The 144179-nt window shown below is 41.7% G+C and overlaps 1 protein-coding gene, 1 long non-coding RNA gene and 2 pseudogenes across 4 annotated transcripts; 2 read left to right on the forward strand and 2 right to left on the reverse strand.

Annotated features, from left to right (window-relative positions):
* The first annotated feature begins 4190 nt into the window (after nt 1-4190).
* SNX10 (sorting nexin 10) lies at nt 4191-69333 on the forward strand. 2 transcript variants are annotated; one of them, XM_016135925.2, is made up of 7 exons: nt 4191-4331; nt 42936-42982; nt 56122-56208; nt 59435-59535; nt 59932-60030; nt 66858-67070; nt 67525-69333. In XM_016135925.2, the coding sequence occupies exons 2-7, from the start codon at nt 42959-42961 to the stop codon at nt 67604-67606; spliced, it is 606 nt and encodes a 201-aa protein (XP_015991411.1). In that variant the 5' UTR covers nt 4191-4331; nt 42936-42958; the 3' UTR covers nt 67607-69333. The 2 variants fall into 2 exon arrangements, with proteins under 2 accessions (XP_015991411.1, XP_015991412.1); XM_016135926.2 differs by lacking the exon at nt 4191-4331 and adding an exon at nt 20559-22608.
* LOC118610964 lies at nt 10603-10721 on the reverse strand (annotated as a pseudogene).
* A 26316-nt stretch (nt 69334-95649) lies between the features above and the next one.
* Nucleotides 95650-108584, forward strand: LOC118610712. 2 transcript variants are annotated; one of them, XR_004953939.1, is made up of 4 exons: nt 95650-96015; nt 102546-102787; nt 104921-105051; nt 106029-108584. It is a non-coding gene; the product is annotated as an uncharacterized LOC118610712 (long non-coding RNA). The 2 variants fall into 2 exon arrangements; XR_004953938.1 differs by lacking the exon at nt 102546-102787 and having other exon boundaries at nt 95653-96015.
* Nucleotides 108585-114853: 6269 nt separating this feature from the next.
* On the reverse strand, nt 114854-115771 carry LOC107505648 (annotated as a pseudogene).
* Nucleotides 115772-144179: the final 28408 nt, after the last annotated feature.

A 144179-nucleotide genomic window follows, 5' to 3' on the forward strand; every position in this document is an offset into this window, starting at 1 on the left:
GCCAGTATAAAGAATCAGTATCATATTTCACCCGTTACGTCCAAACCCACAAAGACAGAAATTTAACAGTAATTTAAACTGTTCAATATTGCAAAAAATGTTCTAAGCTGCCTTGAGCAATTGCTGCAAGTATCTTACCAATTGCTGGTGCCTCTAAAACATGATTTAAAACATAAAGAGAAGCAGAGAATAAGATGCCTGCTGCTGCTGAAAAATGATGCTTCATTATGCAAGAATTGATCGCATGCCTGCCATCCAAAAGGAAGAATTTGAGAGGTCATTAATTTGTCCTGTCTGGTACCCAAGAGTTGCCGAGCAGCTGCTCAAATGCTGCACTTGGAAGCAGCAAGTCTCTGATGACATAACCCACACACCTCACTGCACTGGCACCGCACTGGCCTTTGTACCCCGAAATGTGGGGCATGCTAAATTGTAACACACTGAAAACGAACTGATGTTTATCCATGTGGCCAACTTATCTTATTTTGTATAGACCTCAGAATAAAAGATCTTGGTCTCGCTGTAAAAAGTTCAACTATTGCACTAAAAAGGGGCATGTCCTCGGAGGCGGCAGAGCAGGACTGTGTGGCTTGAACCCTGAACAATCCTAGGGGGCACTATTCGCAAGGTGGTAAGTCACCACATTTTTTAATCATCTTTTTCCAGCAGATGGCAGTAAGCTGTCTGGAAGAAAGAGCCTTAAAAAAATTCTCACAAATGTGTTAAGTGATAAGGGCTAGCAGCAGTGTTGGGTCTTTCCTCGCCCAGAGGTAACAACTGTTAAAAATCTGGGGTTGTCTTTCTAGACTATATATTTACAACATATAAATATATGTACATATATAAAAGGAACGCATTTTATAAGTTTAAAACTTTTATATAAATAGTAGCCTATCATATTTTCTATTTTGCTTTTTCCACTTAATATGACTTGAAGATCTTTCAATGTCAATGTGCATAGACTTACCTCATTCTCTTATTTGATGTTCAGTATTCCATGCTATGGATGTACTACAGATTATTTAAACATTCCTGTATTGGTGGACATTGACCTTGCTTCCTGTTTTTTTTGCTGTTAAGAACATTGCTACAATGCTTGTCCTTGTACATATATATATACTCAGTCACATGCATAAGAGTTTCCATAGGAGAGATGCTGAGAATTGGTATTTCCGGCCTATAAATTATGCATAGCTCTAGTTTTGATAGGATACTACCACATTGCTCTCCAAAATTACTTCCCCAATTTATACCCCCATGAAAACAGCATGAAAATACCTGTTGTAAACATGGGATACTCTAAATTAAAAGTTATCAACTAAGCTAACCATTGACAAAAGGATTCTCCTTTTATGGTTTATTAGCTTTTGGAACGTCCTCTTTTGTGAATTGTCTGTTCACACCTTTAGTGCTTGTCTCTCACTTTGTTTACATATTTTTGAATGCATTTGATGATATTTGAAAAGGCTCTGAAGGATATGGAGTACAAAGGAATCGTCTTCCTACCCTTACTAAAGTGTATCCTTTCAAAGAGATTTCATACATATACATGAACTGATTATTTAAAAAAAAAAAAAAAGCCTGTGAATGTCCATGCACAGAAAATTGTATAAATGAGTATAAACATATCCTCTTCCATAGGAGTTGTCATAATGAGACTTGGATATTAGGCAACCATTTATTCAGGAAAGATGAGATGTACTATAGAGACAATATTGCTGAAAAATATCTATGAAGCTCTTTCTTACTTTGCTGCAGTACAAGGCAGGGCAAAATTATTTATATACATTATCTCTTAACTACAACACTTATCTTTTTCACAGATAAGAAAACCAAGGCTTGGAGAGATGAAATCAGTCATCCAAGGTCATCTAGCTATTAAGCAGAGCTTTTGGATTAGAATGGAGTCTTAACTATTGCACTCCACTACCTCCACATGGCTATAGACTGTAATGCACCCATGATGCTGAACTAGGACCATGTGTATAAAGGCTACAGTAAAGGCAGAGCAGGAACCCCCAGTTGCTCCATCCAAGAAGATGTCTTCTCCATTGGTTTTGTTCTTTGGTTGACTGTTGGTGCTCATTAAACCATACTGCAATTTACGTCAAAGGCCTAGAAATTAGATGACTTGAGACTGGACTTATATTCAAGATATGCTCAATAATGCTAAATTTTGTTTGGTTTGGGTCACTTTTAATGAATCAATTTATTTTTAGTTTGTAGTAATAAAAAAAATTTACCATTGAAACCAATGCTTTTAAAATGTAGTTTTTGATAATGTAAAACTTTTTGTGGTCTTTCCTTTCTCTTTCTCTCTCTCTCTCTCTCTCTCTCTCTCTCTCTCTCTTTCTCTCTCTCTCTTTTTCCTTTTTTTTTTCTTTTTTAGGAAATGAAACTATTCTGATAAAGCAGAATGGACAGGACATCACCGCAGAATGCGTTCTTGTGGGTGGGTCCTGTGGAATACCGGGCAAGATGTCCACTTCTCTGCCCCTGGTTCCTGGCACAGATCTCCTGAAATCCTTGTAATTTCCTAAATGCTAAGAACACCAATAGCATCTTTTGTTCTAATATTTGATCTTTGACACTATTTCCTGACACAGAGCTCCTAAGTCCCTTGGAATTTCCAAGATCCTGTGGAGAGTCTTTTGTTATAATGAGGCGACTCTTGGGCTCCTTAGCTTCAGAGTGAGGGCTGATCACCTATAAACATTCCAAAGGCTTTTGCTGCTTTGTACACAGCTGTAAGGTCATGTTCTTGGCAGTAATAAATTCAGAAAGATTTTAATTTTGCAAAATTTCTTAGGATTTAGACATACACTGTGTTTTGCTTTCTAGTCAATGCTTTTCTTTGTGGAGCATAGGGACGAGAATTTGAAAAATATTTTTTAATTTGATTTTCAAAAGAGATCATGTTTGCATTCACTTGTGTGATGACTTGGGCGCAATTTTAGGAAATTAAATATCTGATTCAAGATTCAGCCGTGCAAATTTAAGATCCAAAAAGTTAAGATATAACATTGTAGATTTAGAAGTTTTGTTATGTAAAGCCAATTTAGGTTTGTAGGATAGACATGTACATTTTCAAGTGAGCCCGGAATGGCCCTAAATGATAATAAGTAGCCAGCTGTATCTAAGGGGAAAATTTGTGTTTGGAAAGTGACATATTATTCTGCCATGTAATTAGCAGTTTCAGTGATTACAGTTACATGTTGCTTACTGGCAGAAATGCATTCTGATAAATGTGTTGTTAGGTGATTTTCATCGTTGTGCAAACATCATACTGCACTTAACACAAACCGAGATGGTGTAGCCTGCTATATACCTATACTATGTGATATTGCCTACTGCTACTAGGCTACAAGCCTGTACAGCACGTTACCGCAAAAAAACCCCCACAGGATTAAATCAAGCCCAAGAGAAAATGATGCAATCAAGAGATGTGATAAACATGAGATGTATGAGGCTGCTGCAGGCAACTGTTTTACAGCGAAGTTCTTTATAAGTAGAAAGAGTACACTCTAGAATAATGATAAAATGTATAGTATAGTAAATATATAAACCAGTAACACAGTCATTTATTTTCCATGTAAATAGGGGGTCACATGCAGCTCCGGGCGCCTTTTGGGAAATGGTTTACTGAATTAGGCCCCTTGATAGATCTCATTTCTCTTCTCCCAAAAAATTTATTATGAAAGATTTCAAACATATAGAAAAGTTGAAAGAATTTTATACTACACACCCACGTGCCCACCACCTGGATTCCCCTCTTAACAAATCTGTCATTCTTGGTTATTACATAATCTATCCATCTCTCTCCTCATTCATCAATCGTCTATATAATTAAGGGGGTGGGGTTAGCAAGCTCAAGGTGGCTTTCAAGTGGTGATTCCAAAGGATGCCTCTTGTGCACCTTCATCCCCGACTTCGCCAAGCTGGGATATTTTCTCCATAGCCCGATTTCATTGACCAGAGGCCGAACCTGGGCTTCTGCGCAGCGGCGTCCCCCGGCGGCGGCACCGCGTGTCCCAGCCCAGCAGCCAGAGGGTCCGCCTCATCTTCCGGGGGCGGGGCGGTCGCAGCCGGTCACGCCGGGCCGCACCTGGGCTGGGCGGCGCGGTGGCCTCCGCTAGGGCGGCGGGAGCCAGAGGTCGCGCGGGCGCGGGGCCGCTACGTGCGCGGGGAGCGCGGGGCTGCGCTCGTGTGCGCTCCTGGGCGCTCGCCACCGCCACCGCCACCGCCACCGCCGCGCCTTTGAGTCAGCAAACTCCGCCGCTCGCCAGCCCGCTGACCCTCCTACCCGGCCTGACTGCCCCGAGGAGCCGCGCGTAAGTGACAGGAGCCCTTCCAGGGAGGCCTCCCCGGCGCCGCCGGGGTGGGGACCGCAGCCGCGGGGCGAGCTGGCTGCCCGTGCCTCCCAGAGGCGTGGGGCCCTTCCCGGTGTGCCTAGGTGCCGCTCCCTGTGGGCTGGGAAGAGGTTTGGGTCCCCTGGGATTGGAGCTGGGGGGGAGGAGAGGGGGCTGCCTTCTTTGCAGCCGAGGTGTGCAGGGGAGGGAGAAATGGTCGTTTGTCAGGGGGAGGGCGTGGAACGGACCGATCCGGGGGTTCAAGGCTAAAACGAGGAGAGGGTGGGGCAGAGGTGGAATCCTGGTTGCCAGGAAAAGTGCTGTGGCACTTTGCACCAGGCGGGGTTTGGGTGGGTATTTTTTTATTCATGAAAGGGTAGCTTTGGGTTTAGGAATTATGAGCAGTAGGCAGGGTGCTTCCCCCCCCCCCACCCCCCCGTCAGATTGTGGAATTGAGAGAAAAGGCCCTGGAGAAGATCCACGTTGACTGAGTACCAGGTTTGGTGCCATGGGAAAGCAGCAGCCTGTTTTTCAGTTCTGATGCATCATCCTATGTTAAGATTATATTCGAGTTGTTGAGGAGGATGGTCACGGGGAGGGAGAGCAACATGTCCTGCTCGAAAGTGTTAAAAAAAAAATTCAACTGAGTACATTTCAAAGATCTTATTGACTTTATTTAGTGATTCGCGAATGAGGCGGCATCCTGTCTAGCAGATAGAGGAGCTGTACAAAATGGAAGACTTTTATAGGGAGAGGGATGTGGACGTTACACTAGCAAAAATCAGATTGATGTGGGAAGGTCAGCTTCCTGAGGGGATGGCCCGGGTCTGTTAAGCAGGTTACTTCACTAGTACTGACCAGCTCATTCCAGATTGACTGATTTAAGATTCCATTCCTGGGAGAGGCTGAAACTGTAAGTTAGGTATTGTCTTGGTTTTGTTACATGGGGCTTAGCATAAGTGACTCCATGTTGGTCCTGTTGTCTCTTTTTTATCAAAAGGAAGGGCTTCTATTTCTGCAAGACATGTTTACAGGTAAGAATAATGGGTAGGGCAGGAAGGAGCCTTCCATTATTTCTGTTCTAAGCTTTTCATTTTAGGGATGGGGTAATTAAGACCTGGAGAGGGGAAGTCATTCAGATGAGAGAAGAAAGAGGCCTAGATCCCGGTGGGCTGCTGACTCCCACTGCAGGGATCCCCCCACCTTTGAGGGAGTGGGGTCAGTGTAGGCTTGGAACATCTGAACCTCCTTTTTTCCCCTGGGCCAGAGGGGGCGATGCCACTAGTGAGTCCTGGCTCCTCCGTCCATTGACCAAGCTTGTAACTGGGGCTCCCCAGTCCCTTCTGCTGCTTCTGTCAGCTCTTCCTGTGATGCCTGTTCCTATGGCTTTAGAAGTAAATCTACGAAGATGTGCAGTAACGTGATTAGCGCTGACTTGTATCATGCCGGATCATGCTGCCGCTTCCGCCAGTCTATGTCATTCTCATTTTTGAGGTTACTGTTTCACTGAGGTGATGAAATTAGTGTTGAAGGAGTGGGGACTTGCTTCGGGGACACTGCTCCTCACCAGGTCTCTTCATTGGCGCTCCGCGTCTCTCTCCACCACGCTGGGCTGTGGTATGAACTTCCTCTTATTTTACTTATGAGAAGGCCTCCTGGAGCTTGGTATCGGAAAAATAGAAATAAACGCTGTCATTCTTTTGCAAATATTAATTAAAGATTAATATTTGTGTTCGACAGCAGTTCTATGTGACTCTGGAGCACTCTTGATATCCTTTCTCCTCAGCCTTAGGATCTCTACGTGCATCTTAAAGGGCTCACTTGATTAGGTAAACTAGTGTGGGAAGTGGCTCGCTCTTCCTCTTTTAATGGCAGGGCTGTTGCTTAAAAACCACTTGTGAAGGGCTTAGAACTGGTTGAGAGCAGGGTCCAGCCTTTGCAGTCTTTCATTTCTAAGAGTGGCAAAGAAGGACTTTTGCCCAAAGTTACGGTTGACCTCCATGGAGACTATCCCACATTTTGGACGGTTATCACCAACTTCTTTCTTTCTCTTAGCAATTTAGTAGGTATGAATCAGCTTTTATGTTCTCTACGCCCTGTTAAAATAAGAAGTTGCATGTGGTAGTGGTTACAACTTCTGGTTTCACGCTCATCAGGGTTGAAATCGTGGCACGATCATTTGCTGGCTGAGGTGCTATCAGCAGGGCGCTTAACCTCTCTAAGTCTGATTTATCCTTTATTCAGAAATAAAAAAGGTAATGACAATCCTCGTCTCCCAGAATTGTTGATAACAATTGCTGAAATTATTGAGCACTTATTATGGGCTAGGCATTGTATAAAGAGTTTGTGTGTGTGTGTGTGTGTGTGTGTGTGTGTGTGGCAGTCTCATTGACCTTCAGCAAATTTATGAAGCGTATTTTATTTAAACAGGGAAACTAAGGTGCCAGGATATTTATGAATTCCCTAATCTCTTCAGCTCACAATTTCAACCACTAAGCAAGAGTGTCCCAGATTTCTATAATAGCTAATAATTATTTAGGGCTTAGTGTGTGCCAGGCCCTGTTTATATACCCTATGTACATTAATAGTCTTGGAGCTAGTACTGTTTTTACCTCTCCCCCACTCCACCCCCCCTCCACCTTTATTTTACAGATGAAGAGACTGAGGCATGGAGCCTAAGTCAGACTACTAGTAAATGATGGAGCCAAGATTTGAACTAGGCAACCTGGCCTTGGAGTGGGTACTCTCAGCTACTCCCCCTGTGAATGTTATGTAAAGGCCTCAATCAAGGGCCACTCTTAACTGGCACTCTGTTTTTTCCCTTGTAACCACTCCCTCCTCCAAGTCTCTGCAGAAGGAGATGCTTTTAGTTCTGTAAATATTTCAGCTTTGCTTAAAAGTTTGTTTTGTGATTCTGTATACATTTCTGTTGCATTCTCTCATTTTTAAAAGCTCGTGGTAGGTCTCAGTGAACTTGACCCTAGGAATACAGAGATAGTGTTCAGGAAGTCTCTGACCCTCACTTCCTCTCCCCACCCCCCAGAAGTATATTCTGGGGAAAAGAATCCACAGCTTACTTTAGATTCTTAAAGGGTCACTTGTGGTGAGGGGAAAAGTTAGTAATGACTGTTCTATTTTAAGCTCACTTTACAAATGAGGCAGTTGAGGCCCAATGCAGAGGCAGGATAACTTAATCTGAACTATGCAGCTAATTAGAAGACAGGGGACTCAGGTCTCCTGATTTCCAGTCTCATATTCTTTCTATCATGCCCTAGTATTGCTCTTTGGAATAAGTGGTACCAAGTGAATAAATTATGAAAAGCCAGAAGACTCCTGGCCCTCCCAGTGGGCTGCCACAGTGTGTGAGAGACCAGCAGAGAGGAAGTGCCTATCAAAATACAACATCCTTTGGCACGTCATTTTGCTAGCTGAGCTGCTTTATTGTGATTTAGGATGGGAACCAACAACTCTGAAAGATATGAGCCAGGAGGATAAAAATTGGAGAAGACAAGGAAAGATTCAGAACGGGCATTGGTTGAGGCACAGGAAGCCATTCTGACCTCTCGGTAGAACTATAGTGTTGGAAAGTTTTTGATGAGAGATTGTAAATGTAAACAAAATTCCATGAAGTCTGAAATTTCTTTGCAGTGTGCGAATCATTGGGAAGTATGGCCACCTCCGGGCCCAAGGTTGATGCTGTAATGAATAAGTAAGACTAACAGGCCATGAGACCTGTACGTATTAGTTTAGGCCAGCTCTTTAACGTCATTTAATTTTTACGAATTGAGAAAGTTTACCTGGAAAAATGAGTTGTACTAATAAGCAATACGTTTTGTAATGTATCGTTCAGACAGATATCAAAATATGTCATGTGGGACCAGGAATAAGAAGTCCAGAAATAGTCCACTGTAAAGATAGGAATTGAGCGTATAATAAAATTGACTGTGGTAAGTATGTTGGGACAATTGTCTGTCCACTTAGGAAAAAATGAGATCCATGCCTCACACCATTCACACAAGTAAATTCCATTTAGACTAAAGATTAAATGTGACGCAAAAATCACAGACCTTAAAAAATATGTATACAGAGATAAGATGGTTTTAAAATAAGTGGAGGAGTAAAGAGCTCGCCAAGTTTAATAAGACTCAGAAACCCTAGAGGAAAATAGTGATTTAAGTTCATGAAACATTATACTTCTCTAAGGAAAAAGATGTCATAAACAGTAAAAAGGCAAATGACAAAGTGATAAAGCAAATAGTTGTAACATATATAGAAATCTATAGGAAAAAAATAATCCAGTAGAAATATGAGCATAGGCTTGGGCATGGTTAAAAACAACTATTCAGGCTGATGAATTCCAGTGTTGGCGAGGGTGTGGGAAAGTAAATTGTCACCATATACTTTTTTTCCTTTTTTAAATAAATATTGGATGACATTGATCAACAAAATCCAATAAATTTCAAGTGAACAATTCAACAGTATGTCATAGATATATTGCATTGTGTGTTCATCGCCCATAGTTAGATTTCTTTCCATCGCCACATATTTGACCCCTTTTACCCCTATCTGCCGCCCCCTGCCCCACCCCCCATCACCACATACTTTTGTGGGGAGCGTAAATGGGTACAGCCTTTTGGAAAGGCACTTTGGCAGGGTTTAGAACATCTCAAAATTCGTGTGCTTCTGATGCATCAGTTCCACTTCTAGAACTTTATCCCTCGGAAATACTTGCCTATTTGAACGAAGGAGGAAGTTGCTATAAATGAACTAATATGGAAAATATCTATTATATATTAAGTACTGAAAGCGAAGTGCAGAATGATAGGTATGGTATAATCTCGTTATTTGAAAAAATAAAGTCTGGAAAGATATGCAGCAAGTTGTAGATAGTTGTTGCCTTGAGATTAGAGGGATTAGAAAGGGGGTGGTAGTGTGGGGGGTGGTTTCATCAATAGATTCCTATTTTCTTCAACTTTTAAATTTTGAAATAAAGTTAAACTTACAGGAAAGGTACCAAAATAATAAATCGCTTATTTTTAAGAATAATGAATATATGGTATTTAAAAAAAAAAAAGCAATACTTAAGAATGCCCGTGATAAAAAATGACATAAATGACTTGAAGTGTTAATGAGTAGGTGATGGTGTCCCTTTGCATGGAGGACCCAGCCTGCTGGGTTTCCAGGTGAGTATACCCAGCCGTCTTTTTGCTACTCTTTCCAAAGGTTTGCCCCAGCCTCCATGAGTGAAAGCAGGAGTTGTATGTAGCAAGAAAATTGCTCGATCCGGAAGTATAGTTACTCTAGATTGTGTGGTCTTTAAGCATTTAAAAAATATCAGCATTCATCTCTCGGTTTAGTATTGTTTCTTGGGTGTAGTGCAGAACTAGTTTAGTTACCCTTTCACTGCTCTTTTCTGAGCACACCCTCCTCCTACCCCACCCTCCCCTCCAGGAAATATCTAACGTGGGCTTTCGGCTTTGATAATCCAGGTCTCGTATTGTCCACCTGTGCCCTCAAGAAGCTTAATCTCTTGAGAATCTATTTTCTCTCAGAAGAGAATATAAGAGAAGTACATTCGCTTGCACTCAAGAAATCTGGCTCATTAACAGCAAAACTTAGGATGAACTACATATGTCGATATCCTTCCCCTTTCCCCGACAGCCTGGCTACCCTTAGGAAGATAGAAAGGGAAGTCTGGAACCCCTTCCCTACTCAGATTGGAAATTCTTAATTTGATTCCTGATAGCCGTTCCTCTCCATTAGGGGGCCCTGGATTCCTGGAGATGGAAGAATAGAAAAAGGGTGAGGGGCGTTAAAGGGGGCACCAAAGGACACGACATACATTACCAAGACCAGTCCCGTGTCTGAGTGTGTGACAGAGCTTTCTGACTTGTTTCTAGGAAGGTTTTTGTTTTGTTTTGTTTTGTTTTTTGAGAATTTTTGTAAGAGTTTATTTGAGCAAAACTGATGACATATTCTGGGGAGCAAGATATTACATGTTCCCCTCCAGGAACATTTTATATGTTTGGCATGAGGACATGTTTTAGGAAAGAGATAGGGGCCGACAACTACACAGTACTCACCATGTACCGCACACTACCTTGGCACTTAGACTTACATTATATACATATATATTTAGGCGAGGCAACCCTTGGTTGACCTCACAGATTGCAAGGACCTTGTCAGCTTACAATCCCTTTCTATTTATTTATGTGTTTGTTTGTTTGTTTGTTTGTTTGATTTGTATTTTTTATGCCTACAGCAACTGGTCTTCCTACGTGGTCTCCCATCCAAGTACTAACCAGGCCCAACCCTGCTTAGCTTCCACGATCGGATGAGATCAAGCTTATTCAGGGTAGCATGGCCGTAGACTTGACTTACACTTTATTATTTAATCCTGTGAAATAGGTATTATTATAGCAGTTTTCTACTGTTTAGTGATATTTCGTAACTTGAACCCACAGCTCCTCCCATGCCATTTTTTTTTCAGTGCTCTATGTTAGGATTCCCACCATTGTGTTTGCTTTTAGGGCCAACATGCCATTCTCTCTGATAAAATGATTAAGGGAAAAAATTTTTGAAGCCATATGGGTATCTTATTAATTGTAGGATTCTGAGGTTCCTACTTCCGAGCCCTCAAACATATTTCATGCAGGTTATAAATGGCTGTATTTCGGGGCTGGGTTATCATGAATTTGTTCCCTGACATCATGGGCACCCAGGGCTTTGTCCTGGTTATTTACCAAAACCATGAGATAGATGGAGAACTTCAGAGCGCGTCAGCTCTGAGATCGGTGGTGCAAGGTTATTTCCTTCTTTTTTCCAACCCCCTTTTTTGTTTTCCATCTCCGGTGTGCATTTTCCTTCTTTGTGCCTCTCTATGCTTCCCTGATTCCACTAAGGCCCCTGCAACTTTTGGCCAAAGTTCCCTGGGCATCAGAGAAAATGTGGAAAGACATCTCAAACCTCGTGGGCCCAGAGCTTTGCACAGCCATCAGTGCGGGGCACTTGCCCTGACATAGCCTTGAGAGCCGCCATGGCCTTTACATGCAGGAGACAGTTCCTACTCAGGCTGACACCTGCAGTGACAGTGAGCACTGCCTCCTCTGCAGCCCTGAGATGAACCCCACAGTATCGGAGATGAATCCCACATTAGCACCATATTTTCCATTCAGATGGCCTTCCCCTGTCTGCAGCCAGCCTCCTCTTCCACGTCTTTGCACAGTACAACTCCCGTTTGTCTGTCTATTGAGTATGGTGGGGACCCTCGTGTCATCGCTTATCCATCTTAATTCATTGGTAGCTGTATATAATTTTTTAATTAATAAACTGCTCCCCCCCACCCCCCGCAGCCCCACACACACATACAAAGAATTATCTGGGAAACGTGTTAAAGTAGATTCTGGGCCTCACTTTTTAGATATTCTAATTCATTAGGTCTAAGGTAAGACCTGGGAGTCTGTATCTTAATTCCCAGATGATTCAGATATAGTGACAAACACTGGAAAAGCTGGGTTTATTCATTCTGTGACTTTGAACCACTGATTTCTTTTTTTTTTCCAATTAAAAATTATTGGTGACATTGATTAATACAATCAAATAAGGTTCAATTATACAATTCGGCAGTGTGCCGTATACATATTCCATTGCGTGTTCCCCACCTAAAGTTAGACTTCCTTTGTCACCAAACACATGACCCCCCTCTACCCCGCAGTCTGTGTCCATGAGTCTCTAATTATCATGTTCGCTTGTTGCTTTCAGTTTTGTGTCCTACATATGATGGAAATCATATGGTTTTCAACTTTTTCTGTCTGACTTATTTTTTGCTTAGCATGATTATGTCAAGATCCATCCATGTTGTCACAAATGGCAGTATTTCATCTTTTCTTATAGCTGAGTAATATTCCATTGTGTATATGTACCACATCTTTATCTAGTCATCTATTGTAGGACACTTTGGTTGCTTCCATGTCCTGGCCACTATGAATAATGCTGCTATGAACGTCAGGGTGCGTATATCCGTGAGTAAATGTTTTCAGGTTTTCTGAAACCACTCATTTCTTGATGCAGATGTCCAGTTCTCTCTTGTTAGCTCCAAGTTCATTCTTTTAACATTGAAATTGACTGAGCCTCCTTGAATGTGTCACAGACATCTTAAATTTACTGACCCAGCACTATTTATTGATCATCTCCTGCCATGTGTTGGGTGCCCTAACACTTAGACGCTTTGAAGTTCCCCTGAAGCAAAAGAACACAGTATTGTGAATGCAAAATGACGTACAGGACCATGACGGTGGTCTGTGCAGACATGGGCTCAGAAACTTGAACTTCTGTAGCTTCTGGGTCATTCTTCCTCTGCTCCCCACTCTTGCTCCCAGGACATTCTTCTCCAGCCTTCCCCATTGGAAGAAATTCTCACTGCCACCTGCTCATTTGTCCAGGCCAGAAACCTAAGAGCCATTTCTTGTCTTTACCCTACATTTGAGCCATCTCAAGGTTGCGGTCCCAGTCTGCCTATTTCCCCCACCCCAGCTTAGCTCAAGCTGCCAGCATGCACTTCCACATTAATGTTTGATGGAGTCTTTTAATCCGCTTTGCTTTCTTGCAACCCAGTTCTCAGAGGCAGCCAGAGTAACCTTTTAAAGCCCACGTGCTCTTTCTGTTCAACCCTGACAAACTGATAGAGAAATCCACCCCGCCATGTGCTTTGCGGGTTGTGTAGATTTTCCCAGGTTAGTGGAGAAGTCGTCTTGTGGCGCACCTGGCCTTCTGTCTCCTGGGTCTCCTGGGTCCCTCTCTTTGCCCCTCAATCCTGCCCCTCTCTTTCTTCCTCCTTGCTTTCCCATGAACTAACAGTCTTTTCCATCCATGGCTATGGGCAGTCCCAGTTCCTTTCTCAAACTTACAAACCTACAGGGTTCGAGTGTGGAGCAGAACAAGGGGCTTTGTATGTAGGGAACTTGTGCTCCTTAGAAATTATAAACACGAACACTCCAAAGAGAGTTAGCTATTACATGGTAATTATCTTACCCTTTCTTACTGACAGAGCAGCCCTTCTTATTGTAGAGTGGCATTTGGAAGAGTGGGAGAAGACGCTGTCTCTGCAGCGACCCACATCACCGCCTGGGTTGGGTGCTCGTGTTACCATAGTTCTGGGTTCTGGTGTCTCAGAGGAAAAGACGTGGAGACTTTCTATGAGCTATCTACTCATGGCCAGAGCTTGAGAATCTTCTGGGCTGCTTCTGCCCAAATGCACGTGAAAATCCCGGAAATCAACTTAATGATTTGCAAGGAGGTACAGATCGGATGCTGACTTTTTTAAGTCAGCTGATTTCCCTGACGGTTGGGAAACTGTGACTTCTGTTTTGAGAACTTTGCCAAACCGAGTCTGTAGGTAACAAATGTCAGACTGTGGATTACATTCAGTACTTCCGGCAAATAGTCTCAGGAATAACTTAGCATTTTACCTGGTTTTGAAAGGGCTTTCTTTGTGTCAAATCTTTGACTTCTTGGGTCAAGGCTAGGCCGTGGATGTCCATGGGTAAATGATTTACCATAGGGGAAGGCCAAGGTGTGCCTTTCCATGCATGGGCTGAGTTTCAGAGCATATAGATTTAAAATATTCTGCTCCTGCAAATATTACAGACCTATCTGACAGAAAAAGATACTTAAATGGAAAAAAAAAAAGAACAAGTGTTGGGATCCTGAGGAAGAGCCTCAGGGCTCTTGGAAAAGTCTAGGATGGATAATGGACCGTGACAGGCTGACACAGTGAACTCGGGGCACATGCCTCCGTATTTTCTCAGTTGATCTTAATAGCAGGTTCAGGAAGTAGGAAGTTATCTCCTTTTTACAGACGAGGAAGCTGAGGCACAGAGAGGTTAAATAACTCCCCTTGGCAAAGGGCAGAATACAGGGTCACAGCCAGGCTGGTGTTGAACAGCTACACTGCCTTTGCATTTCTTATGTTCTTACTACTCCTTGTGTGTGTGTGTGGGGGGGGGGCACTCTTACTCAAAACTTAAATCTCCCTTCTTGCTCGCTCCTCAGATTACTTACCACTTCTCCATATCAGGACTGATGCCACTTTTGGCAGATTTGAACATGACCAGTAGATCACATTTCCTGGTGTTGCTGTTCTCACGAGTAACTGAAATTGCCTCCTCATTGTCAGCTCTTTGAGACAGAGGGGGCGAGCCTTGTAGAAGATTGTCATTTCCAGTATGTTGCAATGCTTTTCCTCTTTGAAAGAGAGTTTGTCACTCAGTTTGAAAGAGGATCATTTAATGCTGACTTTCATCCCTAATTTGCAGATCTGTACCCTTTTCTTATCTCAGCCCCAAACTGTTCTCCAAATGCCTAGAGACCGTTCCATGGGATTGTCCTATATAGCTTGTTTGCAACTGAACTTGTCCTTTCTCTCTCACCTCTCAAAACAGGGCCCCCTTTTCAACTTCCCGCTCTGCCAATGACACCAGTCTTCTTCCAGTCACCCGGCTGGTGAGTCAGCTTTGACTCCCTTTTTGCCATTGTGCTCTGTGTCCAAGTTTTTCCTGTTATGTGTATATTTTTAAATAGACTTGATTTTTTTTAGAGCAGTTTTAGGTTCACAGCAAAATTGAGGGAAAGTACAGGGAAGGGAGTTGCTATGTACTGCCTTCCTCCCCTCTCTCTGTATCGGCCTCAGAATCAGGGCGGTACCTACGTTATTACTATCAATGAACCTACAGAGACACATCATTCATTATCACCCAAAGTCCACACTTTACATCAAGGTTCACTCATGGCATCGTACACTCTGAGTTTTGATAAATGTCTGACATGTGTCCACCATTATCGTATCATATAGAATAGTTTCACTGCTCCCCAACTCCTCTGCGCTCTCCTTCTCGTCCTTGTCAAATGTGCTTTTCCATCCCCCCTGTCCGCCTTGAGTCCACCATCTCTTCTGCTGGCTGGTGCATCCCCCAGCCCCCTGATGGAGCTCATAGCCTGTGACCTCTGTCCCTGTCAAGCTGTCCTCCACCTTATACCAAGATGAGTCATTGCCATCATGTCAGGCTTCCAACAGGACACAAATTTGTATTCTTCCTCTCATCGTTCAGGGACTCCCCATCCTAGAATGCCCACCGGAGCCCTTCCAGACTTGTCTCTTTGTCAGAGTCTTCCAACACAGGCCATCCACTCCTGGGGGGCTGGACCCCTAGATCTCCTGAAAGTAGTACTGCTTAATCGCCACCAGACTGGCCCTGTTTTCTCTGCTTGTCCTGATGTTTATCCTGCCTCTTTCGTGAAGCCTGTCCCTCTCCGTTCTCCTTCTTCCTGGATCCCGGTCGTCAGTGTTGTTTCCTTTGGCACATATGGTGGGCTTTGCATCAGAAGTGCACGTTTCATATCTGTGTCTTGACATCTTTAGATCTTAGAACTCAGGGAGTGTTACTGAATCATTAAAAAAAAATGCCCCTCGCCAGAACCAAACCTAGAACTATCGCACAGCAGGCTCCCAGTGATTGCTTATTGGATCGAGTTGTCATTGTCATCTCATTGTCCTTTATTGCTAATGACCCTAAAGAGGTCTGTCACGTGAATGTACTATACTTCTCTCGGTGTTACCTCTTTCCCGAGGATGAGAAGGCCGTTTCCAGACCTTTGGCTATCGGTGTTCCCAGGTTTCTGCCCTACCTCACATCCCTAGAGCATTTGAGACGTTAATCATTCAGTTTATTGGTTGGTGTTCTCCAGTAATTGCTGTCTTTTAAGCATTTATTTCTAAGAAGGTAGCTCGATCACCATGTTGGGTGTAGGGGGTACTGTGTGGTGGTTAGAAGTGACGGCGTTCCTGAGCCCGGTTCCTGGGTTCGGATCCTGGCTCCTTCACTTATGAGCCGCATGACCTTGGGCACTGCTTTCTTGCATGTAAAATCAAGGTAATAATACTTGGCTTGTGGACTATCTTGAGGATTAGACGCGATAGTTTATATTACACTCTCTGCACCGTGTCTGGCACATAGTCAACTATCAGTTACTCTTTAGTTTGATGGCTCTTTTCGATTATTCATGGTGTAGCTTTAATATTATTCCCCAATCTCATCCTGCACAGTGCAGTGGAGTTTGGTCTGGAGGAAAGGTAGAAAACAGTAGAGAAAGACATGTGGCCTTTAAGACATTCCACTCTGGGTTCTTGCTGGTGAAAGCTTTCGTTTCTCACAAGGCCAGTGATTGACCGTGAGTGGGAGGAGGTGGGCTGGCAGAAGAGCCAGGGCGTTGTTCCCATGCCCATCCTCCCAGCCCCTGTGGTCGGGTGGCTTAGAAACTTGATGGTGATATAGAAATGGAGTAAAGTAGCTGGGAATGATTCAATCAAATTTAATTGCCCCAATATGCCAGGAATTCTGCTGAGTTGCTAAGGTTACAAAGTATGGATGATTGGGACAAGGTCCTTGTCCTCATGGGACTTTTGAGAGGACAGACGATAAATAAGAAAATAGATTAATAGATAAAATAATCTAGACTGTGATAAGTTCTAAGGAGAAAACAAAGGGAGAGAGCCTTCCTGGGGGAGTTCGCTTTAGCAGGTGGTCAGGGAAGGCCCCACCGAGGAGGTGGCACTTAAGCCAAGACCTGCAGGATGGGAAGGAGCCCCGTTGGTGGGCTGGGTGGGGGAGGGATGAAGAATATCGGAGAGAACAAGAGACACAAAGAGCCCGAGGTGGAAGTTTCGCACCGCACTGTTCAGGGCAGTTGGACACTGAGTGTGCAGGAGAGTTGAGACGACGGTTGGTTGGAGAACGAAGGAGCATGGTTTATAGGGACCGTGCAAATACAGACCCTGGAACAGTGGTTTTCAAAACATTTTCTATCATTAGTATACTTCAGGGGGCATGCAGTGTGCTCCTGGGGTGGGACCGTTGGGGGCGGGTGATGGCGAAGGCTGGGGTATGTGTGATAGTTTGAAAAGAGCCGTCTCTGATTTCGATATACCTTACCTTCTCCCGCTCCCCAAATTGAGAAGCACTGTTCTTCATCAGCCATCCACTCAGAAGCCTTAGGATCCTGGAACGTTTACATCTCTTTTCAATTAAATGTGCAGGGCTCGGAAGGCACACTGTTGGAACATGGAATTCTGTCAGGAGGTGAGAACATTGAGGATGAGTCACTGTTTAATTGGATCATTGTGTGACCCATTTAAGTAAATAGCGCTTTTTGAATAGAAAGGTTATTATTTACATTATTTTAAAGTTATTTAGAAATGACTTTGGAGACATCCTTCAAGATGTTTAATCCATGTGGATTTCGCCTTTTCGTTAAGAGAGGCAGTGTAGGGGAGACGAGAGGACACCTTCTGTCATTCGGAAGTTGTCAGTTTGAGTCTGTACCACTGTGTGGCTTTGGGTGGTCATTTAACCTCTTTGGGTATTATTGGCCTTTTCTATAAAATAAGACAAATAAGTCCTGTGCTGCCTTCCTCACCGACTGTCACGGGACAGTGCTTTGTAAACTCCAGAGTACCAAGGAATAAAAGTTACTTTAAAAGATTTAAATTTTCTCTGCATATATTATGGCCACTAGCACATTATGACTAGGATGTAATTCATGACCATAGAAGTGAACTTTTTACTGCTCATAGAAGGGTCATCTCTGGAATAATCCAAAAGAGAATATTTTTATAACTTTGCAGTAGGGGTGGGTGCTCTGAGTATGCTGCAAAGTCTAGAAGCCATAAAGAAAAGATGGATAAAATTCATTACCTGAAAGCAGTCAGCATAACAAAAGCCCAGAATGCAAAACAAAAGGCAGATTACAAACTGGAAAAATATATTTACATTTTATTTTATGTGTTAAGGATTAATTTCCCTAACTCCTACAAATCAATAAGGAAAAGAACATAACTCTAGGAAAATGGTCAAAGGATATGAACAATCTACATAAATAAAGTCATGAAACTCATGAAAGATACTTGACCTCACACATAATTTTTAAAATCTGAATTCAATTTCACTGAAATATACCATAGTTCACCTATCTGGGATTGGCAAAGATAAAAAATTTTGAACATCTTCCATGTTCAGGAAGATGTGGGAAAAGGGAACTCACACACATTTGGTGAATGTGTATTAATTCCCTGCGGAGGGCACCTTGCCAATATCTGTCAGAGTTAATCATTCACGTGGTTTAACTTGACTCAGAAATTCTGCTTATAGAAGTTTATCCATCAGATAAATTCACAGGTAGTCACTGAGCAATGTTTTTAATAGCAACGAGTGTCTATCAGTAGGGGCTGGTGAAATGAGTTATGCTGTATCTGCAAAATGGAGTAGTATGCAGCCATGAAAAGAGGCCAAGGATGCTCTGTGGACCGCTGTGGAGGAGTCTACGTTGTAGATAAAGAACGAGGCGTAGGCAGGACTCTGTGTGGTGCTTCATTTACAGAAAGGGGGGGGGGCAAGTCATAAATATGCGTAGATACTTGCATATGCATAAAATGTCTCTGGAAGGATAAAAAATGACTAGGAGGTAGGGGAAAGAGGGAGGTTTATATTTTATGCCCTTTTGTATTATTTTATTTTGAAATAAGTGTTACATTTTCAAGATGAACAAAAATAAAATATAAAACAAAAATAGAAAATAAAACAGTGTTTGAGGTAGCATTTTGTTTGATTCTTAGACATCTTTATGTGTCCACTATGTCCTATTACTGTCACAATTTGGGGCTATTAAAAGGGGAGACAGTCTACTCTAAAGAGTTCTTCGGTTCGGGGACACAGTACTAAAGTACATGACGATCAGAGGCCAGTGGAAGAAGGACAATTTAATTAAACATTCAGGACCCGACACAGCTGAACCGATGGGGATTCAGCTCCATACTTGTCGGGTGACCACTGTGTTCAAGGTTTATATACAAAGGTTGTGGCAAGTAGAATAATGGCCCCCACAGGTGTCCACATCCTAATAATCCCAAGGACCTGTGGATATGTTTTCTTACATGGCAGAGGGACTTTGCAGACGTTTTTAAGGGCCTTGAGATGGGGAGATAATCCTGGGTTGCCCAGCTGGGCCCAATGTAATCACATGGATCCTTAAAAGTAGGAAACATTTTCTGGCTATGGTCAGAGGGAGATGTGACCACGGAAGCAGGGCAGAGAGGTGACTATGTTGTTGGCTTTGAAGATGGAGAAAGAGATTGGCACATTCCATGAGCCAAGGAATGCCAGCAGCCTCTAGAAGCTAGAAAAGGCAAGGAAGCAAATTTCTTCGCTGGAGCCTCCAGAAGGAACAGCGCTTTGCACGCAGATACCTAGATTTTAGCCTGGAGAGGTGTGTGTTTGGTTTCTGAGCTACAGAACCGTAAGAGAGTAACTTAGTGTTGTTTTAAGCCACTAAGTTGGTGGCAATTTGTGACGGCAGCGATAGTAAACTAACACGAAGATGATGTAGAACTAACCCCAAGCCTCGCCTTCATGGGCTTTCTGACCTAGGAGGAGAGACAGCATGAACCTAGTCAGTCATCACACCGAGCGAATGTGGAAAGGGACATGGAGATTTGCAAGGAGCTGTCCACGAGGGGGTCAGGGAAGGCTTGGGAGGAGATGGCGGTCACTTGCGTTATGAGAAGGGCTCTGGCGACGAGTGTGGGCTTGAATCTTGGCCGTTGAGGAGCGTGGAGCCAGGTAATCGTGGCCTTGGAAGCTGGACCGAGCATGCTCACTTAGTGCCCTCGAGGATTCAGCAGGTTGGACGGCGACCAGTACAGTAAGGGCACTGATCCGGTTTCTCTAAGTGGGGAGGTGGGCTTAGCTTCTGAGCCCTGGCTCCGGAATCTTCTTCCCACTCACCTCGGCTTCTCGATCTCTTCGCCCCGAGCAGCCTCGCCTCTAACCTAGTGATCACTTCCCATTCTCCCCTCTGCTGCCCGTGCCGCTCTTCAGACAGGTTTGGATTCAGGGGCTACCTCAGCAGTGCCAGGCTCCTGGGCCTCCGTGTCTCTGGCGAGAGAACGCTGGGGTCTGTCGCTGGCTCTCATGCTTGGACACTTGTGACGACCTGCCACGGCAGAGCCAGTTTTCTGCCTCTTCTGTGACCCCCGCAGAATGAGAGGCAGAAACCCTAACTATGTGGCTCTGGCAGGTCCCATGGGCTGATGGTCGGACTATCCCTGCTGTCCTTCAGAAGCCAGCTCCTTCCGGGCCTTGGCCTTCTGTGACCTCTGGCCTGCGAGCACGTGGAGCTGGTTCCTGAGCAGATGAGTCAGCAGGACCTTCAGGGTTCTCGGAGGCAGTGATCCTGAGGGTGGGCACTTCCGGCAGAAATGGGAATCTGGGTTTCCCAGACCAGCTGCCTCTTCCCTGGGTGTTTTCCCTCTGCTTCTCCTCTTGCTTCCGCTTTTACCCCCTAAAAACTTAGATGGTGGTGTCAGTCTTTCAAGGCTTCTTTCTTCTCTGCTGCATTATCTAATCAGTGGAATTGTACAAAGGGACAGGTAGGTGAAACTGAGTGGGTTTGTTATAGTCATATGAGGAAATGCCCTGGCCTCTTTGTCCGTGGGCAAGCCATCATCTCCATTAAGTGTCTTTTCTCTGTGAGAAACGGAGACCATAATACTTTGTCCACCTCAGAGGGTTATTGTGAACAGGGTGTCATTCATTCGTGTATCCATCCATCCATCCATCCATCCGTCCGTTACATATTCATGGAGTACCTCCGTAAAGCCAGGTGCTGTGCCAAGCAACCAGTGAAAACTAGTGATAAAACAGACAAAGTGCCTGCCCTGCTCAACAAACAAGGAACTAAAACATATATAATGACCGCTTATGGGAACATGGTAATGTCTGTGACAGGGCCAAGTTGTGATTTTAAATGACAACCTTTGGTTTAGCAGGACAAAGGTCTCCGTGTGATAAGTGGCCCGGGCTCGTGGTCTCCTTGGTTCTGGGTGGTGGGCAGGGAGACATCTGAGAGCCCTTTGCTTTTCCTTTCCCTTCTTCACACCGTGGGGGTCCTCTTTCCTTCGCCAGGGGTCACAGCTGGCTTCTGGGTGGTGCTCGCACGTGTGCCTGGTCTTTCACAGAATGAGACTCTCCTGACAGGCGAGCGTGGCACCTAGGGCTGCTTCTTAGTCCTGTGCACAGGAAGTGAGAGAGGATCTCAGCTTTTGCAGCAAATGAAGCTTTGGTCACTGCTGTCATAGTCGCCAGGAGGAGTAACCGGAGACGTAGGACCGTTGTGATGAAGCAGTTTGAGTTGCTTAATATTACATTCTGAGGAAACTCGGGTTGCCGGTGGTCACGTGTGGGGCTGGCTATCGATTTACTTCGTTCAAAGTGTAGGCCACACGTGATTCTTAAAACTTTCACGTTAGACTCATGCAGGGCCTTTGAGATCACGATTGTAGCTTAATGCTTCTTCCTCTCTTTTTGCCATTTTATAGCTGAAGAAACAGACACTCGGTGAAGCTCTACCCTTGGGTGGTAGCTGACTTGGGAACAGAACCTCAATTTCTTCATTTACACGCTGTGCTGCAGCACTCAGGACCATGTGTGTGTGTGTGTGTGTGCGCGCGCGTGTGTGTGTGCAGAAGAGGCATGAAGAAGCATCTATGTTTGCAGCATTTTAGGGGATCCTAGAGTGTTTCTCTCTTAGTTCTTCCCATAGGACTAACTCGAAAACCACTTAGCAGATAGTTTAAAAATTTAAACGACTATTTAAAAATTTTATTTTGTTGTAATAAGAACACTTAACATGAGATCTACCCTCTTAACAGCTTTGTAAGTGTACAATACAGTCCTGTTAATGATAGGTACACTGCGGTACAGCAGATCTCTAGAATTTACTCATCGAGTGCATACTTGACCTTGTTTGAACCCATAAACTGAATTCCTTTTGTTCCCCGGAAGCACTCTTCTTGGTTAACTGGGATTTTCCTGAGTGCCTTGTCAGCCTGGGAGGACCTGCTATGTTTGTGACTCTCTGAAAAGACTATTCAGAGGAATTATATATTTGTGAAGACCTCATGTTAAAAAAGAGTTAAGTAGTTTAGGCCTTACGTAATTTGGGGCTTTGCCAAACCAGTGTGGCCAGATTTGTTTTTTCCCCTTTTTCCCTGAGCAGTCACGTAACAAAACCCCACCTCTTGCTCGTCTCCACCTTCCCTCTCAAAGCTCGTTGTTCGCTCGTAGTATAAAAAGAAAAAGTATTGTAAACTTGAAGCTGTCATCAGACTGATAATCAAATCCCGAGGTCTTGAGAATCTGATTTTTGACAGGTACCAAATGTAATTTTCTTTTTAAAAAAAGTTATTCTTTTTTTGTCTCATTAGGCTTGACTAGCTTTCTATGGATGTGTTCTCAAAGTATAGTCTACTCTTATGAAGACTTAATGCTTCTACTAGTTTAATAATTTTATATTAAGGATATGTATAATATAGGATATGACTTGCTTAAAATATAGTTCTATCAAATCTTTGTACTTTCCTTGCAACAGTGACTTGCGAAGAAGTGCTGAGATTTATTAACTATTTTTTGTTGCGTATATACTTTTCTTGATTTCCAGTTGCTTTCAGTTTCATAGTTGAGTGTTAAGAAAATAGCTTGTGAATGGCATGTGATTCTGCATAAAGTATTTTAAGAAAAAAGATCTGAGGACAAGAAAGCAGATAAAAATAGCAGGAAAAATAATCAAAACAGAATTAAGCTATTTAGAGAGGAAAGAGTCAACCAACATGAGTCAGGAAGTGGTTTATTATTAATAGCGTATTAATTGTGTTGATGAAATGTCCATGCCTCATACCGCTCTCCTGCAAATGCGAAGATGCTGCTCTCTCTCACCGCTGCAAGGTTTTATACTTTAGAGCTTCTTCCAGGTCTGAAGACCTTTGCTCAGTATTCTCTTGCCCCTCAGACTGGGCGGCTGGCATTGTGGTGCCCACATGCAGATGAACACCAGGCTGTCTGTTAGTGCAGTGACCAAGCAGCTGGGTGATTTCTGAGCACTGTTTTTTCCCCATTTCTTCATTCAGTCAGTGTCAATGTATGTGGAGAACCCATGACATGGGTATGAATGAGGCCAGAGATTCTAAATAAACAAGAACAGTGAGGAGCTTTGCTATTCTTGAGCTTACGGTTCGGCGGAGAGACAGACATTAATTTAATATTTACGTGAATCAGGGTGAAACTATCACTGTGATCAGAACCACAGAAAAGATGATGGTGCAAGGGAAATACAATGGGAGGAACTGATTTTGCGGGGGGGGGGGGGAGGCGGGGGGGCGGAGTGAGGGCAAGCCGCCCTGGGTTAGTGGAATGGGAAGTGCGATCTGAAAAGTGAGTCCTGGTTAATAGGGCGACACACGTGTTTGAGTCCCCACATTGGCCTGGGGCAAGTTGCTAACCTTGTCATGGTGATCTTGAGCAAGTTACTTCTCTCTAAGCCGTCATAGATTCATCTGTAAAATGGGTGGTGGTGAGAATCAAATGAGGCAAGGCACACGGTATATTCCGCACAGGGCCAGCTCACAGTCGATACTCATAAATGGTAGCTGTTTTTAGTACTGTGTGGGTTTTGTGTTCATTTTATTAGAAACATTGAAAAGACACTTGCTTAAATTTTCCCTTACTCTGATTAGTAAGAGCCACTGAATACCTGAGAATAGTTAACTTGGAGAATGAAAGCCCTAAGGGAAATTTCATGATGGTCTTCGATTTGTCCTCAGCATCTAAATGTGGGAAAGTCCCTTATAGAGCCCTGGGTGTGAAGACGCATTCAGAATATGGCTGCCTGAGAAGCATTTGTAATATACTAAGGTTGTAAGACACAAGCAGTGTTAGATCACATTGCCTACATTTCTCATGGCAGTCAATCATGAATAGCTAGGCTAATGCATATTTTCTGTACCCTTATCATATTCTGTTTGCCCAGTGGTTTTCGTTGCACTGTTGGTGGCTATGTATGGATATTACTTAGAGCTAAATGTGCATCTTTTGAGAAAGGCAGGTCTTGCCTGATCTACAGCCAATGGAAATTCTTTCAGAACGGCTTACATCTTTCTTCCCCAAGCCCATTATATGAGAAGCTCCATCAGCTCCAGGTCAGGGGACGTGTTAGTCTCCTCCACCTAGCCCTGCTGCTGGCGGTTTACACCGCATGCCCCAGGACCTGGGCATTAGCGTATGGCTCAGTAAACCCTTTCTTTCAGAAAAACTTTTGGCCTGGAAGGTTTTTGTTTAAGAGTGTATATCAACTAAAAATTAAATATGCTGCGAGTGTTACAAGTTTATTACTCAAAATAACATTTTTACCTCTTCTCATTCTTACCATTTCCCTACCTTAATTTCTGTGTTCATAGCTTTACCATCTTCAGGTCAACTATTGTTTGCTGCCTTAAATCTATTTGGGAACCGCTTCAAATCCATTTGGAGCCAAAGAGAGGATGAATTATAAATAAGTATTGTATTCAGAGATGGGTGTAGACAATGTGGATGGAGTTGGAAAGACATATCAATGAGACCTTTGGCCAATGAAACCGTTGGCTGCCAGTGCCCAATACTGCCTCTGACTCATACGGCACCGCTTGGGGGTGGGCTGAGTGTCTCCTAAGCCATGTGGATTTGCTCTGCGGTTCTTGTTTTGTTTTTCTGCTAATACAAATCTTGCTTCAGAATTTAAGTGTTGTTAATGACTGATTAGAACTGAATAAAAATACAACCTGATGTGTCAGCTAACGGAGGCGAAAATATCAAACACTCCTGGAGAGGGGAAGTTGAGCATTCACTCCTCCAGGTCTTGTTTCCTTTCCTTAGAATTGGTTTTTTTTTTTTTTTTTTTTTTCTGATTCAGCAAAAGCAGAATCCAGACTGTGGGGCTCTTGTTTCTGTCGTACACTTAACATATGTTGTCTATGTTTACATATTTATTTTATCTGTATTTTCAGATCACAAAAGTAATATGTTTTAAAAAAAATAAAAGTTGTTAACAATCCAGGAGTATATAAAATAAAAAAAAAAAATTTCACTTTGGCATGAATCCTCTTGGAATCATTTGCTGTGCATCTCCAGGCATGTAAGTGTATACACATATACGTACACACTTAAACGATGGAATCACTCTACATATTGTTCTGTTATTTGTCGTTTCCACTTTGTGCATTATGGACATCCGCCATCCCAGCACTTTCATATTTTCCTCCTTTTTAAAACACCTACAAGGTATTCCAGAAGTATGTCTTTATGTAATCACTCTCTTACTAATGGGCATTTAGGTTGGCTTAGCTTTTTCAGTAATAAACATGGCTGTAAGTGAGCAGCCTCACGCTTGTGGCTTTGCCCTGGGTTCTGGTCCTTCTCAAGGACCCCTCCCTAGAAGTAGGGATGCTGAGTGGAAGGGTGTGTGAGCTCTAGACTTAGGAGATGGGAACCCTGTATCTCAGTCAGGGTCAGAGTGTGAACACTGGCCTGACTCAGATGCGAGCATCTTAATGCTGTTTTCTGTTTCCACGAGGCAGGCAGAGCAGCATGCAGCCCAGAGCCGCGCGCCTAGATAGACCTGGTTGGTGGGCATGCTGATTCTCCCAGCTGCCTCATCCGGTTCACATTTATGCAGGTCACAATGTTTAAATCTTGACTTTTGCTTCAATCCAGATGTATTCACAGAGAACATGTCAAGCCTGCTTCTTGGATAAAGGCGGTCTTGGTTTTCTTTCCCACTCTCCAACCCCTTTCATTTGTTTTTCTTCTTGGTCTTCTCTTACTCTTCAGACTTTAAATTGCTGACGAGATCACAAGATTAGCTGTCTTTGAAAAAGACTCTCACTGACTTTGTTTGGTTTGATCAGCTTTGTGACTCCTTCCTCTTGAGCCCCTTCCTGGCCAAGCTGCCTTGGCCAAGGACCCTTTCCAGGTGTACCGCAGACCTGGATTCAGCCCTCACGGCTTCCCAAGGTTTCGTTGAGGCAGGAAGCGAATCACGTACCAGGAGGCAGTGAGCGAGGCCAGCTGACCACTGGGCACATTTGTGACTTCGTTGCCTTCTACTTTTCATGTTTGGCAACAACTTATGTTAAGCGGATGAACGAGTCACTTAAATTTTCCAGTTTTAATATCGGGCTCTGACGTGTCTTAGGGCGCGGGCTGTTTTTGTCAGGTGCGGCGCTCACATCGTTCTCCCTCCACGTACCCCCGTCTGCTCGCCACTGTCTTCCTCGCCACGGTGACTGTCACTCATCGATTGTGCCCCTTTCCCACAGAGCCAGACGAGCCCTCGAGATCTTTCTTAAGCACTCCAGGCAGCAGTTTCTACTGCAGTGATCTTCAACCTTTTAATTTTTTTTTGTATTCATATATATATATATATATTTTAGTTAATTAATTATTTTTATGGTGACATTGGTTAACGAAATCCAGTAAGTTTCAGGTGTACAATTTAACAATAAGGCATATATATATTGCATTGTGTGTTCACCACCCATAGTTAGATTTCTTTCTGTCACCACATATTTGACCCCTTTTACCCCATCTACCTCCTTCCTCTCCCGCCCTCTGGTAACCACTAGTCCATTATCCATGTTCATGAGTGTTCGTTTATCACGTTCGTTTGTTGCTTTTAGGTTTATATCCCACATATAAGTGATGTCTTGTGGTTTTCAGCTTTTTCTCTTGGCTTATCTCACTTACCGTGATTATCTCAAGGTCCATCCATGCTGTCACAAACGGCAGTATTTCATCTCTTCTTATGGCTGAGTGTCAGCGCGGAGCCGATCGGGGAGGGAAGGTTTCGGTGGCGAGATGCCCGGTTGGAAGAATGCACAAGGGCCCGACATGAGAATGAAATGGCAAGCACCAGCTTTATCGCGGGGAGCGCCATTCTATCGCGTCTGCTCTTGCTTCTCTTCTGCTCCCCTTCTGCTCCCCAGGGGACCGCATGGGAGTATCAGAGTACAATAGTGGCATTTAGCCACACATGCGTGATACAATAAGCTGAATTACGTTTACATATTTTAGGTGCAGATGCCCTAATACACTAATATAACATTCTAAATCCGGAGTTCTATTCCTAGCTGCGAGCGTGGATCACAGCCAGAGCTGGGGGGACCCACCAAGCCTGGGACCCACACTGAGTAATATTCCGTTGTATATATCTACCACAGCTTCTTTAGCCAGTCATCTATCGTAGGATACTTCAGTTGCTTCCATGTCCTGGCCACTATGCATAATGCCGCTATGAACATTGGTGTGCAAATATCTTTTCAGATATGCATTTTCAAGTCTTTGGGGTAAATACCCAGTAGAGGGATTGCTGGATCATATGGTAGATCAATTCTTAGTTTTTTGAGGAATCTCCATACTGTTTTCCATAGTGGCTGTACCAAGATCTCCTTTTGGTACTAGGGACCGGTGCTCCTATGAGAATCTGATGCTCGATGATCTGAAGTGGAGCTGAGGCGGTGATGCCAGCGCTGGGGAGCGGCTGCAAATACAGACTTTTTGCTTTTTATATGAAAGACATAGAAACCTCCCCCAAACCTATCACATACAATTCCTGTCATTTTATAAAAGAGAGATTTCGATACCCCCAAAGTAGGAAAGACATAATCTAAGAATAAAGGAGAATCCTTTAAATTGAAAGATTTTGGGGTTTAGAAAAAGTTCATTGTATCCTTTTCTTTTTCCCATTTTGCTGTAGACTATTAAAAACTTGGTCATGGACCTAAGTGCCATTTAGGGACCTGTGTTATAAATTTCAGACTGCTAGAGGTTTTTTTTTTTTTTTCTATTTTTAGGGGTCCTACAATGCAAACATATAATTCCCATAATCCAGGTGATATCATGTATTGGTGTTGATGTGTACTTGGATGAACATTTTATTTCTACATAATAATACTAGTTGATCATTTTATAGACTAACAGAAGTTTTATAATACTTTGAGGATTAAATAAGGATGTATTCTCTTGGTGACTCTCCTGTCTGCTGTTCATTCATTTATTCCAGTTTTTTTTTTTTGCCCATCTGCTATGATATGCTGGGCACAGGGGTGCAGCAATGACCTTGGTCAGAGTTTCTTCCCTATTAGAACTCACATTACAGGGGAAAATACATATAAACAAATAAGTAATATAGATTCAGGTTGTAAGTACCGTAAAGAGAATAAAATGGTGTACTGATAAAGAGAACAACTTTATAAGGAAACTTTAGTTAAGGTATTGTGGCGAAGGTGGCTTTGGTGACATTTGAGCTGAGGGCACAGACAAGATCTAGGGAAAAACATTCTGAAACGTAGGACTGGGACTAGGTGCAGAGGCCCCAGCATGGAGTGGAGGTGGTCTGTGTGAGACGTGGAGAGAAGGCCGGGCCAGTGCAGCATCAAGGGAAGGAGAGTGGGCGGAGGTGAAGCGGGAGGGTCAGCTGGGATCAGACCGGAGTATTCTTACTGCAGTGGGAAGCCATGGAGGGCTTTCCGCAGAAGCATCTGGTCTGAATTTTGCATTAAGATCATCCTGGATGTGTGGAGAATGGCTTGTACAGGGCAAGAATGGAAAGTCATTTGGGAGGCGATGTCAGCCATCTAGCTGAGAGACGATGGTGATCAGAACAAGGGGTTGCGAACACAGACAGGGATGAGATTTAGTAGTGTATCTTCTTCTACAGTCTGTGCATCTCTCTCAGCTCCTGCCAGGGTGCTTGAAGGTCGTGGGTGCTCATTTGTTAACGGGAAGAATGAGGAAGGAAGTTGGTCCAGACAGGAACAGGCTATATGGTCATCCTAATTATGGGTGATATTTTACTTTTCTGTTTTTCAAACTTCCATTTTATTGTTGTAAACTTAATACGTAAAAAATTATTTTGCTTTAGAACATTTACTTTCAGAAGCCAGAGGATATTTCTTCGGGCCCTTTCAGGTAGTGCCGTCTTCTGTTTAGGTCTCTCCCCCTGACCACAGGGAATGGCCATGTTGGTGGTCTTCCGGACGGGAGGCCTGGAAGCTGTGGTCATTTGTTTTTACCCCCTAGATTTCATGAAGGAAGGTACCAGATTAGCACTTACAGATTCCAGGGCGACCTGTCCTATGACTGATGAGGTTAGGATCCTTGTAGGATCAAAATGACCTAAGGGCTTGGTTAGGTTACCCGACAGGACTGTTCTTTCTCTCTCCCAAAGCAGTATTAGAGTTGAAGGTTAGTTTGGGGGCCCTGCCTTTTTTTTTTTTTTTCCTACTAAAGTTTTATTAATGCAAATTTATATTTGACTGACCTGTATGTCACCCCACAATGGAAACCATAAAGACGTCAATTTATTGGCTCATACTTAAAGTACTATGAAACAAAATTAGATGTTTAAAAAAAATGTTATATGTAGACTTCTCAGACTAAAACTGTATCAGAAATAAATGCCAAGGGGTTAGGGTGCTGGTAGGTATCTCCATGAGTTGTGGGGATGTTGTCCCAGTAAGATCTGGAAGAAATCAGTTATTCCTCTGCCCTTTAGCTTTTGCACCTTCAAATGCAAGACAACTAAATGCCTCGGTTGAGAAAACGGAGTTGCTCCTCCTGCTGGACACTACCTTGTGAAAGATGGAGGCACTTTAAATATCAGACAAGACAGGACTATGGCCCTGGACCATGCAGCAGGAAGCCACGTGTCCGATCTCATCTTTTTTCAGGAGTCTCACTTTCCAGTAACCCTCTCAATCCCAGACAAAACAAACCACTTTGTTCCCAAACTTGACTGGCACCTTCTTCCCCTCCTGCATGTAGTCATACTGTTCCCTCCACCTGGAACCCACTCCTGACATTTTATCTCCATCATTAAAGGCAAAAGGTTAAGGGATGGTCAACATGGACCCTGGAGCAAGACTGACTTTTGACAAAGTACTTAATTTTTTGGTGCCTCTTGTTTTTGTTTTTGTTTTTCCTTTCTTTTCTTTATTAGTTTCGAGTATACAGTATATTGGTTAGACATCTATATAGTTCATGAAACGATCCCCCCAGTTGCCCCCTCCCTCCCCTGGCCCTCCACCTAGCCATCATATTAATGCTAACTGCATTCCCTCTGCCCTGCTCCCCATCACGTGACCAGCTATCAACTACTAATTTGTACTTCTTTAACCTTTCACTGTTTTCTCCCAGGCCCCCTTGCGCCTCCCCTCTGACCATCATAGATTGTCCTTTATATTTGTGGGTCTGTTTTCGATTAGTTTATTTATTTTTTTCCCTTAGATTCCTCATATAAGTGAAATCATATGCTATTTATCTTTCTCTATCTGCCTTTTTTCGCTTAGCACAGTAAGCGAAATCTCTAGGTCTATCCGTGTCATTGCAAATGGTAGGATTTCATTTTTTTAATAGCTAAGTAATATTTCATTACATGTATGAACCGTAACTTCTTTATCCAGTCATCTATTGATGGACATTTAGGTTGCTTCCATATCTTGGCTATTGTAAATAGTGCTGCCATGAACATAGGGGCGCATAGATCTCTATGAATTATTGTTTTGGTTTTCTTTGGATAAATACCGAGAATTGCAACTGCTGGGTCAGAACGTATATCCGTTTTTAACTTTTTGAGGAACTTCCAGACTGGTTTCCGTAGTGACTGCACCAATTTGCAATCCTATCAACAGTGTACAACTGTTCCCTTTTCTCCACATCCTTGCCAACACTTGTTCTTCGATTTATTGATGATAGCCATTGTTTCTTAAACTGTAAAATGAGGATAATAGTCATACCTACCTCATAGGGTTTTTATGAGGCTATCTGTAGAGTCCTTAGAATAGTGACAGTTTGTCATAGGGTTGTTGTTATTAACTTTCGAAGTCCAGCCTGTCCTGTAAGCCTGTTTCCACTAACCAATATGGGGCTTAGGGCGTGCAGACCTAGGTTTGAATCCGAACCCGGCCACTTATGAGTTGGGTGACCTTGGGTGGTTATTTGATTTCTTCGAGTGTCAGTTTCCCCATCTGGCGTGCACTGTCATGTGGTTGCTGGGAGAATCACGTGTGAACTGGAGGACACGCAAGTGTTAGTTTCTGTTCACCTCCCCTGCAGCGTTCCGTTCATCACCGGATGCCTCGGGTATGCCTGGCATCCTTGTATCTCCTCCGTTAGACTCCATACTCCTGAGTTTTCTTTGTTTCCACACAGCATGTACTTATTCTTTTATTTATTCATCGATTTCCTCATTCATTTGTTCACTCAATCATTTTGTTTATTCATTCACTTTCTCTCTCTCTCTCTTGTTTATTCAAAAACCATTTACTAAGCACCCGCTAAGTGTGTTAGGTGCTGGGAATCTACCATTATTCCAGCCAGGGTCCAGGAGAGAAGTGACAAGAGCCCAAACTAGTCCAGTGACGTTGGAGGCTGAAAGAAGGGAATGGACTTAGGAGGTGTTTAGGAAGAGCATTGGCAGGGCTTGCTGACTGATGGGATTTGGAAAGTAAGGGAAGGGAAGAAATGAAAGGTCGCTTCTGGGGCTCCCACTCGAGTCATTGTGTCGATATTGACACCATTAATGAAAACGAATAACCCAGGAGGTGGTAGATTGGCCGGGCTGTGGAAGGGCAAGGAAAATGTGCGGCGTGACGGCCAGCCTGGATTGGACACGGTGAGTTTGAAATGCCTGCAGGATGTCTGGATGGAGATGTCCACTAGGAGGTGGCCAGGCTGGCTCCTAAGGCTGTTCCGGTTCTGGACTCCTTTGCACCTGATATGAGAGTGGTAGCCAAGGCAGAGGGTGAGCGTGGAGCCGAAGAGGAGAGGGCCGTCAGTGGTCCATTGGGGAACTGACTCCTTTAAAGCAGAAGGCGGCAGTGAGTCTGAGACTTCTACCGGGAAGCCATGCGAGGTCCCTCACCACTGAAACTGCTCTTGACCCCCACCAGGAACTCTGTCTGTGCAATGCAAGACCAGCCCTTGGGCGTCAGTGCAGATGTTGGGGGAGGAATGCCCCCCTCCCCACTGTGGGCCTCACCATGTCACCTGCAGGTGCTGAGCTGCATCAAGTGTGACTGTCTCCTTCTCCTGCAACGTGTCTCACAGAATCCTTCCCGAATAGATGTTATGGCCCCTGTCTCCTAGCAACTGTGTGTCATCGCGTGCTCTCCAGTTGGATAAGCACAGATGAGGAAACGCCAACAGCCAGTGCCGCTCACACACCTTTCCACCGCTACCGCGGCGCTGGGCCTCCAGCGCCTCTGGCCCGCGCTATGTCAGTGACCTCCCAGCCGGTCTCCCTGCTTCTGCTCTGGCCCTTCCCTCTTGTCTGTCCCTCACCCAGGCGTCAGAGGGATCCTGTTAAAACATAAGTCAGATTATGTCACTCGCCTGCTGAAAGTGCTCCAGCGGCTTCCAGAGTCTCCCCTCTGGTCCGTACAGCCTGTGTGACCATGCCCCTGCCTCCTTCTCTGAGCTGACCCCCCTCATCCACCACACTCGAGCCACAGCGGCTTCCTGGGGTCCCCCAGATAGTCCAAGCCCGTTCCCCCTCGGGGCTTTGGCACGGGCAGTTCACCCTTCCTGGAGTGCTCTTTCCCAGACTGCCTCATCGCCGGTTCCCGCTTGCCTTTCAGGTTTTGGCTCACATGCCACCTCCTTACAGAAGCCTTCCCTGATGACCCAAATGTGTCCCCACGAAGTCCCCTTGACCGTATCATTCTGTTTCATTTTCTTCGTTAAGCTTGTTCAGTACCTCGCCCATTTATTTATTTACAAGTTTACTTTCATTATGGTGTAGGTGAAACCAGGGACCTGGTTGTGTTCATCAGTGCCCTACCTCTGATGCCCGCAGCAGTGTCTGGTCTTTAACAGGGTGAATGAATTAGCCAGGGCTGCCCGTATACACGGGGACGAGAACTTGAGCTTGTTTGTTGAGGAAGGAGGAAGGGACTAGTGTAAAGGAAGATGCTGGAGTTATAGAGGGACTGAGATCATTGATGGACCAGTGTTTTGGAGGAGGTAGGGGAGATCCTGAAGATGGGGACGTTTGATGTTTTCCTTTGAGACCGAGGGAAGCGGGAGAATATATGGGTAGATTTCAAGGGGGCAGAGAGCCAAGATGGGGAACGTAAACCTGGTGGTCTTACCGTCTTGATGAAGTGGGCGATACAGCTGTGAGATGACAGAGGGGGAGCAGACCTGGGAGGAGGTAGGAGGCTGGAGGTGAGGGTCTGAAGCTGCCTGGATGAGTGGGAAGACTCTCGAACCCTGGAAGGCCCGGCTGAAGCTGGTACGCATAAGCTGGTGATGCAGCTTGTGACCGATTTTTCTTCGGAAGTGGATAGGACAAGAGAGAAAGTGCAAGAGAGGAGCTTATGTTGAGCTGTGTTTAGAGATTGACAGGTACAAGCAGCTGGTGTTTCAATGAACCGAAAACTAAGGTGCTGGTGGGAGGGTATTTAAATGGTACAAGGAAGTGAAGACCAGAGGGAGAATAGAAAAAAAAGGATCAAAGTTGTTCTGTTGGCTTTTCATTCAAGTGAAAAAGCAGATTGAGTGGAAAGAGGATGTATGAGGGAGGGTAGGGTTTTAGAGGGACTTTTAGAAGGGTAGGGTTTTAGTTTTACATTTCAGAGAGCAGTTTCTGGGTGGGACTGTAATAAATACACTGTTGGCAAACAAAAGGTTGGGTCACAGGTGTGAAGGAGGCAGGCTAAGGCCAGACCTGGGAGTCTTAAGTCATTACTCTTGAATAAGGTCCTCCTTGGAGGGTTCAGGAAAAAGTGAGGAGGAACACAGGGAGGAGGTCCCTAAAGATGAAGGAAAGAGGAGCAGGAACCTGGAAAGAAGGAAGGCGGGCCAGGACCCGAGCAGGAGAAAGCGGGGTCACAGGTGCTAGGTTCTAGGTGCTTGGCAGGTTATTTACTGTCCTGAGATGACAGTGAGTGGGGAAATTTGGTTTTCTCCTGGGCCTGAGAAATGGGAGTGCTGACAGGTGAGCAGCTCTGACTGGGAGAGTTCCAGGGAGGGGACGGTGGGGGAGCCAGGGGCCCTGCTATGATAATGCAGCTGAGATGGGTTCGCATGTGGGGCATTTGTTGGCTCTAGGCCGAGTGTAGTGGAGGAAAGGGTTAGAAGAGGAGATGGCAGAGGAAGGCTGGGTCAGAGCCAGGTAGGAACGAGAGAACCCCAGGGAAGGGTGATGGCCGGAGGGCCCTCGGCTTGGCTAACATCGAGATCTGCAGGTTGAGGGACATTAGGACTGTGAGGGAAACAGGTCAGGCTCAGGATTTTGAGTTGGACATTTTTTTTTTTAACAGCTTTTTTGAGATGTTCACATACTGTACAATTTACACAATTAATGTATAGTTCAATGGCTTTCAGTATATTCACAGATAAGTGCAAAACCATTACTGCAGTCAGTTTTAGAATATTTTCATTACCTCATTTCATTGTCTTTAGCTTCACTCCCCTATAGCCCTAACCCCTACTTCTCCGCCCACCCCACCCAAGCCCCACACAGTCAGGAATCTATTTCCTGCCTTTATAGAGTTCTCTATTCTGGACTTTCATTTGAACAGAGTTTTACAGTATGTGGGTTAAGTTGTGGCATGTATCAGTACTTCATTTCTTTTTATCCTTGAATAATATTCCTTTGTATGGATATACCACATTTTGTGTATCTGTTCTTCCATCAGTGGACATTGGGTTATTTCTATCTTTCGGCTATTATGAATAAGGCTGATATTTATCTACTAGCTTCTGTGTGCACATACATTTTCATTTCCCTTGGGTACATTCGTAAATCATCCTGGGAGGAATCCTTTGCCCATTTTTGAATTGAGTTATTAGTCTTTTTATTATTATTTTTTAGCTTTATTGAGGTATCATTGACAAATGTGATGTACAGTGTGATGATTTGTTATATGTATACACTGTGAAAGGGTTCCTCCATCGAGTTAACACATCCATCACCTCACTTATTTACCCTTTTCTTTGCTTTTGGTGAGAACATTTAAGTTCTACTCTCTTAGAAAATTTCAATTTTACAATATAGGATTATTAACTATAGTTACCATGTTATACATGAGATCTTTAAGTCTTTTTATTATTGTGTTGTAAGAGTTCTTTATATATTCTAGAAACAAGTCCCTTATCAGATATATGATTTGCAAATGTCTTCTGTGCATAGTCTTTTTACATTCTTGAAGTCCTTTGAAACACATGAACTCTAATTTATCTATTTTTTTCTTTTTTTGTTCATGCTTTTGGTATTATATGTAAGAATTGTTTGATCAATACAAGGCCATGAAGATTTACCAGTTTTCTTCTAAGAGTTTGATAGTTCTCATTTTTATGTTTAGACGTTCAATCCATTTTGAGCTAATTTTTATGTATGGTATAAGGTAGGGGTCCAACTTCATTCTTTTGCATGTGGTTATCCATTTGTCCCAGCATCATTTATTGAAAAGATTTGTTTTCCCATTGAATCATTTTGGCACCCTTGTTGAAAATCAGTTGATCTTAGCAGTATGGGTTTATTTCTGGACCCTCAGTTCTATTCTGTTGATCTATTTGTTTATCTCTGTCAGTTGCACACTGTCTCAAATACTGTCGCTTTGTAATAAGTTTCAAAATCAGGAAGTGGAAGTCCTACCTTTGTTCTTCTTTTTTAGGATTGTTTTGACTACTCTGGGTCACTTGCAATTAGATTTGAATTTTAGAATCAGCTTGTCAATTTGCACAAAGAAGTCAACTGGGATTCTGATAGAGATTGCATTGAATCTGTAGCTTGGTTTGGGGAGAAATACCATCTTAACAGTGTTAAGTCTTCTGATCCATGAACATGGGATGTTTTTTCCATTTATTTAGATCTTTAATTTCTTCCAGCAATGTTTTGTACTTTTCAGAATATGTGTTTTGCTCTTTGGTTAAATTTAACCCTCTATATTTTATTCTTTTGATGTCATCCTTTGGGTGGTATTTCGATGGGAAGTCACGGTTGTACTTCCGGTAGGGGTAGAGTGAACAGATAGTTGAAAAAACGTCTCTCCAGGTGTTGGCAGGAGAGAAGAGCAGGGCATTTTCTGCTGTTCCTTAGGAGGCTGTGTTCTCAAGTCTTTCGTGATCCTGTGACAGGGCACTTAGGAATTCATCATCCTGCCAAGTACTCCACACACCCAAGTATCAATGGTTTTCCCTCTTTCCCATTCTAATCAAAACTCTGCGTGGTGGTGGGCTTGGGGGATAACTCTGGGTTAATAGGAATGGAATTCCATTGGACTAATTCATGCTAATATTTAAATTATTAATCCCCCTCCTCTAACTTCCGACATTTATCTGCTTTCCTAAAAGAGGAAAATGAGTAACTTGGATGGACCACTGATTGGGAGAACCAGAATAGCATTAAAACAACAAAAAAAAAGACAGGAGACCGTTTAAGGAAGAGTGGGAAATATTTTTGGATTTGTTCTGGGATGTTAGGGTTGTTTTGAGGAAAGTAGATGCCACAACACAAGTTAGGAAGTCTGGTATTACCTTGCTGGTTTGGTGGTTAGTTCCTCTCTCCTACGTCTGCTTTTTATGACTTATTTCCTTCAGTTCTGTTTCAATCATGTTTTGCTCCCACCACCAAACCCCTTCCTCCCTCCCCACCCCCTGACTTTCCTTAGCGTGTGTATGAAGGGAGGTGGAGGTCAGGTTCAGCACACACAAGCCTGTGTGTCCAGAACATCTGTAGGTCTAAGGTAGCACTTTTCCTAAATGCCACCAAAATAGCTGTGAGGTTGAAATTCTATAGTATGTTTCTTTCTTATTTCTGGATGGTAAACCCTAAATTTGGCCTAGCAGCATATGCATGACCATAAGTGGAACTCGTTGTGGAGATGATGTTGTAGAGATTAGCAAGTTTGTGCTTTCATTTTTTTATGTGCTATGAACCAGGATTTTTTTTAAGACAGCAAATCCTCTTTAATATGATTTTTTTTCTTTTTTGATAAATGCTGCAAAAGCTTAAACGGTAGTTTTATTTGTCTTTCCAGCGTTAACTGAATTTCAGATATCTGCTTGTTTTTCTGTTTTGGTTGGTTTACCTTTTCAAGGTTCTGAGAGCAGATGGAGAAGGAACCACCTGGGCCTGGTTCACAGATGGTTCTGCACATTCTGCGTGTCCTTTGAAAGATCATGGCTGCCCTTTGAAAGATCATGGCTGCCCAGGTGTCATGTCCTGGTGCAGCTCTTTCTGCTTTTCCTTTTTGGTTGAGCTCTTTTGATTGTTTACGTCGAGATCCCCCTCAAGTTACCTCCAGTAAAGGGGCGCTTATCGTAAGGACACTGTGCGTGGGAATCCAGGAGACACTGGGCACTTAAGCCACTGGGAAAGTAAGAACCCTGGGCGGTGACGCTGCCTCCAGGCAGCTCTGCAAAAGTCAGCAGCTGAAGCCCGCGTCTGTAATTCAGCTTCTCTGGTGCTCAGTTTCTTTGCTATCTCACAAGATCTTTTATCCACATCCTGGCTTCTGTTTAACTATAAGCTCTGGTCCCTTAGAACTCCAGTTGTGACGTCATTATCTGTCCAATTTCTCTTATATCATTTTCCAGACTCAGGTCCCAGAGAGCTGCCAAGTCTCACAGTGTTTCCTAGTCCAGATACTGGGAGGAAGCCAGAGCCCAGCCCTCCTTTCTTTCCGTGCCAGGACATGCATTAGGCACCTGGCTAACCTGTGGATTAGCTTCCCTGTAGTCCGGTGCCCATCGATGATGCTGTCACCTGTGTCTGGGGAGGGTCCCCCGCCTCCCCCCGGCCCAAGGTGATACAAAGCAGGGCTAATTGTAGAGCTGCTCCTCCAGCAGGACCCTAGCCAAGAGCTTCTCCCTTAGAGGAGGTTTGGGAGAGCCATGCTCCTCCTCCCCACCAGACCTGCCCAATGCAGTGCAAAGGACATAGGTAGTACTGAGAGCAGGTCTGGGAAAAACTGACACTAAATTAAAATCGGAATTTAAAATAACTTTGCTGATGGCATATTCTTATAAGATGAAAATAAGAAATCAATGATTTTTTTTGTTTGTTTTGGTGGCATTGGTTAATGAAATCCAGTAAGTTTCAGGTGTACAATTTAACAGTAAGGCATCTATCTATCTATCTATTTATCTATCTATCTAGAAATAGGCATTGTGTGTTCACTGCCCATAGTTAGATTTCTTTCTGTCAACACATATTTGACTCCTTTTACCCCATCTACCTCCCCCCGCCAGTGATTTTTTTTTTTTTAATCAAAAGATTATTAAACAACCTAGGAGGAAATGAAGCAAACAGAAAGTGAAATTAACTTAGCTGTTTGTTTTTTGGGAGGGAGGAATAATAAAAGCAGTTGAGTACATTAAGTTTCACTTTCTTTCAAAACGTGTATGACTTTAAAAGCACCAAATGCATTGTAAGCTTCTGGGAAAATCCAGAAAAGATGGAGGTAAAAACCCATCAGACTCCCATCACTCAGAAATGACCACTGTTATCTCGGCATGTGTAGGTCCCAGTTCTCAAATGAGTAAAGAAATAAAAACATACTTTCAAAAAATAGTTTAACAATAGTTCTCTAATAGTCCCTATTCTTCTATAATGCAGTTTGCAGTAGCTACAAGATGTCCTATTATGCAGTTCTACCATAATTCATTTTTTCTAATCTACTACTTATGGGCGTTTGAGTTTCCATTTTATTTGATTTTTTTGAAAACACTGCATTGTGGACATTCTTTCATATGAAAATTTTTGCATATGTCTGACTGATTTTTCTAGGTCGAGTTCCCAGACATGAAGTAATTGAGTCAAAGAAAAAATAAACAATTGAAAAATGCTTTTGAAACATATGGCCAAATTGTCTTTCAGAAACACCGAAATAGCTTACGTTTCTACCAGTAGCATTTAGTCCCATTTCTCATTGGATAGTATCATGAAAGAAACGTTCTCATTTAATAGTCACAAATATGGTGTCTTACTTCTATTTGCACTTCTGCTTATAGGAGGGTTAAACACTTAACCCTTTAAAAAATTTATTTTTAATTGTAGTAAGAAACGTATAAAATTTACCATCTTGCCCATTTCAAGTGTACAGTTCAATGGTGTTAAGTAGTTCACATGGTTGTATAACAGATTTCCAGGTCTTTTTCATTTGGCAAAACAAAACTCTAAACCCATTAAACAAGAACTCTCTGACAACCCCTCCCCCAGCTCCTGTAACTACCACTCTGCTTTCTGTTTCTATCAATCTGACTACTTTAAAAAATAAGTGGAATCATAAGTATTTGTGTTTTGTGACTGGATTATTTCACTTAGAGAAAGGCCCTCAGGGGTCATCCATGTTGTAGCATATGTCAGAATTGCCTTCTCTTTAAAGGCTGAGTAATATTTCATGTATATATGTACCACATTTTGCTTATCCCTTCATCTGTCTGTGGGCATTTGGGTCGCTCCCACCTCTTTGCTGTTGCGAATAATGCTGCTGTGAACATGGGTGTGCTCATATCTCCTCTTCGAGGCCCTGCTTGCAGTTCTCTCGGCTCTATATCCGGAAGTGAGATTACTGGGATATATGGTAATTGTATTTTTAATTTTTTGAGGAAGCTCTATACCGTTTTCCACAGAATCTGCACCATTTTACATTCCCATCAGCACAAAGGTTCCCATTTCTCCACATCCTCGCCAATACTTATTTTCCGTTTTTTAGACAGTAGCCATCTTGATGGATGTGAGGTGGTGACTCATTGTGATTTCGATGTGCATTTCCCTAATGATAGTGATACTGAGTATCTTTTCATATGCTTTTTGGCCATTTGTATATTGTCTTTGGAGAGATGTCTGTTCAAGTCATTTGCCCATTTTTTAATCAGATTTTTGTTTTTTGTTGTTGAGTTTGACCTTTATTATTTTTATTTTGTGAATTGACTATTGATAACTTTTGCTTACTTTTCTATAGTAATCTTTGGTACAGATGTGTAAGAGCTTTTCATGAATTAAGAAATATTAATTTTTTTGCCATGTGGATTATGTATATTATATGACATGTATCTTGAAATTCCTTTTTAAACACACACTAAGTAGGTTTAAATTTTCATTTGGTTATATCTATCATTTTCCCAAACTTTTCTGTTGTTTTTATGTTTATATGAGGGTGGTGAGGCATTTATTAACTGTAGTACTGGGACCAGTTCCTCCTGGTGTCCCAGAGGCGTCTTTGGGGCCTTCAGCGCTCGGGGTATTTCGCTGCTTAACAGGGCGTGACTCCCTGGTGTGGCCAGCCTTCCCCCAGTGAGCTGGTGAGAGACAGGTGTGGACAGAATGCAGCTCCCTCCTCCGTGCATCCTGGAGGAGTGGGTACAGATGGGGGGAGGTTCTCCTCTTGAAGGCTGGGTGATAAGCTCTTGAGAACCCCAAATGAACACAGCTCCTGGGTGCCCCGGAAGCAGCCACCGCTCTCCCTGCACCTTCTCAGACACCTCTGAGACTGACCCCTTACGTAGGCCCACTCAAGTGCTCACTGAGTTCCTACCTCATGCTCTTTCCCTCCCCCCTCAATACCAAGGCTCTTCTTCAATTTTCTTATAAAATAGCCCTCTCTGGAGGCAGAGTCGTGATAGGAAATGAACCTGGTCACTGATGCCTTCCTCTAAGCACCATCGTCCCAGACTGGAGTCTTTTCAACATTAAAAATGCCATGTGTCGTCTTGATGCTCTAAGACTAAGTGAAATGCTTTGGAGAAAGCGATATTAAAGCAACATGGTGAGACATGGAGAGAAATAGCAGAACGATGGTATCTTTTAAAATTTATTTGCTTCCTCCACACCCAGCTTTCAGGTCTGTCCCTAGCCTTAAGTCCCCAGCTCTTAGAACCTCGCCACACCTCCAGAAAGGAGAAGAGGTTAAGTGTATTTTGTTTGAGGGTTGACTACTCCTTCGAACACAGCAAAGAAAAGATGCAAAAATAGGTTCTTTATAGGACTACACTTATCACCTCTTTCTCTTAGAAAGGCCTCGCTCACTGTAAGGTTAGTTATGAACCCACCTGCACTTTCTTCTGAGCACATGAGATCTCTCTTGACAGAAAAACACATCTATTTGGTTTATGAAATTATGTGTTGTTACACCGGGTCAGTAACTAGATTTTCCATTTAAACAGTTTTATTTTGTTTAGGACGTCCTTGTGGCTTTGACACAAATTCAGATCTCATTTCATGATTAACCAGTTGGTTGGCTTAATCAGCGTTGGTCATGGAATGGTAGGAAAACTCAAAACTATGCTACTTAATCCTCCCCCTTTCATTTTTATTTTAAAGAATATTATAATCCGTACTCGTTATTTCTTATTTCACGATTGGTCCCGCTCGCTCGGTCAGTGGTTTGCCTGTCAGAGAGAGACCGCCGATGTGTATAGGGATCAAGTTTAACTTTGCGAAGGATTTTTTTTCCTGTTAGGATCTAAGAAAGGGCTTTATTAAGGAATAGAATTGAAAGCACAATGCTTCATTGCTCCATAAGTAGGGTCTGCAAACTACTGCCACTGTTTTTGTAGATAAAGTTTTACTGGAACACCCATGTTCATTTGGTTACTTATCCTCTGTAGGGCTTTCTCACTACAAATTGCCAGCTTGAATAGTTGCAATGGAGACTGTATGACATGCAGAGCCTCAAATATTTGGCATCTGGCCCTTTATAGAAATATTTTGCCCACCCCTACCCTACAGAATTCTACCAAGTTTCACAGACATTTTGTATCTATAGAAGAAATAAATATTCCAGAGTGGAAAATGGAGGCAGTTTTGGCAAACCTTACTCTCAGGGTGATGGTAGAGTTGTAAAGGCACACGATGAGATTCTCTCAGGCGAGTCTCCGAGCTGCCATGTTTTCCAGTGCGGGGACAACTCACACACCTTCACCTGTGGATGCCCAATCTAACTCAGATAGCAGGTTTGAGAAATCATCCCTGTAGATTGGGATGGTTGTGAGATTTAATCATTCTGGTGAGGAGGATAAGTGGGAAGGAGAATGGATTGCAGTGGGTGACCATCCAGGTGTGCTGTGGTTCCCCAGTGGGGGTGGGGAGATAAAATGCCCCAAGGACAGGCCGGCTGCACTGACTGGAAGGTCAGAATCAAGGACCCGACCTTCATCTCTCTTGAAGCCACACTATTTCTTCTATAAACTCTGGAGTACTTTAAATGTCACAAGAACCATCTGGTCTTTGAAAGGCCGGGCTGCTAGTGAAACGGTTAGGGGGGTTCGTAGCGGTGGACCCTGTGGGTATCTATTCTCTCCATCTGCCAGCCAGCATCCCCGACCGCCCCTCATGGCGCCTCTGCTCCCCCACATCTCCAGCCTCCTCTGACTCACCAAGGCTGCATGCAACTCCAGCCTGACTCTGCCTGGCCTTCCACTTTGAGGGCCTGTCATCATCCAGCCCCCTTGGACTTGCCATGTCCCAAACTCCCCATCTCCAAGGTGGACTGATGTTTGCCTTGGCCTGGTCAGCAGTGGACAGGAGGGAGGTAGCAGCAGAGGTTTACCTTTCAGAGACTGTGGGCGGGCAGGCGCTCTCAGGGGACGTTTGGGCGGGAGGCTTATCTGCTCCAGGATAGAAGTTCCACATGACCGAGTGTTGGTATCTTATTTTTTTCAGATTGGTCGTGTCCTGTGCTGAAGATGTTTCCAGAACAACAGAAGGAGGTATGTCATTACAAACTCAAAAATAAATAATTCATGCATTTTGACTCGCTGTAGGTTGGTTCTTTATTCACTAACCATAAATCTGTGGTGGCGAGTCACAATACTGCAGGGCATCCTAGAAGAGGGCTAATGAATGATCAGAACACTCACCGTCCTGTACCCGCTGCCCACGCCCCAGCGTCAGTGCGTCCTGGCTCTCCTTCTTTGCTCCCAGTGTCTGAGCTGTCCTTCAGCTCAGTCTCATCCATTACTTTTAAAAGTATCTTTTTCCATGACTCAGAATTTCCTCTCCGGGACTCTGCCTCCCACCCTTTACTTTGACTAGTCTCTCTCTGGCCTGCATTCTTGCTTTTCTACTCTTTGCCTCATACCTGAATTCCGCCATCTCTGGTAACAGCCCAGGGGGACCGATTGCCATTCGTTGCAGTTTTGTCCTGCTTGTTGCCTCTTGGATCTATCTCTGGGCTCGGCGTCACATAATCAGAGAAGGCTGTCCCTTCCCAAACCCAGCCTGGCCTCTCAGGCCTCCAGTCCCAGCGTCCTGAGCTTCTGTGTGCCTGGGGAGGCCAGGACCACCACCGCCACACAAACCCTTTGCTGCATGGCTGCCCCTCAGAAGTGCCCGTTTGTCCTACCCTGCCTGCTGTTACACCCCACACATCGTCACTAGGTGAGCCTAATGAAACCGAACGGAGGCAGAAGGGCCTTTTTAGGGGGCATGTGCGTATGCACACACACACACAGCCACAAGGCCACATGGTCCTCACTTTGACTTGTCTAAGTTTAAAGCAGTAAACGAGCTATTTCAGAGAATCCTTCCAGAAACTTCTTTGTTAGATTTCACATCTTTTCTTTTAGCCCTGTCTTTGGGTTCAGGTTCTCCTCAGAATTCCAGCCCACTTCTACCCTTTAATTGCAGGCTGGGCTCCACCATTTTTAAAGTTTTTTTTTTTTTTTTTAATTTCTTAAAATTGGCATACATACAGTAAAACGCATAAAATTCTCTGATCTTATGTGTATAGCTCTGGATTTTCTCGTATGCATTCCCCTTTGTAAACACCATTTGGGTCAAGGTATAGATACTTTTAGCACCCCGGAAAGTACCTTGTGTCCCTTTCCAGCCAATGCCCCCAGACTCCCCACTTCCCCCATGTAGAGGTAACCCCCAGAATACCAAGGCCAGGCATACTTTCTCCTTGTCCCTGTGCTAAACAACACTGGGCCCAAGCTGCTGGCTTCAGGAAATACCAGCTCTGTGAAGTGGGCCAAACCACAAGTCCCCATGTGACTGACCTCACTCTGACACTAATGACAAGTTCCGGGGTTCCCAGAACCATCTTCAGTTTTGATAATTCACAGGAAAAACTCATGGAACTCACTGTGAGCTATTATGCTCACGGTTATGGGTTTTTTTTTTTCTTTTTTTTCTTTTTTACAGGGAAAGGATACCAGTTAGAACCAATCAAAGGGAGAGACACTCAGGGCAAAACTGCAGAGCTTCTGGGTATCCTCTCCCGTGGAGTCACTGTCCCGGCGCTGATGTGTGACAGTGCACGCAGGGGAGCTCACCTGAGCCTTGGTGTCCAGAGTTTTTGTTGGGGCTCCCTTTTCACTGTGTAGCTGACCTTTAGTCTTCACTCCTCCTGGGGTCTCCTGTTCCTCCAGAGGTCACAACCGATACAGTGTGGCCCTAAGCCCACATCATCTTCACATTGTTAGACTGCCCAGTGTCTCAAGCCCAAGCCAACAAACATACTCCTGTCAGGCAGGACATTCCAGGGGCCTAAAGAGCACCGCCCCGTAGCCGAGGGCAGAGGTCAGACCTCCCTTTGCGTAAGGTGAATTCTTCACCACGCACCTGCGTGGGCTGGACCACGGGACAAGCTGTGCCAAAGGAGTGGGGTCGTCCCATCTCTGGCACTGTTTTGAAGGCACATTTCAAAATTGTTCTCTTGGCGGGGAAAAACTACCGATGAAAGCCACAAAGACTTTTTTCTAATTAGAAGTATTTTTTTTTGGGGGGGGGGCGGTGCTTGGTTGGTTTAATCTTGATTTTGATTATAAACTCATTTCAGTTAATAGAAACTGTTAGACACAAATTTTATTTATTTTTATGTATATTTTAAATTTTAATTTATTTTAAATTTTTTTTAACATTTAATTTTTTTATTTTTCCCCCTCCCTTCTGGTAACCACTGATCCATTGTCCATTAGACACAAATTTTAACCAACTACATAAAGAAAGCATTTCATTGACCTTGTAAAAGTCCTTTATTATATATAATGATGTAATGATATAACTTTAAGGAATTTTAAACTAGAAAGTTCTTCAACTGAAAAGGAAAAAAAAATACTATAGGGAGAAAGAGGTATAATATTTAAAAATGTATTTGAGTCTCTCAGCAAGAAATAACCCCACCAGATTAGATTCTGGATGTATAGTAACATACTATGGTTTACCACAGATCAGCCCATTTTCTGCATGTGGCCAGAATGACATCCTGGCTTCTAACACATTGCTCTTAGAACAAAGTCAAAACTCCAAAATGTGGTTTCTCAGGCCGTCCGTGACCTGACCTTGCTTCCTTCTCAGGCTCGTCCTCTGCCCTGCCCCCGCCCCACCCAGCTCACCTCTCACTCCTCCTCTGGGAGCTGATCTGGGAGTCTTGAATGCTCTGGGTTTTCACAGCTGTTTTCTCCACTGCCTGGAATCATCTCTCTTCCTTCACACCACGTGGGCTGGCTAACTCCTCCTTATCCTTCAGGCCTCAGCTTAGGAGTCAAGAAGAGGCTTTTCTAAAGCCTCAATTATAAAAGGTATTTTTATCTCACCGCCTACCACCCTGTCCTCTACGCCAATCAGAAGTGGGGGAGGTTTTGGCTGAACTTTTAAATATCCTGGTGGCAGGTTGTTGTTTAGTGGAAAATAATGCCGGTCCTACCTAACTGCATGTGGAAGGCTGCATGCAATATTGCCGAGCATTTTAGAATCTAGAACAGTGTGTGTATAAGCACAGGCACCCACAGCAGACATTACTAATTACTCATGAGGTTGGCACATGAATTGAGACCTCCTTACCATCTTTGTTCAAGCTTCAAATGACCTGGGAGTGACACCTCAGTTCTGTCTAACTGGTAGTGCCAGCCTAAGTTTGATATATATATATATATATATTTTAAGATGTTGAGGGTGAGAATCAAATGCAGTCTCTCTTGTTGAAATAGCTTTATTACTGTAATAAATCTAGAGAGAGGAGAACAGGGAGCCTGAGTCTCCCTTGTTAGTTAAACATGTTCCATTTGCATGTTGGTTTGAATTCCCGGGAGAGCAGTAGCCGAGCTGATGGATCTTCCCCATAAAAATAGCCTTGGCATTGGGCCATTGTAAAATTAAAATGAATTCAGATTCATTCATGCATGCAACTTTAATTTACAATTAAAATATTATGCTTACATATTTTAATAAGAATAATTAGATGGACCCAACGGAATCAACCCTTCTGTTTAATGAGACAGAACCCGGAATCCTAATGAAAAGGCTGTGACAGGAAACACGTTTCAGTGTCTTTTGTGGAGTCAGGCATTTTTATTCTTTGCGTATTCTTTCTTTATTTTTTTTTTCAATTACAGTTGACATAACAGTATTCTACTCTGCCATCTTGGCCAGAATTCCTGTTCTTTGTATATTCTAAAGTCCAGAACGAGCAGTTTGATTTTCTACATTACTAAGGACCCTTGCCTCCAGCCATGATGAGCGCATCTTCTGTGATGCAGGAGTGAGCAGCTTCCTCCTGCCGACCTGGGCAGTCTGTTTCGTGGAGTCTGACATTCCGGCTGCTCCAAGGCGCTGGGCTTGTTCCTCTGCCCAGGGCTCTGTTGGTGTAAACGAGAGGTTCCCACCTGTGTGATGTGACAGGAATGGTGGAATGAGGCCTCCTCTGTGGGTGTGTATCTCCCCAGCTCTCCTGGGTCATGTTCGTGGCTGAATCTGCCTTTCGAGATTTATACCTTTAGGATAAGGGAGTTTTCTTCTTCAAAATGTAATACTCATATTGGATATAATGGCAACAGTCAGTTATTGACACTTTAGTGACAATAAATCCATCAGCTCCGTGGTAGGGGATACCCTGAGTGGAGCAGACCCAGGAGAGTTCCAGGGACCATGAGGACCGTGTCACTGAGGGAGGAGACAGGAGCCTAGCGGGGGAGGAGATGGGAGGGACATACTGCTGTTTGGATGTGCTGGCTCTAAGCTTAGCATTTGCTGATGCTGACTGATGGTACCATGGTTTCCATACTGGGAAACTGATTGTAAACTAACTAGGCTGGAACCAGTGAATATCATTAAATAATATCCCATAAGCAGGACTTCCACCTGGTGCCCCGTGATGCTGGGGACTTTGAAAGCAAAGCGACAAGACAAGACAAAACACCCTCCCACTCCCTGAAACAAAATGTATTGTTCTTCCTTCCTCCTTCTCTCCCTGCCTATCCGATGTGATGTAAAAACAGGGGAAGCGGGGTGTGGGACACATGGAAATTCTCTACCATCTTCACAGTTTTTCTGTATATCTAAAATTGTTCTAAAATAAACTTTTAAAACAAATAACATTAAATTATATGTGTTCAAATATAAAGATTTCTAAAAGGTTGGGCAGTGAATAAAGCAAGGTATCAAGTACTATTTATAGTATACTCCTGTTTTTATTAACATTATGTGTGTATATATATGCTAATTATATATAATATAAAATGCATATAAAAATCCTGAATAGGTGGACAAGAAACTAGGAGTCCAGTAGGAGGAACACTTCATTTTCACAGTGTATGCATCTCTATTTGAAATTTTATGTATCTCTGTCTATCTCTACATCCATATATCTTTCTTTAACCATATACTTGTTTTATTTTTATAATAATGAAAATTATTTTTAAGGGTAGACAAGTTGTAGGATATCATTATGTTAATGGTGTTAGGGCATGTTAACCAAATGATTAACGTTTTCAGATCCATATTTCTGACTTACTTTCACTTTCATGTGCCACATTGGTTCCTTTTTATAATGCAGTCTGTTTGAGATGACCTCCCTTCCTCTCTTCCTCCTTTCCTCTCTTCTTTTACTTTTTTCTGGCTTTAACTTTTTGTTACGAAATTTTAAAGATGACACAGTAGAGAAAATAAGATAATGAACTCTTAAGTACCTAAGGTTTTAACAGTTAACACATTATGAATGCATGACCAAGCGGTCCCTGTGCCCCCATGCCTTTCCTCCTGCCACCGCACAGTGAATTATTTTGAAACAAATTCTAGGTGTTGTGTAATTTCATCTATAAACATTTCGGTATGCATTTCTAACAGTTGAACGTTCTTAGAAACAAGCCACAGTACCGAATCTTAAATAATTAACATTAGTGTTTTCATACCACCAAATATTCAGTGTTCAAGTTTCCCTGATTATATTGAAAAAAAAAATTTATTTATTTGGTTATTCTAATCACGATCCAAATCAGGGACCACACATTGTATCTGTTTAATATATTGCTTAAAGTCTCTTACTCTACCCTTTTCCCCTTTTGCAATTTATTTGTTGAAGAAACTGTATCTTCTGTCCTGTAGAGGTTTTCACATTGAGACTTTTACTGATTGTGTGCTTGTGGTGCAGTTTAACACAAGTTGGCAATTGTTTCTTGTGGCAATAGATTATACTTTTAGACTTTTCCTTTTCCTAACCTATTATGTGATACAAAGAGGTAACTCCTTAATTTTAGACACTACGTGTGGAAAGAAACATGTGGTATCATGAACTATTATAAGTCATGTAAAAGGCAGGGCTAGCTGAATCTCATCCACAGTTGTTTATCCTGAAGTATTAAAAGCTTTCTTAAAAATCATCGTTCAAACCTCCCAGAGCATGGCATTAAACACACTCCAAGCCATAAAGGGGCAAATAACACCCTGTAGTATATCTCTTAGGTTGTCATGACTATTATTAGGAAATAAAAGAAGGTTACTTGATGCATTCTTTCTACGTCTCGAGCTTGTTATTTGTAAAGCATGCAGTGTGCAAAACGGATTAAATTTTAGTTTCGAGATTGTCGTGAGGGAACCCTGAATAGAACCCTCGTGAGTAAGACATGGGTTAAATTCCAAGCATTAGCTCTGTGTAGAGCTGTGCCTACGGAGTTGGTGCTCAATACATTTTAATTGAATGAATGAATGAATCTCCAGTTAAATACATAAACTCGTAAAGTACTACTTTGGAATAGGGTGGGGGGGGGGGGAAGATCCTGAGAAGGTGAGTACAAAATAAAACAAGTTTTCATTTTTGTGATAGGAAATTCTCACCAAGCTATGAAAAATTATAACGCCAACACCTAGAGATTCTGCTTTAGTAGCTTTTGTCCCCACTCCCCTTTTTGCAATCTGAGGAAATATTTTTACAATGAGCACACAGTTATGTTTACTGTACTATAAAAATTAAAACTAGTCTGCAGTGGAAAGTTCTTTAAATGCACCTATTAAAAGGACTAACGTAAAAAAATAGTGGTAATGCCACCAGAAACTGGGATAGGTGTGTAGCGATAGACCATTGTGGTGTTCATTTGCATTTCCCTGAGGACTTGTGATGTTGAACATCTTTCATGTGCTTGTTTGCCAGCTGGCTGTCCTTCCTGGTGAAATGTCTCATGTGTTTTGCCTATTTATAATTAAATTCTTTGCTTTTTTAAATGTTGAGTTTCGTATATTTTAGGTACAGATCCTTTGAGGGATGTGTGATTTGCAGACATTTTCTTCCAGTCTGTAATTTGTCTTTTCAGCTTCTTCACAGGACTTTTGCAGAGCAAAGGGTTTTAGTTTTGGTGAGGTCCAAATGTATCACTTTTTTCTTACATGGATTGTCCTTTTGGTATCGAGTCTAAGAACTCTTCGTCTAGTCCTAGGTCTCAAAGATTTTTCTCCTATGTATGTTTTTTTAAAATTTTATGATTTTACATTTACATTTAAATCTGTGATCCATTTTGAGATAATATTTGTAGGTTGAGGTTCTCCTTTTGGCCTTGGATGTCTGATTGCCCCATAACACTGTTGAAAAGGCTATCCCTCCTCCATTGAATGGTTTTCACACCTTTATCCATAATCAGTTGGGTATATTTATATAGATCTCTACCTGGGTTTTCTGTTCTGTTTCATCGATCTGTGTACCTCCAGTAGGACCACACTGTCTTGATTACTGTAGCTCTTTCATAAATCTTAACATCAGCAAGAAGGAGTCCTTCCACTTTATACTTTCTCAAAAAAAAAAAAATCATTTCGACTATTTTAGGGCCTTTCTTTTTCCATGTAAATTTGATAATAAACTCATTTATGTTTTCTAAAAAATCTTACTGAGATTTTTACAGGACTTGCATTAAGCCTATAGATCAGTTGTTTGGGGGGAATTTATCTCTTTGAGTCTTTCGATACGTGAACACAAAATAAATGTTATACTTATGTAGACATAGTCAAAGAAGTATAGGCTTCTTTGGCTTCTTTGAACAGCATCTTATAATTTTTAGCATACTTATTTGTTCATTCTTTGTTTTTGAATCTTCATGGTAATCAAATTCTCAAACATTTCAAGAGCACTTACTATGTGCTAATACTGTGCTTGGTGTTAGAGTAGAGATGTAAGAACAAAATACAAAGCCTCGTGCGACAGAATTTCAGAAGAGCATGTTGTTTCAAGTAATATTTTAGCTAATAGCAAAGAGGATAATATTTTTCTTCCAAAATAATGCTGTACAAGTACAGTGAAATTGGAAATGACCTGAGATTTATTATGGCTCAAAGAACCACTAGATCACATGTATTTGAGAGCATAGGTGTTCGAGCAAGGCAGACCTCAGTTTGAAACCTAGCTCAGCCTATTGGCCATTCGACTTTGGGCCAGTTGCTTAAATGAGATGATAATATTACTGACTTCTTAGGATTGCTGTAAAGATGAAAAGGCAAAGCTGCGTAAAACACTTATCATGGTGCCTGGCACGTGTCAATGCCCTGTACAATAGTTATTGTTATTGTTAATTTAATCTCTTATCAGGGCTAAGGAAAAAAAAAGACAAGGTAGATGGATAAATGGATAAAGGTCGAACCTGGGGTAGGAGTTGGGGGAGACAATATATTGAAATCAGAGCATGGTTCTTATTAGAGAACACGGGAATTTGGTTTTCAGAGCCCGGCAGTCTCTGTTCAGAACCCTGTTTCCACAGAGAACAGTAGGGATCGGTTAGTTTAAATTTTTAATTCTGCTCTGCCTGGCTTCTTCCTTTATACTGGGTACAGTCATTAGGCCCAAGAAGTGATTAAAGTGTTTAATAAGGTTATTAAATTGAGTAACTGCTGCTGCCGCTGCTGCAGTTTTCATAGGAAATCCATATGATTCTAGGTCTGGAACTTGGAGCTGTCCTCTGTGGCTGACGGGCTGTCAGCATTCCCTTGAAGGATGGCGGGTTGCATCGTGAGGGATGCGTCTAATTAAGAGATTAGAGGTGAACCTTGGCTTCCTGGGTGTCCTATTCGTAGCTGGAAGTATGGTGAAACTTCACTAATTTCTACTAATTGCAGGATGGGGGAGGGGGGGCCATCTGAATTATGGAATATTTTAAAATAAGGGTACTTTTATTACTTTCGAGTACATATTTTAACTCCAACTAAGCAAACAAATTGTCGTCTGGTACACGTCTTTGGGGACCCAAGTTATTGAAGCTATCAGAATGATTTTCAATTATTTCTATGTAAATAGGTGCTTCTGGAGTTCTTTAGGGTGTTCAAAAACAGTTGGTTCTCATAGATCTTAAACACTGCTCTTGCAGCTGTATGCTGTTAATTGGCACACCCTTACAGGAAGGGGTTTGTTAGATGAAGATAAACTTTAGACTAGCTGCTAAATAATTTATTATTAATTCATGAAGTTCAAGAACTCAAGTGGATGAGGTTTTTATTTCAAGTGAAGTTTGATCTCTTTTTTTTTTCTGAAAGGCATTCACTCATTCCTTCAGATGTTCATTTATTCATAAAGTGATCTTGATAGAATGCATTGGATGTGCCAGGTACTCAAGTCATACAAGACAGCCTAAGCTATGCTAGAGGTGCTTAGCATCTAACAGAGGAGACTTACAGTTAAGGACGGTACAGTAAGGCCTGGTGAGTAGGTGCAGTGCCCAAGGCTTGCCCAGAGGCATCAGGGGCTCAGAGGAAGGTCACACCTGTAAATCAGTCTGGATGAATGGGAGGATTTCTAGAGGGATTCTGGAAAGATTTCCAGAGATGGGAGTTGCATTTTGGAAAATGAATTGGAGTTAGCGGCCACCATAATAAGAGGGAAGACGAAGACGATGAAGAAAAAAGCAGAAAGTAGGGTGGGGACAGCAGTCCCAGCAGAGAGAACAGCTCATTCAAAGGCATGGAGGTGTGACATGGCATGTCGTGTGTGGAGATAAGTGGAGTGAACATCAAGAAAGGCTCGATTGTGCTAGCTGAGGAGTTTGAACTTGATCTTGAAAGTTATGGGGCAGGTTTTGAAGGATTTTTAGCAGGAAAATGTGTGCTTTGGAGCTGTCCTTGTCTTAGTTTTGGGGATGAATTAGGTGCAGGCCCAGAAATCAGTGAGCGGCCCTCGTATTAGTGTTGCGCATGCAGCCCTTGAATCAAAGCCGTAGAGGAGGGAATGGAGTGTGGGTTCAAAGGATGGCGAATCTGGAGGAGTTGGTCAGTGTTCATTTGGGAGGTGAGTCATAGAAGCTCGCGTAACTGGGTTTCTGGCTGGGGTTGTTGGGGATGAGATGGGGAGCAGGGTGAGGTAAGAAGGGTGTGGATTCTGTGTGCTTGTGGGATTTCCAAGTGGAGCCATCTAGGCAAGATGGTGGATATGTGGAGAGAGGCCCGGGCTGGGCTGGAGATGGAATCACCAGCTCACGCTACGGGCTTGAAACCATATGTTGGGATGAGGTCACCATGGAATCGCAACCAGGTGTGAAGAACAGCAGCCTGGGGTGGCTGTTGGGGCCACAGCAACATTTAGAAGAATGAGAAGGAAGAAAGTTCACCGTGCACAAAAGAACAGTGATATTTTGTACTCCAACTAGGTTAAAGATTTTCAGGATTGAAAAAATGTTTGGAGTCTTAGCACCATAGTTATTTTGAGTATGCATTTAAAATGCATCACTGTTTTCTTCGAAGACATATTTTTTCCCCAACATGGTTTTAGAATGTGTATTCAACCTGTCCTTCCCTAAGAAGCTTAAAGATTAGACTTAATGAGTAGTAAGAATGGTAGAGTCTGAGAAATCCAACCCATTGAGATGAAGAAAAGAGATTCTTCACAAATTTGTCGTTATGCCGTCCATTCCTTTTACAAATATTATGAAGGGCTTGCTCTGAGCAAGTACTGTGAAATCTTTAGGTCACTCTGCTTTTCACTGAAAATTTACAGTGCTACAATGTTCACTGTTGGGTTCTTAAATTAATATTTTGCATTGAAAAAAAAGATATACCGTCGGTTTAGCTTTTCTTAATTGCTTATTGCCAGTGTCCGTGACAAGACCTCAGTGCTTTGGATCCCTGAGCATTTCCTTTTCTAAACGATAATACCTCATACTCACGTGTTGCTTAATGAAAAATTTCCCAGTGTTTTCACCAGTATTTTATAATTTGATTTTCCTAATAAAACAGCCGAGAAAGGTTGGATAGGCATTATTCCCACTTTCCAGATATGGAAACAGAGGCTCAGTGAATAAGTTCATAATTAAGGAAGTGCATGAGCCAAAAATTTCCCATAGTCTTGTGACCATAATTTTATTGCTTTTTCCATGAAAAGGGACGTGTTACTTAAGGCTTATATGTTAGCAATTGGGCAATAGCAAATGAATAGGGAGAAAAAAAAATGCCCTATTTTTTTCAGAATGATTTTTTATTACTATCATCATTAGTTAATAATATGTCGAGTGGTCAGAGGGTATGAGATGCTGTAGTAACTGTAGGTTTTATAGTTTTAGTTCAGACATATATATATGTATATATACACACACACATATGTATTTTAAATCATAAGTTTGTAGCAGATTGACAGATATGTTTTCTTGTCTTTTCATTTTTGTTTAATCTGTGGTTCAGTAACAGGTGCCCACTGGTTTAGTAATAGAAGAATGTCTTCTGTTAATATGGAACATTGGAAATATTTAATTTCCCTTTTGGTATATTTAAAAACTTCTGCCTTTCCAGTGGAAAAACGGAGCTGCCAGCACCCTGTGGGGGAGCGTGGCTTACATGTGACCTGATGATTAGGAGCCTTCTGGCTCACAGTGGGGCAGGATAACCTCGTTGGTTGTCAGCAATGTCCTGCCTTCCTCAGGGAGTAGGCTTGGCTTCCCTCTCCATTAGGCACACTGCCCAGGGCCCAACTCCTTTCACGGGCCCGTGAAAGCAATACATATATATTTTTTAAATCAGAAAAACAAAATAAACTTTTAGGTCAAAGAAAAGGTATTAATATACAATAGTTATATATTCATCTTTATGTCAGTGCAGTTGTTAAGTATGATTTTTAGTTAGTTTTTTTTTTTTTCTTGTGGAGGAAAGGGCCCATTAAAGGCCCCAGGGCCCATGAAAGTCAGAAGGCAGCCATGAAGGCACGTAGGGTCCTGAGGGTCACATGTGGTCTGCTCTGGACTTGGTTCTTCTCTCTGTCTCTTCCTAACCTATTCGTTCTATTTATCAATTGATTGATGATTGATTCATTCCTCCTAAGAACTATGGGTGTGTGAAAAATACTCCAGGAAAATGAGTGGCATGTGTGTACACACACACACACACACACACACACACACGCACGAGACCGAGGTGAAATGTGTACAGACTAATGACAGGGTGCCTGCCTGGGTTTTGTTTCACTTTCCATCTCTAAGCAGGATCTACTTTATACCCGACCCATTCCTGCTATGCTTCTTAGAATTTAGAACGTGCTTTTAAGAAATAATAGCCTCTAATTAATTTAAAAAAATAATAATAATAGCCAAAACATTTAGAGCATTGCTATGTCATTATCTTCTTTTTATTGCCTCTCTGTCTTCTAAAGGACTTTAAAAATATGTAATGAAAAGATTTTAAAATAAGACTTTCTGAAACAATAACTCATAAACCCTGTCTACTGAGGACAAATAGTGGGACACTTGTCTCAAATTCAAGAACAAAGTGTATGTGGTCTTAGAAGGTGAAACTTGATAAGTGACAAAAGTTATATTCAAGGAATATGGGCTGTTTTTTCTACTTTTTAAAAATCCTCTGCTTAAAATTCTATTCTCATTTTATTGCGTGTATAATAGAATGGAGGTGCTCTGTCCAAAAAAATCCCATGATTTTCCTTTCTGCTTCTGCTCTAGAGTGTTTACAGCCTGCCTCTCAGATGTGCCAAAGTAGTAAGAAATTACTAAAATTTCCAGCCTTGAAGGCCCCTTGTTTCAAACAGAAAGTTAAAATAAATTCAGTTAGCAAATTTATAATCACCAAGTGAATAAATATATGTTAAAGTTTACCATATCAAAGATAATATTTTTTTTATTGTACACATTATCATATTTTTAAACTAATCTTATTCTCATGAAGCCAGGGCGTACACACTAAGACATTTTCAACTCTCATGACTTGCTCTTCACCTGGCCTTTGCTACTCCTTCTTATTTATGTTCTGGAAAGTAATTTGTCAGGCAGGGTTTGTACTTTTAATTTAGAGACGTGAAGAAAGTAAGAAACGACTTTTAAAATTTGAGAAAAATACGAACCTTTTTTATATGATTGAAAATTAATAATCACTTTTAGAGTATACTTTCTTATTGTCTTCACATAACCTGTAAAGCCCTCCAGAAGTGCACATAGCTTGGTTTTGCATTATTGTAAAAATTCCATTTGTTGTAAAAGTGGGTTTTTTGGACTTCCTATGGCGCCTGACTCATTAACTTTCCTTCTTGCTTTTTTTTTTTAAAGGATCCCAATCACATTGGTTAAAGATCATTTTAGTTTCGTTTTAGTGCAGTCATTTCTCTTTGCTCTTTCAGTCCCAACTTGCAATTCTGAAACACACTTGTTTTTTTACGATGCCCTTACAGGAATTTGTAAGTGTCTGGGTTCGAGATCCTAGGATTCAGAAAGAGGACTTCTGGCATTCTTATATTGACTATGAGATATGTATTCATGTAAGTATGCAGTCAGTAGTTATAGAAATTATACTAATTTTTAGTGGCATATGTTTGATGGGATACTGCGATATACTTAAACTTGAAATTTGTAGTGTTTTCCTAAGTCAAAGAACTGAATTTTACTGATTACAACTAATGCTTGTGTCTTAATGGAAGTTTTAAGATGGTTTCTAAAGTTGAAAAATGACTGATTTGAATTCCTTGTCATACCTGTGTTAATATTTTAATGTTTATTGCCTTCATGTATAAAGACGTGACTATGTCTAAACTTCACAGTTAAAGAATATTTATACCTCATTAATAGTATTTCTTTATGACCTTCATAGCATATTTCTAGGTAACATATTACCTGATAAATCTTAAGTTTGAGAGGATATAGAGTTGTCTGGAGAAGAGATATGCAGTGTTTTATAAGTAGAATAAGAAAGCAGAAAATGAATATGTGCAATTATTTTGCCTTAGTCTAGATTCTGAGTAATTAACATAAGTAAATAACTAGAAATTATATACTTTATTTGGAAGTAATACTAATCATAATCCCTTGAACAGTGTCATGTGCTCTGTGTAGTGTGTGGCCTTCTATAATCATGTTGAACAAGGGTCAGCAAACTTTTTCTGTAAAAGACCAGGTAGTAAATATCTTTGGCTTTGTGGGCCATACAGTCATCCTGAAGACTACTCAATTCAACTCCTGTAGGTGAAAGCAGCCATAAAACAACACATAAATGAAAGAATGTAATTGTGTTCCAATAAAACTTTATTTGTGAAGACAAGTGGTGGGCCGTATTTGGCCCACACGTTAGTTTTTTGGCCCTGATCATGAAGATAATGACTTTTTCTATCTGATTTCACCCAGACATTTTTTGGGAACATAGAAACAGGCTCAGGTTTTATCTGTGGTGACAGACCACAAGTGGAGTAAAATTTAGCCACCTTTAATCTTCCCATTGTAAATAGCTAAATTGGTATATTATTGGACACCAAATTGCCAGCCATCAAGTTTCCCAATTTAGAAAATAAACAAAGTAAAAAATCAGAACTGCTTTTTTGATGATTGTGTGAAGGCCATTGCCAGGGTATGCCTTGTGTTTTGATTTTGTTTTGGTTTTATTCGTGAGGTCATACCAGATGGGCATTCTGTGTCGAAAACTATAACACGCATATATAAAGCTAAGCATTTGAATGTGAAATGAAATTCCTTTGTTGCCCTTTAACTTTGTCAAAAAAGTTTATATACCACATATATTATGGTATATAAATAGCATGATATGAACTTAGAAATGTCCATCTTGAGCCAGAAATGATGGTTTGGCAGTTAAATGCTAATAAATTGACAGTAACTGAATCTTTTTGGCTTGGTAGATAGTAGAAACAAGCAAATGGATTTAGAGGAACTAATAAATTAGTGATCTAGGTATAGTCTGATTCTGAGGAGGCTTCTACCTGTTGTTTTATAATTAGGAATGGATGAGGGGACTGGAGAGTTCCAGTTAGCCTCCCTTGGATGCTGTATCCATAGAGCTTTACAGGTAGAGGAGCTGCTGTTTAACCCATTTAAATTAACTGCAAGGGAAATGTTATCAGGTGACTCTGAAATCTTCGCATTTACTTGTGACTTTAAACTAGTGGATTGTAGAGGTGGGACCCTCATGTGTCCTCTCTTGAACTTGTCCTGCATGTGAAAGACTTATAAGTAGACCTTTGTCTGGCGTGGGCACCAGATGGATCTCTAGCTATTGACATCCCCAATGTCATTCCGAGTAGAAAAATAAATGAAAGGGAGTTGACGTAGACCCACGCTGTACCTGAGGCTTTGGAGTCCCTGGAGTGGCCTGGTATTCTCTGGGGAGGCAGCATTGAGAGGATACCTGCCCAAGCCTTGTTAGGGGACTAATTCTGGCGTAAACGGCCTGCTGTCTTAGTCCCCAAGGATCACACTAGAGCGAGGTCCTGGTGTGCCTTGAAATCCACACACAGAATGTTATTGTGCTGTAAACTCCATCCAGCACGATTTGCTTCCCTATCGTCAAAGACAATGGGATCTAAGACCAATAGCTACTTTGAGGGCAAGTCTCTTAACCTCTTCTCACCCTGAGGTTTTCTGAAGGACACCAGGAGCTGTACCATACATTTTGTGGGAACAGTTTAAGAACTAATGCACATAATCACTGATATTTCCCAAGGAAAACAACTGCCGAGTACTTATTAAATCATAGAATAAAAATTTTTGAAATAATATCAATCTTGGGGGTAAAAGTTTCTCACTTGGCAATGTAAAGACTATGAAATAGAAATTTGAAATAAATATAGAGAATAGAGATCTTCTTATAAAACCAATAGACAAATATTTGCCAACCTCTTGTGTTACGCAGAGGAGAAGCATTGCCATTTCACTTAGGATGGGGACTCTGTAAGTGACTTTTTCCAATGTCTGCCTTAGGGTAGCTGGAAGGAAACCAACATCTAGTAACTAATAACAATGTTAATAGATAACATCTGCCAAGTGCTTCTTATTAGTCTTCACGACCATCTTGTGAAATAGGTAGATACCATTTCATCCCCATTTTACCATGCAGGGAACTGGAGTTTAAGCGACTTGTCCTATAACAGAGCCAGGACTGGAATTTGGGTCCCCCAACTGGATGCTCTGTCCCATCCTCTCTAATCCGATCACACTCCTTTGCATGTCTGGGAGAGAAGGGAAGTGCTGTTCTCTTGGTTAACAGTGATTTCGGGATTCCTGGTGATTTGTGTGATCTGTAGTGATGGCCTGTCAAGGAATGAGTGTGGGTGATGTCATGTCAAAGGCCAGGAGGTGTCCCTAATCCCCAAGGCTTCTCTCCACTTAACAGGGACAGATGGAAAGTGTTAAAATGCAGCGGATGACCCTGAGTTCTCATTGGTCATTTATGCTTCAGGATTTGTTCAATTTGCATGATTTGTCTTTGAAAGCAGTGCTAATAGGTGAGCAGGAGGCTACGTCAGGACTCAGGGAACGCCAGGTCGTGCCTTGCCCCAGGAAAGCACTGCGCATTTGTCATCCCAGCTGTCAACAGGACTGTCACATTGGTTGGGTTATGGATAAGATTTGAGTCTGCATAAATACAAATATATTTTTGTTTTCAAAGTCCTATTTTAAAAAATTGGGGGGGGGCACATAGTAAGTTAAAGCTATAAGAAAAGCATTTTTCCTCAAACGAGGCTTACATTTTTCTCTAAACAGACCAATAGCATGTGTTTTACAATGAAAACATCCTGTGTACGAAGAAGATACAGAGAGTTCGTGTGGCTGAGGCAGAGACTCCAGAGCAATGCATTGCTGATGTAAGTGATTTACAGAGTGATTTATTATAGTCGGTATTTAGAAATTTGATATGCATAAGATTTATGGGAACATAAATTATGAAGTATTCTAGAGGTACTCTTCTCGATTGCAGTATATAGCTTTAGTTAGTTTTGTGGCTACAGCATCTTAATTCAAAATTTATCACTTGAATTCCACCAACTTTAATGAGTATGGACCATGAAAGGCCTCAAAAAATGTTTAAAGATGGGATTTTCTTTAAGTTAACTTTCTCGTACCCTTATTCTGTAACCATTTGTGTCATATGTAATTATTGTGTGATAGTTATCGTGCCTAATTTGCTTTCACTTTGAGAGATCTCTGTAACTAAACCACCTTGATCTGATAATCACAAAAATTATTTTCTTTCTCCTAAGACAACTGCCGGAACTTCCATCAAAAAACCTCTTTTTCAACATGAACAATCGCCAGCACGTAGACCAACGGCGTCAGGGTTTGGAAGATTTCCTCAGAAAGTAAGTGTGCAGAAACTCTTGTGGCCTCACAAGAGGTGTGAGAAAAGTGCTTTGCAAGAGTCAAGTGTCCGCGATCAGGTGCGGGAGAACATAACTGTCTCTGAAATGCTAATGATGTGCTCTGGAGAGCAGCTCAGTAGTTCATTTTCTATATTAGAGCACCATCTTGTGGCTCACATCGTATGGTGCATATTTGGGACCAAATCTAGGAAGAAAACAATGAACTAATTGAACCAGATAATAAATACGTGGCCCCTTAAGCTGTAAAGCAGAGCCAAATTACTTGGGAGTTTGGCTGACACAAGTAAAATATGCCAGGAACCAGATGTGCCTCATTAAAAAGGCACTTCTTAAAAACTGTCTTTATTTACAACATTTAGGATCGACAGATGCAAATCAGCTCTGCAGTGGGCTGCTAATATCCTCTGGGCTCCTCTAAATGAGTAGTTCATTCTTTGGAGGGAATGTCTATAAGGGAGCATTTATTGGTGTTTGATAGTCTCTGTGGGTTGTCGACTCTGGATTACTTGGTAAAGGTAAGTCCTACAGTTACATGGTGTGAATTCATGCTACTATATTTTCTCTTTTTTCCCCACTCTGGAATGTTGGGATACTCATTCTGTGGGATAGCACATTGGTTTGCACAGAGACTGAGGCCAGATGGCCTGGGTTCAAATCCTAGGTCTGCTACTTATTAACCGGGGGCTTAGGCAAGTCTTTTACCTCCTCTGTGCATGTGTTTATAAAGTAGATACTAGTATTAACTCCATTTTACAGATGTTTTCCCATCTGTAAAGTGGAGTTAATACTAGTATCTACTTTATAAAGTTGTTGAGAGGACTAAATGAGTTAACGAAGGTAAAGCACTCACAGCAGTCTGGCATATAATGTGTGATTTCTAAGTATTGTCATTATTTGTTTAAACACACTTAGAAATGAAATAGCTTTGAGCTAATTTTTCTAACTTCCTTATTTTCTTAGTTAATTCTTCTAGAAAAGAAGATAGCGTGAGTCATATGACTATTAGTTAGTGCCAGAGCCCAATCATCTGGACTCCCTTTTTCTACTCGCTTTAAGATCTGAAGTAATCTCATTCTGAGTTTACTACCTGGACCGTAGAGCTGGCCTGAAATAATATACCGCCTTCTCTCCACATGACTCACTCATCAAGGGTTTCGTTACTAAGTATGCACATGAATATTAATATTTATTTCTATCAAATTGATAGACTGCCTTTCCTTTGAAGGGGTCAAGGAGATGTACAGAAACATCCAAGATTGTAACTGAGGGAGGGCTATAAAAAAAAAAAAAAAAAAGAAGCCAGAGGCATAAAAATGACGACACGAGGCCAGAAGAACGGAGGGCCAGAGCCACGTCCTGGGAAGGCATTGCTGCGGTAGTCCCTTGGGTGTTGGAGGCGTGACAGGACAAAGGCCTGGTCAAGCTTTCTCTGCCCTTTCGGAGACAGCTTCGATTTTAATTGTTGTGTGAATGAGACCCAGGTGGCTGGTGGCCTCTCCCTTAAGCCGTCCCTGCAGTCTGAGTTCGCAGTGTGGCCTCTCGGTCCAGATGCTGCTTTCGGAGGCTGCAGACTGGCCACTGCCAGTGAGGCCTGGATAGGGATGGCCAAGTCCCGCAGTCTCCATCGGCGTCGAGGAGCTGCCTGTCTTGCATAGAGAGGTCTCCTTATTGGACATCAAAGGACAGTACGCAGCTCTGTATTTATGTTGCTAGTTAAGCGCAGGACGTGTTTCCGACCAGGAATTCCTTCACTGTTTTGAACGTGACCTTTCCTTCCTACAAAATTAATGACTTGAGTGTCATTTGGACACAGTGGGGTTATGCTTGCACTCGGTTATTTTTTGCATACTGTGTCACTTAGCTGTCTGCTGACCGAATTCGATGCAGACGTCGTAGGGCAAGTGTCAAGAACTCGAGGAGTTGGGTTCCAGGTCTCCCATGAATCTTGGCTTCCGATTTCTTTTCTTGGGAAAGTCACTTAATTCTTTTGAGCCTCAATTTGCTATTAATGTTACCTTTGCATTGCCGACCTTACCGAGTAGTTGTGTCATTCAAAGGCAAATCTATTAAGTGACTGTGCTGGCCCTGGCTGGGTACCGGGGAAACAGGACTGTACAAAATGGATACAAATCCTTGTCGTCTTGCAGTTTCCATTCTAGTGGAGAAGCATTAAGTATATACAGGGGCTGGCCAGATTCCTTAAAGTTGGGTCTGGGTTTTCATCCAGAAGTCAAATCATAGAAGAGATACTAAGTTCCCTTGTAATGTGACTTGTTTCACTTACTACGTGAACTCGGTCTCCAAGCCGATGGTGTGCCTGGACCTGAAGGAAGCGAGGAGTCTAGTACCACATGGTTGGATTCAGGCTTGGCCTGAATGAGCTGAGGGCTGTGCTCCCTCCCCTCCGTGTCCTTTGGATCCTGAGGCGTGGCTCTCCTGTTCCTCGTCTCATTCGTGGAGAAGTAGCAACCTTCCATGTCTGTGCCCTGGTGTCCCCCCAGCCCAGGCCCACTTTGGGAAATTGGATGCAACGTACAACTTGCCCATCTAGGGACTGCGTCCTGACTCCAGCTTGACGTCCCCTGAGGTCCCATCGGTGAGTCATTGCCTAGGGCCACCATCAGTATCCTGTACCTTGTTTGTTTGTAGAACACTTTACGCACTTGAGAGGGAAGACACCCCAGCATTAAATACGAACTATGCTTGTGTGGCAGGTTTTTAGCATGTGTTTTAAAAATCTGGATTTTATGTGAAGTTTCGAAGTTATGAAACAAGCGCACTTGATATGTTCAAACCCTTTGAAACCAAAATGCTGCTGTCTCTGGGCATATGTGTGTGTATGTAATATAAATCTAACATTTTTTAAAATTTTAAGATCATTTGTGAAATAATATATATTTAATAGCAAAGTATATATCCAAGCCAATCTTCATAGAGGAATTAGAAAGTCATTCCTTTGACTAAGTGCCAATAGGAATAATTCATACCATTTATTGAACACTTGCTATATATTTAGCTTTTTACATGTTTTATCTCAATATCTGCAATAATATCAGGAGTTGGGTATCATCTCAATTTTATAGACAAAGGAATTGTAGAAAAGGTAGAGGCACTGTATTAATCCCAGGAACTAGTAAGTTTATAATTAGCAGAACTCTGTAATTGACATTTGTTACTATTTTTTTAGAGTCAATGGGAAAGTTTATTAGAAAAGGGACAACAGTCTACAGACAGCATGCGGTCTCCTCTCAGGGGCAGAGAGTGTGAGGGGCCCTGCGACATTTTGGAAACATACTCACTTTTCCTTTTTCTTGGCTATAGTCTCCCTTTTGGATCCTTCCCCTAAATTATAAATATAATTAATTTACAGATCAATTATAAATTGTAAGTCACTTCTCTTAGTAGTTAGGGAAAAAGCAAGTTATGGACTAAAATTATAAACTCTTTGTAAAATTCCAACTACGAAAATGGCATTCCTACTCATTTTTTACATTTGATTGATATCACGAATGGGAGCCAGCTTTCTCTCCTTCAACTAATTCATCCCAAAAAATATAACTACATTTACCATACAGTGTAGACTTTTGTATTACAGTTCTACATTTCTTAAGAATGTAAAGAATGTTATATATATATATATATATTTTTTTTTTTTTTACAAAAGATACCATGAAAACACTACAGCTAGTTACACACACACACACACACACACACACACACACACACACACATTTTTGTCTTTGTGTTCAATAGAGGGCACCACAGCACAGTTCATGAACGTTTTCAGTGAAGATTTGTAGGTTTTATTTTTTTCTCATGGTAAGAGGTAAACAAGCTGAATTACATTTTTTTTTCCCTACATCAAATTGCTAACCTTTCACATGCTGTCCAGATGTGTATATATATCGCTATATTGAGTACAGTAGACCCGGAGTGTCCTTGGTTAGCATTAAATGTTTTTGCATAGCTATATATTGTTCTCAACTGAACCAATATATAATACACCTAATAAAATCATGTTGAGGAAAACCAGATTTTCAACTGTATCCAGTTCAAGCGAAAAACAGGTTTTGCTTTGTTTAAAGTTGTTATGGGGAAAGGAATAACTTTTGACTCATATTGTAAATATCTTTTCACAAATTCCTTTAAAATTCTAGAGGCTCTGTTTTGTTCCTTTTATAAAGGCTTGAAAATTGTATACATCTATTTTTATGGAGGCTTATAAAGATGACATTTTATTAACTGTTTTACAAAGTACTCTTTATATTAAGTTTGAAGTTGATTTACTGCTATCAGGTTTGTTTGTGGAAAATGTGGCACAAATATGACTAAGGCGAAAATAGAATTTAATATGATGATGGCAGCCACAGCACTCTCCGATATATATTAAACTAGATATTACTTAAAATGAACTAGTTGAGCTCACTGAATCCGATGGGAAAATACTCTCCAAATTTTGTATTTTTAATTTTGGAATGAAATATCTGACTAAAAATAAAAATCAAATACATTAAATTTTTTTTTTTTGCTTATTTAAAACTCATACCAATGAAGAATGGTGGCATAAATTTAGCCAGCTAGACCGAGGGGATTCAAGAAACCAGAACCGTGCCTAAGCAGATGCATCGTTTTTCAACTCCAGGCCCATGTGGGTCATCAGATAGATGTTCCTGGCCGAGACACACCTTTCTCCCACTTCAGAACTGTGGGCTGGGTGTGCCCAGCTCCCTCTCGCTGTTCACCTGCGCGTCCTCCAGATGGCAGTATTAAGCAGAAAACATGGGGAAATAATGAGTCTAATGTACAGTAAAATTGGAAATTGAATTATAGCTCAAGAAAAAAAGACAGTAGCCTTGAGGTCCCGATCAGCCTGGACTCTGATCACTTTTGTTTGCTGTACCCATGTGTTAGGTTACTAGCAAGTTAATAACCGCGCGTGAGCAGTTCAAGGCTCAGTAGAATTGCTTTAGACATGAAATAAAGCTAAAATGAATTTGTGTCCAATATCATTGGCATTAGTGCTCATTACTTTTGTGGTGTAATGCCTTGAACCATCTAAAATCAATTTTAAAGATTACCCATTATTTTATAAAGAAAATAAAACACATTTCCAACAGAAACAAAGCAGTAAGTATAATCCTATGAACAGTTACTTATACCATGGCTGGCAGGAAACCCCTTGACAGAAGGACACAGGAAACACTCCGTTCAAACTTCACAGTGAACGCAAGTTAATATTAATGGGTCGTTGCCACATAAATCTTCTCTTGATCTGAAGTATTTAAAACAAGAGTGGTAAACATTCATAAATGTAGGAAATACATCTCAAATAGTAATAGGGGCATACTTCTTGTATTTGGTAAATTAATCTTTACCATGTGACATGGTCATCTAGGATAACCCAGGGCAGGCGACGTGGAGGGAAAGGAGGTATTCAGACGCTTTGCTTGAGATTGTGCCTTTTATAAAGCACAAAGGTTTTCCTTTCTTTTCGTAAGCCGGTAAAGAATATTTTCTCAAACTACATTTGTAAGCCTACTGAAGCAAAGGGGACAGCTAGATTTGGGTGTGGATGCTGCATTTTTAGATGTTTGCCTTTTTGAAAAAAAATAATTATTTTGAAGAAAAGGAAATATTCTAATAACTTCGGATTTTAAGTAAATTGATACGAATGGCCAAAAGAGATTTACTTTTCTAATTGTTTAAAAATGCAGGTTCATGTGGTCTGAGGTACATAGTCTATTTTTCATAACTTTCTATATGAAAAATCCCATGTTGGGCAAAATTGTACTTGGGTTTTAGAATTTTAGTTTTTTCCCCCTATATCTGGTCTTAGTATTCTTGTTCTATTATTATTTAACTACAAATAGTAACTACATTTCATACAAAAATGTTAAAAAGATAAAAAGTTTTTATATGTAAATATAAGGGTGTAATTTGACTTAATTTCCTGTTCTAAGACATGCATTTCAGAAAAAAACACATTCACTAATAATATGAATTTGAGCATGTGTAGATTTTGTTTCAGGGTAGTTTTTATTCCTTCCTGTAGTTCTGAGGCACTAGTTGAAATCTTTACTCTCTTTGTAAACTTTGATCTCGAATGTGGGAAGGCTAGTATGTACTTATTACAAAATTATCCTATTTTAATTATATATATAGTAAAATTGGCTGGAAGCTGTTTTATTTGGCGGCTTGTTTTAACAACATAGAATTACGCAGTGCCACTGAAGATTTTGGGAGAAATTTCTAGTTAATCTTAGGTATTCAAAAAAAGCCACCTCTCAACTGAGCCCTTGTAAACTTGTACATAAATGTACTTGTAAAGTTTTTTTCAATAAAGAAATGCATTGACTTTTTAATAGAATTTTTAATAGTAGTTGAAAGTTTTTGATGTTTCCTGACAGCCTAGCCAATAAAGATCACAGAATTGACATGCTGGTTGGCAGTCAATTTTTTTTTTTTTAAGTAGAATAAATTTCTATGACTACATAAGCAAAATATTTCCATAATTAATCCACATGGCCATAACAGATGGTTAAATTGAAGAAATGTCCTTGAAGTTATTCTTTTAACAGATGTTCTTAACTATTAGCTTCATGTTTTTACTCACCTAAATTTCCAAATAATTGAATAAAAGTTAACATATGCTTTCATCCCTTTAATAGGCAGAGTCCATAATTGATGCAAAGTTTGCCATAGTAGACAAATTACTTCGGTGGCACATTTCTAATGTTTTTCTCTCTTCTATCCTATAATTTTGTCCATCTCTGTTCACTGATTATTTCTGTTTTTCTTTTACATAGGGTCCTACAGAATGCACTTCTGCTTTCAGATAGCCGCCTTCACCTCTTCTTACAGAGCCATCTGAATTCAGAGGACATCGAGGCATGCGTTTCTGGGCAGACTAAGTACTCCGTAGAAGAAGCAATTCACAAGTTTGCTTTGATGAACAGACGTTTCCCTGAAGAAGATGAAGAAGGAAAAAAAGAAAATGATATAGATTATGATTCAGAAAGGTATTTCCTTGCATTACGATTTAATATATGTGTATTTATATAACACATAGTGCACATATACATGTGTATAGATATATACATACATTTCACTTTTTGTTGATGTAATACTAAGATAATGAAAAAATTAATTGACTGAGATTTTATTGAGCTGTGACAGCTCATCATAGTAGTCTTCACACACACCTCCACACTGAATTAATGAATGCAGTAGAAATTCAATTATCTGCATTCTGATTATGTGACTTTCATTTAGTCAGACTTGAATTATTCGCGTTTAAATTATCTAGCTAAAAAAATATCCAACTGCACTCCAAATGGCTAATTAAAAGTCCAAATTTCCTGTCTCTCTTTGTGACTGGAGATAATTAAAGTTCTCCTCTGTTACTCAGGCTTTGAGTGTGTTGTGAAAACCAATTTCCTCTTTTTATTATTTTCCCCCTCTCTTCTTTTCCAGTTCATCCTCCGGCTTTGGACATAGTAGTGATGACAGCAGTTCACATGGATGTAAAATGAGCACAGCCCCGCAGGAATCCTGAAAAATAATTCTAATGTGACCATCTTAGGAATAGCAAATTATGTCCAGTCATAGAGAAGAAAGCTTGCTAATGATGTATTCTTACCTAAAGCTCACTGTCATGATGTTAGGTATTTAAATTCTTCAAGATGTTGTTGGGTTGTTTATTAGTGATATTTTTATGTTCTCTTATTTTGGCTAACTTTCTGTAAAAAGCTAAAAGCCTGTGAATGAAACACCCTCCTGTATCGGCAAACATTATGGTAAAATAAGACCCTGCCCTCAAATGAAATGATTTGTATGTTTAAAAAGACTTAGTTGGTTTTACTGAATTTGTAGAAAGGTAAATAGGTAGCATTTAAAATCCAGATAGAGCATTCTTTCTGGTGTCATTTGGGGCAGTGTTACCGTAAGCACAGCAAGTGTGAGCTTAACCACTACGAAGACTGACAGCGTGGACTAGACTGCCTCGTTCAGCCATGGGTACCTCCCTTGCACTGGGAAAATGCTGCTTTTTTGGGGGGGGGGGGTGTTTGATTGAAATATTGTAAGAATGTTTAACCTTTCCATCATTCTATTTCGCACTTAGATGGGAAATGTATCTTATAAATAGAGACATGTTAAAATAATGTTTACATCTTAGAAAACAACAGAACAGTGTTAGTAATTTTGCTTATATTTGCAATACATAGATTCAGGAATACAGTTTCATTGTCCAAAATCAGCTTCAACACATGGTTCCTGGAAATAAATCATTTGTTTTCATTATCACTGTGTAATTAGAATTATAGGTTAATGATTTATTTTTTGACTAAATGTGCCATTTTTTATCACTAGATAACTTTAAGTATCAGTGGTGGTTGTTATTTATCTTTAAGTTAGAAGTAGGATTTTACAAAAATTAATAAATTCAATTTTACCAATAAGTAGCACCATAATTTAGAAAAGGATATCAACTTGCTAATTTCAGAATTATTCATTTTTTTTTTAAAGAGCCCTTTCTTTTCAGGCATCTGCTAGAGAATTGTTATAATTTAACAAAATCTTTTTTTTTAGTGGCCCAAAGAGAAAGTATCTTAGATAAACTACATTGCACTTCAAATTTCAGATGAAGCAGTGTTTTCTTGAGATAATTATCTAAGTTTCTGTCTTGTTGAATGGTATCAAATATCTCTGAAACTAAAAGGAAGATATTTTTACATAATTGGAATAACTTGTTGCTTTAATTAAATGTTACCTTACCTCATTTTATTTTAACTAGTTTAAAAGTTATTATATTATTGAAAAGTCTTTGAAATGCTTGTAACTAAGAAGCAACAAAAACAATTTTAATTTAGGGTAAGAATGATTTCCATAATTTCTCCTTCTTGTTTTTTGTTTGGTTTAAAATATTATTTAACTTTTGTAAGTATTTTGATTTGATGTACATTTGGTCTTATTACTCTATCATCTAGGACTCATTTTAATACAGAAAAAAAAGAGATTTGGTAGTTTCTTTTTATCTCACTAACGTGTAAAGTTTTGCCATCTAGTCATTTAAGAGCGATCTCCAGCTCCTTGGCAATATGTATTTGAATTTCACATTTCTGTTTTTCAGCAGTTTTGAAAAGCATGAAATATGCCACTGATCGTCATATTATTTTTAGATGATGTAACAAGCCATCAAAATGGGTATGAAGTAATGCCTAATACTGTGGTATGTAAACTTCACAAGATCATTGTTTTCACATTAAACATGAAAAAAATCAACTTTAGTTTGTCGGATCACTTATTTTATACGAGAATATAGTTCTTCTGACTTAGACCCCAAATCAGTGTGTTTTGAATGATCGATAATTTTCAGGAAGGATGTAGGTAAAATTTCCTTTAACAGTCACTCTTTATACATTTGAGGCTTTTAGCCTGTGTTTGGTTGTTTTGATATCTAAGCACTGGCTTGTTAAAACTGATATCCAGTAGTTGAGATATTTAGATGAATTTCAGCCCTCGGTAGCTTTCTTGCTTTGTTCACATCTCTTATTTTTCTCTGGCATATTTTTATAAAGCTTTCTTTAGGAAAAGAAAATAATTACTTAAGTAACTTAATAGAATAGATGTTGATTTAAAACTAGTTTTAATGTAACATAAGTTTAAAGAATTCTAATCTTGAATGTTTTAGGATTTATATACATCAAAACTCTATTTCCCTGGCTAATTCTAAAAGTGTAAACTATTCGCCTATAAAGCCAGTTTATGTGTTTTGTTTGAGAGGCTGGTTTTTTATATAATCCAAAGGTGTCAATGATGAAAGTCAACAACCTGTTACTTAGGGCTTCTTTTAAAGTCACACTTGGAAGGTGATTTAAATTCCAGTTAAAAATCAAGTTTTAAAAATTACTAAGGAAAATTAGTAATGTTTATCTTTAAGTAGTTATGTCCCTTAAGATATTAAATATCTTGCAGGAGCTTTTCAAACCTAGTTCGCATTTTATTGAATAATTAAATACAAACAAGTGATATGTAATAACCTTAACATTTCTTTTATGGCTATTAAGAATTTAAACAAATTCATTTAGCCTAGCTACAACTACCACTTATACTCAACAGTAAATCGAATGTTGTTTTGAACTTAATTTTTTTCTTTTTTTTATGCCTTAAGGATTCATCATTATTGAACTATTGTGGTACAGATAAGGTTTTTAGTATTTCAGCTATAAAGGAAGACTCTTTTTCACAAAAGGGCTCTAAAATTTTAAGACAAAAAACAAAAGCTTATTCTGTTTCTAAACAGTTTTCCTCCTAATATTTAAATTACTTAGTTGATATGAATACAATGCAGCATCTTTTTCAGTGGAGGAAACTATTTTAACACAATTTTCTGCTTTGGACTATAGACCTTTTGTTACTTTATTACATATAAACATTTTCAAATATAAAATGCTGTCTGAAATTAGTTATTGCAATTGACGTTCAAAGCATAGATACAATTTTCTTTGCAAACAAAGGTTAAAAGAAATTAATACATTTAAGTAGAGTGGAGTTCAAAAATTTTAGAAGGATGTAAATAAGCAACAATTTCTTTAAAATTTGAAATATTTACAAAGGATTTTGGCTCTATTCTTTGCCATATGCGTCTCACAAACAGTCACCATTGTCCCTTTAAGTCAATCACACAACTGCTCTTCACTCTTGCTGGAAACTTTTCTAGACCATTGTTATGAACAGTGCATTGGACACTAATTATTTTTCAGCTGTGCAAACTCGTAGTTAATGACCCTTTCCTTTTTTTTTTTTTTTTTTTTCAAAATTCCAGACTTCTTTTCAACAGATATAGAGGAAAAGAGAAAAATAATTAAGTTACAAATTCCTGCTGAATCTCAACTCTGGTTTAAAGACACTATGAAAATGACTTATGCTAAAGAGGAAAATACCCTTTCTCTCCCGACGAGAAGTGTAGATTCATCCAAAACCCCACACCGCTTGTCTTTGCTGCTAGAGGCACAGCACGGGCATAACTTGTGGTTGTGTTTTTGCTAGTTTCTTACCTCTGGGCCTTCTTTATAGCTTTGCCCCCCACCCCACTGGCGGCGGCGCTCCCGCGGCTGCCCCCTCGGCCGCCTGTTGGCTGCGGCGCCTCCGCGGCTCGCGCGCACTCCCCGCGCCGCGTCCCGCACACGCGCGCTCCCGCCGCCTCCTCCTCCCGCCGGGCCAGCTCCGCCGACGGCGGCGGCGGCGGCGGCGACGGGGTGGCAGGTAGCAAGCCAGCCGGCCTCGGTCCGGTAACCCATGGCAACCGCCCTGGTAACCCATAGCAACTGCGCTGCGGAAAGAAAGAAAGGAAAAAAAAAAAAACAACCCGGGTGGAGGGGGACGGCGGGTGGTGAGGGGGAACAGCCACCGCAAAGAGGCAGCGATTTACAGCCCCCCCCCCGCCCCACCTGCTTCAAACGTGGGCACGCGAGGCCCCCTTCCCAGCGTTAAAATGACAATTCTGGCTGCTTGAAAAATAGTAACAATATAGTAATGCGGAGGGGCCCGGGGTGTCGGGTCTGGTGTGGGAGGGAGACTGGAATACCGGGGACCCCCCGCCCCCCGCCCCGGGCCGCCGGGTGCGTCGTTTCCAGGGGCTCCTCCGGGTTTGTGAGCGTGCGTGGAGCCAGGACCCGGCTGCCCGGATGCGTCTCCAGGACTAATGGGTCAGGGCCGGGCGCGCCAGAGCCGGGGGAGGCGGCGGCGGCGGCCTTTTCCAGATTAGAGCTGGACCCGAGCCTTTGTTCTGCAGATGCTCGCGCGCGGCGCTGCGTCCCGCCGCCCCGCAGCCCCCCGAGATGGGGCGTCGAGCCGCTGCCCCAGTCCTGGGTGCGGCTGAGGCCCGGAGGGTGCCCGCGGGCGCCTCTGGGTCGCGGCGCGGCTGGGCGAAACCCACGTGTCCCAAATGTTTTAGGTGCGAACACGCCGCACACATTAGTTAACCCCTTTCTCCTTTAGTCTCCCCAGGCCCCTAAAACCTGCAGGGCGGATGCGCCGTCACATTAACCCGCTCCCTTCCGTCTGGAGAGGGAGGGCACAGGCATGCCTGGTGGTGGGAATGGGCGGCGGGCAGGAAGCGCGCGCCTCTGTGTCCAGAGACGGCCCTGGGTCAGATTTAATGTGTGAGGGTTCGGGGCGTGCGGGGAGAGACACGGTCCCCACCCCCTTAGGCCCAGAGCCTAGAGCCGAGCCTTGGAAAATAGAAGCGCGCTACGGTGGCATGCCCGGTGCAAGGCCGCGGGAGGACAGAGGAGGGCGCTGCCGGGCCAGCGCGGCGGAGAACGTGCCGCCTCGCGTCTGGGTCTGCGGGTTGCAGGCTGGAGTGGTGGCAGGCTCCCAAGTGGAAAGAAGCTACCCCCCACACAGATTTAAGTCTGCGCTTCGAAGCATCATCTGCTTGCTCATGTATTCTCAGAAGCCCCCGCCCGCAGTCAGATGATGCAGGAAACACACCGGCACTGGTTCCGTTCCGCGCAGAGCACCTAAGTGCATAAAAAGGCCACTGTGCAAGGAAATGCGGTGGGGTGAAGAAAGGTTGCAATAGGAATCAGTGAGTCTGTAGTTCTAGGTCTACAGGGGTTCTCACCAGCCGCGATTCCAAGCGCATTTTGATGTTTTAAATTAAAAGAAAAAGGTTTGGCCTAGATGATTTTTGAAGTCTTGAGGGCCTAATCCTCAATTATCCTCCCTCTATAGGTGTGTACCAGTTACCAGTTCAAATAACAAAGCGATCAGCAACATCCTTTTTGAAGGCAAAGACCTGCACAAGTATAACACTAACACACACACACACACACACACGCACTTGTACAATATATGTTCCTGAAAAGATGATTAGATCAACAGTGTTTTGTACACACACACACACACACACACAATACTTTTATTGGCAAACAAAAGGGAAGCTGGCTATGTAAAGAATCCTATTTTCATCCTGTCTTAAAGAAAAGAATCTTCTGAATATATATTCTTGCGGCTTAGGGACACGGTTTGTTTTCACAAACGTGTGCTTTCTGGGTGGGTTCTGCTGCCTGCTGGGCAGCAGGTACAGAGGAGACTGAGCTGTTAGAGGTAAAAGACGGGACTGGCGAGCACCGGGATCCATCAGTACAATTCCAGCCCTCTGCACAGTGGTGTACTGGGAGCCCTGTGCTTTAATTTAATTTTTTTTTTTTAAACAAAAGCAATTACAGAAAAGTGCAAATTTAACGTGTGACATTTAACATTTTGCGGTGGCAGGCAGCCTCCACTTAAATGGGGCCTTTCCGCGGAACAACAGGAGCCAAAAGGCCTTGTGTCACGGAGTAATGTAAGACACAATCTGGGCCGCAAACGCACAATGAATCGGGAAGGATTTATGTAATTAATTGACCAGTCTTAACCTGTTATCGTGATGTAAGGAATTTGGAACTCATTAATTTGGGCTCTGACAGATTTCATATTAGAGCTGGCAAATATGGATTGAGCCTCTTATTCTTGCAGCAGCTGGAATTTCCATGACAGTGAGGATTAGTGAAGAAGACCTATTGCTGGAGTCAAACTGCCTCTTTGTAATCAGTAGCCCTGCTCTGCATTAAAGGCATAATGAAAAAAAGAAAAGAAAAAAAAAGGGAAAAGCATATTACCTGGCCGAAGGAGCAGAAGGGGCTGGTGCTCGTTCTGCTAGTGTGTGTATTGAGCTCAAGCATTTGCAGTTGAATGAAAATATTAGTTTCAATAGTAAAGTTAGGTGGTTTCTCAAGACCTGGAGAGAATGAGAAGGTAGAAGGGCCCCAAGGTCAGGTTTGGTATTGTCGAAGTTGAAAGGGATCAAAAGACTGAGCCTTTGAATTTCCTTTGTACAGAGGAAATTGTACAATCTCTGTACGAGTTTCCTCTTTGTACAGAGACTGTATGAAGAAGGAAAGAGAAGTGTTTGGGGGGGCATAGCCACGAACGAGCAATTCAGAGCCTCGAAGGAGAGACTGGCTTTTTCAGATACCACTCACTGTCTCCTGGTCAGAGGTCCTTCATGGACCCCGCGAATTCCAGAACTCGCATAACGAGCGGTTCGTCAATAATCTAATCTGTGTCCTCCTCGCAGTATATGATGTTTAATGAGTCACTCATTTGGAAATGTCGAGTTTCTTCTTTGAGGTTTAAGAAAACCCGGAAAAAAAATCTTTCATTCCCCTCACCCCTGACAATCAGAAAATTGCTAGGCAGGATGAAAGGTCCCCAAATTAAACTAAATGTTTTTGCTTTTCATTCCTTACACAATAGGTTTCCCCTATTGCCATGCCATGTGATAAGGTTCATATAACAACTGCCGTAAGGATCATTAATACAGACAGATAAGCCAAGTTGCCCGTTTAAAACACTTTCAGGGTATCGTTTGCCTCTTTCTGCTGATAACGAAGGCTTTGGCAGCAAATGCAGAGCGCAGGCGTGGACGCTTAAGTTTTTGGACATAGCCCAACTGACCTTTCCTAACATGTTGTTCTTTGTAAATATTCTTCAAAGTTGACTAATACTGACTGCTCTTGACATGTTTTTAATTTGTGTATTACCTTTAACAAATTTCCAGTCAAACATAACTAAACAGAACAAATATTATTCTAATATAAATATTCGCAAAAACGAAAAGATCGTCAACCATCCAAAAATAAATTTCCAACTCCTACTCCCTTTTTTTATGCTGAATGGATTGTGACCAAATTTCAAAGTAAGTTTTCTTTTTAGTTTGTGATGATGGGATTTGATCTAGCAATAAAAACTTGGTACAAAGATTTATTTTGTGATTGTCTTATTAGTGAATGATTTCTTCAGCTTTGCTTCCATTTAAATGAATACAGGAAGATAAACATGAGAAATTTGCAACGATGGGCTAATGTTATCTTCCACATTGAGAGCAAAGAGAGGGCTAGTAGTTGTTTTTGGTATTATTATTTCAGTGGAAAGGCTGTGAAGATAACCACTTAATATCAGCAAGACTTGGTTAACTAGTATAAACTACGACGAGGGCGATTAATAGTGTATATAAACACACTTCAAATTTGTATACATGATCTCAGTTCTCACCTAGAGGTTTCTTTGTGTGTGTGTGTTTTTTTTTTTAAAAAAGGGTAATTTGTAAGTTGACAATTGCAAGGTTATCCACTTATGTTCTGTGTGTACCATTTATATTTTAGAGTTATGGAATGGCCTTATTGAAGAGTGATTTTCCAGAGAGAGTGTTAAGTGGAAGGAAGTCTGGTGAATTGGGTCTGGCTCTGCCGCTAACACAAACCCAAAGACAGTTCCCAACCTTTCTGGACTGCAGTTTCCTCATCGGTCCAGTAGGAAGACTGAATACAGAATGTCTTGAAAGATGTTAATAAATGTTACTAAAAAAATGTGGGGAGGAGGTCGGGTAGAGGTTTCCATGGTCAGTTACATTTCAGACACATTGGGTTAAACACAGTTTCACATTAATTTTTGTAGGACTTCTCGGAGCCTTTTGTGCATGCGTGTGTGTGCTTGTGTGTGTGTGTGTGTGCGTGCGTGTGGTTGTGTGTGTACGTTTTGGGGGAGGTACTGTATGCAGTTTTCTTAAGCTGATATGAAGAAGAAAATCTAAAATTCTATAATCTTTTGAATCTATAATATTTTGGATTTTTTCCTAGAATGATGAAGGGAAATCATTCTAGAATGTTCATTCTATTTAGGTGTTCTTGAGGCCAGGGTTCAAGAAAGTGTGGATTCCCTAAGCGAGAAGGGGTCCCCTTCAGAAACCAGGTCTGTAAAGAAGCAGAGAATATGGTGCTCAGTGTAAAGCTCAGTTTCACTGCCTGCGCTGTGAGTGACCTGGGGCATGCCACTCCACCTTTGGGAGTTTGTTTCTTCATCTACAACGTGAGGCCAGGAGTGAGGTGCCAATGAAATTACTGCCTGTTCCTTTTGCTTACAAAGGTCTTTTTCTTCTTCCTTCCAATGCCTTTTGCGTGACTAATTCCTGCCGGTTGTTCAGGACTCCAATGAAATGTCTCCTCTGAGCTGAGGCCCACTCTGACCACGCTCACTCCAGGTCAGGTGGCCTTTCCCAGTGTTTGTGTAGCACTACCTGTCCCAGGATCCCATGTGCCTTTCTGGCAGCACTCATGCCTTGCATGGTTGGTCACCCATCTGTCTGTCCCTCTCAGGTGGTAGCCCTTAGAGGGTCAGGATTGCATTTAATCTCTGATCCCCACACACCCCCCACCACTGCCCAGCACTAGCCCAGAGTTATACAGAGCATGGTCTAGAGTCAGTGATGAATTACTATTATAAGGTGGGCAAAGGACCTGCAGACCCTTCTCACAGCCCCTCCCTGTGGCAGAGCCAGCAAAAGTGGCAAGAGAGCTTAGAGAATGGTGACGGGTGACTCGGAGATGTTTGTCTCCTTGAACTGGTAACTTTGACAGTCCTGGGGGTGAACAAGAACCCTCTGCTACAAGTGCCTCCTTTCCCATTTCTCTTTGGCGGTGGACCTTGAGATGCTAATAGAATTGTCCATCCGTGAGGTCGATAAATGCTTTGCTCGAGATTACTCTTTGTTCATCAAAGAGACCATTCATTGAAAAATTACACAAAAATTTTCGTGAGATATTTCTTTTGGCCTACTCGTTTCTCATAAGACATTGCGCCTACACAGTATATTTATAGTAAAGTGACATTCTATAAATGGTTGATGATGAAGTTGAAATATCTGACTATGTGGACAGGTTAGTATTCTCTCTAAATCTGTGCTGCTGTGTCGTAGAACCTCATAAAAGCTAAAGCCCGGTCTGACTTTTAAAGAGTAATTGAAGAGTAACTTAAAGCTTCGCTAAGTTCTCCTAAAAAACAAAACAAAACAAAACAAAAAACACCAAAAGAGAATAATTTTAACCCCTAAAACTTTCTCTCGGTTCTTTTCTGAATCAAGTTTGTCCATCACTACATTAAATAGTAGACCTACAAACTCGAAAGTGACATTTTCATAAGAGTTTCAACAGTGATTTGCATAGTGAGCAATTTAATTTAAGGTTGTCTTAGTTCAGTCTAGGTATTTGTGTAGCCTGTGTTTTAGCATGGCCTCTAGAGGAACAAAAAATATAACCGTCGTACACATTCGTTAAGTTCTAGCGCTGTGCCGACCTATAAGAGATCCAAAGAAAAGTGAGGACGGTGAAGGCAAGCGAGGTGATACTGTCTGTCAGAGTGAAAGAGACCGTTTTGGAACACAACGTAAGTAAACAAGGAGCTGGAGTTATATAAAGAACACTGCGGCTGTAACAAAGAGTGGCTCAACTGAGTGAGAAATCAACTTCTCGTTCAGTCACTCCCCAAGGCAGGTGGGCAAGCCCTGCGCCAGGAAGTCGTTCAGGGACCCAGGCTGGTGGGGTGGCCCTGCTGTCCTCAACATGTGCTTTCCAGATTGCTCCAGTCCTTCCTGATTCCAGCCAGGAAGAAGAACGGAGAGAACACAACTGCGGTGAGCACCATGTAATTCGTTTTTCTATAGAAAATCTCCAACATACACCACAAGGATAGGGATAATGTAGTATAAGACATCCCCACGTGCCTGCCACTCCGCTTAAAGTTGTCTTCGCCTGGTCAAATGTGTATCATTTAAGTCCCCCAGAAGGCCCTCCCCCTTTGCTGGGTTCTTTTGAGTCGAATCCCAGACCTCATTAAGAAGAGGATCTGGAAGCTGCACACATCACTGTGTCACTTGGCAGGGACTCGGTTGCATGGCCGCGTCTAGCTGCAAGCCAACCTGGGCAAAGTCTAGCCGTGTGGCTGTGTGTCCAGGAAAGAGGTGAGAATTCCACATCTGAGATGACAGGATTTGAGGGGGATTCTAGAGAAAGGCCACAGAGGTTGAAATTGGATTACTCACGGAACACTAAGAGTCTATCTATACTGCAGCAAAGTCCATTGATGATGGCTGAATGATGTTGCCTCGTGAAAGGCTACGGTGAGTCTTATGCACTTGAATTTTCAACAAATGCAACATTTTCTGATGAAAAACAGAACAGCGAAATGAAGCGGCTGCGAAGGCCGACACAGAAGCGTGTTCTTTTTCTCACCTGTGTAACAACATTAGCTGAGAGAATGATTTTAGAGGAGAGTCAATATGTGTGTACGTTATGGAAGCAGTTTGTCCGCTTCTGCTGTTGGAATCCTGTTTTTTAAGGTGTCGAAAGGTGTATGTTTGAGACGTTATATATTTTCACATGATAGAGAATAAAACGCAACAGAACTTAAAACGAGCAGGAGAATTAGCTTAAACTAGTTTAATGAATTAATTAATGTTGAGAAACATTTATTGAGCACGTACTATATTCAGAGGATTGTCCTGGGTCCTCCAGGGGATACAGTGATAGCAAACATATAATCCTTGTTCCTAGGGGCTCTCAGTCTGAGGGCAGATACACATGAAAACAGCTAACCATAATATCAGACAGAATGAATTAGGTGCCGTAGTTGAGGGTAGCAGACATTCATTGTTTTACCGGCCTGCTTACCATTCTCTTCCTGAAAATCTCTTACTTTTCCTCAGGGGCCAATCCTCTTCGTTCTCAGTTCTCAGCAGAACTGATTCAACCTCCACGCCCAGAGAAGGCCTATAAGCCAAGCCTTGCCAATCAGAGCGATGGCACTTTCCTGGCGTAAGTGACTGGCACATGACTCTATCAGAACCAATGCCTTTTGTGCAACTGAGAAAAGAGTTGTCATCTCCTGAGTGGCTAGGATAGGATGTAAGCCTGGAACCCTGGGAAGCCATCTTGCCACTGCAAGGCAAATACCTGTCTGGGGACTAGAGACAAAGGAGTGGACCTGATGACACCCTTTAAATCCCTAGGCGCCTCCCATGTCAAGCATCACAGTAAACACAGCATTCACTGGGTTATTCATTTATTCACTTACATGCTCACTGTATTGGCATCGTTGCATTTAATTCCCGTAACATTAATATGAGGTGGGTACCATTATCCCCCACCGTGTAGATGAGCCTGCTGTTAGTTAATAGGAGAGTTGGAACTGAACACAAGTCTGTTTCTAAATTCTTAGTAATTTCCCTAGATATAGCCTTTAAGGAGAAAAGGGCTTTTATAAACCAGTGTGTTCTCTTAGCACCCCGAACAGTGCATTTAGTTGGAAGATGCTCCTTCTATATCCTTTACTGAGTGTTTATTCGTGAAGTAAAGGGTGGCAGTGCCGTTCATCAAATTAGGGAGGACATGAAGAGGCACAGGAGGAAGCGTAGGAGAGGGCGAGTTCAAGTGTGGCAACGACGACTTTGGGACGTGGCTAGAGGAAGAGATGATGTGCTTAGAGGTGTCATTGTGGGGTTGGAATCAGGAGAGAGGTCAAAGGTACAGATCAGACATTGTCTTCATGCAGATGTCATGTCGGTGAGACATTCCTTGACTCAAAATTGTCATTTTCTCTCAGCCCTCTACCCCCTCCCTTGCTCACTCCCTTCCCTTCTTTCCTGCATTATATTCTCCGTAGCACTTACCACCTATATCTATTTTGCTTATCTGGTTGTTTTTACATGTCTCCTCGGCACCCCCATGGCGATCTAAACTCCATTCATGCAGGGAGGTCGCTGGTGTTCGCATGGAATTCCACGTGCCTAGGCCAGTGCCTGGTACCCAGGTGCTCAAAAGGGATTTGTTGAATGAATAAATGAAGGGCTAGACGTGGACGCTCACTGATGGCAATGATAAACGATGGAGAAGGGTCGCTAGGAGGCCGAAAAAGAGGAGATCCTGAAAGAAACTGAGGAAGAAGACGAATCAATTAAGAGCAATCCCCAGGAATAAAGAAAGCGGAGGGTTTCAAGAAGGCAGCAGTGGGCAGCGGGGTCAGATGTTGCTGAGAGGTCAAATGTGACCAAGACCATTACAGCTGGTGTGAGTTCTCTTTGGTAATGTTGTTCAGCAGCGTGATGTAGCTGCGCCTGGGATTCAGTCCGTTATGAGAGTCTGAGTTCTAGTTTTGCCATTTGTTAGTAATGTAAGTATGGGTAACTCTCCGGACAACTGAGCCTTGATTTCTTTACCCGTAAAATAGGTGTAATACTGACTCCAACCCAAAGCATAATTTTGAGGATGAACTGAATACTGTATGTGAAAAGTATATATGTGTGTGTGTGTGTGTGTGTGTGTGTGTGTGTGTGTGTGTGTGTAAATTATTACTGATTTGCAGGGAGTAGAATAATAGAGAGAATAAACACATAAGAATATAGAAACTCATGAAAATTTCCATAAACATTATTATTGGGGAATAATCGATTTCAAGACATGACAAAATGCATGGTGATTCTCCATGTCATTTTCAAACACTGTGCATATTCATTTGAAAGAGAGCACTCTGTATTTGTAAATTTGAATTTGGAACATTTTCTTCATTATACCTGCTTCCTGTTTTCCATGCCCCTTCCTGCTCAGGCTGTTTATGCGAATACATGACCCTGGAGCCAAGAGGCAACGTTTCAGTCCTCTGACAGTTGTGCTGAAGGGTTGCTTGCAACCATTCCTTTCTCTCTTTCCCTCCCAGGGCATCTCGTTTTTCACCCTCTGTAGCCAGGAGATTGCATATCTCATGTCTTTCTACAAAATCACTGATTATATTTATGCATTCGCCTTTTATGTAGTAGGCTTTGAGTTAGAGGTAGTCTCGATGGCCGAAAATTCAACCTTTTCTGAACGTTTTCCTTCAAAACCACAACCGTCTTTGGCAGCAAAGAAGCCAGGGGATGAATAGGCTTCCAGTTCGCTTGGTTATAGATAGGGAGATGCTGGCAGAAATTTGCAAGCATTTGCATATATGCAATTGTCTGTCTGATGTTTGCTTCCATGCTTTCCCTCCTCCTCTGCTCTCTGTTCTCTTTGTGCAGTGAATTACTAATACAAATACAGATAAGGAAATTTCCGATCCCAGCCTGAAAACCCATCGCACATTTTGGAAGGTATCTGGGGAAAATGGATGTGTTCCCTTGATCTTGTTGCTTTATCCAGAGAAGGAAATGAAGAGGAGGAAGTAATTATAGGGACTTGTCTTTGCAGGTACAGTGAGTGGCACCGACAGGATTTCTTTTCAGAGAATCTTGTAGAGATGCTATTTTCTTGTTACTACCAATAGGTATTTGCCTGGAAATAGAGTTTACTTATTAAAATGTGTGTTGAGCAGATGGGACACGCTGTCCACAGAAAGCGGCACAAGTTCCGCCCTTGTGGCTTCAGAACAGGGTGGATCTAGGGTCAAGTGAAATTTGCCCCCAGGATTGAGAAATTCCTCACAGAAGCCATGATAGTGTAAATCCTGGAGGCAGGAGGAAAGTAAATTTGCCCCCAAAGCATCTTTTGGTGAACTACTGCTCCTGCCTACTCAGGAACCATCACTTTCTTAAAGCAGAAGCGCAATTTTGTAGGGTAACTGGAGGTCGTGGCTCAGTGTCCCTGAGTAGGTGACGATAATGTCAGCGATGCTCAGCTTGCCTGATTCCAGAATATGTCCCTATTAGCTATTAGAAAGTTCTCTGGAGAAAAGACTGAAAATCAACTTTAATTGGAAACTTTTCAGGGTAACAAACAACATTTTCTTATACCTATTCCTACTGTGGGCCCAAAGTTAATACTATTATAAGCACGCAACTAAAATTAAGCCAAAGCTTTCTTAAACGATCAAATGAATAAACAATGAAGTTTTAATTGTCAATGTACTATGTAATTCATAGCATATCATGATCACCTTGGGTTCCAAAAATGTGTGTCAACTCTTTACTTCTTTTTAAATAATTTATGATTTCACCTATCGTTGACCTTTAGTCATATGTCATGTAACAGACACCAATTGTGAACAGGTTTCTAAACAACCCAAGTTCGTGTTGACAGTTTGTACAAAAAGAACAAATATTTGCTTTTGATTTCATGTAAATATGTGCATGCTGTCAAACAAGACTGGCTTAAAGAGGCTAAGATTTTGTCTTTCATAGCTCACTGAGGGACAGCTAGTCTATATCAGAAACAATTCTAGATGTGGAACTGCAATTTGGAAAATACAAACTTCCCACCGATTGCAATGCCATCAGTAGAAAAAAATTTAGCTGAAAAATGTTATGAAATGTTTATTTTGTCATACAGCCTATAATATGTTGGGAATGGAATAAAAAAGAGAGAAATGGTTTAGAAGACTGCTCTAACAGCTATTACTCTATTGGAAATTAGTGGTGTTATAAGATTTTAAGTAGACATATATGAAATGACATAACTTCACATTAGAACGGGGTTAAGTAAAAAACAGTGATAGCATTATTTTAGATAAAGTAAATTCATTTTTTGAAATTACTGGTGTTAAAGAACTCTTTCAGCAATAGCTAGATTCTTTGTTTTCTTTCAGTTCTTTGTGGCATAGCCTTTATAGCCCATATGAGGTAGGTTGAGGTACACTGTTACAGCTGGAGTTATAGGCGGAGAAGGAATTAAAGAATATTTGTCTTAAAAATGAAAACAGTGTTCATCTTAATGGTGCTGTTGGACTATCCACTGTGGAGGGTTAAGCTAGTATGTGAAATTCATCTGCAGATATAATGGATACCAATCTGAATATGAAATATTCATTATGTGCCATATTGCTTCTGTTTGGACTCACGCTGTCTGCCTTTTTGGGTGGGTCCGTAGGCTGATTTTCCCCTCTGACTTATTTCCCGTTTCGTGATGCCTAATGTGCAATATTACTGGAATATGTCAGCCGTGGAGCTACCTTATCGGTGTGACTGTTGTCCCTGTTTTCCATTATACAATGAAAAATTCCCTGTTTGAGTGTTACTGTCTGCCTTGCACAACACGCTTTATAACATAGAAGGAGAATTTTAATAAGACCTTTAAAGGGTCTGCTGCCATTTTTAGAGGGAACATTTCCCGTACAGGAAGTACATGGAGAAAGCCGTTGAAAGCACCCCCGCTGAGAACTGGTGTCGTCCCATTTTATTGTCTACCTGTCACCACAGCCCTTGCCTGATGCTGACAGGCTGCTCTTTTCTCTTGGAGCCAGTGCTGCTCAATGTCATTTTCGTGGTTGAACATCTTTATTTCTGACTTGTTACAAACCATTAACTAGTTTCCAGTTTTCAATGTCCCGGCTACTTGTGACTAGTAAGTCATTTGGCATAACAAGGTTTCTTCATCTGGCATAACAAGGTTTCCCTTTGTCTTTTCGCTAAAGAAAATCTCTGCATGAAATGATCAATCTTCCAATTTTTATGAATTCTAGCAGATAGGAAGTGCCTGTCATCAGATGCAAGGCATCTTTTCTGAAAGCATATTCCATTTCGTATAATAGAACATGACAGACACACTAGGTAACCATTAGGCTCCAAGGTTTCAAACAATTTAGGCGAAAAGCCGAGAATTTTACAAATATACTTAATCACGATGGTTTCAAATAAACATACATTGTTTTTAATCAGATTTCCTGGATGAAATGTTTTCAAACATAAAATTTTTCAAATACATTTTGGAAAGCATTCAGCGGTTTAACAGTTGTCAATCTCTAACAGACACACTTTTAAAGTGTAGTTTTTTGTAGCATTGCTAAAAGGAAGACTGGCTACTTTGGACATTGATGTTAAAATAATATATACAGACGTGTGGCTTGATGACATTGCTGAATCTTTTCCTAGATTAATCCATATTATTAAAGTTTTAAAAGTATACTTTTAAATGTTATGAGCGAATCTATTAATAAAATGTGATAGTGTCTAAATCCTTAATAGGACTATTTATTGATTTTTGCCTAATTAATGGATCAAGGAGTTTTAAAAAATCAGTCACTGACTTAGCAATTCTGTAGCTATCTTAGTGAAATTTATCTTAGTGAAATAGCTGAGCAAGTGCATAAACATACATGTTCGGTGTATGTGGCATTGTTTTTTAATTGTGAAAAATCTGAGAGCGCTTAACAATCTATTTATAAGAGAATGGATAAATGAACCATGGTGCCTCTATAAAGTGGAACACGATGTAGCTTAAAAAATTAACTATGAATGTATGTGCTGATATGGGGAATGTTTTGGATATACTGTAGAGTAAAAAAAAAAAAATTGCAGCGTAGTATGTTGAGTGTGATACCGTTTTTGAGGGTAGGGGGAACTCTCCCCGCCACCCTCCCACCCCCAATCTCCTCTATCTTTGTATAAGCAGAGAAAACAGCCTGGAAGAATACATACCCGGACGACCTCTGAATGTGAAGGAATGGGGGAAATAAGAAAGACTTGATTGTTTGCTTTATATACCTCCATATTATTTACACTTAGATTTTCTGATGTTTATAGACAGTATGAGTTCACTTGACAATCTGATTAAATAATTTAAAAAGGAAATCTTGTGTCATGTAAAGTATAGGCTAAAAGGAGATAAATGTAGCTACTTAAAATTGCTAACAAAGAAACGTGGCTTCCTTCCATTTAGTTAGTTAACTCTGACACTTAGAGCATGCATGTCTCTCTATGTATTTTAACAACAAAACCTCAAAATCTGGGTGCACATGCTGTCAACCCCGAGTATATGTCATTTCAGGCATTGACAATGGTCTTCAGTTGGTTTCTTGGTGCTGTATTTTAAGTCAGCTCATAAATTATTAATAATACATGTGTAGGTCAGAGACACACTAACCCTGACAATCATTCCATAATATTCTCTCTTTAGCATTAGAAGAGAAGAGAAGGAAGGAATCAATATGCAACATCAGAGGTACATTTCACATAGATGTGGTAGATGCACTTAGAAAAAAAGAGTGAGATCTTTACAAAAACCTGTCAGCCTGGCATTAATCTTGTATTATGAATAATGTGGCTATCTATGAATCTTTAATATTTTTTAAATGATGAAATTGTATGGTATGCTCTACCAAAGCAAATTTGATAAAATGTGAGAATAGTTTGATCAATGAAGATGTTGATATACGTGAATAAAAAAATTCAAATCTAGCTCATTAAAGCAGAAAGAAGAACAGCTGTACTTTGACCACAGGGTAAATAAATTTAATTCTAGCATGGTCCATAATGCCTAGAAATTATTCTTTAAACAAGTTATAAAATAATTGTTTGGTTAAAACCATCAACCTACTAGACAGGAAGCTCTGGTAATGGACTACTAGCAACCAATATGGTGCTTGTTCTCAGATTCTAATAAAAACTGTATTTGAAAATTCCTAACAAACACACAGATTAATGGATCATTTATAAGATACAGCAGTGCTGAGAAAGATTACAACAGCAGTGGCTTGTTAGAAATACTGTTATATTCATTTTTTCCCTCCATAAAGTAATCCTGGAATCATTTGTTCCAGGTTTAATTTTCAGTGAGAGTTAAAAAAAAGTAGATCGAGAACTTTGCTTATGAAATTTACCTAATGAAGAAATTTTAATCAGTGCTTGTTGAACTGAAGGTAAAAATATAGTTTGTTTCTACAGATTTGAGAATTAACATGTATCTGATTGTTAATATTTGATTCTTGTTTAATTATTTATGGTATCAAGGAATGAATCTGTCAAGTAAATAATGAAATGCGTACATGCAGCATATGTAATTAGGTTAGGTGCATAAATCCAAAATGTTCACTTTATAGTTGTCAATGTAAAATTTATTAATAATGAGAAATGGTAACTGAAGAAAATTCTTAGCACAGTCTGCCTCATTAGTGTGGGTTGTAGCAATTGTGGGTCAGAGAGGAGGAGGAGGGGATGAGAGGGGAGTTAGGCTTCATTTTCTTAGTTGTGCTTTAATTGTCTTAAAACATTAGTGAATTGGAGCACACTTTCCTTTCTCTTGCTTAGAAATGTATGGTTTAAACCAATGGGTTGTGGTTTGAGTGAATGCTGCGAACGGAACGATTCCATATCGAAAAAAATAAGAGGCCCTGGGATTTCTAAACCCAAACAATCATGTAATGGGGAAAATTCAACTAACGTTTGGGAAGGAAAAACCTGCTTTTATGATTGAACCGTGAGATTCCGATCATAAAATTTGGCTTCAAACTCGCCGATGGTGTAGAGAGGGCAAGCGGTGTATCATCAGCTGCGCTCACCCATTTTCCCCTTTCCTCACTAGCTGAACTAGAGTGGAGGGAAGAACTACCTCGTCAAGTATGTTCCTTGTACCCTGGTTTGCCTGGGCTGCTGGGACAATTAACGAAGTGAACTCGAGCAGAACTCACATACCTGTGAGTGGAGCCTGATGGTACCTGGTACTAGTTGGGAACCTCTGGATGCAATGGTCTGGAGGTTAGAGGACACACACTCTCTGCCCCTGAGGACACAGTGGGAATCCTCCCCCTGCAAGGACCTGGCTGAGTGGGTGCCACCAACTCCATATTAAGGAATTTGACTTGATAACTTGGTTAGATTTTAGTTCTGTCCTTAATGCTAATCACCAATAGCATTGTGTGGTGTAAAGGGGAATCAACCAGGAAATAAGATAATAAGATCCTACACTAACACTAACTAGCCTAGAAACTTCCAGAAAGTTCTTGTAATTCTAGGGTCTTACTTTCTTCACTTATCAAATTTGAGGGCTGTAATTCTGGCTTTAATAGTCTACAATTCACAGAGATGATATTGAAATACATCAGATTTTATGCAAGCAGTTCCATGAGCTTCTGGAAAAAAAAGGGGGAGTGAGGTAGTATTATTAAAGGAACATTCATCATCTGACTGGGTATTGTTATTGAAGCAGTTATACATTTATGAGGAGATGGAAGATAATAATCACAAAAGGAAGTCCATGTACTATTTAGGAAAAGTTATGAATCTAACTATAGGCACCATTTAAGAACTCTCTGCCTCACATACATAAATGTTAAAAGAGAAGCAAAAGACCTGTTTAGGATAGGGAAGTAACATACAAAATATAGAATGTATTCTGCAATATTCCTACCTGCCTCGGCTAAAAGAGTGGAATGGCTATTTAATAACTTTATTCTCAAAAGCTTCTGTGACTTACAGGTTTTCAAAAGGATAATAATCTGATGGTGAATAATCCAGTTATTAAATTATTTGTTAAATCAAATAAATTGTTTGCTATCCTCCTGATCTTAATTCTCAGATGTCTACAAACTAAAGAATTAAGGGCATCCCAGACAAGAAAAAGTTAAAGGAGTTCATCACCACCAAACCAGTATTATAAAAAATGTAAAAGGGACTTTTAAAAGGGGAGGGGGGTTGAGAGGAAGAGAAAGGAGGAGAAGAAGAAAAGATAAAAAAATATGAATAATAAAATGGCAATAACTACATATCTATTAATAATTACTTTAAATGCAAATGAATTAAATGCTCCAATCAAAAGATGTAGGGTGGCTGAATAGATAAGAAAACAAGACCTTTACATATACTGCTCCCAAGAAACTCACTCAGATCGAAAGACACACACAGACTGAGAGTAAAGAGATGGAAGAAGATATTTCATGAAAATAGTAACTAAAAAAAATAATAATAATAAAGCAGGGGTAGCAATACTTATATCAGACAAAATAGACTTTAAAACAAAATAGATCTTAAAACAAAATAGACTTTATAAGAAGAGACAAAGAAGGATCCAGTGATTCCACTTCCAAGTATTTATCCAAAGAAAACCAAAACACTAATCTGAAAAGACACATGCATCCATATCGCATTGCAGCATTATTTACAATAGCCAATATATGGAAGTGACTTAAGTGCCCATCGATAGTCAAATGGATGGAGAAGTGGTACATAGACACAATGGAATATTACTCAGCCATAAAAGAGTAAACTCTTGCCATTTGTGACAACATGGATGGACTTAGGGGGTATTATGCTAAGTGAAATAAGTTGGTCAAAGACAAATATCATATGATCTCACTTATATGTGGAATCTAAAAAAACAAACAAACAAAACAAATTTAGATACAGAGAACAAACTGATGGTTGTCAGGTGGGAGGGGTTTTGGGGGTCTGGGAGAAAAAGCAAAGAGATTAAGAAGTACAAATCGGCAGTTACAAAATAGTCACAAGGATGTAAAGTACAGGAATATAGTTAATAATATTGTAATAACTATTTACGGAATCGGGGGTACTAGACTTATCAAGAATAACTTTGTAAGTTGTACAAATGTCTAACCATTATGCTGTACAATTGAAACTAATGTAAGATTAAATGTTGACTATAATCGAAAAATAAAAAAATGAAATAATGGCTTAATTCCATTAAGCTTTAATGTTATTTAACATTAAATAATATTTAATATTATTTAAGGAAAACTTTACGTAGAATCCATACAATGGCTAGTTACTTAGGGAAAAAAAGCAAAAGAGGGATTATGATTTTACCACCCAAGAAAATTACTAGTTGGATTCAGCCGATCAATTTGCTATTGACTAAAGCAATATATACCAATTTTTTGAACACATGTTTTGTAGAAAGAACCAATACAGGAACAATGTAAATGTGACTATTTTTGACTTTTAAATGATAAAGCATCATAAGTTGTAGAGAGATATTTTTGGTTGCCTACCCAGTAATTCTTCTTTCTTGGAAATCACTCTTCCTCTCTACAAGTTTAGATTCCTGAGAAGAATGAATGGTTTTTTTTTTTTTTTTTAGTCATCTATTCCTATATATAGGAATGGCTAAAATGCAGATTTTGTTTTGATAATGCCTGTCCTATCCCCTGCCTTCTTTCTCACCCCTCGATATAAATCTTGATTAATCATCAGTGATCATTTTATCTCCCTTGCCAGTGAAAGCTTGGGGATAGGCGTGTGACCCAGTTCTGGGAAATGAAATATGAGAAAAGATCTTCGGAGAGGTCTTAATTTCCTCACTCTTAAGAAGAAATTTGAGGTAAGAACAGTCCCACTTTTTTGTCTGGACTTTCTTTGTCTTCCAGTGATTCTTGGAACAATGGCAGCCATTTTGAGATCTTGAGGGGCACGAGCTAAGGACATGCTCAACAAGCTGAGGATGGCAGAGTGGAAATTTGAGAAGAACCTGGCTCTTTGATAACATTAAACATTACTGAGCCACTGAATTAACCTCAGTATCTGCTACCTTAAGACTTCCTACATGAGATACTACATTTTTCTTGGTGTTTCAGCTAGTAGAGACAGATTTTTCTATTTTATCAAATAAAGCAAGAAGTGTAAGAAACTTTATTTTATTATATCTAAGAGAACAGCTCATCCTTAAGTTGGGAGTGAGGATTATATCTTCTGCTGATAATATTTATTGTTCATTTTACTTGTTTGTATCATAATATTTAAGTCCTCTGGTATTTGGACCCGTGCATTATTTTAAGAATACTGGGTGTAATATTACTAAATACAACTGAGAGCAAATACTAGGTAATTCAACATTTTGTCACTAAACATGAAGAATGGGAAAGGCTTCTTGGAAGAGGTGGTCTTTATTCTGAACCTAGGAGGCTCAGTGGTATTCAAACAGTTGGAGATGGGGTTCAGGGAATTTGAGAGTCTAAAGTGTAAACAGTGTGTTTTGTGGGTATTTAAGGATAGGAAGATAAGGCTGAAGATGACTGGGTACGGATTATGGATCGTCCCGAGTGTCATGCTAAGGAGACTGGGCTTCCTTTCTCAGTGGTGGGAAACATAAGAGATATTTGAACTTGTCACCATGTATTGATTCTAGATAAATTGTTAAAGCACATAGTATGTAGTTTTTTGCATATTTTAATGACCAATGTGCATGATTTGAACAAAACAATAAAAATTAAATTTCCCTTCTAATTTGGAGTCTATGTTTTAAAGCCGTTGCTAAGGGAAACTACTAAGTGACTGGTTAGGTAGCCACTGTTTTCAAAAAAAAAAAAAAAAAAACATTCAAAACCAGATATGTATTCTCCAGAGAGACTGCGTGAAGGTCCGAAAACAATATACCAAAAGCAGTCAAGTTCAGACACCGGGGTATTGGTGGGCATGACAGTCAGATGGAGGGTCCAATGCTCTAGGAAGGAAGAGGTATCTTGCCTGTGTCGACCAAGAGATGTCCTGATGGAAAAGGGATTTGGGGGAAAGCTGCTTAGAGCCTTGAGACTGAGGTGAGTGCCCAGAAAGAGAAGTTGGAAGTGTGAAGTTCAATTCCATTTTATTGATGAAGAAAGGGAAGCAGCAGGAAAGAGATATGACCACATTTCTGGAGTTTTTCATTTGCTTCTGTATGTTTTCCCTCATGCCAAAAGGGAATGAATCTAAAAGATAACTCTGAATAAACATGAAGCATCATGATTTTCCTGCTGGTAGACATAGGTTGGAGTGAGACTTAACTTAAACTTGAGCTCTGTCGTTAAATCCTGCAAATCTTACTGCTTTAAGAGTAGCTTTGCTGGCTGTCTCCTCCCTCCATGGTTACCAGGTGGTGAACACCATCAAACCACACACAGCTCCAAGGTACCACCCAGTAGAAGAAATGGAAATTACTGTTTGCCCTCTCCTCCCCTCCCCTCCTCTCCCCTCCCCTCCCCTCCCCTCTCCTCCCCTCCCCTCCCCTCGCTTCGCGTCTCTTTCCATCAGTGACGCACTGCCCAGAATCCCCCAGCAGATGTCCCCTTGCATGGCGTTGACCAGGACTAGTCAGACGCTCTTTTCTTAAGCAAGCCCTGGACAAAAGAAGGGGTTGATCAAACAGATTTAGACCATTTAGTATTTACCCTCGGGTCACAAGGGAGAGGAAGGAAAGGCTTGGAGGTGGAATGGGAGGGAGAAGGAAGGGGGTGTGGGACAGCCTTGCGAGCTGCAAGAAAGGCCCAGAAAAGAAATACTGCAAAGTAGTCGAGAGCACGGGCTCTGGAGGGCTGCTTTCTCATCTGAGCCCCACCCCTTCCCGAGCCCCTTGCAAGGTTTCACTAAGCCTGGGTTTCCAGGAAGACAATCAGGTCGTTGAGGCAAAAATACTCTAGGTAAAACGGTCGGCATAATGCGTTGCGCATAAGCCCTCAGTAGATATGTTTACTATTACTGTTGCTGCTGCTGTGGTTATTATTAACAAAAGTGACCTAGCTCCTGTCCTTGAGGAGTTCACGAGGAGTCCACCTGTAATAACCGGAGCTGTCACGAGGCAGGAGGCGACTTCCTCGCGGGGAGTGCGTCCTCACCTCTTTTTCTGCGTCAAAGGAGGGAGAGGCTCTGTAAGGACTTTTCCTTCTGCTCACGTGACCTGCCTACCTGCCTCTGTTCCCATAGGATTGCGCATCAAGGCCGAGGGTTTGGGAAGGGGTTCTGCGCAGCACTGTCCCCGTGGCACCTGGACTGGGAGACTTGGGGAGCAGGGAGCCGCACACCCCCTCACTGCTCAGCGGGCGCAGTTGGGGGGATAGGAATGCTGTTGTCCGATCACCGTGGACGTGGCGGTCAGGGACCCGTGGGGTTCACCCTCCTCCATCAGGGTTCAAAGTGACGAATCCTACCCGCGGCGTACTTTATTTTCCTGGCATTTCCACACTTTAATTAGATGACAGTTAAGAAGCCGGGCATTTGTTTAACATTCACGAGCCAATGTTACTAGATCCGCAGTTCTCAGCCACCCCTGCCCAAATTTCCCGAACAGGGGTCCACTGGGTCCTCAGAGCGGGGGCGCGGCGGGCCGCGGTCGGGAGGCGCACGGGCGCGGGAGGAGGGGGCGCGGGCCGCGGGGCCGTCCCTTACGTCGGGGGGCTCCCGGGCCTCCGCCCGCAGCCGGCGGCAGAGGGAGGCAGGCGGTGGGGACCCGCGAGCCATTTGCATTCGCCGGCAGTCATTTTTATACGCGGAGGTAATGAAGTTGTCAGCGGCGCCCCGAGTGTGGCAGAGCCTGATATTCAAATCGAGCGGCGCGCGGCGCCCTGCCCCCCGCCCGCCCGCCCGCGGGTCCCCGCATGAGCGCGCGGCGCCCCGTTTCCTCCCGGCGGCCCGGGCTCCCCCGCCCCGCGCCCCGCGCCCCGCGCCCCGCCTTGTCGCCGCCGTCCTCTCGCATTTCTTCGCTTGCGTCTTTGTTCGCCTCTCCTCGCATCCGCCCTGCTTTGTGTCTCTGCGAAAGAGGCTCAGATGCCAGCCGGCCGGCTGCCCAGCCCACAGCACCTTGGGGGGAAGAGTGAGTGGCAGCGAGGCCGCCACGCTCCCCCTCCCCATTTGTGCTCTCTTCCCCTCCCCCAGCAGCCCTTCGGTCTCCTCTTCAAGTCCATCTGCGAGAAAGAGGACCTGAGACTGACATGATCGCTGTGGCCTAAAGCGCTTTCCTCCCCTTTCTGAATGCATGTTTGCGGTCATGTTTATGATGACACAAACCAAAACGTATCCACCCACTCAGGCGGCTAAGAAAAGGCTGCTCGGCGGGTACAGCACTGGCAGGGAAATGAGGTGGGAAGCCAGACACACACCTGCTGTGAGACAGGCGACGGAGGACAGCCGGCGTTTGAGCTACCGGGACTCCTTTCCCGAGGCCTCTGCTGCTGCGCTGTCACCCACTTGGCCGCGCGCGTGGCTATTGAGCACGTGAAATGCGGCTGATCCTTGTTGGGATGTGCTAACTGTGAGATACAGACTAGAGTGTGCAGACTGAAAAAAAAAATAGCTGCCTCAATCATTTAAAAATATTGATTGGATATTGAAATGATAATATTTTGGATATATGTTGGGTGAAAGAAAATATATCATTAAAATCAAATCTGATTCGTTTTACCTTTTAAAAACTGTGGCTACAAAGAACATTTAAAAGGACACGCAGCTCACATCTTATTTCTCTTGGGCGGGGCTGGTCTAGAGGCTCAAGACTCAAGGAACTGTCCTCTAACCCTCTCACCTTACTCTGCGGGTGCGTTGGAACAGGCAGGGAGAGAGGGAAGGTTCTCGGATCTTAAGCATCAAAGGTCCCAGAAAACAAGTAGGAAATAATTGGGATTGTCTTGAAAACCTGGACCACACCGAGTAAACATGGTGGCTCAGATTACGTGAAGGGCTCTTCCTTTCCCTTTGTTCGCTGTGAGGAGAGACCGTGCTACCCGTCACTCCACAACTCCGTGGACCAACAGTCCATGTGAGAAGTTGGGCCTCTAGGAGTGTTTTGTGCCTTTTAGGAGCTATTTGTCGCACACTAAACTTACTGACATGCCGTTCAGAAGAGTGAATACTGTGTATGCACTGTAACAACTATCTCGGAAGTATTTTTGGTGCACATTGTTCCTTAGCAGGCGTAGGCTGCAGAGCAAGGGCTCCCGGAGTAGGCATTGACATGCGCTGCAAATGATCCAGGCATGGGGCGGGGGGGAGTCCCTGGGTGTGCGTTGACTGCACACATGGCCACCGCTCCTACAGGGCTTTTATGGCACAGCTTGCCAATGATCCGTGTGTTAAAGACTCCCTAAATACACATTGACACGATAGACTGGAGCTGTTTGGGTCTACCGTGGCAATGATCCGGGGATAATGGCGGTGTCTTATGCACTTTCATTGAGATTGGAGCGCTCGTGGCCCTAATGGCAGAACCAGAACTGCCCCACTTACGTCCCATTGTGAATCCTGGTGCAGAGTGCATGGGTCTTTGACCTCCTGCATCACGATGACAATGTGGCATTGCTAATGCTTGCCGAGGTTTTAACTGAGGCAATGGAATTAGCTCCCCCCCTCCCCTTTTTTCAAATGCACTTTTTGTAATTCAATACCTGAATGGGAGGGGGGAGGAGTCCATGTGCTGATGGTTTCATCTGGTTAATAATAAGCAAAAGACTTAGGAAAAGTCATGTTTAAAGTCAAATAGTGGTTTGGGGAAAATAAATTTGAGAGATGCATATGAATTTGAGAGTGAGTTAGTATGGAATGAATAACTTCAGTCCTGAGAAAATCTGATTGGTTAAACCGAAATAGATAAGATAAGGTGGTAAGAAGACAGAATGACACATTTGGAAATCATAAAAGTAATATATTCAATAGTAAAATAAACACTGCAGAAATGTATGAAATAAAAAGTAAATTTCTCCCTTCTTTTCCTCTCTTGTATGCCACCCACTGTTATAATCTCTTAATTTTTGTATATTCTACCAGTAACTTTTATACATTTACAAGTACATGTATCTATTCTCTGTTTACACAAAGGGGTTAATGCCAAAAATTACTCTTCAGTGCATTGTACTGAATTAATAATATATTGAACATCTTTCTTTTTTTTAACCATATTTAGATCGGTTGCATCCTTTGTAATGATTGCATGGAATTCCAGGGTATGGATATAATAATTTTTAAATTTATGCCATTTCAACCATCACTGCAATGAATATCTTTACCGATTTGCAGATTTGTGCCCATATGTTCGTAGGATAAATTTTTAGCAGTGGAAATGCTGGGACAAGGAGGCGTACATTTAAAATCTTGATACGTATTGCGAAGTTGGTAACCAGAATGATCGTGCTGCCTTACGCTCCAGCTAACAGTACGTGTGCCTATTTCCCCACTCTAGGCCAGCGCAGCATTCTAGCATGGACGACACTTAACTAATGTGCGTGAGCGAATTTTCACACCCTGTTCTCTGCACAGCTTTATAGTGAGAACCCAGGATGGGGGAGGTGATAGATGCAGTGAAGTGTGGGAGTCAGGCTCCCAAGGAGGAAGTCCTGTTAATGATTGCTCCCCAGTATGCACTGAGACCCGCTGAATTTTGATAATAACATGTCAATACGGGAGAACTGGAAATAGATCACATGAATTCATCATTCAGCAAAAACTTGTTGGGAAGTTAGAGGTGACTTCACTGGGTTGTTAGCCCCTTGAGACCAAAAGCTTTGACTTTTTATATTTGAGGCTTCCACGGAATTATGGAATGAGGCCTGGCTTAATTGTGTGTGTGTGTGTGTGTGTGTGTGTGTGTGTGTGTGTGTGTTTACTGTTGTTTATTTGCTTGTTCTAATTTGTCAGTTTATTGCCCACTATATACCTGGCTTTAGCTGAAGCCAGGGATTCAGACGGCTGGCATTTAACCCTTGCTCTCAGCAGCTCCCAGCGAGAGAGACAGAGAGATGTGAACCAGTCTGAAAATTCACACAGTACAGCAAAGTCAACAATGAGCCACTAACTGGGATGGAGTAAATAGTTTCCCCAAAGTTTGATATTTGAGCTGGGCCTTGGAAGGTATTAGGGAGCAGTTTCCAGACCAACAAGGAAGGACTGACTGCTAGACAGAAAAAAACAGCAATTGGATGTCAAGTGTCCTGTTTCTTGGGATTTATATGCTGAATAAATTTCACTGGATTTGATAAGTATGCCATCCATGTTTTTCTCTGTGGCAGAGGGGAACATTTTGACTAAAGAGACAGAGAACCCTGTGACCTATTGATTACGGACCTCCCTCCAAGCTGACACCAATACTGAGAATTATTACCCAGCCCATCTTGCCCAAAAGAATGAAGTACTTGGTTTAAGTCTGTGCTGACTTCTAAATGAACTTTGTGTAATTCCTCTAATTTTTAGGCTTAGGGTTTTTCAAGTTGTATTTGAGGTTATCTGGAAGCAAACAAAATAAATACAAGCTGACTTTGCATAGGACCAAACACATGCCACAATAACATCTCTCGTGAGCAGTGACCCACCTAAGATCAGATTTTGTGAAATTACTGAACCTTTGAAGAATGATGTCTTGCCAGCCTTATTGGTCATTGTCCAGAGTCTTGAATTTTACGCATGAAAGCAGAGTCAAATCATCTTTCCTGTACATCGAACTAGGGGATTTCCAAAATAGCTTCCTATGAGATGATCTCATATGTGGAATCTGTGGCAATGACCTCCGAGAAGAACTCTTGATGGAACCAAATTTGATATTCTCATTGGCTTGGAGCAAGGCCTGGGCACTGAGAAGGAATTTCTAATTTTCTCAGAAATCAAACAGCAGCACAAAGTTGTTGAGAGTATGAAGAGAGAATATTCCTATTGCCTGGGTAAGTAAGTGGCAATCCCAAATCATTGTCAGGATTTGGGGGGCATGCAGTCTTTGTTCAGACAGCAGAGTCTTTCATCAATGATCCACCCCCCAGTTTCAAGGAGGGGAGTAAAGATTTCTTGGGAAGAATGCTCATTGTGAAAGAGTGCAGCCCTTAACTGGCCTGAGGTAGAGCAACTGGCAGTGCATGTCGTATAATCATTGGGCGTCAGGAAGCTCATGTATTTTTATACCAGTGAAGACCAGGAGGTCCAAAAGAACCCATCTGGGGTCCATGACCAACAGATAAAAGTAATGCTAGTTGTTAGTCTCTGACTGGTAAGACATCACTCTAACTTTTTTTCACAGCCATTTATCAAGATAATTGAGACTAACTTCACAGTATTTGTATAGTTGATATTTCTAGAGCTATGTTGTGATTCTGAAGTTTGGCTCCTTCTTGAGGAAGCTTAGGAAAGAACAAAATTATATCAGTCAGAATTAGCGTCCAAAAATTCTCATGTGCTCATGATCTAGCAAAATAATTAGACCATATCTAGGTACTCAATGGGAATTGATCAAATAATGGGTAAAGAAGGAAGGACGGAATGACCCAATGTTAGATAAACAATGAAAAGGTAACAGAATTATTTTTATCTAGGGTGAGAAACCTATATATGAAGAGAGAGATGACTACAAGCCTAACAGTGTAGGTGGTAGGATCTAACTACTTGTCACTAAAAGCTGAAAAAAGAACAACTAGGAAAATAAATCAATTTCTAAGATCTTCGCATCCTTTGAAAAGCTCAATTACAGGAAAACTTCTCAAAGGAGACTACATGTCCTAAATTAGACATGTCATCAATTGACTCGAGTTTCTAATCCAACAAGATAGCTTTGACTAAGTCGCACATAACTAGTGAACTGTACTAGTGTCTCAGTACTTAAAGCCCGTGAAGCTCCTTACTCCGAAGTGAAAACTAAGGGAAAGAAGAGACTAGAAGTTTGCCAAGGTCATTCCAAGTTTATGAGAAAATCAGACTATCAAGATGAAACAGAAAAATTCCGATAAGGAATCAGAACTTTTTTTTCACCTTCAAAAACGTGTATGGCTTCTTCAGTAAATGAAATTTGGACCCACCACAGAAGATTGAATTCCTGTAGGAGTCATTTAACTGTGGAAGACAGAGTCAGGGGCTGCAGAGAAGTCAGTGTCATACCCAGAATTGTTTTTCTGGCATTAAATGTAAGAGATCTTGAGGATAAAACCTAGATAATGAGTTTCGTTTGGCACCAACATTTTAACATCAGATCTTAAAGGCTCATAAAGCTATGAAACAGAGAAAGCAATTCTTCAATGGTTAAATGGAGCTGCTTTAAGAAGCACTGGATATTTCTACATTTCCTGGTAAATTGAGATAGTCTTCCAGTGTGCTTTTTCTGCAGGTTAAAGTGTTCTGTGGTTGGATATGCTACTACAGTAGTTTTCAAAGTGGGATTAGCAGGGGAGACACATTAAGATATTTGTTAAATTTTAAAGGCAAATTCCTGTACCCCTGAAACCAACAATAACACCTCCGGGAGTGATTCTTAAGCGCATCCAGCTTTGAGAACTCCTGTGGTTAGGGTTGCAGTGGTGTGATCTAAAGTTATTGGCAAGTCATATGCTGGAGGAAATAGGCATGGTTATACAAATACTTATTCTTAAAAATAAAAAACAACTTTCTTATTTTTCTCAGTAGAAAAATTGTCTATACCCATTGTAAACAAAAATCAGTTTTGGAAAATATAAAGAAGAAAGTATATTACATACTCATTTTAGATTAGTGTAATTAACTCTTTAAAATTGTATTTGTTGCAAATATTTTTTTGTTTGTCATTTGCCCTTTTTTTTAATTACAGGAGTTTTACATTTTTTATGAAATAAAATTTATCAGAGTTCCCCCTTTTTATTTATGGCCTTTGACTCATGATAAGAAAGACTGCTATTTTCCTTGGATAATAAAAATCATCTTTTTCCCCCCTATTACTTTTATAGTTCCAATTTTTGCATTTAAATTGTTGATCCCTCTGGAATTTAACTCAGTATTGAAGAATGAGGCTGGGATCCAGCTCTATTTATTCTTTCCAAATGGCTAGCTAGTTTTTTCAAGATCATTTCTTTAATAATTCATCTTATTCCCACTGATATAAAATGCTACTTCTATTATGTACTAAATGTCCATATATACTGTCGAGGCTCTACCACGGTCATGTGATCACTCTGCATTTCTGTGCCAGGACTACATATTTTAATATCTCATTACTATTCATTCTTAGAATCTTCCTGGCTATTCTTGAATGTTTATTCTTCCAGATGAACTTTAGAATCATTTTTCAAAGTTTCAAAGAACATCCTGTAGGGATTTTCGTTAGAATTGCATTTAATTTATGGATTAATTTGGGAGGAGAATTGGCGTCTTCACCATGCTGAGTATTATGTGAGAATGAGACATGATTTCCTAGTTGCTCAAGCCTTTGTTTGAAAGAGTCTCTGCATGTGTGTATCACAAATAGATTTTGCCTGTTTCTTGTAAAGTTTATTTCTTGGTATTTTAGGAGGTTCTGTTGTTTTAATGATTAGCTATATGGTTTTTAGGTATGTGCTTAAACAAGCTACCCTCTGGCATAGAATGGAAGCTTGGAGCCGGATTGCTGTGTTTTAGGGAACCGGTATGCAATAGAAGCCTGTGTTTTGGAGACAAACCCATGTATCTTTAACGTAACTTCCAGGTTGCCATAATGTCTTGGGTACATGCTCCTCTCTGCTCTTATTTTCCCACGTGTATGGTAGGAAACCTGGCAGGGATTTGTAAGCATCAGTGGTGATGCTTGAATCCCCTAATGTGGGGGTTTGGTTTTTAGTGAGTCTTCAGATAGGGGGACTATTTGGCATCCAGGCCAAGGAGTACACTTCAAAATTCTTACAAGGTTGAGATTCCTTGAAACTTTCAAAAATGTATTTGTGTCCAGCAGATTAAGAAAAATGCTCTTAATAAAAGCACTCTTCTAATAACCTTCCCCTCTACCCTCCCCATCTTTCCATGATAGCCTGTTTGATATGAATAAGAGATCTCATGCAAAGAGTGTCTGGGTATCATCACTGCTGAAAGGCTTAACCCCAACCACATCACAATGGGAAGCCCATTCTTTTTACACTGTTAATTAATGGTCTCTCTGAGAATTGGGGGAGGGGCTTCAATGTGTTAATAGCTTAGAAAAATACATTTGAGGTACACAGGCCATTGGGAGTGCCCAGTTAAGAATGATTTGCCACATATAGGAGAGCTTAAAGAAGGCTATCGCAAGTGTGGGCATTCAGCTAAACCAACAGTTAGACCCACATACTTAATGGCATAATCACCAACATAACCGATTCAACATAATGGTCTTTTAGTACAGAAACAATTACTTTGGATAATAAAATAACACTTCTAATTTGCTTGACACCAAGTTTGACCTATGTGGATCATCTGATGGCGAGGTGAGGACGAGGGGAGTCTGTTGAGTTCTAAATACATTATAAAGTGATAATATATAATGTACTTCAGGCTTGAGATGCTTTAAATGGCTTAGTGGAAAAATAAGACGTTTATCAGAATATGCTGTTGCTTTGGAATTTCGCAAATACTTCATAATTTATTTATTGATTTCCACAAGTTTCCTTAGGAAGAAATAATGAAACCTTGAAGTTGATGCACTCTGATTAAATTTGTTCATTTTGAACACCTACCATGAGGTGTGCTATGGGAGATAGTCAATCAGTAAATTTTTGTTGAGTAAAAAATAATGCCATACCCTGGGAAGAAAAGGTAAATTAAATTCATTGCTCCACTGTGGTAATATCTTTATATCTATCTTTTTCCATATTGTGAATTGTTTCATCCTGTTTTTTACAAAATGAATTTTTTAAATGTTCATCCGTGTTTCTAATTCTTTGGAGAAGTGGGTGAGTTTTAAATCCTAAATAATTCAAAAGCCTTCATATATACATATATGTATATACTTCTTAAGTGATGACCAGGGCAGCCATCTATATATTCGGTCTTGAGATTTGTTGGTATAGGCTGGAACTCGTGTTTTTTCATTTGGAAGGAGAAGAGCTGGGACCAAGCTTGTAAAGCACGTGGCACATCATGTCAGAGATTCCAGTCAGCTTCATCTATTGCCTGATTTCAAAGTAATATTTCTATTGTATAGCTGATTGAAATCTGACGATTAATTCCTTTTAGCTAACTATATCTACCGTTAAAAGGCAAATGCTCTCTGGGAAATATTAGAAGTTATCAGTCATTTACACCTTAGTGAGAATGAATTTACAACAACTTTCTTAAAATAAGTTGAAATATTAATAAGCATGCTGAGGAAAAAAATTGATGCTAGCCACCAGCTAAAATAATCTACCAAATTACAGTTAAGAACAAGATAGTTTATAAAGTCCTTTTTGATAGCAGATTTTGATGTGTTAATGATGAGATCATACTGGAATATAATTTTTATGTCAATCTTGTTTTTTATTTAACATTATATTCATTCTTCCAATGACTGTATACTATTTTAATGACTGGCTTCACAAGTATTTTGCTATTCTTCTGCTGTTAAAGAATTATATCTTAACAGATGAGAATATGAATGATGCTCTAAGGTCTGTGAACTACCTTTTAATCAATGTCCTTGCTTCCTCATCTGTAAAAACAAGAAGAAGAATAGAATTAATTCTTTTTTCATTTGGATTTTTAAATGTTGGGTTTTCCTTTTCTGAGATGTACCTGTACATACAAATACCCATCATTGTTTACACAGCCCTCTTGCCTTTTCCAGATCGGGGGCTGCAGGTTAAGCGTCTTAGATCAGTGCTATGCAAAATGTGGTCTGTGGACCAGTGCCTGTCTGTGAACTGTTTGCTACTGGTCCACAATGAGGCAAACAGAGAAACTGAGAGAAGAGTTTACAACTAAGACCTTCATAGTGATTTGACATTGCTGCACCATCTAAGAAGTGGTCAGAGGATGGTCTCTGTGGATATCGAGTGGGTTGGGTTATGAGTCTGTCTGGTGGGACTCTGTAGGCATATTAGAACTCCGCTTCAGTCCATGGCAGATTGGACAAACACACAAGCAAACAAGTCCTTCACTCTGGATAGGCTGAAAAGCACTGTCCTGGATCAGAGTGGAGAATGTAAGCACACAGGGCCTTCCAGCTCCATAAACCCTCATAGAGAGGGGCATAGAATAGTAATTAAAAGACAACTTTGGCTCAACCCCCATTTCTACCCCTTATTTGTTCTGAGACTTTTGACAAATTAGTAAAACCCTCTGTGTCTTGGTTTCTTCATCTATAAAAACAAGAATAACAATGGAATTAACTGCATAATTTGATCCTGCAGAGAAAGGACTTAGCACACTGCTTGGCATGTATCAAATGCTCATTAAATGCAAGCCACCATCATTATGTCACTGTCATCCCAAGCAGAAATTTTTGGAAGGATTCCTTTATGCGTTGTTATTTCAAAACACACGACTCTCCTCCCTCCCTCCTAACCCCCCCTTTTGTCAGCCTATCTGTGATCCAGGAGCTGTTTGTGTTTATCTTCTACAGAGGGTGGGACCACATCCCTTGCAGGCAACCTGGATCAGAGCCGACAGGCCAGGAAGTCACTGACCCTTCAGACCACTCATCTCTGCTCTTTCCTCTGCTGTCACCAACTCATCACAATCTCTGAGTGTTTATCTCACAGTAGCTAGATGTCCATCTGCTTGGGATTGTCCTGAATTTAACTGCTTTATCCTGTTTACAGTCCTCACAGGGCACACGGTGGCCCTGTGTTTGTCTGAGACCAGGTAGGAGATATGTATCCATGACTCGGTCACATGCCAGGGTACCAGGATCCGATGGGTCTAGTTTTGCTGCTACTGTTGACCCACAACCCTGCAGGTTAGATGTATCAGGAGAGCTGAAAGAGAACTGGAGTTGGTGTTGAAGATCCTGGCATTGCCACTTAGGGTCTCTGAGCCCCAGTGTCCTCATCTGTAAAATGGGACCGTAATACCAACATCACCATGCAGCCATGATGACTGAATGAGCTAGACTTTGAAAAGTGTTCTGATGCAAATAAATGCACCTCCCCTCCCATCCTTAGCATTTTGTACTTTGCTGAATGTATAAGGCATTGCACAAAGAGATTCCCTGCTAGAACATGTGTTTGTAAAGGCAAGGATTTATCTATTTTATTTATTGCTCTGTCCCCAAGTTCTAGAACAATGCCTGGGGATAGTGGGTGCTCAATTAATACATATTACATATTGGACAAATTAATGAAAGTAAATTATATAGTCACGTTTCGCTCTGAGACACAGAAAACCCTGACTCAACTTGCTAAGCCAGTGAAGACATCTATTATTTCGTACCACTAGAAATTTGAAAGTAGGGAGGTTCCGTGGTTAATCTGATGGCTCGCTAACATCACGCCTGACTCAGATCCCGCTCATCTTTCTGCTCTGCCACTTTCAGTCTGGCTGATCTCAGAGTCCTAGCTGGCTGCTGCAGTTCCGGGCATCACATCTCGACATAGTAACATCCAACGAAATGGAGAGAGCTGTCTACACTGTCTAAACAGAGTCTGGCCTTTGCCATAAAAAGAAAGAAAAAGGAAGAACAGAAGGCAGCCAACTGTGTTGGATATAACCGCTCTTTGGAGTCTTAGGGGGGGAAAAAAGAATGATTAAGCAAAAATTAAACAAGAACATAAACAAGTAAGCATTTATGTCATATGCAAGTTAAGGGCTGGGGTTAATAAGTGAAGAGAGAATTGCATTGAGAGTTGGAGAAATGCACCTGCCCAGCTGACTCATTCAAGTACAAATACATTTCGGATTACCAACTGGCTATGTCCAAAAGGGTGTTTAAATACAAGATGAAGTAAAAATAAGATGTATTTTGCAGTGTTGCAATGCCTCATGAATTAAGTCAGAGATCCAGACCCACCATAATTGTTGCAGTATAATCTCACTAATACATCCTCCCATTGATTTAAAGCATGCATTAGTTCACTTGGCCAGGCTAGTGTTTACTCAGGTATTTTCAAGGGAGCAATGGTTTGCAAAAGAAATGAATAGTCCAAGTAGGAGCATAGGGAATGTGTTAAATTATATTTAATATTCTGGCACATGAAACCTCATATGCAAATAATATTTATTTGTTTATTTAAGCAGCTCCCTGGAATCTATACTTGACATGCATCATGACTTGTGGTTGAGGCCACTGCTATGCATTTGGAATTCACCAAACCAATACATCCTAAAATACTTCGTAATGCAAATTCCCTTAATTCAGCCATTGCCCTCCCTGCAGTTAGGCTGGATTTGTGAGATGTTCTTGTGTCCTCAAACCTCAAGTACTTAGTGATAATCAGACCACAGGAAGTCAGCTCTTGTTTCTGGGGCTGCTATTGTGAAGTTGCTGGGGGTGAGCTGTGGGCCCACACTTAAGCAGAAGCTCTGTAGGACACAGAGGTCAAGTATAAAAACCTGGGCAGTCAGACTCCCTGCTTCCAAATCCCAGTTTGGCTATTTGTTATCTGTGCAACCTTAGGTGAGTTATACTCCCTCTCTCTGCCTTGGTTTCCCCATCTGTAAAATGGACTAATGGTAGTAATGACCTTTTAGTGTTGTTATGATGAATGCCTGAGTTAGTATATATATAAAGTTCTTATAACAGTGCCTGGCTTACAGTAAGCATTATAAAAATGTTTGATATTTATTATCATATGTTGAATATGCAAATTCAATATGAATAAATCAAATCACATATATTGTGATTTAAAGGACAAGTCACTTTCTTTCCAGGTCCCTTACAATGAACACTTTCCTCAGTGTATGGGCAAATTTTCACCAGTATGTCTCTGACTAAGCAGCCATATTATAGCTAGGGAATGTTTCTATGCATTGCAACAGACTTTAGTAAAATTAACTACTCAGTTCCCTCTCAAGCAGTTTGCAATGTATTTATTCCAATGCATACTAATGGATAGATAGTCTCACTTTTGCCTCCCACTGAATTAAACATAGTAGATACTGAATATACACTTTCGGCTTTGAACTAAGATGAAAATTCTTGTTTAGGCTTGAACGTAATTGACTTACTTTTGTTATCTGTTTAGAAATCTTCATTACTTTGCCGTGAGAGCCAGGAAAAAAAAAATGCATCGAATAGCAACCTATTTAGGCATTTTAAAGTAAAATTTTTCTGCATGAATTATCCTAGTAGATGTGTTAGAATGTGTCTGAATTTGTCAATGGATCAAGTCGTCTTCTATTTATGTTCACAGGTCTGGGACTTTAACACTCTGCTAAGGCTGTTGATCTAATGTGGGCATGTGAGTTAGATGCTAAGTTATTATCCATATAGTTCTGAATGGCCTGAAGCTTATAGGTGTCAGAGAGATGCTTTATCTCCTATATTCAAACTGGGAGGGAAGGGAAAGTAATTTACCTCTTGTCAGTTCCTGGAATTCTTCCTGCCCATCCAAACAGCAGAGCATTGTCTCATTTTAGGTTCTAGCTTAGCCTGCAAGAGGAAATCAGTCACACACAGAGCATCATTTACGGTGCTCCCACACTGAACTTTCTGGGAAAAGCCATGAGCTTAGAGTCTTAGAAAGGTATTGGAGTGAAGGCTTACTTCCAGCTCGACATGGCTCTTTGGCTACTTATGACTCCTTTTTAGGGTGAATTTGAAAGCAGAGTCCCCTCAAGCCCAGCTCTCAAGAATAGTGTCTTCAAATTCAGATTCAGTACTCCAATCTGTTGTAGACCTTCCATGTTTTTCTATGGTGTGTATCACAACATTAGTTGTCCTTTGTGCTTTTTTTTTCTGAATGTTTGCAGGAATGATGCAGATCTCTCTTGTAATACATGACCAGCCCGGAGGGAAAATCTGTTATTTTTAAGAGAGAGCTAGGAATTCCTTTCACAGAGGAGACGGTCTACTACCCTAATGGAAGCATTTGCCTATGAAGGTAAGGCCTTCAGGATATAGGCTGGACAGTCTGGATCTAGACTAGGAGACAGAAAATTGCTCTGTGGAAGAAGCTGATGGGACTTTGGGAATGGGGGAAAGCAGAGGAGAAAGAAGAGAGTCAAGGAATGAAGTGAGGGAGAAAGCAAGGCAGTGGCAAGTGATGGACCGAATGAGAGACTTTTAGGGAAATAGAGAGTCTGCTTAATGTGGATACTTTTATTTTTTTGACTGGTTTGGCAGAAATCAAGTACAAGGCATTAACTTCAAAATCTAGGTTGGCATGGGGCAGCCATAGGAGATGAGAAACAGTGAGATCAAGAATCTAGCCCAAGAAGTCATTGGAGAGAGAGAAGTGACTATGAAAATATAAGCTCTCAAGGATTCTCAGAAACCTAGGGCAGGACACTGGACTTCTCACGGGATGTGGGACGGGTGCTTAAGCCAGTTTTAAATCTCGAAGGAGGGAGTCGCCTCAGTTGACAGCCTGCTTACCGCTGTCCCAGGGACAAAAAGTGTTTTTGAGTTAAAGAATTTTTGGAATACTGCTGTAGAGATGAATGAAATCTTAAAGTAAATTGTATGACTTGTGTGTCTCATTAAAAGAAACGCCTATCAGTAGCATTTTAAAAAGTAATTTTAAAGGATTTCTTTATTCTAATGGATAGAGATTGTCTTGGATAATATAAATATTCCAAAGATTTAATGAAGTAATCTGAAGCCATGTAGACATTAATTAGAGTTCTGTAATTAGAAATATAGTTATAGAAGCTTCCTACTGCAAAATAGAGGGCAATATTTCAATATTTCAGGTTTACTATGCTGTTAGAACACAGCACCTGATGCATTTTCATATACTATGGCTTTAATAATTCTTCCTAAATAACCATTTTGATAGATATTTAATAGTTTTTTAATTAATGTTGGAGTAAAACCCATTTATATTTGTGTTCATCCCCATCTTTCTTCTCTCATCAGTGAACAGTCTCTGTCTGCTTCCTGTGCACAGAGCCCCTCGAACCAATGATGACACAGAATCCAATCAGAAAAGCAGCATAAAGATGAAAGGTCTTGCCAATGAAAAGTGAACTTGCTAAAGTACACCTTTCAATGAATTTGGACAAAACTGAAAAATGTTGTTGATATCAGATCCTTAGGCTGATTACTGAAGCGTTCGATTGTTCAGTATGTCAATTCATCACTGTCTACCTGGCTATATTTAACACTTTCTCCCGTTTCCAGCATGTCTGCTGAGACAGGCAGTCGCCGTCACATGATATCTGCCTCTCAGGAAGGTCAGTAGACCATTCGAGAGGCCGCGGTTTCTGTCCCCCCAGCTGCCTCGATCCTTTCTCAGGTATCGCTGACAGCAGACGGAGCCTCCATGTCTTGCAGGATCTAAAATATTAATAAGATCAGGGCTTTTATCCTTCGAACAGTTTAGCCTTTCCTTTCAGAGGCCCTGCGAAGTGTCGAATCTCTTCGTTTATAATACCGGCCGTCCCGGAAGACCTGCCACCGCTTACAGACACCAGAACTCCGCTTTGGACCAGAGTGTCCTTCCTCTTCGGTTCGTGGAAGCGCTGGTTCACGTTTTAAATCAATCACTCTCATCTTTCGGAGACACTTGAATGAGTTTAATTCCATTTCTAGATGAGAGGTCTTGGGGTGCGTTTTAATAAATATTTGATGGGAATGCTAGCCTTGGGGGTCATTCTTATTTACAAAATCAGAGACGGTGTCTCTGAGATGAGCTTAACTTTGCTGGCGGAAGCGGTGTTTCTGAAGGCACACGGTGCTCTCCCGCGTGGTGTTCCTGTGCTTTTCAGAACATAGTATTATCCGCCGCTCCGTTTTTAGAAGCGGGGATTCAGTTGCAGTGTGATACCGATTTAAATAACCATTGTCCATTGAACAGTCTTTCTTTTCCCCCCTTTTTCATGGAAAACAAAAATCGCTTTTCTGCCTATGGCCTGCAAAACACACATATATCATATGGTGTGCAATTCAGATCATTTTAAAGAACAGCGATGGCATTCGTTTAGATATCCCATTCCAGCAGGGTGATAAGCATCAATTTTGTTAATTAAGACTTTTAGGCTCTGTAAATTTATAGTACAATTACAATTTGCTTCATATGGAAAAAGGTCTTTATCCCATGCCACCATTAGCAAAATGTCCACTTTTATTATTTGCTGATAATTTCAAAGGCTAATGAATTTTGTGCATTAACATTTCTTGTTGAATATCTATTGTCAGCAGAATGCAATCATGAAGACTTTGATTTAATCTTTCCTTCCTTCCTTCCTTCCTTCCTTCCTTCCTTCCTTCCTTCCTTCCTTCCTTCCTTCCTTCCTAAGAAAAAGCCAATTCATCGGGTAGGAAAGGATTGCCTTTTGCAGTCTCAGGTCCTGCCAGAGACAAATGACTGTAAAAATTTAAAATCAATCATTAACAGATTAGCTGTTGGTCCAAAGTAAATAGCAATCAGCTTATTAGGCATCAGGCAGAGTGAGATAAAGGGGAAGAGTTATTGAAAATGAGGATGTTGTCCGGGGCTCTGGTGTGGGGTAGCGCACGAGGAGGCCGTTTCTTTGTGACTCTAATTGCGAGTGGAAAGCCAGGGAGCTGGCTGAATAAGTGGAGTCCCTGGTTGTGTTAAACAGAGTCCTGTGATTTTCTGTTCTGTGTCATGGCTTTACTCACCCTGATTAGCATGGAAGTTGGTTGTGCTCCCTAGTTGCTCTCCTCTTTGCCTTCTAAGCAAGATATGTCAGTTGCTGTTCAGTCGGCTCTTCAAAGCAGCCCAGAAATTGTGGCTGAGAGTCCTTACTTTCAGGAACTGGCCTTCTTACCCCTCTGCACACTTAGTTCGGATCTCATTACTGGCCAGGGCGAGGTTGGGAAGCGAGGGGATGCTCCATTAGCTGCTTCCCTCTAGTTCGACGTGTGTGAACAACCATTCGGCAAATGCCGCAGTATCTTTATTACAAGCAAGATCCACTAGTGGATGCTAAAATCAGCAGGTGAAGGTTTGAGGAGCAACAGGATATTTGTATAATCTCAAAGTATCTTCCTCAAGATATTTATTAATTACAAAGGAAAAATAGTAACTTTACCGTAGTGAAACCCAGCAGCTACCTACCCCCTGAGACTAGTGATCAAGCTTAATATCGCCAGTGAAAAGACGGCCCCCTCCGACTCCCTGACCCCGTGATGCATCGAGGACACAGCATTATTTTTGCGGTATTCTTACTAAAAATGCGTAACCTCACTCCGATTGCGAAAAAACATCAGACAAACCCATTCTGAAAAATAACTGACCAGTCATCTTCCAAAATGCCAAGGACATGACCGTCAAGGAAGAATGAGGAATTGTCGTGGATCTGAAGAGACCAAGGGTACAAAACACTGAGGGATCCTGGATGGGATCCTAGAACAGAAAAACGACATTAGTAGAGAAACTGGTGAAATCCAAATAAACGTTAGTATTAAGAGAAGCTGGGTAAAGGGATTATGGGAACTGTCTGTATTATTTTTGTAACTTTTCTGTAAGTCTAGAGTTATTTTAAAATAAACAGTTTTAAAAAGAAATGATGCGCTGAAAGAAAAAGTATTTCACGAGGTCCAGAAGCTTCTGCTTGCAGTCTGGGCCAGTTTTCGCTCTCGTTCACAATTGTGCGTCATTTTGGCCAAAGCCGGAGTATAACAATGGGAAAAACAAAATAACGCTTTGTATTGGGCCCTTCTTACCAGTTTCTTATTGTGATAACACAATAAGGTTATTATGTTATTGATAGGCACATTCGCTAAGGATAATCCCAGTTTGCATAATATGTCGTGTAATTCTTGTGTATCTGCAGGTTAATTGGACTTGACTCTGATGCATCCTGCAGGTCTGGGTCTGTTCCTATGTGGAATAGAAGATTAACGGGGACATAATCTTCTCAAGGTCATGGATAAAGCACTAGAGGGCAAGCCCTGCCACACAGGCACAATTTAAGCCCCAGCTTGTGTGCCGTCTAACATCCTGTTGGTCAAAGCGATTCACTTGGTCACGGCCAAAGTCAAGGGGTAGGGAGGTACATTTCGCCCATGGAAGTTGGGGCAATAAATTATGTGTTTTTGATCATGTATCTAATCAACCTTAATACTTCTGGCCTTTGTTTCTACCACATGGCTACTTCTGACCTGCTCTGCAGAGCCTTCTTCCCTTGCTTAAGTGCAGGTACCAACAGATCGCCTTGTCCCAGTTGACATGATCAGATTTCATGGGTGCTGTGGCTGTTTGGTGGTCTCCTGCAAGTGAAATGCTCCCTCCACTGTGTTACAGTGAGGGTGGGGTCTTACAACATTGTTCCTTGTGCACTCAGGTGCTAAAGAAATGTATTGAGGCCCTCTTCTCAGTTCCTAGCCAGGTATGTTGACACCCAGGTATGTTGAACAAAAGAACGAATGTCTTATCTAGCCTGTGAGCGGGGTCAGGTGGCTGCAGGCACCAGGCACAGCCAGTTATCCAGGATATCTTCTCAGAGCTGGATCTCGAGCCCTCATCGCAGACCCCGTCCCACAAAGTGAGTTCTCTCCCGCATTCTCTCTATCCTTCTCCACAACCTGGCTTCCCCTCTCAAGATATGTGTAAAGTTGTCTGACCAACAGTTATAAAAACAGTTCACGTTTGTTGACCAGTTTGTTGGGTTTTTTCCTAGAAGTTTCCTTGGCTCTCTCAAGTCAATAGATCCAAGTAGCTGTGTGTCAGGAAGCTTAGTCCTCTGTCCCAGACTATTAGCATCTTGAAACCGAGAGAGTATCTTACTATCTTCTACCCATTGCAGTGAGTTACATGTGACCCAGAATAGTTGAAATTATCAAAAGGCATCTATTCAATGGACCTAACTTCTGAATCTTTCATAATCTGACCCAATATTATTTCCCTTGATTTTTCAACATTTTCCACCTACTCGATCTGGCTACTGTTCTCATTGGCCCACGAGTATGTACTGTTTGTTACCATAGCCTTGTGTTCTCAGGGCCCTGGTGCTTTTCCTCTCCTGTCTTGCATTCAAATCCTGCCGACCCATCAGGGCTCACCCAAAACCCGCCTACTGAACGAAACTTGCCCTTAGTGTTCCTGTCTTAAGTGAGTTCGCTGGTTTTTTATGCCCCGAAGCACATGTGGTCTCGACTATAATTTAACCTTCAGTTATTCTTTTATTTTGTTTTTTTTTTTAACTGCATATATAATGTAACAACATAAATTAAGTAACTCATTAGATTGTAATGTCTTTGTGGTCTGTGCCCACATCCAACACTACCTTGGTACCCTCCCTGGCCAGGAATATGATTTAAGCACTTAGTAGGAATTCAAGAAATTCATGATTACTTTCAAAATTTAATACACAAAATGAATCCTTTGCTTACTCCTAAATTAAATAGAAAACAAAGCTAAGAAGGAAAAAGACTAAAAAAAAGAGCAGAAGAAATAATCTATCTCAATGTGGATATAAAATATTCTAAAGAAACAGTAGCTTTAAATTAGAAAGGAAATTGGTACTTTGAAGAGGAAGAGTACATTATTTACAAAGAAAGTTATCCTGAATTTGTTTTTTGTCAGATGATGAATCAATACTAACTATTCTAAACTCTTATCTAAATGTAGTAATAGCTTCTGTGTTCACAGTATTTTATCGCTGAGCGAGGGCGGACATCATTTATTTCCCTCTATTTTATAGGAAGATAAGAAATCGAGGGTCAGAGAAGCATGTGCTTTGCTAAATGACAGAGCCAGGTATAAGTTGTCTTCCAACTTCAAGTCCAGGGTTATTCCCACCACCTGAGCTACAGATCTCTGCTCCTTGAGGAGGAATCCTTTCCTTCACTTTCCTGGGGGCAATTGTGTGGCTTTTGTGAAAGATCTATCACTCCGAAGATGAATTGAACTATCAGGTAAATATTTACAAAAAGGAGAGAAATGTAAGTGGATTCTGGTGTTGGTGACACCTGGCATTATAACCAATGACATGGTTACTTCCCACAACATGGAGCACCAGTCACAGAGTGGGCGTAGTAAGTATTTACAAGTATGGATACAGTGGCCGCCCTTCAATAATAAAGGCAGGTGCTGGAGTCTTCATTCCCCTGTTAACTGGGATAGTATTAAGGTGGTAAGTTTCTGGTCCAGTCGACATGCAGGTCCTCTTCCGCCCCTGTAACCTGCCTTTCTGGCCTTTTCTCCCTCCACTTCTCTTTACTCCGTCCAGTTAAATTGAGATTCACAGCGTTTCCAAACCCAGTCTCCCCGAATTTGCACATCTTTATTGAATTTCCACTCTAAGATCCAGCTCAAATGCTGCCCCATCCGGAAAGCCACAGGAAGTGGGCTCCCTGCTTTTAAACCCCTAAACACCTGAGGGCTGACCATGGTGGGATGAAAACTGTATCTCGCCTTTTCATAAAATACTGATATCTTGAAATTTGTTCCACATAATGTATTTTGCAACATTTTGATGCAAAAATGTCTTATTATCATTGCAATCATTCCTCCTCTCTTTTTAGAACATGAAAAAATATATATTTCACCCAGAATATGCTTTTTTTTCCTCTCTCCCAAAACTTTCCTGTTAGCAATTAAGAACACCAAAATGGAAGAGGAGAATTAACCAAATTGAGGGATACATTTAGAAGCACTGGAAAATGCCCTGCGGCTGTATCTTCAGGCTCATTAGGGTAGAAACGGGATTTTTAGTACAGTGGGTGTTGCACGGGATAGTCAGTTATTAGAGCAGTTATACCTACTGTGGAAGTGACCTAGGGCTGGAGATCCTGTTCCTTCTCTTTTGAAAGAATTTCCCAGGTGGTCAGCACATCTACCTATCTTCTACAGTGTGTTGACATAGAACTTTCTAGATGATGGAAACGTTCTGCGCCTGCACTGTCCGGTCCAGCAGCCACTAGCCACGTGTGGTCACCAAGCATTTGAAATGTGCCAGTGTGATTCAGGAACTGGGTTTTAAATTTTATTTAAAATTAATTGGTTTGAGTGTAAATAGCCCTGTGCAGCTGGTGCCTGCAGCCTTGGGCAGGTCGCATTTGGAGCCTTGGGCCTCTGTCACCTTTGACCCTGAGAAAGGCAGCATGGAGAAGGAGTCATGCTCTACTGCTGTATCGGGGCAGCATGGAGAATCCCCGGCTCGGAAGGCCAGTTCCCTCTGCTCCTCAAAGCTTCCCACACCAGCTCGGAGGAGTGAATGAGGGCAAGAAAACAGAGCCAGGATACTGTCTACACGTTTACGAGTTCAGTGTCTTTTTGCTTGGCCTTTTCTTCAAGGCCTCGTGCTGAATACCAGTAACAAGCTGGGATCGTAACAGTCCTGTCTATACTGTTTTCAAAATTATTATTTACAGCTTCTTTAATTCTCCATGGAAATAATGAGTCTATAGAGATTTTTTTTTTCTTTTGGCAAAGCAATATTATTAAATGAAGATTTCTTCTTAAATTACTAGTATTCAAATGAGAGGCCTTCCACCACACCGCCCTCATCCGGCTGCTCACACGCAGTTCTGCTGGGAGAGGTTTTTTTTGGGGAGCTGCCACTGCTTTGCAGGGCAGGGTGGAGAATGTTCATTCTCATGTTGTAGATTGTGCCGTGCCTGCCTGAACTTTATTGTATGGTTCTGACTTGGAAGGACCACTCACCCCTCTCCTAATGATGCTCGTTAATGTGGCTCGCACAGGTAAACAAGGTGTTTTTACATGAAGACGTAAACCCACTCAACGAAAAATCTTGGAAGAGGTGAAGATGGGAGAAAAGGTACTTTTTTTGAGGGGAGGGGATGGGGAGTTGCCTTGGAGCTTTATCCTCATGCACAAAGATGGAAATCAGAGTGAAAATAAGGAGAATTTAGTTAAGAGCAGCCGTCTTAGATTTGTGCTGCTTCCGGGCCCCTCAGCGGAACGCCAGCCATTTCTACAGAAGCGCAGCGGGTCGCCGCGTCGCGCTCACAGCTGCGGCCGCCCGGCCTCACCTGCTGACGTCCCGCACAGCCGGCCTCAGCGTGCCACCAGCGTGGGCCGCATTACCCGCCCGCGACGTCCGGGAGGCGGCCCTGCGGCGGTCGGTCGGTCGCTTTGCCGGGAGGGAGGATGGTAATTACCAGCACACGATTAGCTTATTTTCGTCTGAATTATTTACAAGGGAAGGAAGCATTTGGAGGGGAGGGGTCGCGAGGGAGTGTGCTCAGCCCCACTCGCATCCATTCTACCCGGAGTGAGAAGAGCAAGCCTATTAAGAAGAACAATCACTTCCTTTTCTTCCTCTCTTTCCTCTCCCTCCCCCAAATCTTAGAAATAAATAAGTAATGCAAAGAGGTGCCCTGGGCGGCTGCAGGGAGGGGCCGGCGGCCGGGCGTCCACCCTCCGGGGGGACCAGTTCCCATTATCGCAGGTGAGTGCGGCCCGGGGCTTTGAGCCGTTCCGTCCTCTCCCCGCAGCTCTCGTCTTGCGTGTTGCTGCATAATGAACAGCTCGTATGGATTTAAATCCCATTTAGAGGATGTTCAATTACAGAGCCCGTAATCAGGAGAGTTGGGTTTGAATCCCAGAGGGGCCATTGTCTTTTCTTTTCTTTTCTTTTCTTTTAATTTAAGATTTATAGCTCTTTGACTTCCAAAAGAACTTGTGGATGGTTCATGGAGGCAAAAGTAAGGCACGAGGGGACCTTTAGGGGTAAAGGGAATAGAAGTCCCCTGAAGGGAGACACGGGACTGTAACAGTTGGGTGGTAGGATCGTGGTGGCTTTGTGCTTCCATTTCTTCTTTGCAAAATACAAAAGTAAACCCACCTCCTGCTTGGCGGGGCGATACGTAGAGTAATGTTTGTGAGAAGAGGCGTCCAGATCATGTTGATATGATATTATAGTCTTATATTAAGGGGGAAAAGCATAGAGGCAGAACGCCCTTTTAACTGGACCCCCCTGCACATCCCTAAAGAGAGACACCCCCAGGAGTGTCCTGGCGTATTGAAGGGGAGAAACTGCGGCTGTTTTAAATTTGTCCTGTCGCAGATGTGCGTGGGAGTGCCATCTGAGAGAAACGAGGAGGGACTCCACGCAAGGTAGTGGTTTTATTTTTTCTTCGTTGTTAAAATACTTACAAATTCATAGTAAATGGGAGTTATAAAACTTTGCAGTAAAAATGCATATCTACATAACTACCTACCCACATTAGGAAATACATTGCCGCTACCACTGAGACGCCAATAATGCCCAGACGTATCCGTGATCGTGATTTCGTGCATATCAGGGTCCTGCCCTTTTTCTTTTTTGCTCCCAATTGTATTAGTGTCTTTTTATTCTTTTGGTAATCATGTCCAGAGTTAATGAGCTCCATTTGTGGGTGATGAAATGTCTTAAGGAATCCTCTTCAAATGTTGGCTCTGCTGTGAGCATGGTCCTTCCCTTTACTCCAACTCAGAACTCAGAATTAAGACTTTAGATATATATTCCAGTCCCAAAAGTAGCTTTTGCTGTAGAAGACAATCTTAGGCTTCATAATAGTGGTCTACAACCAGGCTCTAGCTTCTCTGGGAACGCTACACAGGATGGATTTAAATATGTATTAAACTAAGAGGCATTCTCTCCAATGAATTTAAATGTATTTTATTTTTAAACAACCTACATGACATGTTTTTCTTAAAAACAATGCCTCCACTCTAAATAAACCAAAGTCAAAATAAATGAAAAGCCCAAGATAACATCAGTCTCATCTGTCCTAGTCCTGGAATGTGGGTGAAAAGTAGCAGCCAGTTACAGTGATGACAGGGGACAGACCAAAATTGCCAAATTTGTTAACATTTCTAAACCGTCCTTAAAGAAAATCATATTCGGGGTCACACCATCCTCACAGTGGTCCAGCAGAGCAAGCGTGCCATCTGGATTCATATTTTCACCAATAAGTTTTAGTCTATGGCCGTGCCACCCTGAACAAGCCCGATGTGTTTGATCTCGGAAGCTAAGCAGGGTCAGGCCTGGTTAGTATTTGGATGGGAGACCACCAAGGAAGACCAGGTGCTTGTAGGTGTGAAAAAAAAAAAAAAGATATTGTAAGTTGACAAAGTCTTTGTAATCTGTGAGGTTAACCAAGGATTGTCTCACCTAAAAAAAAAAAAAAAAAAATTGGTAGTTTTTTGAAATTAGCCAGGACTTGCTTGGTTTGTTCTGCAGCCCCTGTCATAAAGGTTTTATTTATTCTTTCTGGTCTCTGTTCTTCAAGTTTCCCTTCGATTTCATGTAATCTTTGATGTACTTGTAGGCTTCTTTTGTGAAGCTGATTTCCTGCCAATGATGGTTCATGACGATATCAACACCAGTGGCCCCTGTGCTCCAGGGACCTTCACCCTGGGGCCTTTAGCAGAAGTGCGTCCGCCAATGAGCATGTATGTCATCAATGTCACTCTCTGTCCTACTGACCATCTTCCTCTCCGCCTCCCATCCACAGTCTCCCGGAGATTGTAGATGTTGGAAAGCATCTCATCGTGGCTGATGAGGTCCCAGTGAATCATCACGGGGTGGCCGGTAGGACTTGAAGGACGACAGTGGCACTGGCTTAGCAGGAGCCCAGAGTCTGAGCCAGAGCGGCGCTCAGTGGGCGTGGAAAAGCTCTCTTGCTTTTTAAAAACAAGCTTTCCATGCATCTGAACTCTACGTAAATGGAATGATACTGATCATACCGGTATGGTCTCCTACGAATTGCTTTCTGTTATTCAACATTGTGTTTACGAAATTTGTCCGAGCTGATACGTGTAACATGCTTTACTCACATTCACTACTGTCTGTTATTCTGTCGTGTGAATATTCTAAGACTTATTTATTCATTCTCTTGTCAATAACCATCTGGATGTCTCTTTTTATTTATTTTTTATTATTACAAACCATGTTGCCATGAATATTCTAATCCAATCTAGTCTCTTTGTGCACTGGCCTAAAAAATTTCTCCCTTGTATATGCCCGAAAGTAGCATCGCTAGCTCATACGGGATGAGCATTTCAACTTTATTAGATTATGCCAAAATCTTAGTGGTTGGCCAAGCTATACTCCCAACAGCAACGTTTAAGTAGGAACTCAAGAATTCAGATCAACTACAGGCAGATTCCGCTGCTCTCAAAGATCTGAATTAAAAGGAAAGAGGGCTAAGAGGAATCCACAGATGATGGTGGTGGTGGTGTTGATGATGACATGAGGAGGACAATAAACCCTGGTAGAGTGCTTACGATGTGCTAGGCACTGTTCTGGACTTTAAACAGCTGGACTAATTCCATCTTTACAGTTAAGCGGTATATACTATTATCCTCACCTATAGGTAAAGGAACTGAGATATAAAGAGGTTAAATAACTTGCCCAAGTTATGGAAGGTAAGTGTAGGATTTGGAATTTGAACCGTTGCTTTGAGCCCCTTGCCTCGCGTTAGCCATTAACCTACAAGTTCACTCTAAATGAGCCAGTAATAAGGACAGCTAGCTTTATGACTGACGAGTGCTTGGCTACCCTGTCATTTGAGAAGGGGAACTTAGCTTTCTAAACATATTCTTTATTACACACCCCCTTTCATAGTCCTCTTCACTGAGAATTTTTACTATATTTACACTTCATCAGAACTTGATTATTAAGAAGCAAGAGAAAAGCATTCTTTCTTAGGTAGTATGGAATTTAAATGACCTCTTTAGCTAATGTAAGAAAATATGTGAGAAGGAGCTCTTAAATGAACACACTCCGAATCCTAACTTAACAGAGCCTACCTGAAGTCAGTGCAATGGATATTGGCACTTGACTAGACAAGCAGAGAAATAATTGTTCCTACTGGCCCATCCTCAGGTAGCTCGATGATGGGTACTGTACTTTGCATGGCAAAGTCATGGGGGAGGATATTGACTATTTCAAAAGCTGCCCAAAGTGGTTAAATTATGACATAATAATACTGTCATAGGCATATAGGCATTGCTATTTTTTGTCATGAAAACATCAGCAGAAATGATGAACCATACATAAATTCATACCTCAGGATCAATAAAGCTATATTTTTTTGGTCCAAATTATTCAGATTAGTCTTTTACCTGTTATCCGCAATTCTCAACTGTCCATTTCCCTTTGTCTGTACGGATTTTTGAACAGGGCAGAAAAGTGGTGTTACTAAAATTTAATAGTTGAAATCTTTCTTTGTGATCTGTCTTTAAAGTAAACACATTTTCAAAGATGATTAATAGCATTGTTCTCAAGATAATAATTTCTTTGTTTGTTTGTTTAAAATAGGGATGTTCATATGAAAACCCAATACAAGGGCTGAATCATTAAGCTCCTCCTAAGTCAAAGTAGGCATATTTCATGTTGAAATATGTCATTTTAATGTTGAAAGAAAAAAAAGTCTTTAAAGATTTGGCCTATAGAGTAAATTTTAAAATGGGAAACAACACTGGTTCTATAATGAGATGTAAATCATGTCGCCAGCATTTATCATCTCTTGGTGAGTTCAATTCCCTGTAGCAACATAAAGAGAAAAAGAAAATATTGGAACTGAGAGTAATAAAGTGAATACAGCAGCCTTCACATGTATGAATGACAATTCCTTCACAAAATGAGAGTTAACTGGCAGGCCTGTGTAAGACATAGTCCCCTTTTCCGAAAATATCCCAGACTTTTTAACTTTTACCAATGTGCTTACTGTCTTAAAGCTTACCAGTGGGAGGATCAGTGGCCTGTGGGACAGGCCCTTTCCAGAAGGCAAAGGTCTTAGGGACTGTTAAGAAGCAATGGGCCATTCTTAGGTGATTATGACTTGGGGCAATTAGATGGTTTTCCTTTTGGCAGCCAGCTGGAGGGTTCGCATTGAGGGGTTCAGAGTTCTGAGTTCGGGGGCTGGGATAATTGGGAAGAGTGAGGCCAAGAGGTGAGGGGTTTAGGGCAGCCATGAAGATGCAGAGCACGTCGGGGAGAGATGTGAACATTGCTGAGAAGGGGGTGAAGAAAATGAGCCCGGAAGGCAAACTTGACTTACTTAGAACATGTGTCTGCATCATGTAACTGACCATTGGCCACTGTCGTTAGTCCTCTTAGCATTAAATTAGTTTTGGTGAGCCAATATGATAAAGCACAATTCAAGTTTTGTTTTTATGGAAACATGCATTCAGAATATAGTAGAATGAATGATTGGTTTCGATTCTTCACTGCCTTGCTTTAGCCTCATGTGGGTGGAATGTTTTGTCTTACCCCTTGACTTTGGACAATCATGTGGGCAAAAGCCTGCCAGTTCTGACCCCAGGCCTTAAGAGGATTTGTGTTTCTTTGCTCACCCTCTCGTGCCCTTTTGCTTTTCTTCTCTAGGAGATGAACTTCCTATGGACAGCTGTTACCCCTTTAGCTGACCTCCAACTTGAAGCAAAGCCGTGGAACTGAGTGCCAGCTGAAATCAATGATCTTCAGCTCGCCTACAGATGTGTGAGAATAAATGATAATCTTTTTTAAGTCATTGGGTTTTGGGATGGTTTGTTATACTACATCTTTGTGGCAATAGCTAACTGATACACAGAGTTCTAAAGAGCCCTCTTACAAATGAACTCTTGGAATATAACCCATTAGTAAATTGGGATTTTCTTGTATTGCAACAAGATCATTATTCTCTTTTTAGTGAGAATTTGATCTACTTTTTTTTTTTTTGTTACAGTTCAATTGCGTAGCACGAGCGCAGTTTATGTGATAAGACAAAGATTAACAGAGAGTATGCCTTGCACCTGTGTATGAGCGCTAATAGCTATTGGTGTAGCAGCGACTTTCAAACAACTGTGGGGTGCTAAGGCCTCCAGGGAGTTCTCGTAAAGGCTGCCCTGCGGTAAGATTTCCCTCTTTTCGTCCTTCACCTATTTTCGACTCTAGTAGAGCTAATTTTATTTATTTGCATACTGGGCTTTTTCGTAAGACTTCATCTAATCAAATGGCTAAAGTAAGTTTGAACACCTCCAGTGAACTTCTCGCTTTCCCTGCAATTTGTAGTCTTTTACACCTGTACATGCTCTTCCTTCTGTGTAGACGGCCCCAGGAGGTCAGTCACCTCTCTCTATGTTTCTCTGTAGAGTGCTCATATTCATTCAGTACTCACGGCGATTTAAAAATATGTCCGTGAGTTCTGTGATACAACTGACTTCAAAAGATGGCACTTAACTGCCATTCCCTTAAGTGTGACCTGTACTTAGTAACTTTTAACAAATAGAATATGCAGAAAGTAGTGGTGTGTGATGTCCAAGATGAGAAACTCTCTGTCTCTCTGTCTCTCAGTTTACTCATTCACAGGAGAGCCAGCTGACTTTCATGACACTGAAGCAGCCCCACGGAGAAGCTCGCTGAGAGTTGCTGAGCGAAGTCTCCTTCCAACAGCCACGTGAGTGAACGGGATTGCAACCTCATGAGAAACCTTTAACTAGCTCTCAAATTCTTGACACAGAAACCGAGAGAAAAAGAATATTTGGTTAAAGCTGTTATGTTTTGGCATAATTTGTTATGTAGCAATCTGTAACTAATACAATACTCAATCGGAAAGATTCTTTTCTGTGACACTCTCCTGAAATGCCTGCGTGTTAACAATTTTCTTCTTTCTCACAGCCTTTAGTATATACCTCGTTTGCAAAATTTATTCTATTGCATTATCTAGTTACATACCTGTCTCCTGTATTAGGGTATGAGGTATTCGTATTCTCAGATGCCTGGCACAGTTCTTGGCATCTTATATATTAGATAAAGAATTTTAAAAATAGCCACAGCTCACATGGAAAAAAACCACTTGATAAAAAAAAGTCATCTCTATCTCCACCACAGTTAATTCTCAGTTTTGAGATGATAAAAAGAAAATCCTCAAATGGAACGAATACTTATTTTTCCACAACCTGTGATCACATAAAGCGGTTCTCTGCCCTCCTGTTTTAGCAGATGACAGGGGTTCCTATGGTGATGGTGTATCTAAAATCACAGACCTGGATCAGTGTTTTGAGTAGTTTACAGGTGAACAAATTGGAAATCTATCGCTATCCAAAACAAGCTCTGGAATTATGGAATTATGAGCAAGAGTAAATAGAAGGTATTTACTTTACCTAGCTACAGGAGCTGTTTGTAAGTTTGTTTGTTTAGAAGCCCGAACTACACAGTCAAATCAAAATGGTGGAGGTGGTATCTGATTAATTCTGTGTGGGCCCAGTGATTTGGAATGAGAGTCTTCTGGGTGTGCCAGCTGACACAGGCCCTGAACAATTACGTATTTAAAATTGGCACTTAACAATGATGATGATTTCTGTTTTTATTTTAATGGTCATCTAAATATTAGTAGAAGAATATTCTAGATCACCTGGAGGTCTATCTAATTTCTTAGAACAGCCATATTATTTCCGGGTCCGAGTTTATGACTGAACATGGCCCAAATGACCCCTCAAGTGACAAGGTTTAACTTCTAGTGCACTGTTTCTCAGCTGAGGCCTATGGGCTTGTAATTTCAAGGACTCACCGGTTCTTACATTAGGAAAACAGTGATAGAGACATTAAATGTTTCCTCTAAGGAGAGATTATTGATTTTTCATCTGGGTAGTCAAGGGAAGGTTTTATGAGGAAGCTGGCATCTGAGCCCGCCCTCAAGGACAGGCCCTGTTTGCTTTCTCTTAACAGATGACATCCAGTGTTCATTTAGACTCTCTGCTTGAGAAAAGACCCCACTTCCAGGGGCCATTCATTACTTCCTGGCTATTCTCTGAGAGCCTCCGTGAGTTAGTTCTATTTACTGATAGTGGAGCCCAGAGAGAAGGTGGAATGGAGACACTGTGTGGAGGGAGGGCCAGAGAAACGGGAAGGGTGGCACTTGAACAGGGAGCAGGACACAGTTCAGGTCAGTTGAAGTGCGGGGCGAATGCAGGCTACAGAGGGACAGAGGGTGCAGTTCTGGCAAAAGCCCGTTGTGAAGGCCGACGCTGAAGAGTGTGTATTTTTTTCTGTAACTAGGCAAGGAAGGAGGAGTCGGTGCAGCATTTCTGCAAGGGTAGCCATTTTATGTTGGTGGGCTGTCTGACAACACTTCAGCTCGCACAAATTCATGGTCGTATTGTTGACTAACCACCTCAGTGGAAGTTTTGGGAATGCGGAGAATTTTCAATTCATGTGTCATCTCTGATCCTTGCAGAAGGCATGGAAGGTATATTTTAAATACCTTGCCTTTGTTGTAGGGGTGGACTTGGGCAGTCATGATTAAATTTCATAACCATACCCAGTCCTACCCTCATCCCAGCTGGTTCAATCCAGCCGGGCACTTGCTTGTGGGAGAACCAATTGGTTGCCTGGGCCGAGGTAATCAGACCCTGTTTCATGGGAGTTTGAGATCTGGACATTGAGCGACTGAGTTAATAAGACGAGGATGGTCTTAAAACTGAAAGGTTGTGCCAAGTAAAGCTACGCCGAAAGCAGAGGAAGCTTGTTGAAATAGAGACTTAAAGAAGAAAAGCGTGGCAGAGATGACGTGCACGTAGAGCAAATAAACCTGGTTTCTGGGTTTCTAGTTCCAGTTCTAGCTCCTAATTGCCTTGCAAGTAATTCATTTCCTGAATCTATTTCCAACCCTTTTCAGGATTGTGAATTGCATCTTTACCAGAATCCTCTACGCTTAAGCTAATTTGAATAGTTATTCTTTCTCGCATCCACACATAATCCAACTAAAATAATGCTGAATTTTCACCTGAAGCTGTTGGTTCTCAAGAGCCTGTCAGGCTGAACGTGCTGAACCAGCTTCTACCCATGAAGGAGGAGGAAGACGTGAATGGCTTCGGTTTATGAGTGAGCACTCTGGGGAACAAGTCGGCAAGTGTAACCTGACCACTGCTCAATGAGATTCCTCCTCTTGATGTGGCCAAGGATGGATCGAAGACCTCAGCAGTCACTGTGGTTAACACTGACCATAGCCAAGAACATTTGGACAAAAATCTGGTATGAATAACCACAGTGACAATATGCACATAGTTTTTTTACCCCTAATTTTCCATTCTTCTTTGTGAGTAATAAAATCTCACAGCTGAAAAAAGTCATTGCTATTGTTTCAAGTATCTGATGAAATCTAAAGATCTCTTTACACTCACTGCAAGATTTAATCAGGAGTGGGTAATATGAATGTGTGTACTTTAATGAATTTCGGGCATTGCAACCTGCAGAGGTTGTCAGCAACTGAATTCCTGGAGCATGCAACTTGTAATTGAGAATCTTTGCTTTTTAGTTCCAGCTGTCATTTTTCTAATTCTGTTCAAAGAATGTCTATTAGAATAATACCTTTTCTCTATCGAAACTTATGCTTTAGTAGAAATGTACATCATTGGGAATTAATTCCAACATATTGGTAATTTGGAAAGCTTGATATTTTCAAAGTTGTCGAAACTGTAGGAAGGACTTTGCATCCTGATAAGTAATAAATTTAGTAAATAAGAAATAGCAATGAGAACTATCATTTTAGTCAATTCCCTTTAAAGTGCTGAGAACCTCCTTTAGGCAAACATGCAGTTGAAATATCAGAGGACCGAGCCAACAGAGGTGAAGATCCCGGGAGTCTTCTTTGCACTTTTTCTTTGAAGAAGCCTTGCTCTTCTGCTATCCATCTATCCACTTGTGGGAATTCTGTTCTTCAAGAACAGAGGCTAATGGCAGCATAATGAAGTTTAGCTTATCCTCTCTCTTGCTAGATTTCTTTGAGCGTGGAAATTTTACAAGAAACAAACCAAACTGCACCACAGAATAATATTGATATTATGGGACTGCATCGATAGCATTGGCTGTTTCATTTCCATTCACTTATCAGACATATTTACTTCTCAGATATTTCCTTAACCGGAATTGACTGTACTATAATTGCCTATTTCTTTGGTCCATTGGCTGTTAACCTTGAAGTGACTGGGGTAGAGCTGGCGAGGCCTTCCCTGTCAGGCCTGACCTCTCACTATGCTGGAGAGAGCGCTGCCATGACAACGGCGACAGATGTCAGCTAAGCAATGTGCACCCTAGAAAGACTCCTGTATTGAGAAAATCGATCTTGTAATGGTGCCACGGAGCACATTCGCTGAACTGCCAAGTGTTCTAGGCTTAATCATTTATTTCATCTAGCAGAGAGAAGAAAACATAAAAGAAATGAAATGAATTTGACCTCTGTCTTTTGAGTGACTTTAGTGCTACAATGAATTCTAGCAAGTGCCTCTTATGAATTTTAAAAAATTACATTAGGAATAACATTTTGAAGTGAAATGACTCTTGTAATGCCAACCCTCCAGAAACATGTTATTTCAAATGTCAGATACATAATAGTCATTTGCTATTTTCTGTGTATGTTCAGGGGTTAGCTCCGTTTTGGGTATGTTTCAGGGAAATTATTATAAAAGAACCAGGAATGAAGCTGACCAGGGCATGCTGCTTTGGCTTTCTCCGCTTTTCTTAACAGAAAGGGACTTCTTTTGTGCTAATTATCACAGGGTTTAGTGAGTAGCATCATCGGCATTTCAGACTGACATCTTCAAAGCCCTCTCAGTTTTACAGAGTCTTCCACTCGTGTGTTCATACCTCTGTCTCCAGAGTGGAGTTTGTCTCCTTGACAGTTAATCCTGGGACAGCCTTCCATCGCCTTGATGGGCTTGTCATTCTTGCGTTGACACCTCTCATTCATCTGAGTTTGGCCTGCTGGATATGCAAATGATCAGAGGACTGAAAACCATAATCCCTCAGCTGTGATGGCCAGTATGTCAATGTCACTGTTTTTTTGGAATCAGCCGTTCTGTCAATAGCCAGGGAGAGGTGGAAGACTAAGCCGGGGAACATGGAATGCACTCATGACCTTTTTCTGGCCCAGGTCAGAATCAGATTTTTAAAAAAACAAACACCCAAACCAAGACAAATCCCCAAAGCCTAAAGATTGTAGACAAATCTCTCTGATAACCTTCCCCATATAAATAAATATCATTGAGAGTGATTATAGTAAAAAGGATCTCTTAAGATTTTCAATGCGATATGTCTGTCTCTTGTGCTGTGGGATATTTTATTGCATTTTTGCCCTCAAGTGGAGCTGACGGGAGCCAAGCTTGTAATTTAAATCAATAAGAACCCTTTACCATGGCCATAAAATACTTGGCTAAACCTTTGAAGTGGCCACAGTTGAATGCACAGTGAACACAGTATAAATGTTCCTTAAGATGTATTGTATGAGACCACTACTAAAACAGCATTCAAAGGAACCGGCCTTACGCATCTTTTGTGACTGATGGGAGAGGGTCCCTACTGCTTTTGATCCTTTACATGCACTGTTCGCATTGCCACGCAAAGTCGCTCCAAAGGAGCCCTCTTAATTGGCACATGGTCCTAGCTGCAGCCTTCTGCTTTCTCTTCAGACCTTTTCATTTTCTCTTTGGCGGAATTTCTGGGATCTGGGTCCCTTTCGAAACCAGTAATCCACATCTGAGACGCTGTTGTATTGATTGCTCTGATTTCGTTTGCGCCGGGAAAACAACAAAGGCCTCTTGTTTATACCCATCGAGGGAGTGCAGCCTGGGCAATTCAACCAAGCTGGCGAGGCAGCGTCCTTTGCAGAAAAATGAAGGCCAAGGCTGCAGCTTACCTGTTAGTTTCTCTCGCAGCGGCTTGTTTTTGGAGTGGAGGTCTTCAGAAAACTGTCAGACTGGAAAAGATGGTGTTCTCCCCGGCTTTGTTCTTCTCTCTGCCTCACGCTGCTTGGGGCCTCTCCCTTTTTCTGGCTCCTACTTGCTTGATGCACCTCTCCTTGGTGTGGATGGGTGGGTGGATAGCTGATGGATGCCTCCTCACTCTTTTCCTCTGTCTCTGTGTCTGTTTGTCCTCTTTCTCTCTCTCTCTGATTCAAAAATTCTCCCCAATTCTGCAATAGCAGTAAACAGTAATCATCTGAGTTTGAAATCTGGCCTTCGGGTCACGTTCTCTCACCTGGTTGGTAGTGTTACAGTTGTGCCAAAGGCACAGGCTCAAACGCCCCGGGCAGCTGTGATTCTTCTCACAGAACGCCAGCTGGACATGTTGCCTGCCTCATGGGAGCCACGTCTGTGTTCTTGGTGAGAAGCCAAAGCTAGGAACCAGAGTCATGGGCCACTTTCCACCTTCGCTGATAGAATACAGCCTTCCCACAGTACCCTGGTCTCGAGATGGGACCTCGTATATTGCAGTGGTTAAGGACATGGACGCACACTCTGGGTGGCCTCTCTTCCTCCAGTAGCCACTTCCCAAGGGCCTGTCTGGGTCTCATATCTGATACCCTTTCTGGGCCACATGGCATGTGTGTTTGGCACATGCTGTCTGGCCAGACATTTTTCTGTCTGGCTTCTGCAAACCCAACACAATTAGGTGGCTTTCGATATTTCAGGGGATGTTTACGAGATTTCTCATGTTCTTATGTGAGAGCAGAGAAGGCAGGGCCCTTAAAATGTATTATCTATGTTGATGTATATAAACAGCATTTAACAATGTCAGGATAAACTATCACAGCTAAAATCAGATTTTAAAGACATACGAATGAGATTCAGTGTTTGAACTTCTTTGAGTCCTGATTTGAACACATTGTTAAGAGATTTTTTTTTCTTTTCTTTTTTTTTTTTTTTAGGTAATTGGGGACATTTGACTAAGGACTGATTATTAGATCATTTCAAAAATATACTACAGTGAAAGAAACATGGGGAGTAGATGAAAACACACAAGAAAATGGTGATTATTGTTTAAGCTGGGTGATAAGTAGAGCAAAGGTTCATTACACTATTCTCTCTATTTTTCTGTATGTTTAAAAATATCCTATATTACAAAGTTAAAGAAGTTAGCCCGCCACCTCAGAACTGCATGGTCATCATATTTACAGTTCCTGTTTAATGAAATTTTATCTCTTAGGGCCATAATTGTTAGCCTGTCAGCCTGCCCTTTAACTCATGTGTAAAAATCATCTTTCTATTATGGAGATGTTAGAACAATATCTATACCAGTTTGTCAACTTTGTGGTCTGAATTTTAACATTTGACATGGGAATATTTGCCTTCCTGAGCTTCCAGCCTCAACTGTAAGCTCCTTGAAATCAGAACTATTCCTTACCTTTTGGGTTTTGCCCACCTAGAATCTCGTAGTGTGAGCCCCAGAGTAGGCTGTGCTGTGCTGTGGTAACACATAAACCCCCAAATCTCAGAGACCAAATGCAATAGAAGTTCATTTCTTGTTCACATAAAGTCAGATGTGTATTGGGCATCCCTTTTTCATCTTGCAGGTGGCCTTCAATGAGACTCTAGCAGTAGGAGGAGTTGGCCCAGGCATGACTCACAGAATTTTCCCCGCAGCCCATAGGCTGGAACTAGTCACATGGCCTCCTATCAGCAAAGCAGTCTGGGAAATGCAAGGAGCTCACGAATAGTCTGTCTCAAGGAGCCTAATGATGTGTGTTGAAGCTACTTCTTACCCTATATGCATATTTCCTTCTGAGCTTCAAGGTGAGAGAATGCCCAGGGAAGGAAGCCTTTTGTTATTTGTATAAAATAAGAAAATGACAGTTAGACTACTTCCTTTTCTTTTTTTTGGCAGGGGGGGGGCACCGAATTATTTTCTATACAGCTGGAACCCTCTCTCCAGTTATGGAGACCTCAGTGGGCTGGCTGACAACTATTCAAGGAGTTTAGCTTTGTGGCTCTGGCAGTTGGAATCAAAGACACAGGCAATCACCTCCTGTCTGTGTCTGAATATAGCTCTATCCTGTCCAGGGACCAGCTCTGGGTGCTGCAAGCAGGGATGCTCACAGATGGAGTGGGATGTTGACTGGGGCCCACGCAGCTAACGTAGTACCACTAAGAAAGATAATAAAGATACATCAGGCCATTGCAAGAAAGAGGAGCACGAGTGAATTACAGGGGGAAGTTTCTGCCTCATTCAAGGTTCAAAATGTTTCATCTAAGGAAAGGACATCACTAACTAAACAGAAAATGTAGACTCTTTAGCCAGGTACACATTCCTTTGTGGGTGCTATGCTACTGTCTTCATTCAAATTGTGTGATTGAAGAGGTACTTATAGGTATTTGCTTGCAGGTAACTGTCTATATAAATAGGTGTTACAGATTGCCTTACCTGCCCTTTTCTGCCTCCCTCCTAACCATTTTCTCCACGACTTTTTGCTCTAAGTTCACTGAAAATGCCATTTTTATCCAAGATGCAGAATGTGCCAATTAAGACTGATATGAGTAGGAAAAACAAGCTCCAAATGCCTCTCAGCCATTGTTTTGGATATAAATTTCATACACTCATTTTTCCTCAGCTGGTACATATTGAGCACATATAAACCCTGTGTGCTAAGGGAGAGGCCGAAGAGCAAGATGCTGTGGCCAGTCGAGTAGCTACCTGCTTGGATCCTGGGAGCTCAAAGAGCAGAGACGCCTCAATCTAGTTGAAGCAAAGAGGAATCCGTGGTAGGGATTCACCTGCATGACAATGAGAAAAGGGGCCTCAGGCCACCTTGGTCCAGATGAGGCCGAGCTGGCCACCTGGGGTAGGAGCCAGAAGCTGTCAGGAGCCAAAGCTTCCCAAGTCAGGGAATCTCCATCTCTCTCCCGGGCCACAGGGTCTGTCTTTCATTGCATCCCTGCTTCTCCCTGTGCCTTTGCTCCATTCTCTCTCTCTTTCTGCTGACTGACTTCTTCTGCTACCTCACTGCATTTGCCCTCTCCTAGTGTCAGATCACATGTGGCTTTGGCTTGACATGACCCTGGCTGGACCTTACGGCATCCTTTCAAATTCTGGCTAGTCTCATGGAATTCCTCAGGTCAAACTCCTAAGAGAGACATTCTGATCGATTGTCCTTTTTCTCTCCACCGTGTCTGAGGTTCTGTACCATGGGTCACGAGATGCACCTGGTCCTGTTGGTCATGAGGGATTATGTTATATTGTGTTGTACAACACATGGCCACCTGGGTGATGAGAGCTGTGGATGGGTAGACTTCTTAGAAGAGGCTGTGGCACTGCAGCCCTACTGAGACCGAGAGGTGAAGGGATTTGACACAAGAGCTACCTTAGGAATCCCGATCTGAGAGCCCCCTAGAAACACCGGGCCCCGTTGAAGGTCATTAAGTGGAGGGAGATCTGACTATTTACCTCTTTAAAAGGTCCCTGTGACTGTGTCCTGGAGAACAAGCTGGAGGGGCACGTGGATGCGGATGGGAAAGTGCCTAAGGAGGGTCCCTGAGAGACAAGAGGGTAGTCGTATGGGCAAGAAGAACTGCGTGGGTCGATCCGTGTGTTTGGCAGTGAATGGTAGCCTGGCAGCCATTTCCCGTCCCTTTCTCCCTAGATATCTGGACCTGATCACACTGGCCCCCTTTTAGTTCCTCAGACTCTTCCAGTCCATCTCCTCCTCAGGGCCTTTGCACACACTGTGCCTTTTCTTGGAACATTCTCTTCTCCCTCTGGCTACACCTACTTGTCCTTCCCTCTCAGTTTCAATGTCAGTTCCTCAGAAAGCCTCTCAGACACCCCTCCCCCACACAAAATAAACGAGACCCCTCGTTTGTAATTAGTAATGTAATCTGTATTTCTTTCGTTAGAATGAAATTGTCTCGAATTCAAGGATCGTGTTTGTCTTATCCATATTAAAAAACAATCCCTTTCACCAATACGCTGCCTGTTACCTAGTGGGGCCTAACTAGATATTTTTTTGAATGAAGTATGCTGACATTAGTCAATCCTCCTTACAGTCTTGCAACTCCATTTTATGGATGAATAAACTGAGGCTCAGAAAACGCAAAGCAAGAAAGTGGCAGACCCGGGATTTGAAGCTAAGTCTGTTTGGCACCAAAGCTCCCACTCTTCGACAGCAGGAATAAGGTTGAGGTTATTTTCTTCAAACAACCTAATTCAGATTAGGCTTAAGCCAGAATGTTATGAATTCTTTCTGTTTCACTTGCTTCTGCCTACCGAGATCAATTTAATTCACCTAGTATTTATGGGGTGCCATGAACTCAATTCGCCATGTTGCATAGGAAGGCAAGAAGGGACCAGCTGAGCATCAGGGAAATACCTGTCATACGCTGGATATAGCAGACCTCAGGAGAAGAAGCTAGGTGGCCTGGCTAAGGGTTCAGGTCATTGAGTCATCAGGAAAGGCCTTGGGAAATGACAAGGGCCTGATGTCCCTCACCCCCTCTGAGATGGGCAAGCATTTTAGCTGCCTGCTCCTTGCAAAGAGCTTCATTTTGGAGTCACTCTCGGCTGCTTTCTAGCTGAGTAACCTCTGGCCAGCTCATACTGTCCAGATCCCAGTCTCCTTGTCTGTAAAATGAAGATAATGATATGTACTTTGCGGGATTGTGGTGAAGATTTTATGAGAAAATGCATATAAAGCCCCAAGCTCATTGCCTGGCATATGGCATTGACTGATATTTGTGACCTTCCTTTACACGTGAGTCACTGGGCAAGTGTCCTGCCTCTTCCCATAGACCAACGTGGAAGGGGGTGTCACAGAGAATCATTTCGCTATAGGAGATCCGAAAAGTCAGTGGCCAAGGATATGAGAACAGAGACATGAAGACATTCTACTTTTTTTTTCCTTTTTTAAATTGTCGAGGTGGAGTTTACATGGTATAAATTAACCATTTTAAAGTGTATAGTTCACTGGCATTTAGTACATTCAAGATGTTGTGCAACTACTACTTGAATCAAGTTCTAAAGTATTCTCCTCACCCCACAAAGAACCCCTGTGCCTAATAAACAGTCACTTTCCCATTCCCTCTGTCCCTCAGCCCCTGACAACCGTCAAGTTGTGTCTCTGTGGATTAACCTATTCTGAATATTTTGTATAAATATAATCATATGCTATATAACCTTTCGTGTCTGGCTTCTTTTACTCAGCATAATATTTGGGGGGTTCGTCCATATCATAGCATGTTTCAGAATTTCATTCTCTTTTATGCTGAGTAACATTGCATTGTATATACAGTTCTCATTTAGTTTACTCATTTTCCATGGATGGATATTTGGGTTGTTTCCACCTTTTGGCTGTTATGAATAATGCTGCTATAAATATTCACAAATATTTGTCTGAGTATTTGTTTCCAATTCTTCTGGGTATATACCTGGGCATGGAATTACAGGGTCATATGGTCATTTTATCTTTAACTTTTTGAGAAACCATCAAACTGTTTCCCAAAGCAGCTGCACCATTTTTCATTCTCACCAGCCATGCACAAGTGTTCCTTCCAATTTCTCCACAGCCTCGCCAACACTTATTTTCTGTTTTTACTTTTTTATTCTGGCCATCCTACTGGGAGTGAAGTGGTCTAACCCTGTGCTTTTGATTTGCATTTTCCCCACCTTTATTTTCTTAAGGCAGAAGAATTATTTGGTCTTCCTGGCTTCTCTGACTCCTCAGACCATGCCTGATGGTTAACGTGGTAACGGGGCTTAGAGGTCCACAGGGAAAGACATCCCCTCACACACTTTTAGTCGAATTTTAAATCAGTACGAACTCTGCGAAAGACCATTTGGCAACGCTCCTCACTGAAATTACCAATGCATGCACCCTTTGACCCAGCAGTTCCAAGTCTAGGAATCTGTCTTACGGATATACTCCCACGTGAACAAAATGATGTACGTATAAGGTTATTCACTGCAACATTATTTATAATAGCAACAGATGGGGAACAAGCGAAAAGCCCCTCACTAGGGGAGTGGTTAAACAGATTTTGGCACAGCCGTACAATGGGATACTGTACAGCGGTAAAAAAGATGGAGGCGCCGCTTTGTGTGCTGAGACAGAAGGAATTCCAAGGCACGGTGTCAAACGAAAAACAAATCGAGATGTAGAGCAGTGTACGTACGAATAGGCTGCCCGTCCTAGAAAAACGGGAGAAAAGAATGTGGAGTGTATACATACGCGCATGTAGTTTCTTGAATAGTCATGAAAAACCTCTGGGGAGAAGAAATTGGTGACAGGGGGACATGGGTGGGAAGGACGATTTTTCCTATCTACCTTCTTGTGCCTTTGTAATTTCAAATTCTGTAAATACGTTTTCTGTTCAAAAAGAATTAGTCAAGTTAAAATGAAGACAGTTCATGCACACCTATAGATCTCACTAATTTGAGCTCCGATGTTTCTGATTTTATGGTAATTTTGATAGGGCATGAACTCTTATGTAAGATCTTCCCTGCAAACCAGCGAACGCCAGGGATGAGGTCGAAGGAGAAATAATTTGAGTTCTCGTCCTCTCCCCTCCCACTGCAGTCCTGGCTGCAGCCTCAGCTTGCTGACTTGACCACAATTTGAACTCGAGCCAGCCTGCCAGAGGCCAACTCAAGTAACCTCTCACAGCACCCCCTCCGTGCGGCTCCTAGGAGTCCTGCTTTCGAGGTAACCCCCCAAGGGAGGCTCAGACTGAAACTGATGGGACTGGGTTAGCAGAGGAGCAGATGTGGCCCTGGGCACTCGATGGAGGCTGTGTCTAAAGCAAACTGTTGAACACGAGACTTGGAGCTATGCCGGTCCCCTATCGTGCAACCCGGAGACCTCAGAGCAGACCACCCAGGAACAAGACTTAGCTCTGCCACTCCCTCACTAAGCGGCTTTAGACAAATCCCTACAAGTCTCCGAACTTCTGTCTTCTCACCTTTAAGTGAGACTAATAAATTCGGGATGGTTGCATGTAGAAGTTAAAAGCTGTTAAGAGAGTTTTTCTAACATAAGCTCTGTAAAATGCTATAAAATCGTGAAGGGTTGGTTATCTTGAAAGTCACTGTGAAAAGCCCACAGTGGCTCAACATCTCCCGTGTGCCAAGATGTTTGAGAGCAAGGGAGACAACCAATAAGAGTGACACATTCTTTACCCTTCAAGGATTTTGAGGGCTAATCAGCAAGTGAAAGAGGCAGCTAGGACACCAATTAATTGCAGCAGTGTGCTCAGGGTAAAACAGACTAGAATACACAGTGTAAGAGGGCAGAGAGAAGGAGACATTAGCTCAAGCTGGGGCCCTCAGCAAAAGTTTCAGAGACCAGGATATATTAGGGTTGAATCTGGAAAGGGAGGTAGGAGGTTGCCAAGTACACAGCGAGCATTCCAGGTGGAGGAAACGGTACATGAAAAGGCAAGAGAGGGGTAAGAAAGAGTGCCTTTTGGGAATTCCAAGCAACTGTCTGCTGCAGATTTAAGGTGCACAGATGGGAATTGAGGCTGAGAAGGGATAAGCAGGACACATCTTAGAGGCCTTTTCATGGTAGGTCACAGCCAAATGATGAGGTAAGACACAAAAGGAAAATAGGTCAATATAGAACAGAAGAAGTCACTGTATAGGTCTCCTTGCCCAGCCGCGAGATGTAGGAAGACACGGAGCTACCCGACGTTTTGCTCCAGGCACCAGATGAGTGCAGCTCCCAATCGTGAAGTCGGTCCAGGCTTTGTGTCTTCCTGGCTGAGATCCTAGATGTCTTGGAGACTCAGAGACAAGCTGTCTTCACTGTGCGGTCCCCTGCCCACAGCATCTGTTGTATCCCAGGATGAAGTCACTGATCTAGAACACAGAAGGGCTCTGACATTGAAGAGAGCTGCCCTGGAGGAGTCTTCTGCATAGGGTATGTCTCAAGGTCAATGCTTCACTTTGGTTTTTCCTAACCCCGGACTTTATCATGCCCCTCCCTGAATTTAAAAGCTGCCATGGCTCCTCGCTGACTGTAAAATCCGGCCTAAATGTCTTGGCCTGGTGCCCAGGTCCTCCACAATTGGCCCCTTACTTCCCTGTAGCCTCATCTCCTGCTGCTCTACTCAGCAGCCCTATGCTCTCTCCTCTTTGCTGCTTGGAGAAAGCATACTCATATTCAGAGGCTGGTTAAAATTCACTTTTTAAAATTATTCAGAGCCTGGTTAAAACTCACTTTTTGTAAAGCCAGTCCCAACGCTGGAGGCCAAAATGAATCACCTCTTCTTCTAGGCTCTAAGCATGTGGCATATTTTTCTCTTCGAGCTCTTTCCACATTGTTCTTTTCTGTGTCCATTTCTTAGCAAGTTCGTGGTTCTTGAGGATAGAGACCTTGTGTAACTCATTCCTGAAGTCTCAGGTCTAGCTTGGTGTCCATCTCATAGTCGATGCTCAGTAAATGCTTGTGGATAAATGAATGGAGACCTGGGAGGAAGGAGATGTGCTCTCTGGCAAAGATGTAAGCGAGTGTTTTTTGAAAAGGGTGGTAAGCCAAGAATGGTGGTGACTTCTACTTCCTTGTGCCTTCTTTTTCTTTCATTCTCTCCTTCTTGCATCACTCCTCTCATACTGTTAGGTTTTCTATCCTTAATTCTCTAGAAATATCTGCTGTGCTGGGCTTTGTGCATTTGGGACATGGATACCCAGAGAATACCAGACCCATTCTGTACCAGAACAGTTACTTGGGCTATTGTGGTCAACAAATAAATCTCCAATGCAGATTTTTATTTTACATTTCTTTGTTGAGTTTATTAGGAAATAGTAATTACAATGAAAACAAGAGGTAGGGAAAACGTAGTTCAGTGTTCTGACACGAGGTCGTTTTCCATGGTTAACAGGCTATTTTTTTTTTCTTTTATTGTTTAGAATTAGAAACTGATGATACTTTCACTTTTTCCATTAGGAAAATATTTATGGATCTAGCGATCTTACTTTGAGGGTAATTCTCCAGTGATTCTGCTTAAATGTTATTCCTTTAATTTCATCCCAAGGCCAAGCTTTAGTGGTTGAAATGATTAGATCACACTGCAACTAATTTAAAATCTGAGTTAACACAGACACAGTTTGCATGTATATTTTCATAAGAAAGATTTGAAATAACGCTTTATCTCCATAGTTTCAAAATTTTATCTACAAATGTGCAGAATTTCATCCAAGGTTGTCACCAGTTTACAAACCGAGGGCTCAAGGACTCAAAGCCTCTTAAATTATCAGGGATTACCAACTATTTTTAAAGAATTTAATATCTTTATGATGCATGAATAGGTAATGTAAGCTCATTACACATTTCAATTTTTAGTCTATTGATCTCATTTACTTATTAAGAGTCATTTGTAGAAAAATCAATTCAAGTAAGTATCTGCATAAGGTAATTCAGACAAAGACTTTGTAAATTAGTGAAAATTATACAACTATTAGGTATCATTAACATCTGCATGTAGTTGCAAATGCAAGACTTCATTTTAAAAAGATGTAGACAAACTACATATATTTGCCTAACATTTCTGTTGCAAATAAATCTTTATTATTTTCCACATTAAGATACATAAAACTAGGGAAGGTATTTCTATTTTCACATCCTTCTGTATCCTCAGGAGAAATCAACTCTTGTTCCCCAGTTCCCTGCATTTTCAAGTCAGAGAACAGCCATGCAGTCCAGTGCTTGGGGAGCCTCTTCACCAGCAATAAAACGTGACTTGGACGAAAACCCATCGCTATCCTCTGTATTCTCCCTATTACACTCACCCGCCCCCCGCCCCATGTCTTTATGATCATTTTTCTTCCAGTAAAGCTGGTTCAAAAGATCTAGATTTTTGACCGTGGCTTAAGGCTGCCGTCCCAGTAGCTGGTCTCAGAAGACCCTCCGAAAACCTAAAGAAGCTTCAGTAATGGCGGATTCATTTCTTATTCTAAGATTATTCTTTAGAGACAAGATTTAAACATTCACTCTCTAGACCCTAGAAGTCCCTTCTCAGAATAATGGGTGGGTTACACAGATGACTATGTTCTCCCCACAGCAGCCACAGGGACCTTTAAAAATGTAAATTACATCTGGTAACCTGCCTCATTGCACTTCACTGTGAGAATGCCTCTGGTGGCTTGTGAGGTCCTTCAGGATCCTGTCCTGATTCCTTCGCATCCCTAGCTTGCCCTCCCCCCTCTCCCTCACTCTGCCCCAGCTCCACTCTCTGGACTGGCCTCACGCACACCCAACCTCTTAGTCCCTCCAGGGACTTCATCTAGTACTCTGTCTTGTGTTGATCACAGCACCATTTTCATTGTTTTCCTGGACCTTTATATTTGGTAATTATTTCTCCACTTACCTATTTGCTGCCCCAGCAGACTGTAAACTCCATGCAGCAATCACTACAGGTCTTCTCTCTCACCACTGTCCATCCAGGCCAGGCAGGATGACGGTCTCAAAGTTGGCAGAGAACACTGGTTGTCCGCCAAAGTCTGTTCTCCCTCCCATTAGTGATAGGATGTGAGCTGCACATTGCACACAGCTAGACATTACCAGCTTCCCTTGTGGCTGGGTGACTAGGAGCCCAAGTCATCACCAGCAGAGTAAGAAGGGAAGCCATGTGTGTACCTCATTTGCTCAGGGACCAAGCCGTACCCCTAGATGGGCACTCACCTTCCTGAGGTCAGGAGTACAGCAATACCCATGGTCAGGTTGATCATGTAGACAAGGGCAACACTCTCAAGGGGAGCAGAGCAATTGGATGGAAAGACTTGGTCTGAATGACCAAGATCATTCAACCTGGATCATTCACCTTGTAATGTTACATGAGTGTGGAATAAACTTGTGCTTCTTTAAGCACTATATTTGGTGGTCTCTTTGTTATTTTGCTTAGTTTTCAGCCTGATGAACACACTGTGGAATAAATAGTTGTTGAGTGAATGAGCGAATCATCAGGGGTTTGCCGTTTTACTCTGGGCCATTTTGCCACAAGGGCAAGAAGGAGGTAGCCATTGCCAGGAGTTATTCACTGCCAAGTACTGGAAAAACACGCACCGTGAACTGTGCTATGCTGCTTAGGTATCCTCATCTTTTCCCATCTGAAAGCTCGCCATGTCTCACTGCACCATTGACAGATTTTGCTCTGCCATCCAAAAGAACCCAGACTTAAAAGAATGTCACCAACTATGCAGCATGTAAGTAACACTCTTTATGTGAAGATTCTAGGTTGTTCTGTTATAAAAGGTATCATGTAAGACAGATATGCCATCTCACAGTGTGTGACAGCCTGCGACCCACATCATAGTTGAGAGTCCCATGCATTTAAGAGTGCAGTGTAAACTTCCACAGTTAATGTCTGTGACATTTCACACCTAAACTTTTAATGTCCAGTAAGTTTTCCCAAACCTCTTGTTCCATGATGGTAGGTGGTTTTGTTTGTTTATTGAACTTTTGGGATGTGTATTACTTGTGAGTCATGATTTCCCTAAGGAATTTTCCATTATCGCTTTAATTTTGGGGGGGGGGGGAAATGTTTTCTCTTTCTCTTTTTCAATGAACTCTTCTACTTAGGTCCTGGTATATTTTAAGCTCTACTATATTTAAGGAAAGGCATTTAACAGTCATTCAGTTAACCATTAACTGCCTTCCAGAGGTAGCAATTAAGACAATATCAGGATTTAGGCTTGTTTTAAACTCATTCCTCCAGAGCTTGGGGATGTGTGTGCAGGAAGTTGATTAGAGAATTCTCTGGAAAGTATACCTGGAAAGGATGAGGGCAGGAGAATGAGGCAGAAGGAAGAGTTGAGCTGCAATGAAATGAACCCAGGATCTAGAGCTCGGATGATCCCTCAAAGTGGACCTGTGTTGAGGCAAGGGTACCCCGACCCACCACCCTCCAATCATGAAATGCGGCTGGAAGGGAATGTAACCTTTGGTGTTGGCCAAGGACAAGGCCTTGGGAGGGGCCCGGCAGCTAGGGGAATGAGTGTTGTGGTCCCGGAGGGAGGTCTGGGCAGCGTTGCTCAGCACCCATGACAGGCTTTCCACGTCGGATTAGCACCTGAACAACACTAGCCTCATGACGGCACCGCCTTGCCCACCTCATTCCCTGTTATATCTCCTGCACTTAGAACAATGCCTAGCACCTTGCACATAGTAGATGCTCAGTAGACATTTGCTGAGTAAATAAACAAAAGAAAGAACATGCAAGGTTATGCAAGGTATATACGAATTAGGATACTTTTAATAAACTTCGTCAAAATTGAAGAACCTTACTTGACTTTAAACATATTAAGGAGAGGTTGAAATCATCTTTATAGATATATTAAACTACGTGCATATCATAAGCCCTACCATTATTTTTTTTTGCATTTGGACAGATTGCAAGAAAATGTTTTGAGTCTACTTGAGCAGTCAGGAAAGTGGCAGATGAGTTTCTTTCTAGCAAAAATAAGTCAATGTATTCAGGAAAAACTATTCTTATACTCAAAATCAGGACTTACAGTGTGATGAGTTTTGACAACAGAAGAGGATATTTAAAATTGGGACCACCCTGGAAAATGCAAAAGATATGTTTGCCAGACCCACAGGCTGAGGGTTCTGAGTTATTGATCATGACTGAATTTGTGAGAGTGGTGAGAATGAGTCATTGAAGCTGGTTCCTGATCAGACTGTGGGCTGTGGCTGTGGCAAGGACGAATGCATTGTCATTGTCATTAGCAGTTATAGTAGCTTTGGAGCTTATGTGTGGACAGCACTTTACAGTCTACAAAACACATTAAAATTAACAATTTTATTTGATTCTCTAGTATGGGAAAGGAGTAAAAATACTTTTCTTATAGCATTACGCTAATAACAAAGATACAAAAGTCATTAACAAATATTAGCAAATTGAATCCAGTCACAAGTGGGATTTATCCCAAGAATATGAGATTCTTTAAACATTTGAAAAATAATCATAAATTATAGACTATTAGGAGAAACCATGTGATTATCTTAATAGAGAAAACATATTTGATGTAATTCAATTCTCAGTAAACTTAACTAGAAGGGAATCTTCTCAACCTGATAGAGGACATCTATAAAAAATCTACAGATAATAGCATACTTAGTGGTAAAACAGTAAGCCTTTTTTTTTTTCTTTTCAATAAGAATGGGGAAAAGACAAAGATGTCTACTCTCGCCCCTTTGATTGTACTGGGGGTCTTAGCCAGTGTATTAATGCAAAGAAAAAAACATACAGATTGGAAAGGACAGAGTAAAGCTATCATTATTTGCAGGTGACATGACTATCTGCATATTATTGCCATCAAAGAGGAAATAATGAGGGTCAGGGAGATTACGTGACTTCTGTGAGTTCTTGCAGGCAGTCAAGTTGGAGCTGATACTCAAATCTAAATTTTCTGACTCCCAACACTGGAATAAAAGGAGAGACTATTTCATTCTCTTAAAAAATATATATCCTAAGTCAAGTTTTACAAATGATCCAATGTCACTGGAAATTTTCCAGAGAGAAGCAACTAAAATGAAAATAAATAGAGAAGGCTTATTGGTCCAGGACAGACTAAATGGCCAGACCCTTTGGCCTGAGCATATTGACATGTGGATGCTATACAGCTGGAATGAATGTGGATCCATTCACCAGATCCTAAAATAAACTGAGAGAAACCCTCAACATTGGACCCAGGTAAGGTAAGGACTGATGAAAAAAAAATTTTTTTTTTATAGTAACTTCAATGTACTTTGAAACTCATTATCAAGAGGTGGTGTAGGATGAAAAAGGTTTGGAGAAAAAGATGTCAAGAGACCTGTAACTAGGGTGACCGTATCGTTCATCATCATAACTGTGACTCTTATGAGCAAAAGGAGGTACAAATTAATAATTACCCTGGATCGACAGGCATAAACCAGGACTGTCCTGGGCAAAATGGGACATTTGGTCCCCCAGCCTACAATAAGTATAAAGGATATTGGTCTGTTGGGGAGAGGAGAGCAAGACAGGATAAGTTTCATGGGTCTGCTGGGATTCTGCCTTAGTCTCTCAGGCCAGGTGGCCACAGGTGAATGTTTTAGATCCTGGAACCCCTTTTAGGAAGCTCAGACCTTTGTTGACTCTCAGGGTTTCCCCTACTCTTGCTGCTAATCATAATAAACGAGAACAATACCTACTCTGTATTCAGTGCTTACTACGGGCCAGGGGTGGGAACAATTTAATTCAATAATCCTGAGAGAAGGGCCACTCAGAGAGGTTGTGTAACTTTCCCAAGGTCATTCAGCTGCAAGGCTTTAGAGCTGAGATTTGGACTTAGACTCTGAAGTATGATGTTTACTAGCCCTTACTTTTTTCTTTTTGGGATGCAGGCCATTTCAAGACCTCAGGTTTCTGGCATAGGATGAGCGTATGGTTAGACAGGCACCAGAGTGGAAATAGGGGGCCCGAGGCAGCAGCCCAGCCTCTCATAGTTCTGGGCCGATCCCACACCGAGAGGTCCAAAAGCACAGGGTTGGTGTTGGCAGCTGCCCAGCACAGGCATAGCCTGGGCGTTTGACCCGGACTGGTGCTGGGTTCTTTGTGTTTATTATTTTATTGTGATATCGTATGGACTTATGCCTGCCACAGATGGGAATCTTGCCCATCCAGGTATCTGCATACTGTTCCTATAATTCTCACTGGGCCACATAGCCCATGTTTAATTTTTTTCATCTCTTTCCATTAGTCAATCTGAAGGTGTCCTTAATTATTTTTATTGCTTTTCTCTAAACTTTTTAATTTGTTGGCGTATCACCTTTCAGGTAGTGAGACACCAGAAGTGTTGAGAGAAATTATAGTCTCCTGTGCATGATGTAACGCTTTGGTATAGGAAGGTGAACATCGTAGCGGTAGTTTCAATTGCCATTGTTATCCTAACCCACGATCAATTTGGTTCTCTCCAATTAACTTGACTTTTTTTTTTTTTTTTTTGCAGTTAAAGTAAGTGGCTAAAGTCAATCTAATTTAAATCTGAAATATTTCAAGGTGTGTGTGTGTGTGCGTGTGCGTGTGCGTGTGTGTGTGTGTGTGTGTATTAAAAGCAAAAACAATGAAGTAATTCAGGAAGCAAAAGGAAAGAAAGGATTTATTGGTTTTTTGCTCATTTACCAATGATCCACTATGTGCCAGACCCCAGGTGCTCTGTTCAGAAGAAACTTATCCGGGAATGCTTTCAACATTTTAAATATTTTGTTCATTAAAAATTACTCTTGTTTTCTGAAACACTCTTTTAATGATTACATTTTGACTCTCCCGTTCCTATTTGTAGATTGATAGCTCTTAGTTTCTGGTGACAGTGACTCATTTGTGATTCAAGTTATACCTAACAATCTTTGACTTAATTATTTTGAAATTATATATAGTTTAGCATAAATAATTATATTGATCAGGATATCATTTGAAAATACTTTTCCTAAGAAAAAAAATAAAAGACTAAGTTAACTTGAATTCTTAAAAAAATAATTGGAACTTAATTCCACAATTTGCTTTCCCTCAGATTTAAGGCACTTTGATTTTTTTTTCAAGTCCATTGGTCTTTAGAGTAACTCTCAGTCTTTTCACTTTTTATCATTTGCCCAAAGATGGCTACACGAGTATTAGTTTCCAAATAATGGGATTTTCTCACGATAGCAGATGTAGTTTTAAAGTTCCAACACTGAAAACTTTCTTAGAACATAGTCAAAATATGAGAAATGCACAGCTTCTCAGTGAGGGAAGCCTGTGGCTTCCAGTCAGATCGCACGGATATGGCGACTCACCTCCTCTCCCAGGTAATGGTTCTGAAACAGGGTCTCAGAAAGTCACTGCTCCAGCCACGGCCCTAGCAGCAATTTTCTGAAGCCCAGTGACCTCATGTTGGGGCGCAGCTCCCACAAGTCACTTCCTCTTGGAGTTTAGGCCTATACATGCCTCCTCTGATGGTTTTGTTCATGGTGTAAAAATTCATTTTCTTCCAAGAATCTACCTAGGTTTCAAAGTGTGCTTCATTTTCTGGGAGGGCAGCCTTACCTGGGGATGGGAGAGAGGTGATACAGGAAATGAATTTTATTAGTTCAAATTGTTTAAAAATGAATATGGATCACATCCTTCATTCGATGTGTGTCTTTGGTTAAAAACACTAACGCAACACCACCACCAAGCACCACCCTAAAAACTTCTCTGCAAAGTCACGACAATATCCTCCCCTGACTTCGTGTCTTTCTATAATATACAGTATAATTTATAAAAGTGTGAGCAACTGTGGAATTGTTCTCCTAATAGATTCTGAAGATTCCAATTTTCATTCTGCCACACAAGACTGAAAATCCACTTGTGCTCACTTATCTGTATCTGTACCTCATCCCCACGCTGCATCGGAAATCAGGTTCAGGTGCAGGTTAAGAGCACGCATTTACCTCCGGAATATGGGGCTTATTAAATATCTTTCTACAATTAACATCACCATATCAATAAGAATTATCATTAGGTCCTGTCAATCAGGTGCTGAATTTTGCTTCAGGGAAACAAAACAATTTAAATTATAGCAAGTGCTCCCCTCCTCTTTTTTTTTTTTTTTACATGCTTCTTTTTAAATTGGATAATTATGTGGCTTTTCATTAGCTTCCTCTAAGCGTAATAGATCACGATATTCACCCTTTGACCTTGGTGATGAATGTCTCTGGTGAAAACATGTGACAAGCAGTGTTCTAATGAGAACAAAATACGGAATAACTGGAAATCTTGTATAATGAACGGGGAAAGCAGGACGGAAGCACAACCTTGAAGGTTGATGCACAAAATGTATTTGTAACACGGCCATGATATGGGTTGGGGTAAAAAGAGGCTATTTTTGGTTCTAATGATGTGGATGGAAAAGCTGATTTTTCTTCTTTGGTACGTTAAAAAAAAAAAACGGAGAGACAGACATTTCAGGAAAGGCGCACATCAGAAAATATCTCGACTGAATTGCAGCACAGATGGAGTGAATCCCCTGGCCTGAGGGGAAGTCACATGACTCGCTGGGTCTTGGAACACCTGCGGTGGAAATCTGAGGACGTCTCTCATTTTATTGCTGTCTTTATGGGAGTTCCAAATGTGAGGACAGCTTAAAAAGGAAGTGATTTGGCATTGGGGGAATCTATAACCTTTTAGGGGCTGTAGAGGAAGAAGAGGAGCAAGGAGACATCCAATCTCTCCAGCCGCCCCGCTTGGTCAGTGCCTGGGCAGCCTGCCCTGCTGGAGCTCGGGCATCTCCCACATCTCCAAAGTTCTCATTTAATGATGGCCAAAGGGGGTTGGGGCATCCTAAAGTTGGTCCTGGGATGTTGCCAGAGGTCAAAGAGAAGCCAGAGACCTCTAACTTTTTCTTGCTTCCTTCCTCAATCTACATAGCAGGTTTCCCTGTATGACAAGTTTGGGTCCCTAACCCAAGCACAGCTTTCCTCCTGGTGGAAATGGATGGGGGATTTCCTGTCAAATCAGCCCACGTTACTGTGACATGTTCTGGGGTCACATCTGCTTCTTTTAGATTTTCTAGATGTGTCCCTGTTCATTTGATTTTGGGATATACAGTGCAAAAGCAGCCCATTATAAAGCTATTTATTAAAGGTATGGATTTGCTGTATCATCTGAGGACACAGAGTCTGAGAAAGGAGTAAATGCACAAGTGGGGCTGTGCTTGTTTAGGGGTCAAAGAAAGAGAGATAAGAATCACCACTTATTAAGCACCTACTATGTGCCAAGTGCTCTATCAGGCCCCTGATACATGCTCTCTGACTTAATTCTCCCATCAAATCTCATTATCCCATTTTGACGTAAGAAATGGCCCAACCATGACCTAGAATGACATGATAGAAGGGCTAAGATTTGACCATAGGTTGGTCTGACTACCAAGTCCACATTCTCTAGGTTAAAGGCAGCACATAGCATAATACTGTTACATCTTCCAAGAACCGCGCCTTTACTATACACTTCTCCCCAACTGACCTTTCCCGGTCTCACACTCGGAATTGATTTGGGTTATTATGAATTTAATATTACTATCAATCTTGCTAGTTCTGCAATTTATTTTGCTTAACAGAAGACATGTAAGAGAAGAAGCGTCTGCCTCCGCAAATTGATTTCTTCCGGTGAATTCCACGTTGGGATAAGAATCTGCAGTGAGTGATGTGTGTGCTTATAGAGGATTAAGAAACTGACCAGGCTCAAAACCATGGTTCCCTTTGTTTATGTGCAGATCCGATCTGTTTAAGGTAAAATTCACCTTGGGCCCTCGTCCCTGACCTCCACCAGGTAGGTCTGAACAGAGACATCCTCAGTGCCAGCAAATCTTTGCCTCTTTCCCCAAGTGCCTGCCAGGAAGAGAAATTCCTAAAGTCCATTTTGAGCTTAGTCTGGGATTCACCTGCAATTTTTCATGGACATCTGGCAATTACTGGCACACAGACCCGAAGAAGAACTGAGCAACGGAAGGCTCTGTCTCTCCAGCAAGATTATCGTCTTTGCATCAGTCACCGTTAGAGACATCTCTGGTTTATGCTCCCAGCTCAACTACATAGAAGAAAGATCTTTTAGCTTCTCCCAAGTCACCCATATTCTGAGAAAACTGGAAAAGATGGGTAAGAGTAGTCATTGTAAGTACTTGGGGGCTCCAGGAGGTGTCTTTAAGAATTCTGTAGAGAGGGGCTGTCATTCTTTTCTGAGATTTAAACCTTCAGCACAAAACACATCAAGGTGGAGACACTAGAAGTCATCTGAAGGAGCCGAAATAGTTCCCAAATCCACACAACTCAAATATAACCTGTTCGAACAGTCTATTAGAAAAATCTAAAGAAAGAATGATTTGATCAGAATGGGGGAGGGTTGTTCAGCCATAGAAACGGGACAAAAAGAGGGGCCTCAGAGACAAAGGCTAACAGAGGCCACCCAGATCTTGTCCAAGGGAGAGAGAACTGAAATCTATTGACTTAGGGAATTTCCAATCCTCTTGGAAGAGGCATCTCTAATACGGTGAAGGAAGCCATAGAAGTTACGTGTGTGTAATCAACAGACTTCCAGGATCCAGCTCCTTTTGGCAAGAACATTAATCCTATCACGGTGCTGCTTAAACGTTTAGTTTTCTCTGTCTTGTTTCAACGTTCACCAAACAGACTTGAGATTGTTTCTGACAAACATGGGCCAAGAGAAAGCAGACACAATGATGACACTGAGTTAGAGTACCCCCGAGAGGGATTTCTCACTGAAAATGTTAATGATGGGTTTCGATCTTCTACATCCGTGTTGTGCTCCTGATCGATGTCCATGGAAAGTCGGGTCAGTTCTCTCTGTGCTGACAAGGGCAGGGTCTTGAGCCTTCAAGCTGCAGATCAGACCCCGGGCAGTGGGACTAT

The sequence above is a fragment of the Rousettus aegyptiacus genome, unplaced genomic scaffold (assembly GCF_014176215.1).
Source record: "Rousettus aegyptiacus isolate mRouAeg1 unplaced genomic scaffold, mRouAeg1.p scaffold_m13_p_13, whole genome shotgun sequence".
Classification (NCBI taxonomy): domain Eukaryota; kingdom Metazoa; phylum Chordata; class Mammalia; order Chiroptera; family Pteropodidae; genus Rousettus; species Rousettus aegyptiacus.

What these genes read in the sequence shown, in the direction of transcription:
- SNX10 (XM_016135925.2), top strand. Translation starts at nt 42,959, where the DNA reads ATGTTTCCAGAACAACAGAAGGAG. An exon ending in TTCCAGAACAACAGAAGGAG is followed by an intron (nt 42,983 to 56,121) that starts GTATGTCATTAC and finishes ATGCCCTTACAG; the next exon opens with GAATTTGTAAGTGTCTGGGT. An exon ending in ACTATGAGATATGTATTCAT is followed by an intron (nt 56,209 to 59,434) that starts GTAAGTATGCAG and finishes TTCTCTAAACAG; the next exon opens with ACCAATAGCATGTGTTTTAC.